Genomic DNA, 133,329 nt, shown 5'->3' on the forward strand with positions numbered 1-133,329 from the left:
ATACTACTCAATATTAAATAAGCCATTAGAAAACATTGTAAAACAACAACAAGAAGTAGAATACACTTAATAGAAATGAAGCTACTTTTCTTTCTTAAATTATAATCTTCAAACTACATTTACTTAATTTCAGATCATTGAGGGTTGAGAGCTTTCTGCATAACTTGGCCCAATTATGACAGGTTATTAAAAAGAACCACAAACTTGTTAATATTGCAATTATGGATATAGATTCAGATAAATTGGTGGTAGCACGTTCGTCAGAAGGGTTCAAAATTGACTAAACTTGCTAAGTTGGAACCATCTGTTATAGAACTTTCTACAGGGTGTTAATCAAAATGTGGGACACTTTCACTTATAGAGATATAAAATCCGCCATCTGAAAGTGTCCTACAGTTTATTAACACCCTGTATATGGAAAATATAGTTATCAGTGTGACGAGGACTCTCACAAAAAAATTTGTTGAACAGCGAACAAACTAGTTGCTGGATCATTAATGTACCAGGATACTTCGTTTGTCGGTAGACACCTATTTACGACCGGGCGTGTATATTTACGAGCTATTATTAACACCGATAAGGTGTAAATTAAGACACCAGAACATAAACTCTCGAACTTAAGACATCTGTGGAACATATATACACGTCGTTCCTAACAAACCAACTTATATCCCGAAGAAGATGTAGTCCCTCGCGCGTCATAAATCGGATCGCCTAATATCTATTCTCGTTGCGCAACGAACCCATCGTACGAATTGAGAAGAATCGAAGGCCCCTGTACGACGTTGTGTACTTTTAATGAGCGTGGAACGAAAGTTTCTCGATTGAATGGGATATAGAGAAGCCTAAGTCGTATGACGGTTTTCCATTGTAACAGATTTCCTCGGATTGTTAGCGTTCTCCCAAGATTGAGTCATCGTCGCGGTGTTATGTAAGGATGGGATTACGGTGTTCCGAGTGTAAAAAAAAAATTATATCGGAGACATCGACCGTGCGCCCGAGGACAGAAGGATTGAAATTTCATATGAGATAACGTCACTCGCCGTTGTTAATGAGGATAGTCGTCGGGAGACAGATTCGAGTTTCATCTCTTCAATCATAGATCTTATTAACCTTAAGGTGTGACCCCATTGCTGCGGTTTCTGGTCGCGTGTAAAGAGGGGATGCACCTTCGAACAGGAGACAAGCATAGAAAATGTTCATATTTATTTGAGAGTGTAAGCAAATTTTGAAAACAGTACTGTGATTTTATCCAAATATGTTGTTAGATTAAAAATACAGTCCGAAATAGGCAAATTCATTATTTAGCTATGAATAACGAGTGAAAGATTTAAAAAGGCACTTCGCCATTTTTCACTGATTAAACGTGGAAATTCCAACTTTTATTAGAAAATAATATTTCTTCTTGAATGAGTAGACACTTGGCGAACATCTTATTGACTGCTTAAAGGTCAGGATTATGCTCTTAGATACTGCTGGCTTTTAGCTATTTATTATTCGAGCAAAACAGTGCCCAACTCTGAATACAGTACATTATATTCCTCTATTGCACGAGGGATACGTTCGATATATACGAGTTACATAGATTATGATACATACTAATTTGCATGGGAAACAATTAAGGAGATTTTAATCATATTTTAAACGGAGTATTGAAATAACAATCGAGTTGGTTACAATATTATTACGTGCGTATAGAGTTTGATTACAAATTTCTTTTACTACTGAAACTATGGCTAACACACAACAGTGAGACTTGGAAACTACAGCTGGAATACGTGCATTACGCGATATGAAGATATCAAATCAGGCAATAGCACGACAACGTCAAGTATCCGAATGCGTGACTAAACCTTTTCGTTGTGCGATTAAACTTATGAGCGATAGTGTACATAAAGTCGACAATGATGCTAATATCATTGATATTAAATTACCTCTTCAAGTCGAAGTGGACCATTGAAAAATGAAAAGTGTACTCCGTTATTCATGTATCCAGCGTACCGCGCGCGCCACGATCTTGTGATTCAACGTCAGACAGACCGAAAGATTTATTTTCGTGAAAGTCACCGGCATGGCCACTAACGTCATCGTGCCGACGGTCGTTTCGGACGATTTCGTGGTACTGGTCCACACGTCCGTAGTACAATGACTCAGACCTTGACGGAACCTTTTTGGCCGGTTCATAAAAATTCCGATCTGTACGTATCCGTAGAGACGATCGTTCCGATTCTCAGGCGTTTGATGAATGAAACTAGACACCGTTCAACAATCGACACCTCCGACGCACGGTGACCAAGGATTCTCTTTCGCGTTCACGGCCCTCCCTATCCCGTTTCTGGTTCTCTCCACGGTCGTTCATTCGATATATCGGATGACCGCGAGAAAAATCGGTGTGTGCCTCTTTGCTCCTCCATCCGTTACACCGTAAGATCTGTACACGCTCGGTTGACGTAACTGTCTCTTAGACGTGGGAACGTTTTGCATAGAAACAGTGCAATCGTCGGGGGGGGAGTTCACGAACCGTGGAAAGACGTACCCTATAATTTGAAGAAATTTATGTGAATATCTGTACAGTTATAAATAAATTTTTATTTAGACCAGTTGCGTTCATTTCTTGGATTCACGGTGTTTTGGAAAATATATTAGTATGGTCGACACAGTGACACGATTATTCAACTGATTTCAGAACCAGATTCGAGAAGAGTAGTAAAAGTAGAAAAATTTAAATTAGGCTCTTTTTTGTTGAAAAGAATGCGGACAGTAGCTGGCCACCACGTTTTATTACTGTACGTACCGTTCTCCATGTATTTTAACAGAAGTATTTGCATGATTTTAGAATCTACTTTTTGAAGTATACTAACGAGAAGAAGATTCAACTAAACACATCTTTTGAGAGATGTGAAGATCGTTGATATTCTTTCTATTTTTAGAGATCCTAGATATTGATATACAAGAATCTATGATATATATTTAGTATAACTTATACTTTATAATTTTTTTAATTTTTGAAACTCCTTCCCAATAGTGCGCCTTTTTCAGAAATAATAACAATATAAAGCCATGGTTTCTTACGTGTACTAATCTGAATATCTTTACGAATTGTCATACAATACTGGAAATATTTATTGAGTCACTCGAATACTAAACACATTATCACTTATACACCTCTCTTATTATTAGTCCTAGGAAAATGAATTAAAATAGATATTTATTGCAAAAATGGGTAGTTCACTATTTTGGCCAAAATAAATAGGATATGAATTATTTTAACAATTCGTCACCCGAGTTCTGAACTGTTCCAACTTCATTTTTTTTAAATTTAGTTAATCTACGTGCATCTCATTGGTCCAAAGAATACAAATTCATGATAATATAAAGAAAATTCAACCGAAAAAACAGATAATGTTCTTTTACATCCTAACTCCACAACTTTGACAGTTTTTTTTCTTAATGGTTGTATCTCCAAATAGTAACAACAATTAAAAATTTACGTTGATGTTAAGATAAAATTTTGTTAAATATTGTAATAAATAGCTCTTCCATAGATGATATTATAGTGTTTGATTATTTTACTACTTTGCTGTTTCTACAATATTAAACTCCGTAAATTTAAAATTTAGTTTTCTCAATTTAGAAACTAGTGAAGATAGAACAATGAAGAACTAGAGCGAGGAATTATATTGCTATGGAAATTGTACGTATTATGTAAATTTGAAAGTGTTGCAATAAACATTTCGACCTACTGTAGTAATCTCGTAATCTCAGTACTGGAGCTGTTATCACTGAAACCAGTTCTAATTTTTAATCAGAAGAACCTTCAAAAAGCAAGCCACTAAGAATCTGTCTAATATTCGAACAACTATAATATTTATTAAATTGTACTAATTTCGTCATTTCTGAGGTCCATGGACATTTAAGAAACGAAGTTCATTGATTAGATATCGATAAGAGAAAGTTCGTTTTTAAGCAAAATGTCACTAAATTTTCCGATCCGGGCCACTGTACGACGTACCGACAAATTGCAGTGTACACAAGCTACAAAGATTTCGCTGAATTAATGAATCCGTGGGTCGTCTGAATAGAATCCTCGCGGACTACGTCCAGCTTGTGGAAAAGACCAAGGACGAAGAGATCGTTCGGCAGGAAGAGGAGCGATTAGAAGAAGGAGCGGTTAAACCGGAAAGTCGAGCGTGGCCGATGAGACCCCGGAGCAAAACGATCCACCAAAGAGGCACGCATCCAGTTCTCTGAGCAGCCATGATTACCGTCCCGTAATTGCTCGCGTCGTACGTATCGGACTTCCGGTCGAGAGGGCTCTTAAGAAGGATGCGTGGTCCAGAGATGGCGCGTGTCCTTGCGCGTGCCTGGAAAGGCGAATAAAACCGTATTAGGAGAACTCGAGTCTTGAATTTCTTGCAAACCGTCATTATATCGTAGGACCTTACGTGTCCAACTAGAGAAACCAAGGAAACAGCAGGTTCTTTTTGAAAAATTCTTCTGTCACAATAGAAGAAATAGTTTCCCAGTTTAGAACGAAACCTTTGATCTGTAACGTTACATAATTTAATTAAAAAAAAAAAAAATGGTTATCTCACTTACATTTTAGCTGTATTTATTGTCTAATTATTTTTTGTGTTGGTTCTTTTTTATGGTCTATCCTAGTGGCTGATATTCATTAGAATTTCGAAGTAGATCGAGTTAGCGTGTATCAGACATTACGAGTACTTCCACTGCTTTTACAAGATCGTAGGACGATCTACTTATTGATAATGGAGAATTAATCGGCCTTTTTTGAGAAGAGGTTAAACAGGCGTATTAGACGATAAACATCGTGTATCGTACTACAAATATGTAGTTAATAATATTATCCCACGAACCCGTCGACATTAGCTGCAGTCTTTTTAACAGATAGGAAAAATATGATTGGTTACCGCGTACACGAGGACAACATTCAGGTACCTATACCTGTTATAACCAGTTTCTTTGAGAAGATGCGATCGTTACACGCTGGACGTCCGGTCGCTCTCCATGAACTGCCAGGAAAGTCAAGTACCAAAGAGAATATGTCCTTGCACGCCTTCGACATGCGATATCGAGTCCCTTTACTCGTGATCCAACTCCGGCCATTGCTGTATCCAGACACAATCGGTTCTAGACTCTCAAGAAATGAACTTCTAACTTCTCGATTCTCGAGAAACAGAATTTTGAATCCCAAAAAAAAATTCGGAGTCAACGCGACTATTAGGGAATAATTTCAGTGACACGCGATGAATTTATTTTCCAAGTCCACCGTGGAGAATGAAGCGGTTCTTCAAACTGGAATAAATATATTTCCCTTCATCTCGTGGTATCACACTTTAATTTTCCTCCCTCTAAACATAAAGAGATATCTCTCTTGGGAAATCTATTTCTCGAGTCGTTTTCGATGAAGAAGAAATCGATGAAATCCTATCGTCTGCGATTACATTCCAATTTGCAAAAGTAATCACGGTTGTATATATTTTTTTTCAATCGCTGGCAATAACAGAATCAATCAGGCACGCGGCACGAAGGTGCACGAAACAAAGAGGTGTACACACGCAACAGGTGAACGAGGAAGCTCGATCCTCGGGAGTGTTTCTTCTGGTTAATTCATTTGGAAAGCCCCATCAATATTCTCGCGTTGCTCGTACAACATGTACACACATGGGGGAGGGGGCGGGGTGGAGAAAAGAGTATGTGTACTCGTTGGTAGAAGCGCGTTCCGAAAACATTATCTCGAAAAGTCACGTACGACGTAAACGCGCGCGCGCCAGACGATCGGGCATACATACGTTTTCGATTCCCCCGGCTCGATCCGATCGCGGTTCCGTCACGACCTTTCGTTTCTTGGAACTTGAAACGGGGAGGTGAGGTCGACCGAAACGAATCGATCCTTATCCACGCGGACACGTTGCCACGTCGATTAATCGCGGATGAAATCCCGTCGACGAAAAAGGCTCGGAGCACACGTTTTTCCTATCGATGGTTTTGAAAGTGTTCCGGCGAAAAGTGAAACGCGGGAAAATTCATTCCAAACGGCGCACCGGTCGATGGATTCTCCCTTTCGAAGGAAAAATGCGTTCATAGATCGGTTCACGCGTCGATCTCAAGGTGATAGAAACGAGTTTCGTATCCTATAATCTGCACAACTGATAATTATGCTGGTTCTTCGTTGCTTGCTTTTTGTGTGAAACTGCAAGGACACGCGGTGTGAATTAGTGCTTGCATCTATTTTTATGTACGAAAAGTGCAAACGCACCTATAAATGAACATTTAAGAGATTTTGTAACTATTAAAGTGGAATTTTAAATGATAATGATATTAATAAACATTTAACACACGAAAATTAGATTTTATAATATCTGTACATTTTTTTTTTCAATGTATAGATTTCAAATTGAAAAACCGGAAGAATGTAATTAATTAAGTGAAAAGGGAAAAATACAGATTCCACTAGTGAATGGACAATATTGAGTAAATGAATATTTCTAACCAATAACGCGAAAATTGGTTGAATATGAAACAAGAAATTGGAAAAAATGAATGTTTAATTATTTATTTGTTTTAGTAACTTAATTTACTCGTTTTTATAATATAATGTTCAATCAATGGTACGTGTTCATTTACTGGTCCATCCAGCTTATTATATTGACAGTACTAAAATTTTAAAAATATCGATTTTTATCGTATGTTGCTGAACAGGGTTCACTTCAACTGATTTTTAATGAATTTCTAAGACAAACATAAGTAAATGGAACAACAAAAGTAGTCTGATGGAATGAAGAAGTACGTAATTTGATTTTTCTGCCTAAGAGAATACAAATATCAGGTGTACTAATAAATAATCCACTGGCTTTTGTTAAATTCAATATCGACTTTTCTAAAAACGTGAAGCAATTTCTGTTTCATTGATATTTACAGTTCGTTCGTCACCTTTTGCCGCCATTATGAAAGAAAAATGGAATAGAAAAACATTTTGAATTTAAACAAAACGATTAGTTTATTGAGAAGAAATCCTGGGTTACTAATTGGGACACCTAATTTGTGTATACAGTGTCGCTTGTAAGCGGAGTTTTATGGAAAATGACATTTTTTAAAGTAATTCATAAAGACAGTAGCAAATGTAGGAATTCCTTTCTTCTTTAGAGCATTTTATCGGGTTCCGAATGAAATGAACAACTTAATGCATCTAATTGGTCTTTTACTGTTGTTCACAGAGCCCTATACATTATAAATGCATAAAATTAACAATCTACTCATAAATATTAGGACACCTGGTCTACGCGAAGAAAACGTGATTTTTCGTAAAAAATGACATATTTTGGTTCACGTTTACTACTTCATAGTAGTATAAGCGTTATCCATAGAGCTTCAAGAGCACCTAAACAATATTTCTTTCAAACTTTCAACAATTTCATGAAGCCTTGTAACATCTACTCCATATTCGCTAAGTGTCCTAATACTTACGAGTGGAAGTATATGTATATTAATTCTATAAGTAACGTTCTGGAAATCATGAACAATGCAAAGAAAACAAATTCTCCGTGAATAGATCACCGAAGTACAATATAGTGTACACTTATCTCGAAGGAAAGTAACACCTGTCCTTGCCACTTTTTGATTAAATAGCCACGTGTGATCGCTGGCACCCGTTTATTTAAACAACCGTGCATTTACCGTGCATCGTGTCATTGTTCAGCGGCGTCGCAGCGCGGTAATAATGTTTGATAAAGATATATACCACGTTCGCAGGAACTTCACAGCCTCCAATTGTCTTTCTTGGGGCCACGTCGAGGATGGAGAAAGGGTTGGCCGACGATCCGACCTTGAGTCTCCGTCCTTTACGCACACGCACACGTCCCTTGATACGCGCTTCTATGCATGTACATGCGTAATCAGATGCATAAATGTCAACTACAGGCACCATTTTAATATCGGGCCCCTTGTCGTGCTTCGGTTGCCGTACGTAGCGAAATTAAAAAAAAAGGTGAAACGGTAACGGGTGCAGCAGCCAGTCCTGGCTAGATTAATATATCATAAGGTGAATTAATTAAGAAACTATATATCTTTGCCTTCAATTACATCAAAGCTTTCACCTGGTTCTATACGTGATCGTTTCCATTTATAACATCAATGTAAAAATAGAACAAAACTGTTTGCATACTCTATGGTTACTGCTACTTTTGGAACGATCCTTGAGTTGGTAACAATTTCAGTTAACTAACGTTGATTTGAAAGTCTGTGAGTTTCTTTAAACGAATTTATTCAGGTTTACGCGTGTGCGAAATATGGACAGTAGAAAGCGTATACGGGATTCTTTACCGAAATATTTCAAATACCCGCGCGTACGAGCGTTGAACGAGGCGATTAGCATAATGACTTAAACATTAGAGTAGCCTGCATGAGGCAGGTTTTACTACCCGATGATAGTTTTCGGTGCTGTAAATACGACGCAGTTTGTAATTCCCGTGGAAGAAAGTGCGATAAAAACGTCTATCGTTTTCAGTTGCTGGCGGAATTTCGCGTACGCTCGTGTATGATTTCGTCGACGTGATTGACCCACAACATTTTTCCATGAAAATCTCAAAACTTGGTACAACTAGAACCTTCATGAAATTTGTCATGCACGGTTATAACTACAATTAAAATATTTATTAATAGCAACAACCCTTGCAACACATGTTGGAATTGCTTGTACGTTAAAGTATAGAAAATCTCACTTTTTAGATTATCTTTTAAATGATTCGCGCAGAGAGTTTCATTATTTCCCTTCGTTCAAACGTTTCGCGATTAATAACATGTGGAATTATCACATTCTGTTACAAAGTATTCTTCAGAATATTGAATTTGGGCGACGATAAAATTAAGATTGCATTGGTGGTTATTAACCCCCGTGCACTGTTCAGTAAATTATCACATTGCTATTCCTTAAATTAAACTTTGCCTAAGTTAAAATCGAATTAAGGAAATATATTCGGATAAAGGAATTGTCAGATAATAGACGAATCACTTTTTTGATACTAAACCTCCAATTATATAAATAGGGATAAAGAAAATTAACAGGTTTTTTAAAAATATTTATGAATCACATATCTGTTTGGCTGCTAAATAACAGAAACTTTTCAACATAATCAATGATCAAACAGAAGAACATTTGTTGCTAGAAAAGAATCTAATCGGATAACAGAACGTTCGAATATTATGGTCTTCGGATACAGGATGCTCTACTGTATTTGTATATGCAAGTACATATCGCTTTATCAAGTGTACATATCTTACCAGTGGCAAATTAATTTACAAGATTCCCCGATAAAGAATACATTTAAAAAATGAAGTCCAAGTTTTGGGTCGAATTGACCAGAACAATGTACGGGGATTAAAATTCAATGATAAGCTAAAATCAGAATTTCCAAGTTTCCTCGATGAAGAATACTATTAAAAAATGAAGTCCAAGTTTTGGGTCGAATGGACCAGAACAGTGCAGGAAGATTCAAATTCCACGAAGACTAAAATCAAAATGACATTAAACTTTAGAATAATTGATTCACGTTGCAAAATTTTGCATGATACCCGTGCGCCATCCACCAGGAAATCAGTGTGCTCGGTTTCTGTGGCTCACCCAGTATAGGTACGAACACACACGAGGAAACGCGCGTGTGCAGGCTCGGGGGAACACACGCACATAGGCCACGCCGAGGGCATAGTTACACGGCTATTCCAGCGAGGAATGTCTGGCATGTCGCTCTCGTCAAATGCCCAGAAAATAAAAGGACTGGCTCGGCCGCGGCCTTGATAGAAGGTTTCCACCGGGCACCGGGTTCCCTACCCGGTCAGCCACCACGATCTTAAAGGGTCAGGAGCTTCCTCGTAGATGACAAGATATATGAAATACCGTCCGCTGCCGGGTTTCGTGGTCGTTCGAATATATCCTCTTCGTGTACACGGCAGGCTAGAAGCAAAAACAACGGGGCACGAAGTGCCGAATCGATCGATTACTCTCATAGAGATTAATAGTCTTTCCGATGGGTTGCCTCGTTTGATCGATGAAAATCATTTTTTCTTTTTTATTCTTTCGTCTTCCTTCCCACCGACCGACCGCTTGGAAATTAGGCTTGACCATGATGGAGCTGGGGAATTAAGCCTCCGAAGTAACAACCGAGGGCAACTACAAATGGGTGGAGCTTCGGACGTGTAGTTACGGTGATGCGTTCTTAATCATTTCGGGTGAAACGGAACGAAGACGCGTTCGACAAACACGTTTAAGAGACGAGAAGTGTTTCTCTCGCTGGTTATAAATTCGGTAACGTTGTACCGTGTCAAGTCTTGTATGAACATTTGATTGTAGTATATTGCAGTATTATTATTTTAGAAATTTGCTCGTTTGCTAAATTGTCCTCATTATTATCGGCATAATCGTTCAGTATCTAAGGGGAGAATTTCGATATCCTGTAAATTCGGATTTTCTTTAAACTTCGCAGGTTTGTAGGGGACTTCGATCGAAGCATCGGGCAATTTTTCGTTTTTGGTGGTATTCGATTCTTCAGGGTGAAACCACCTCTTAAATGTTAATGTGCGTTTTCCTGTTTTCCTGTGTACGTTGAAAACTATAGCGGATATAAAACAATTGTTAGGATGAAAACTTAATAGTTTCTTACGCTATATAAAACTATGTAATGAAAATGTTGAAAATTTCATATTTGAATAAATATATAAATAAATCAACAAACTTTTAATAATTCCATTGCACTGTTTTATAGAGCATAAAAAACCATTGAATTTCATTCTAACAGTCTTCTTGTATCTACTATATATATTTATATATAGTTTTCAAATCTACAGGAAAATAGGAAAACACATATTAAGTTTTAAAAGCCAGTTGCACTCTGAAGAATTGAATACCAACAAAACCCAAAAATTGCCCAATACATCGTTATAAAATTTCAATCATCGTTATAAGAGAGTACCAACCAATAATTTTTTATTGCTTTGATAGTTCTAGCGTTAACGAATAATAACAAGAACATCCTCAATATACGAATAATAGAAATACGAATAAAATCTCCAACTTGTCCTGCAATAGTGATTACACCAAAAAAAAGTCCAAATTCCAATTCGCTTAGTCCAGTGCGATTTCCCTGCAATTCCAGAGAATTCAATGAAGGTTTCAGGCCCCCCAAAAAACGAATCATAAGATAATCTTCTCCCAACATCGCATCTCGCCTGTGCATCTCCTATCTCCTCGACCAAGCACAAGTAATTGCAGCAATTAATTCCACATCCCACTCAGACTGGAAAACGTCTGATTTTATGCAATACTAGCACTCCTTTAACAGCGTTTACCGAACGCGTATCTTCACGAGGCAAAATTTTCACCTCTCTCCAATCCATGTTCGTTGCGCGAAGAACCGCTCGGTACACACGAGAGTAAGTACGCCTTTCTACTTTTCATCAAATCGTTCAGGAGAGAGCGCAGCCGTGTTCATTTATATTTGGCCATAGAGCGTTCACGTCTTTCTAGCCATTCCCAGTTATTCGAATTTTCCTTACAATTAGCATTCGTGCTCGTTAAGTGCCCGAGGAACCAATTCTTCGCGTATCGTCCGGTTCACCTTGCGTCGTGATGCTGCGAAGTGGCTACTACCCTTGCCTTGATAATGCTTCCGATGGAAAACGTTGAGGATTCCGATCGAGTAGCTCGACGAGCGTAGGGTCACAGCTTTCTCGTGACACACATACACACACACACACACACAGGAATCTTCTCGTTGGAAAAAAGCCATCATAGAGAAAATCCATCCAAGCTTTGACTCACAAGACGTCCACCTTTGGCACCTGCGCGTTCGCCTTATCCAGGTATCGGCGCCTTGGGGTCTACGACGATCAGAAACGGACTTAGGGGGGGAATCGATTCGAGATCTCGCCCGGAGGTCGGCGTACACTGAACAACACACCGCGGCTAGAATACTGCTACCTGGCCGCGGGAGGGAACGATAGAAATCGTTTGGTACACACCGCGAACCGTGCCTCGTGTTGCTGCTGTTGCTTCCCTGTTTGGATAACGAGAAAAGTATACCTGAATGGGGCAGATCGGTGGCGACTCGAACCACACGGAGTGGTATCGTTTAGTCCCTCTCATTGTTCGTGGCGTCGTCTTCGGACTACTTTGTGCAAAAGAGCTACTCGAACAGCCAATTATCTTTCCTGTTCGTCGGTGAACATTCGTTTGACGTACGATCGGCTAATGGGCTACGCAGGCCTGGAATTTGCTTGAGTTCGCGTGAAACGTTCACCTGCGATTGCTGACGCTGTGGGGGGGAGGGGTGGGGGTATTATACGTTAGCCATCGATGTCCTGTCGACAATGTTGCTGGTTACGAGAGGATTCTGTTGAAGGAGGAAATATATATACCGGAGGAAGATCCGAGGTAATGTACAGGTGTTCGTTTTCCTTTGATCGTTGGGGATTTTATATGTATGTATGTACACTCCTGCTAATAAGTATTAAGACTAGGGATAGGTTTCTAGAAACGTTGAAATCTCGAAACCCCTCGAAATCGAAAAAATGTTTCGAATTTCGAGAATTTGAAACTTTGCACTTTTTTCGTAATTCGAAATTCTTGAAACGCAGGTAAGAAAAAATATAAAATCGATGAATAAATCCCGAATATTTGGTGCTAGGTGCTTCGTGAATGCTCGATGATCGGTTTTTGTCGTTAAAGATTTAGCGGTGGTAAAAAGTAAGAGCTGCTGAACTAGTGTTAGTGCTACAAACAGAATAAGTGAATATATTGTTATGTTTTTATGTGTGTTCTGGTTAACTATGGTCAATAAAGATTTTTATGCAAAAATTTTGTTGAGACTAGCTCAAGTTTCGAGTGTTTCGAGACTTTTTAAAATTAGGTTCCAACCCACCCCTAATTAAGACACTTATCGAATATGCGGCAAATGTTACAAAGCATTACGAAATTGTTGAAAATCTGAAACAAATATTGTTTGGGGGATGTTTAAAAATAAATATTTTGAGTTAAGAATTTTTCTTTCATTTCCGCGTTTAATATCACATTAACCGCTATCAATTGTAATTGGAAAATTCTTCGAAAAAAAATGTATCAGTAGGTTTCACGTTTAATCGTTAACAATGCTAGGACAAAATCGAGCTGTACGTACACAAGGATTACCGTATTCGTACCGTATACATATTGACTATCCGAGAAATGCCTCGCGACTTCTGGAGAGCACAGATCGTGGCGAGTATGTACCCTCTATAGTATGCAAAGTTCGATTATATCCATCTAACGTCGAATTCCACGAATTAACTGTGCTCGCATTAACTCACGCGCGAAAACGTTCAGGCTAGATCAAAGACTCCCGAGGAATGCTGTTAAGTCTATACTTAGGACCGTTCGTTACGTGTAATTACTGATATCATTGAACCCAGTGGTACCGGACTCGTTCCTTTCACAAACATATATAAATTAGGCATTCGGTTGTTCCTGTGTATTACACAACCGTTGGTTCAAACTAAAACTTAATTGCTGTGTCTGTAAGTACATACTTCATGCCACAGGATATCTAATTTGACCACTAAGTATTCAAGGTCCATAAATTTGAAATGTTACTTCCTATTTGGCTGAGTATCTCTAATGTCATAATATGCGCACAGATTTTGATGTAGACGTAATTCGTTGAAATATAGGATATTCAGATATGAAAACGCTAAAAACAATTATCAAGAAACAAGTACATAACTGTCCACAACTGTATACTTTAATTCTTTCGGTAAAATTTGTTTGGAAGAATAATATTAATTTCGACACGTAATAAAAGTTTCGATGTTATACTGAACCCTTAAATGCGTAGTATGTATCACCATTCGACAACATACCTATATTTCCTAATGTAATAAACACATGAATACTTGCTTACATAGTTTATTCGAATGTATATGTATACATATACATATCTTACCGTACACAAATTATTTGAAAAATATAGGTTTCCTTTAAAGAGCTGTATCTTTGTTAAACAACATCGTTATTCGGTGACGTTTGCTTTATTCTAAAGACAAACGATCATACTTTTCGGTGGTATATATCAAAATTGCAAAAAAATATTGTTTGCACTCCGTAGCACTTGACGAACATCAAGGAAACGTACAGTTTGGCACAGTCCTATTTACGGGTGAATTTTACCCTCTAAACAACCATTCCAATAAAATTCATTAAAGAACCGAAAACTAGAAAGTTCAAATATTAAAATGGTTTTTATTTCATCAACTTTGGATCAATAGTAACAAAATCATGAAAGTTTGAAGATTGAGTAAATTTTAAAATAGTTTTGGCCAGCTTTTCGGGTCAAATACCCCACTTTGAATCGCCTATCTGCGCTAGATCGCAAAAAATAAAAAAAAAATGAGAGATATTTTCCGTTACTTTTCTATAGTTTCTTAGCGCATAAACCAGCAATTTCTATCATGCATTCCAGGGTTAAAATTAAGAACAACGGAGAATATCCATATAAATTGCACAGCTTCTAGAGCCTGTGATATCGTTGAACTCGAGTGCTCCTAATTACAAGGAGGGAAAATATTGGTCGAACGGAAGCTGTACAGGACAGATAGTCTGAATGGCCTCGCGTACGCCACTAGTCGCTTATGCAGGTGGCGTCGTTGAAATCACCGGGAGTACAGATGCTTCGGCAACGACGAAGAATGCATACAACACACACACACACGCGAACGAGTGTAAATTTTCTCCGTTTCTCCGTGCCTCCTTTCCCTTCCCCCTTTTAATCGTTCCCTATCATTTCTGGAACTGGCTGGGGCAAAAACGGAAGGCCTCGGTTCTCAAGATCGTTCCTCTTAAAGGGGTCTTGCCACTGTGAGAAGCTCTGAAAAATTGTCGTTTTCTGGGAACTTTTTCAGTGAGCGAAATGTTCAACATAAATCAACTGTTGTCGATTTATTAATACACTTATTGAGAGTATAACAAAATTTTTGGGAACTTTTAATAGTTTTTTTTTATATGTATACATATAAAAAATGATGTAGTGCTGGCGTAGGTGATTCCGGGACAAAGAAAGAATCGGAATCAAAAACTTCAAACTGATTTTTAATCAGTAAAAGTGTCATTATCGTTGTAAGCAAAATTATTTTGACCGCTAAAAAATAAACAAAATGGCGGAGGTTTAAAACTCAAATTTCGAAATTTTATGAATTTTTTAGTCATTTTGTATTTTAAAAAGAATGAAATTGTTGATCAAAAAAGGATTCAGTGTATAAATTTCTGATTGATTGGTCAGACAGCTTTTTTGCAATCATCTACGCCAATACTAGATAATTTTTTCAAGGCGTTTAATTCGGTGCGATATATGTATACAGATATAACAAAATTAAGTTTCAAGAAAATTTTTTTGTATACTCTAAATAAGTGTATTAATAAATAGGCAACACTTCATTTATATTGAACATTCCGTTCACTATCATCACTTTCTTTTCACTGCATCCTTTTGGTATCTTGTAAAAAATTTTTTGTTTCAAAAAATCAAGAATCAATAGTCACTTTAAGACTATTTAAACATTTAACAAAATTTGTTTCATAAATAATGTGTTTGCTCACGATAAATAACAATCTAATAATCACAGTAACACCGTTTTTCTAATGTTTGAATGTTATTTAAAGATTGAAAATTTCAAGAAATGTTCCAAATATTTTTTTCACTGCAATAGACAAATGCAGTTAGCGGGTTAAATGAAAATAAAAAAATGTAACTTGTAAGAATAATATTAATATCTATAGTTTACATCGTTTATACTGTTTAATTAAAATACCACGAACGTTAAGTGGTCTTGTCATTCGAGAGAATAATCATATCTTACTGCTGTTGTATGACAAACTATATTAGTATATTGCAATATGTACTAAGTGTATCATGTTATTGTATTGTAATGACAGTCTGCACCAGTACTTCTGAATTAACCTATTCTTAACGAACCTACAAGAATAAAAGGAACTGCTAGTAGTATCTAACATAATTATGAAAATATCGGTTCGAATACAAGCGAGAACTCCTTTGTGGCAGCATAAAAGATTCGCGTGTCGTGTGAATTCGGCGTAAGCCTGAATGCTCATTCTGGAAGGTGATTCACCGTGCAGTTTTAACACAAAAACCAGTCACAAAGTTTCCTGCACGGACCGGCGAGAAGTCCCCGAATCATTTCGCGGTTTTGTTTCTCCGTATTTTACTGGCCGAAGTCGCGCATGTAGAAAATGTAGATTATTTTTAAACGGTGCTCGGCTAAATCGAGACATTTGATCCACGGGATTTCTCACTCGATTTCAAACAACATCAGGAAATGATCTTCGTGAAATTTTCGATGCCGTTGCTCGTACAAGACTGCGAAAGTAACGTTACTCGAAACCGGTGAACGCGGAGTTTTTATCGCAAACCAATATCCTTTCGGACGGGTGAGCGCGCGAAATTATTCATTCATTAATTTTTTTTATCGAATACGCGTTGAACGTAGACACAGTCGTAGCACAATCGGATACAATTGAACAGTATCTACTACTTTTAGATCGGTAACGATGGTTGTGAAAAACATCCGGCGGTAAATTAATGATGCATGATGTAAAGCGTTAATTTTTTCTCGTATAATTAGCGCCTATTTTTATGTTGCACGTGGAAACGGAAACTGTCTGAGTTTCAGCTAGATGTGTACAAAGCTACGTGTTATAATGTACATACAAGAGGAGTAGAGGTGCGTGAATTATGCGTTCGTAGCCTCGATATTTAATATTACATCGCTTTAGGTCTAATAACTTGAAAAAAACGTGAGAATGATGGGTAGAGGTTTTAAGAAATATTAGGAACCTGTTATAGATTAATCAAATCGTTGGTCATTACAAATTCTCAACGGTACCTATGTATAAAATTTGCGGACCTGCCAACATATCTAGTACATTATTGGTAGGTACACCTAATACATCGATTCCTCTAACCGAGCGTTTCAAATGGCATTTTATCAATATTTTAAGGGGTCAGACCAGTCTAATGCTCTGAAAAGGAGCATACTTTTATGAATTATTTGTGCAAAACTCAATAAACGGAATTGTTTGAAATTTTACGTATTTATTAAGTTACTATTGGACCATTCATTAGCACTTTTATTGATTTAAACGTATAATTCGTTACGTGGCATGTCCTCAAACAAAAGTCTAAAACAAACGTTCGCAATTGATCTTCACGACGGCCGATTTGATCATGTGAAAAAAAAGAAACAAATATTTCGACAAATTATAGGACAAATAATAAAAGTCGTAGTAATTCCTAGAATCAAGTATCAAAAATCTCGATTTCATTATACCCCGCACTAACAAGACAAAAGAATATAAATCGCTACGTGTTTCTTCATTTTTCGGTTCATTCTCCAATAATATGTGCCTACTATAAGAAGCCAAAGTATCAAGTCGAATTAATTATGTTTCGAATTATCTTACACGTCAGTTTGAAAAACATGTTTTCGATAAAGACTCGTTTAAAGTTTGAAAAGCATCATTATTATATTCGCGTTAAAATGTGTATTTGTAGGAATTTACAAAAAAAACCTTTTCGAGGACATATTTTTAATACTACAAGGAACCGAAAAAAATATGAAGAAAGGTCTTCACTTCTTTCTTTCACCGTTACATAGGTCTGACCCCTTAAAGGATACCACACCCCTTTCCATTTACTTCCAACATTTCCTACGTTAAATTTCTCCTTATATCCAATTGCTCGTTACATTTCCCCGGACACACCCGATACGGTGGATACACGTCGCTGGTACGTACAGGAATTCGCTGCCTTTTGAGCAGGTAACACTATCCGGCACAACCAAGACTGCACCGTCGGCAAATTGCATCGGTTGCAATTTTCCGGGGCACAGGAGAGAAAAAAAAAATCGAGTGGGGTTCCTGCTTAGACGCCTGGTATACGTTTGCGCACGGTCGTAGTCGGCCCGTCCCATGGCAAGCCGATCGTGAAAGGTGCTATACGTGCGCGCGCGCGCTCGCGACGTTAATTGCCGACGGTGTGTATTTCCGAGTTTTAATAAACTGGACGTCGTTAAGATCGCACGGCCAGTTAACTTCTTGCCCTCGTCAACCGGCCTCTCGTTACCGTACCCGGTGTGCTTCGTAAATTCTGGAATACCATCGCCGTTCGCCCGGTGGAAACGAGATCAGCGAATATCCACTTGGCGAACCCGACGTCGTTCTACTTTTTCATCGCCGCCACGGTTCTCGCATCGGAATCACCGCGGGGCGTGAGTTAGCGCCGATGTGAAATGTGCCAGTGGTGTGTCTAAACTTAACGTGAGTTCGATTTTTATCGTTCACGATGGAAAATTCCTGAATTGCTTCCACTCTACTGTATCTTCTATAAGGATATCTGGCTATACAGTACCGTTCAAAAGTATTCGAATGCCTGGATAGAAAAGCACAAAGAACATTCAATTTTATGATTGAATTCTTGTTGTCTTGATGATATTCCACGCACTGTTCTTTGATATCTTTAGTTCGATCGAATAGTCCATTATCACGAAGAACACACACACACTGCAGAAGGTTTTTCAATTTAAATCACTGTAACTTTCGACGTTTTCGGCACGTTTGAAGCGTATGTTGCTTGGACGAGGGACGAACCATAAATGATTAAGGAAATGGTGAACTTCGTATTTATAAGACACGGTAGGGTACAGGACGTACGGGTAGGGACACGGCCCTAAAGAAACAATGAGACGGAAAATATTTCTCTAGTACATTGTTGTTAACGAGTACGGAATTAGAGGAAAAACCCAAAGTCACAAGAAGGTCAGTTAGTGGAAGATTCTTGTTTTATTATGCACTTATGACAAGTGGCCGACAAAAATGGTGGGCCCTGTTCCCTAAATAATCAGTGGCTAACGGCCGTAAAATATATACCTGAGTTTAAACATTGCCATGAACTCCAACAACCATATCATTCGAATAATTCTGAGCGGTACTGTACGTTACTGGATTTCGTTTAAACATCGATTCAATGTACCTGGTTGGAATAATCTTATACATACGTACTTGTTATTGCATACATTATACACATTCGTTGATATTACTACACTTTAGATATTCTCTGTTCTGATTAGGACCAGTTTTTCGTTCAAGGTTTACTTTCCAAATTTTGATTATTGACATTTTTATTAGATGTAGAAATAAGTAATACACTATTTCTTGACGGGATCTGTATCCGTTTCTATGGGAGTCAAGAAGCTATACTGTAATATTTTTATTGTATTCGTAACAATTTTCCAGCATTCTATACCCCAGTTTTTCTCAACAAAAATTCACGAAGATATTTCCAATTTAAAATATACCGTTTCATAATTTAAAAACATAATATGAGATAAATATACCGTTTCGTAATTTAAAAATATAATACGAAACAGAACGAGGACAAATATCACTGAAACACCATAGGCTTCTGATCTCCCTGAAAATAAGAATTGAACTTTACAAGATATACTGGATTACTTATTGGTACATTTAATATATCTTGAAATTTGATATCAAACTTATTTCCACGATTTTGAATTTAATCTCTCATGACTCAGGATTTCGTACGAGCTTCCGTAATGTCAAAAGACTTTCAGACTTTATTAATACTTTACCACACGACACACAAAGGACAAAAATTATCCTCTGCAATATTTCCGAGACTCGATACTCTCCGATACGATGAAACTTCAACGGAATAACGCACGAGAATACAAATATTCATTAATAAAGACACGAATACTGTTCATTTTAATTGAATGTACATTTAGTTGCTCGGTGGCCGTTTGGAAGCGAACACACACATTCGCTTTATGAATATTAAAATTCCGCGGACTCGTCGATTGTATGTATTTCTACCAAACCGGGAATCCACATGATATAGCCTCGATTAATTGTGGAATTTTTCACGTAGCCAGGGTACAATGATTTAACCGTCTTATTAGTGCTTTCACCGCATAACGCCGTGAACAACCGGGGATAATCTTCGTTTATGGTTCGACGGAGGTTGGGGAACCGTATTTTTATGCGTTAATATTTCACGTCCTCGGCACGGATTCCCTTGTAACGTTTAACGTCAATCTCCCCTGGGGCCCGACCCGTGCATTTTGGACGTATTCTCGTGGTGCTTAAAACCGTTTTAAGCTTCAGCTTGATTTTAATTGCAGCGAATAAATCGACGTCGCTTTACGAGCAGCTTTAAAGTTACAGTTAATTTTTGAGATAGTTCCGGAAGCCAGGGTCCAACGATCCTCGAGCGGTCACGGCTGGTTATGTCTTCTTCACGTATTATTTTTCCCACTTAATCGGCGACGATAATACGCGTGTAACAGAATCTGCGGTTAAGTTATCGAATACGTGACACGTGAAAACGTGAATGCACGTATAGTGTGTTACGCCGATCGAAATTATCGTCTGCTCGATCGAAACTCTTTCGTTTTATGTATTGTAGATACCAGATGCTGAATGTTATAGGAACGTTACTTTCCGGGAAAATTCTCGATCGATTTGTGTGTTCGTGGAAATCTCGTGGCTCGAACGTTCCTCGAATCAGCTAATGAGTAGGTCTTAAAATACTTCGAATAATTGAAATACCGTGAATAAATTGAATGATTTAGATGGTTTTGATAGTTTGTAAGGGAACCTCGAGCATTTTTTCTCGTCATTTATTCCGACGTTAATCAAATAAGAAATTAGTGAATTGCTGAACAATTACTTGTCGATTACCCTTATTGGCTAACTGTTCTAATATTACGATTATTACAGTAGCTACTTATTTTATAGGTTTAAGAGTAACCTGACAGTCTTTATACACTATCTATAAAAAAAGAAAATAACTCGCCTAATCTGAAGTTTAATCGTTTTTATTTGGTGGATTTAGAAAAGAATTTATAATAGGAAGCAAAACTGTATTGTATAATTTCGAATTTTAATTAACTTTAAATACGTATTTTAAAATTACGGATACTAATTACTTGTTCTGTAGGTTTGAAACTAATCAGATAGATTTTAAGTATCTGTAAAAAGTGAATGAATCGCCTAATCTGAAATTTTATCAATGTGGTACATTTAAGAAGAATTTATAAAGAGAAGCTAAACTGTATTGTATAATTCTTTACTTGTACAGGCAGTATATTAAAAACTACAACCATAGTTACAATACGAGCTCTGTTAGGCCATTTGCTTGACAAATATTTAATATCAATTTCATTTCTATTACTTTATATATTTAAGCATTATATGTTCCAACTAAAACCGTTTTACACGCACCGGAGTTTAATACATCATAAAATAACTGATTTCTATCAATATATAATTACATATAATTAAGCATTCATAACATTTCGTTCTAACTTCAATGCAACTTTTAGAATCTTAGATAGGTACCTACTACCTTCATAAAGAAACTTTTCTGCATTTTAATTAAATATCGTAGCTACTGAATGCTTTGACGTACGTGAAGTAAACGTCAAGATAGAACGACACTCTATCTTTATTCCAAACAATACTCTCACTTGGAATTTCCTTTTAGAGACGAACGTCGAACATCGAACTAAAGGTGACAGTGCAAAGGTTACTCGGGTACACCTTAATTAGTTACATTATAACCTCTCACCACGACCAACAAATCTCGACAAAGCGAGCGTAACTTGGAAGCTGCTTAACCCTCTCACCTGTTCACGGTCAAATGCCTCCGATACGTATTTCTACTTGTCTCCGACGACGGTCGCGCCCCATTGGTATTCGTTGCCTTTCGTTGCCCTTTACCTCAGGAATTTTACTTTCGTTCGGATTAACGTCAGAATATTTAACCCTCGACAAATTCAACAGTATCAATTTAATACACATATTTACTGTCACGTAAGTCAGAATTTAACGATACGTTTAGAATTGTACGACAGGTGTGAAATATCGAGGTACCTCGTTATGGGCTTAAATTGAAATTTATCCTTTATCCTGATAAAGGTTCTGTTTTATAGATATGACTATTGAGTAGCAATAATTTTCACAAACAAATTTAACAAACAAACAGAAATGACTGAACTGAAAGAGAATAAGTTCTGATTATTTTTTTACATTTCTTCGTATTTATGTTACTGTTAAATGTAATGAAGCTACATGAATCTTTACGTATTACGTACGATTTTCTAAAAAAAATTGTTTATAAGTGTTCAATACCTTATTTAGTTTCGTACATTATATGCGTAACAGGTTGTCAGTACAAATTTAAGTAAATAAGTCCTTTTCTTCGCTCCATTGCAAGTCGTTCCTTTGTAATCAATGATTACTAATCATAATTAGAATGTAAAAGCTATTACTGAAATATAATGTATTAGTATAATAAAAATATATTAAATTCATTGGTCAACTATTTCTATTACAAAAGCTTTCTTGCACCTAATACAAAATTGCTATAAATTTTAAAGGAAATGTTTTTTAAATATTTGTAATTACAGGTACACTACCATTGATAAGTATCAGGACACCTGGTCTTTAAAAACAAAACACAGTGCTCCGTAAAAATTCTATATTTTAAGCCCCTTATAATAACATAAGCGTTATCCATCGTATTTTAATATCTCCAGAACAATATTTATTTAAGATTTTCAACAATTTCCTGATGTCTTGTAATAATTTACTCCATACTCGACAACTGTTCTAATACTTATAAACGGGAGTGTACGATAGCACCAATCACTATGCAACGAAGAAAGCAAGCAGAAAAATTCTTACCTGTTCGATAGATTTTTGTATGGTTACGGTATGGTGATCTTGATCTCCTAGTTGCAACCATATTGTAGATTGTAGCATGGTCTGCAGGAGAAATGGTGCACAAGAAGGTTCCTCGGAACGTTCCTTTCGTGGTCGTGTTGTGCACACGGGATGGGATTCAGGAATCCTTCGGTAAGGTAACAATACCTAGGAAGCGGAGCGAGTTACGACCCGGTAGCCATACGGCGGGGGAATGCTTTATGTGCTCTCGAACAATGTCGTGCATACGAGTCACGTTTCATCTTACATTTCGGATATCGGATAGTTCTTTCATCGGTCTTGGGGAAGTTTTTTCGGAAATTGTTTTCTGCGCGCCGTTGTGTTCCGTCAAAGAAAAAAGAACGCGAGAGAACGTCTAATTGAGTTTCGAATGAATACGAATCGCCTGATGTTAGTCATCTAAATTTTTAATTACATTCCGTGAATTATTCAAGATGCTTCATTTATCTCTGAAAATCACGTAAAAATATGGAAGAATATTAATGTTAATATTAAAAATAAAAGGAATGGCTTTCTTCTATGTTTTCATAGTGGCTAAAAGAATAAATTATACCAACTGGCTATTTGTTGAATACTTGTTAAGTGGTCGAGTTAAATGAGACACGCTGTATAATAATATTGAATTCATGGTAAGATTAAAAGGAAAGTATGCTGGGAGAAAGTGTAGTAATTTATACCGAACAATTAAGAATTAGCAGTATTGATTATTATGGAAATGATGAATACTGCTAATGTAATTACAATTTTCAAAGTATTGCTTTAAAAAATTCACTGTTCTCATATTTAAAGTTGGCAAGTAAAGATTTTCAATATCAAAATTGAAATTAGCGAATAGTTTATTTGTATTCGAACTCTTTTAATGTTTGTAAAAGTCGCATAAATTGTTCTTCCAACAATCGTATAATGTTTATGCATTACTCATTATTAATTTTCATTACACAGTGTTAGTATAGTTTATTTTTTAAAAATATTATTAATTCCTTTACAATTCTGAATATATTAATCGACTGTTTAAGTTACGATATTGTTCTGTAGATTATGAAGTTTGCAGATTCACCTGACGCATCAAAATGCCAAGAATCGTTTCACCGAATACCAAATGACATTTAGGTACACCTAAAATTAAGTATTCTGTATGCGTACGACTTTTTCGTAAGTCACTGTTGCATGGCATTTTGTTGCACAATTTCGTGAAAAAGAACTCCCTCAATTGCAGAAGGAACTACAAAATCTTTATTTAGTTCCATTATTTGAACTCACTATTTTAAGCAACTGTGTAACAATTTTATCGAGAACATGTAAAAAAAAACTAGCAGTTCTATAATGTAGGATTTGCCAATCAGATCTCAAAGATCATCGTTACTTTATAATTATAATCTCAATATAAATAAAGTATCACGCGATCTGCACCCCGTGTAATGATTGAAAGAAAGTTTCTTAGCAATATTCTAATAATTACACTCTTATAATTTAATGCACATTGAACCTTTCTAGCCACAAATTTTTTACATTAACGACGTGATTCGATGGTTGAGTGCACGAATCTATAAATAGATGATTGTAGCGTGTGGTGATAAACGTGAATTGACGTGAAATAGTTTGAGAAGTCAGTATGGAAAATATGTACGCGCATACTTCCATTAGCTACAATAATACAGAAGTATGAGTAAATGATATATTATTGAAGTTCGATTATAGCTACTTTGTGGCACGAATACGTGTGGAAAGACGTTAAAAGCAGATATTCCCTAAGACCATTATAAACAATACCAATAACTCGGAATTACATCCATTAATTTGTACCGCGTGACCGTATGATATTACTGGAAGCAAGACGGTAAAATATGATATTCTACCGGCTATTATTTTTGCTTCTCATTACTCATGCATTGAGTCGTAGGCGTTTAGTTTTCCATGAGTTTACATTACACGGTGCCGCAAGCTATTTGTAGCTTCACGTGGTTTATACGTGGGCAAGATGCACTCAAGAAATGTAGAATGTAACCATTTCGCGGTGAGATGTATAGTTCATGACCAACCCCGAGCTGTTACACGAGCCATTTACATCCTAAACAAATTGATCACCTCGCATTGCTCAAACCACATTTCGTACCGCGAAATATATTTCTCCCCGCTTATTCGAAAGAAATCCTTTTAAAATTACGATTTAATATTCATTCTAATCTTCTTCTACATGTTTCTAAATATATTAATTGCATATCAGCTTTTAATGGACAATAATATCAACATTTACTACGATAAATATAATAAAAATTTAGATATTTGAAAGTTTTTCCTTTTGAAACTCAAAGTGAAATTGAGGATATTTTCTAACAGGAATTTTCATTATTGAAAATTTACACAGAATTTAGAATGAATGCCGTTTATATATCCTTTGATCAAGTCGTCTCAAAATTAATGCAATGAAAAAGTTCATTTTCATGTTACTAATTAAATAAATATAATTATGATGTTTGCAGCGTTTCAGCTGAAATGTATACATATATGTATATTGAGACGTCAACTACTAGATTTCTATGATTTCTTGTTGCACGACACCACGGCCATTTGTAACGTGACGGTGGCGGCTGAATCTATCCGAGTAAGATGTATCCCAGAAACGTGAAACTTGAAACGCGAATATCTTATGGCGTTGTGGCTTATTCCTGCGCCTAACTAAACGAGTGCTTGTTTTATCAGAATTACATAGATTCTACGTTCTGTTAGTGTAGTACGTGTCCAAACTAACAATTTCTACGTTTCAGACGAAAAGCGTGTGTCCACTTCATGAGAAATTGTTATTTGTAATAGAAACCACTTGAATAGTAGTTGCTGATTGTTTTCAAGGCTTTTTCGTAAAAAAATCGAGGGAAATAAATCAGAAGAAAATTTCAAATACAGTAATTCGATCGATGTAAAAATATCAGGTTGTACCTTGAAAATAAGTTGAAATAATGAAAATATTTTACGTATACCAGAGTTCACAATTGAACTTCCATTCAAGTGAAAAACTTTCGAATGGTTTTTAAAAAGTATGTATTCCTTCATTTTCTATCTTTTGATTCGATTGGGTAATCGCAAAGTCATGAAAAATATAAGTTTCAGAAATCACTTGATTACCCTGAATGTTTAATGTATAAGAAAATTTGACCCAAAATCGAAACACGATGCACATACGTGACCGTTAACCGAATTGGAATGATACAAAACTCAGGCTGCATTTAGGGTCCTGTTGAGGTTCCCATGGGCTAATTGTGGCCCAGTTCCTTGGATATAATAAACCGTGTGCATAACTCCCGTTTCTGTGAACTTCTCTTCTTGACAGATCACTGTTTTTCTGATCCCATATATAGCGCAACATAACCGGTTTTTGTAATGTTACTTAAACGGTGGATACTGATTATTTTAATGACACGCCTTTCCTTACCAAGTGACTTCCGTAACTGAAAATTTCGAAATTTTTGTTAAACTTTGCAGGCTTACGGGAGATCTAAATAGAAGTATCAGGCAATTTTTTTGCTACTTTCTAATTTCGCAGGGTGAAAACACCCCTTAATGGTTTTCTCATTTTCCTGTATATCTTAAAAACTATAGTAGATATAACAAAATTGTTGAAATGAAAATGTAATGGCTTTTTATGCACTATGTTACTGTGCAATATAATTGTTCAAATAAGCGAATACATAAATGAACATAGTTTTAACAATTTTCATTGAGTAGGTTTCCACAGCATAAGAAACAACTAAATTTTCATACCAACAATTTTTTTACATCGACTATAGTTTTTAAGATATACACGAAAATGGAAAAACACATTAACCTTTAATACGTTGACTGCCACAGTGAAAAATGCCGTACGTAGCCAGACACGCTTTACTTCGTTTTTTAATTATTATGCAAAAGAAATATTTTCTAATTTTTATTTTCATACAACGAAACAAAGATCCTTAAAAGAGAAATAGTTTCATTTAAGATGAATATTTGATTCTACATATAACTACAAAACTAACGTATAGTGTTTGTAATAATGACTTTATAATTGATAATATCGACCATCAATAGCCAATACGAATTTAATCCAATAAATATGGCTAAATGTCATATGCTTTCTTCGGCTGTATATAAAGAGAGCTCATTCTTGTATACGAGTAGTGTTCCAAAGATTACTGTTATTTAAAATTTTCAGAATCATCAAAAAAGTTTGGATTGTTATTTCTATTAATCAAAATTTTACATATAATAAATGGTTTGCGGCCACCCATGGGTTTGGCCCAGGTGCGGTCGCACCTTTTGCACCTCCGCCAGGAACGGCCCTGCCTACTCACGCGAGTCTCGTTTGTTCCGTATTGTCGAAACGACCCAGGGAACGATCTACGCGCGACGTCGTCGCGCTCTCCTTAAACGTGTATTTTCGCGTGTTCCACGGTACGATGCCGCGACGACGAATGACAAATCGCCGCATCCAGCCTGCTGGAACGAGCTTTAATCGTCCGTATCGCATACCATGGGCCCAGCGTGACGCTGCCACGCGTTACAGAATCGCGGCTACGGCGATTTGCATGCGACGGAAAAAAATCAGGATCCACGCGATGTACGCTCTCGACGCCCGGACCTACTCCCGCGACTGATCCAACAACGAAGACAACGACGCGTTGTAACCATCCGGCGGTCGTGGAATTATTGCGCTGTAACGATTTTACCCTGGCCTTATTCGTAGAGCTAGATGGATGGGTTTTTCAGAAAGTTGCTGCGTCGCGTACGTGATAGCATCATCTTCTGGTTTTAGACTAATATCTGGACCCTAGAGTGTATTACGTTACACTTTTAAAATTTTAGAAAGAAAATCAAAGGTGCGAAAAGCTTGTAATTTTGGAACTGTTCGGTAAGAATTGAGCGAGAAACGATCGCTATTTTTGAACTATTGAATAAATTTAAAACAAGTCGTTATATGTAGAAGTAGGAAACTTTGTATTAATTCCTCTATGTGATGGACTTTACGCTGTGTTAAAAATATGGACTTAATATCATTTTTGGAGTGCTATGTACTTATATTAAAAACTAGGCGACTTAGAACGAAAGAATTTTTACCATCGGAATGAGTGAAATATTTGATACGAGAAAAAAGTAAAATTTCATTTTTTTTTAAATGGACTTAATACACTCTGGCTCTGGGGTTCAGATGTGATTCAGGTGGGCAGAATTAGGGGATGTAATTTGTTTGAGGGGTGGTTTTCGTGTGTATGACGAAGTTTGATGAAGTACGAAGTGTATGTGTGTTAAAAGTAATGAGACTTTTTTGTAGAAATACGAGGCGTATCCACGAAGTAAGTTTCGGCCAGTGATTAGAACCAGTGAACGAAAAAAAAAAAAGTAGAATTATGCCTCTGTTTAGATTCCCAATGGAATTACTTCGAAGGGGATAATGTTGATTTGCTCTTGAATTGTTAATAAATGTTTTTAGAGGACTAGTCTCTTTACTTTTTATACACACGTCGTATGGTTATATAGATCGTACGCTTACTGCTGATCCTAGTTTCAAAGGATTAATTGTATTTATAGTAAACTCCGATTATGTGAATATAATCAATGATACCGTAAAAGAAGTTAATATTTGTTAATGATTTCTTTCAATACCGTCATTACATCACTCTCACATGTTTGTTTAACATTACCTATAAGAATAATCGTTCATGAAGTATCTACTCTTATTCACTGCTCAGTGTTACATTCCCGTGAAAGGAAAATAAAACAGGTATACTTCAATTACCAATAAATTCCTCAACAAACAAGCCTATGTAATTACATAACTGAAATTATCAGGTTCAGATCAAACTGTCGTGGTAACGGTTTTAATTTCATCCATAATAGATATACACTGTTACTGAATCCAATTAAATAGCGAAAGAAAGTATTCTTTTTCGAGACTTCGTTAATGTTTTTCCCTGTGTCTAAACGAAAGAGATTAAACCGTCCAACACACTAATTCCATCATCACGTTGGCAATAAATCAAAGGGGCAATTGAGCGGTCCCTATAACCCTATCCAATTAATCTTGCGGTTCTATCATCTACTCGCGGGTTTCCGTTGAATAATTAATTACGACCTCGTTGCTACCTTATACATTAATTCGTCGTCACACCCAGAACCAATTAACCGCGCCACGGTGTACTTCGTTAAATCACGCGACTCCCGCCGACCTGCTCGGCGTTCCTTCCCGTCGAAGATACAATCTTACGAGCGCCCCGTAATTAGACTCGTGGAAACGTTAAAAATTTCGTGAGCCTTGGCAAATCGCACGATTTCAAGAAATGTCATTGCCAGGTCGACGTTACGATCTCACGCGGCACGTTAAATGGCGTCGGTCCTCGCGCGATAATGACGAAACGCGATAACTTATTTTAATTTCGACCCGAAGTACCGTCCACAACGGTGAGATATATTCATTATTACATGGAACGATGTAACTAGGATGATCGTTTATTTGTTGTATAATTTTATTACGTTCTCTTCAGTCTTACTCAAGAAGTTTCATAATTAAACACATTCGTTCTTTTGATTTCAATCGTTCGGTGATGAACTGAAATCGCTTCCATGAGAATTGTATCAAGTTTTCCTGAGTCTCTTTTTTCTCTTTAGATCCCACTGAGGCGGTGAATCTATTAATTAAAGTAAGGCAGTAAAGTATTAATAGCCACGGCCATTGACTTCGAAAACAGGTTTCCATGAGAAAAGGATGTATAACATGTCGGTTTGTATAAATATAAATAATTCTATTCGAAGACGATAATAAAGATACAGTTCCTGAGACATTATAAAAAATCATAATATTACTGCAATGCTTATTAAGTACTATAAATATAAATTGAATTATTACAAAATGTAAGACCGAATAAGACTGGCCTCTATGAAGCTGGAAAGTTAGTTAATTATTAAAATTTATTACTCGGTTTCTTCATTTAGAAGCTGTTATTTTTACTTCATCTCAGAAGTTACTCCGTCCAATTATGGAAAAGCGTCGAATGTAGTACATTCACGATTGTCAGTCATCAAAATCTATACATCGTGACGGGTACGAGGAAATTTATCTACAATATCGACTATGCTACTAAGTACCGGAATCGCGAAAATAATTACCCGTATGACAGTCTTCTAACGATGCTGGTGGTTTATTACCGTCGCTAATCGAAACACTATGAATAATTACCCCTGTCGTTCGCCATAAAATCAAGAACTTGCATAGTGGCGATAGTCCGGTATTATTTGACCCACTTTCTCATGCCGCGAGTGTATGACTAATCGCTTAATCCTTCGGCATTAAATCGGCGGGTTTTCTGAAACTGTACTGTCAACAAAACACAACTTTGCGAGAAGTTATGAAGTCTACGTTACGTTGCTTAAATTTATGTTCCATTCAATCATTATGAGACTGCAAATGTTAATACGGATTTATTTATTTATTTATACACTTTTATTAAGGGGTAAAATAAAATGGTTTCTATGTGTGACTAAAATTTATATGCCACTGTGTGTTCTTAAGTTGCAGATGTTGCAAATATAGAAAGATATTTTGATATTTATAAGAAGAAGGATAATCAATTATTCAGACTGCAGATGTTAATGCAGATTTACCTTTCAATAGATTAATGTGAAGAACTACATAGAACTCAAGTAGAAATTTGTCTTTCTTATTAAGAATTTTATTAAAACAGGGATGAAATGAAGTAATTCTCAAGTGTGACTAAAATTCGTATACCACTGTGTAAGATACTTTGATATTTATATTGAAGGAGAGAGAAGAAATACATTCTTACACTCTTCCTGTATAAATACAGACACATGAACGTTTCATTGAAACTTTAATAATCGACGAACAATACGCAAAACCGTAAATAGCAGATTTTCTTCATCCAGATAGCGTGACTACCTACAAGACACCTACGAGTCATGTGTAATTTGCACACTTGTGCACAGGTGTAACGCGATTGAAACATAAAACTTACACGTTCAATTTGCTGCAATTAGAAAGCTAACTTTACAAGATTTTATCGATTTCAACATGCAAATGGACTTTCTATACTTAATGCAAACTATTCGTACTATCTCGCACAGAATTTCATGGTGTTCAAAGGAACAAAACTTGTATTTTAAAGAATACTTTAAAAAACAACCAGAAAATCGAAAATATATAAAAAAAAAAGATTGCAATAGTGATGCAGCTGATCTCATAATACTAATAGGTTATAAAAAATATCTTCCATGATTTTTGCTTTACAAAACATTCTAGAATACCGTTTCTTCGATTTTTTAAATGTCTTTATTACGAGACTCTTGTAGCAAAGACATTTAAAAAATTGACCTAACTGTCCTATCAGAATAACTGGTTAAGGTCGCGGTATATCGCATCTAATTCTAACGGGAACTCTAAGCGACGGACAGTCGTTTGATTGAGAAGATAATCAAGAAGATATCAGAAGTAATAAAATGAATATAAACATGAATTTCGAGCATATTAGTTAATACTAATATCGATACATCAGCATAGTAATTCAACATTAAATCACAAAGCTAATTTTATTTTGGTTCAATGAAATCTACAAGAAAATCCGCAGAAAAATTTACATTTCTTCGAGTGTATTTCAAAAAATTCTTAGATTAGATTAGACTTGAAATTATTTCTCTAATCAAAATTCATTGTATCTTTGTGAATTCTTCGACTATCGAACTGAAACTTTCAGATAGTCTTTTTGAAGAGTTGAACTTTAAGAAAAAGCATTTTAAAAAACAGTGGTGTTTCCTCTTAAAGAAAGTTCCCCACTATGCGACATATATATACATATAAATAAACATTGGCATAGCCAAAGGGGGGCAGGGGTGGCTAGAAAAAAGAATAAAGTGACTTTTGCTCCACCCTACAAGAAAAAAATTGGATTTTGCCCCCTTCCCTTCTCAGAGTTATGAAATTTTTGCGTAATATTTAATATTGCAGTATAATTTGAAACACGACCAACAGCCTCTATTAACAAAACGCATACATTTTCAACGATTTATGACTTTTAAAACAAAATAAAGCATGTCTGGCTACGTACGGCCTTTTTCACTGTATCAATCGATGTGTTAATATTTTCGCCCCCCTCCCCTGACTGATAACCTGGCTACGCCCATGTAAATACAGATTCCGTCACATTTCACCTTATCCGTACGGGCTAAACACTTCAAGGGTTAAAAAGAAGAATATGTTATATCCAGATCGTATATCCGAGTCTTTCCTCGATTCCCCAGGACACTGGACAGCGCATAGCCGACACCGGTTCTCCGTAATAAATTTATGGGTCATGGTCGAACGAAAGAGAAGCACACGAGTCATATTTCGCGTCGTCCTCGTAATTTCCGCGATTCGTGCACCCGCGAAGTCGCCCGAACACGTATAACTTCTGGCTAGTGGGTGGAAGGGAAGAGGGCGGGGGTTGGGTTGTGGTCCCGTGATCGTTTTCAAGGGGATCCCCCGCGCGCGAACAGACGGCCATAAGATAGGCTCTCTACGAGCGGCCCCCTTTTAGAGGACGTCCACCACCCCAGAAGAGGGGGGGGGGGGACACCCGGAAAAATCCCGTGCAATTTAAACGGCGAGCAATAATTCGCGCTTGGTGGCAACCTTAAGGTGAACCCGAGGTTTATGACCACCGGTGGTATCTCCATGGAAATGCACTTACGTCGCCAGGTACGACGGAGAGCGGTAGGTACACACACACACGCACACATATATATGATTTCCGTGAATGGAAAATGCGATAAGACACGTGCATCCTCCGTTGGAAATACGGCTTTCCCCTCGAGGAGCCGCCTTCATTCCCGCCTGGCCTCTTCTTTCGAAGGGTAGGTGGGGGGTGGGGGAGAAAATATCCAGACACTCGGTCTCTCTGGTATGCGATGTATATATGGTTATTTTTAACGCCGAATTGTTTCGCGTTCCTTTACGTTCATGGTCGTTCGGACGAGCAGAGAACCGGTAGAAATTTTCCGTGTAAACGAAAATTCGTTGCCGGCATTCAGGAAGCGATTGAATTGTAAAATAAACGTCGTGAAAGTTTCGCGGTTGAACGGGAACGGATGAATGCAGTTACGGTTGCAGTTACAGCGACGGTGTAGATACTGACACTACGTCCGTATTGTGGAAATGGAGAAATTCATTATCTGGATAAAGAGTTTCGAATAATGTATCGAGAGAGGGGCAGGTTTTTTTCAATGATTCTAGGGTGATTAAAAAAGACTGTTTATAAAATTATTGCTTTGACTTCAGACTAAAAAGAGAACACTCATTGAGAAAATATATATGATGATTCAGAAATTTGTTTACTGAAGGAAGTCCTCTTCAATTGACCAAATTACTTACCGAACTGCGGATTTTGTTTCAAAATTAAGAAAAATTTATCACAAATGAATGATAAATACTGAAGATAATGAGACCAGATAAATGGTATACAAAATTTTTACAATTAATTGTTACTTCGAAAACATGTGAACTACTGTGTGACTGTATTTTCACACAATAATTAGTAGTTATTGTGTTCATAAGTTTTCATTTCAATTTTTGGCAAATTTTTCGAAGGAAGATAGTAAAAAGTGGAAAAATTTATAGTTCTTCCGACACCTAAACGAGTAGTGAGATATATATTATTCTATGCGTTCAAACGAATTAGGAATGCATAATTATTTACCGCCAATGTGATGGAAAAATTGTAAAAAACGTAGATGAAGAGGATGACGTCAGATCTGGATCTATATTTTTACTACACAAAAAAGTAATGGAACAATCAAACGATGTTTTTTGATTTGGTTTGCATCAAACAATGTAGAACTTTTGTTTACGTATATTACGCATAATAACTAAAAATCTGTCAAAAAGGGATCTGCCTTCCTCTTGTTGTAAGGTCGTCAAATAGTATTTCGCCATTTCTGATTGACTAAACATGGAAATTCCAAATTTTATAATAAAATTCTACCTGAATGAGTGGACACTTGGCGAACAATCATTTATTTCATCAACTGTTTAATGATCATGATAACGATCTTAGATACTCCTGTTTTTCACTATGTATTATTCCAATAAAATTCTGTCCAACTCTGAAAGATAACACGTTAAATTCTGTCTTTATATCGCGAAAACGTGTTTCACAATTCCACCTGAATTTAACATTCAACGACAGTTATTATCTGTCCGTGTACGGTACATTTTTCTGCAGTTACTTCGAACGTGTCTAACATTCCAGACGCACTACCTTTCGAATCGCGATCGTGCCCGACAGCAATGAAAACCCTCCGTTCGAGACTTATTTCGAAAGAACGATAAAAATGAGAGCAGCATGCGACTAACCACGGTTAAAAAACCGACGAGCAGTTTATGTAATTGCGCTAGCGGGGCTGTTTTCGAGCGGTTATTTTCAGAGGTTGTCAGGTAAATCACCAGACAAAATTACCGGAATTATCCTGGCTCCTCGAAAAATTGCCACTCTCGAGGCGTCCGTTTGACAGATCCGCGACGTATATCATACTTTTCCTTCGTTCCGACCGTTAAATCGACGGCTCCCGTCATTTTGTTAACACCTCGAAGGCAATTTTATGGCAGAAAAGCCGGGGACTGAAACATCCTTTAGACGTCTTTCGCTGCAAACGCAGAATCGTTCGTGTCATCGCGAACCGTGCCAATTCGTACTTTTCGCGTATAAGCTCGCGGTAATCTCTGATTTCATGTTTAATTAAAATTCATGAATCTTAATGGTCGTATTGTGCAACAGAAAGCTTGTGCACAACGATACATCGATTGCGTTGTAGCTGACGCAAGAGACCGGCGTGAGTAAAATGTATTTAATGCGTGGTCTGCCATGAAAGTAACCAAATCGTTTTTAAAAAGTAAAATTCCGTGGGAAAGGATAAGATGATCTATGCATATGTATGCTCGACTGTTGTAATGTATTTATGAATAGTGTGTATATATATATATGTAAGCAGCTGTTTTCAAGCTTTCGAAATATTTTCTAATAATCAAGAGTTAAAGTATTTAGCTGAAATTATTTACACCCTGTGTACACTTCTGTATTATGTGTACCAACGGGTAATTCACTATTTTTTGGTAAATTCTGTACTTGTTTCGAAAGTAGGTACTTAAACACCCTTGCTACGTTAATAATATTTGTTTCTTTCTTTTTGTCACCCTACGTCATTTTGACTGAACAAAAGATCGAACAAGTATTCTTAATTTAATTTCAATCACAACCTTATTGCAAACACAGTGGATTACTTATCGGTATACGCCTAATATTTTAACGTGGCAAACGTTAATCGATAAATAAATTTCAATAAAAACGGTCATGTAGAAATCAGCGAGCAAATTTACTGTTAATACATTGTCGGGAATGTAAATTATATCGAAATACGGGCCATCGTCCCATCGTTGACCGTATGTATCTTCGTTTATATATTACATACACGTATATTATCCAGTTCACATATATTACATGATAAATTGATCGGTTACTTTACTCCGAATCTATGCCCTGCGCTACATAGATAATAAAGTCGGTCGCGATGCTTTACCATGAACCGTTAACGGCGATAAATTCTGCACCGTGGTACGAAAGATGGGATTAATCGTTTTTCTACAGGATAGTATATCGTTCATATTATTTTCCATCTATTACTGTATATGGTATTATTTTACATGATACTTAATTTCGTGAATTTCACATATTTTAAAATTCAAAATTAAAATCTTTCATGTGTTTCAATGTTACTCCTTTATTAACCCTTAGTTAGGAAAATGGGATCTGATTGACCCCATGAATATCTTTAAAATATTTTCTTTTTATTCAATGGTTACTTGTAGAGATGTTTGTTTATTTCGATGTTTTTTTTTGCACGAGAATTAAAACAACTAGTCTAATAAGTAATTAGATTTCTGTCTCATCCGTTAAGGGTTAAATTCACATCTTTTTGAAAATTTCTGTCTGCACACTCTAACCCTTTGTATTCAAGTTACGATATTATATTAAGCAAAAACAAATAGTATACTTAGTTGAAATATATTTTTTATGCTGTTTTATTTAATGATACTATACTGAGAAAAATTGTTTACAGGTATCTAGACTAATGTTAATTACCTCTTCTATTTGAAGTTGTTTGAATAATTACAGATTAAAAATAATCTACTCTGTTCGGAAAGTTTATTTCTTCATATGTTTCTTTCGATAGATTTCCTCGTAAACATCTATGTATCGTTATGCATTCATGTTTATCAAATAAATTCAATTCAACGCTCTTCTTACATTCGTTCTGCTTCCATCAGGATAAACTGTGTGCTATATTCAAATTAACAGAATGAATCGAGTCTCATTACAAGCTCTATAAATTTACAGTGATGTAAACTCCCAGCGAGCAACGTTACCGCCATGCGCTACTTCATGTCAAAATTACATCTTATTTACTTCCCATGGAATTCTCATGTTTATACCACTGGTACGCTCACGACGAAAGAAAGTCTCCGTGCACGTGATGAAATGATTCGGTTCGCTTCTACAACTGACATAATAGAAAAATCTTCTATCATTACGAGTTTCACGTTTATTAAATTAAAATAGAGAAACTTAATTGCTTTTACTTTTTCTCAGTTCAGTAGAAATCTCATAATGGCGAGATGTACATATATTACTATAATACTATGGCAACCCATCACGATTTCTGTTTCATTCGATTGATATAAGTATAATATTACCTTGAATGGGATTAGGGGTATATAATTTTACTTTCTGGGTAAATTTTTACGATCGATCTCTAAAATCCTTTTAACACGTGCTGTACATACAGATTAGATCGTTCCGAACCTTTTGGTTTTCACAAGTAGTTTCTCTACTCCAATTCATACTTCTGAAATTTTCAACGCGAATCGTTCGTTTCTCAATTATATAATATTTTTAAAGAACCCCCAAATGCTAGATTTTTTTCTTTTTGACAATTTTGCCTGTTTTTCTCGAGTTTCTGTGTCCACACGAGAATCATTATTACAAACCATTTTCTCAAAATATTATTAGCAACTGCATCAATCCAATATTTTACTCTCCCATAATGACACAAGGACCATTCTGATAATAAGTTAAACAGAAATCATTATTGATATTACCGTGATAACGAATAAATGTATTAACACTAGAACTACCGACGATATACGCATATTTGCTTCGATCGGTGGATAAACGTGAAAAACATTTGAAAATTTAGAAATTTAGAAAGTGACTAATTTCTTCACTCTCATATCGTAATAAAAGGTGCAAAATATCTGAGAAAATGTTTTCTCATAACATTTTCTCATAATATTATTCTCATACATTAAGTATTGTCAAGTCATTTTGACTTGCTTGGTAGTTCTAGTCTTTCCTTCAAATTTAACCCTTATGCACTGTTCAATAAACATTTGCATTACTTCAAAACCAAAAACCGAATTAAGGAAATATAGATCGTATTATCTTCATACAACATAACCTACTGGTGCAAAATTAATTTAAAAGTTGTTCCGATACAGAACATAATTAAAAATAAAAATCTGCGTTTCCCAGATCCAAATCTTCGTTCAGTTTTATCGAAGCGTTTATTCTCATTAATATGCATTCATTTTTCCATCTCTAGTTTTTTCACCTGTTAGATATACGTGTGTTTTAATAGACAATAATAAAATAATGTGGCGCTCCTTACTGATCCCAATGTTACATTGCATAAACTTGTATCGTAATTCTAAACATTTTTGCCTGACCAACCAGTGGATCACATCAGTAAATAATAACACTACTCAATGACCTGTGGGTCAAGCTGTCCTGAACATGTTAAAGAACAATTTCCTCCTTACAATTTAAAGCACAAAGTGTATTTTTTATCACCAACAAGTTCATCGATCTACGACGACTTACAGGTCAATTTCCCGTCGCGATCATCCTCGATAAACTGTTCTCGTGTCGTGAAAGTAGCTTACGATCGGCATTAGCGTATTATACGTTACTTCGTACACGCCATCGGTTGTGTTCTGGCCGCGTGCAACGCATTCGGTCGGTCGGTTTGTCGCTCGAAGTGGGTCAGTTTGTGGTACCAGCCCGAAGGGAATTATGGATACCTGCGTTAGACATCGCCATTGACGGTTGCTGGCGAAATCGCGACACCGCTACGGGGACAAGTAGAGAATGCACCGAACGATTTTATCGATCGCTCTTGACAATCTGCGAGCAATCAAGGAGAACTAGAGATTAGTGGCTTTAATCGTTACAACAACGAAAAGTAAGCTGCAGATTTGATAAATTCATTGGAATTTTCAAGTCTTGGAACGAAATGAAACAGTGGTCCTGACAAGGTTTTGTCAAAGACAAACGCATTTGTCAGAGAAATTAAATTTTTTGATCCCATTATACGTATTGACTTCTCGGTCATTAACGAAATTGGTACTATTTTTGGATGAAAATTAGATGTTGGGTGGACATAAAACACTGTAATGGGATTTAAATTGTCTGAATACAGGCAAACTAACAAAGACAAAGAGAAACTTTCTTATTACAGTATGTACACTACTGGTCATAAGTATCAGGACACTTAGTCTGTATGAAGGAAATGTGATCTTTCGTAGAAATGACATATTTTTGGTCACATTTATTATTTCTTGGTAGCAAAGGGGTTATCCATACTATTTTAAACTTTCAGTAATATCTAATAAATATTCTAATACTCGTGGGCATGAGTGTACTATGTCTCAGGCGAAAATGGAGGATATAGTTTAAAGGAAATACATAGGTAACAGTGGTTGCAAGATTTCATTTTTAATAGAAAGCTTTCACGTTCTGTCTATACAAAATGAAACAATCTAGTATAGATATTATAAGTCTCCTCTTTGAAATGTTATTATTTAGGGAACAACAAGTAACAATAGCAGGCAACTAACTGCAACGATCCACGTTAGAAACTCACAATTACAAAATGCCACATAGGAATTCCTTGTTATTCCTTATTTGATTACTGAAAATTTCTTTGAAAAAGAACAAAGAAGAACATTAATCCAAGGTAATAGAAAACTCACAATATACGACTAATAAGAACGCAGTTACCGTAATGGTCGTTCCTGCAGCGTAAGATCGATGGATCGAGGCCAATTACCCGGTAGCACGATTCACTTTGCCGGAGGAAAGTCTCGAACCGATACTTGGTACTACCACCCTACCCCCTGGATCCTTTTAGATACTTTCTACTTTCATTGACCACGTTATCGATGACTCACCACCGACCATACTCGATTTCAATCTTGTCACAATGCTCCCAGCAAGAACTGTGAAAATAATTCGATGACGGGGCGATTAACTATCCATGCTTTTCAACCGGGTGAATAAATCTGTACGTCAACGAGGTGTTTTTGCTCGTCATTCTCTCCTGCGAACGTGGATTTCGATATTAAAGAAACAAAAAGAAAGAAAAAACGAGAACTGACGTAATCGATGTAATTAATTTATAATTTAAATAATAGGTGGGAAATACAGAGGCGTTCATAAATAATTCTGGACCCAGGAACCAGATCGTTATTCGATTGATGATTTAATGTTCCTGAGAACGGTGAATCGATTCTGTGGGAAAGTTGTTCGATTTTTGTGTAATCACTCGCCCATTACGTGTTATCTCCGGTTTCTTACGACGACGTTGTCGTAACGTTTTAATTGGCTCAAAGATCGGTGAAAGTCGCGCGATGCACGCATTGCCCGACGAATCCTTTTACGAGTAGCGAGCATTATGGAAATATGATTTCTGATTACGTCAAAAGACATTTACATGGATCCCCTTTCGAACGTGCATGCAGAAAAACGTTGTGGAATTAATTTTACGAATGATTTATCTGCTTTCGTGTGTTACGAGAATTTAGAGTTTAATTGACAGAAGATTCTTATAAATATGCTGCAATTGGAAATATTTATGATATGATAGACATTTAGAATTGTGTAAAGCCTGATGATGCACAAGGATACATTTTTTTAGTCTCTTAAAACTAGAACTATCAGCGTTGAACATGTAGTAAATTAAATGGTTTAATACAGTAATGTACATAATATATAGCACCATGTAGTATAATACAGTATAATGTGAAATATATAGAAAATCAAAAGTAAACATAAATTCTACCAAATCTATTATTATAATTTCAGTAATTATAAAATAAGAAATCTGCAAATCCGCCATTTTGACGGATTTGGTAGTTCTAATGTTAATTTTTTCTAATCATTAGTTTAAATCATAGGTTCCCAAAGTGGACGCCGATGAGATCTAATTATTTCTAGTTATTTTATTTTTTTAATTTTCAATTTAACTTTTTGAGATTCAAAGATTACACGCACAACTACACTTGGAAATTTGGATTATAGAGATAGTTTACCCGAAGGAGGCGCTGAACGGAAACAAATTTTGAAAAGGGGGCGGTGAGCCAAAAAAGATTGGGAAACTATGTTTTAAATGATACCCACTTCTTTTATTGTTTTGAAAGTTCTAAGAGATTCTATCGTTACATACAGTTCGTTAACTTTCATATTCATTAAAATTGATTTGATTTTTCATTATTTTCTGACAATAATCATAATTAATGTTTGTGTCTGGAAGAGAAAATCTTGTTTTCAAATTCATCTTAACCCTTTTGTTCCCACTGTTGTCATATAGCTATGTATTTTAAATTACGAAATAAAATATTAGTATCGTGTATTTTTTCATGTCTATGAGTATATGTATAATAGTTTCTTCTAGTCTTGTATAAATGGTATGGCACAGATTTGAATGCATATTTAATAGTTTATCGGCAAAATAAGACAATAGAAACTTACAAAACTTTAATTTCTTTCAAATATTTCAAGAGGTTTTATTGATCGAAGGTAATAAAAATGAGATTTTATTATGTATAATAACATTATAACGAGAACTATTATATACAACCCTGATAAAAATGACAAGGTTGCCAAATGGCTACCAATAAAAAATGGAATTAGACAGTTTCAAAATGTTAAATTTGCTTGTGAATAATTTACGTCATGTAATATACAAAAAAATGCAACAAAATATTTCTTTGGTAATTTTTAAATAATTTGCGAATGAAAGGGTTAAGATGAACTATTAATTTTTCATGTGATTTCGATATTCCTTTGCTTTATTATACGCTGTAATTTTCAATTATTAAAACTGTCCTTGAGATTTAAGAAAAAAAAAAGAAGATTTATCAGCTATAATGAGCATAACACCTGGTAATACTGTTATCTGAAATGTTTGTCCCCGTGGTAGTAATGACGCATGTGTAGTATTCACACACGGATCTGACATTTTAAAGACCGTCGGGAATTCTTGCTTACGCAACTTTGCTGTTCCTTTTCGTATAAGAAACGCCTCGAAACATTGCAATCAATATTCTAAGAACTAACCATACATCGTTCATATAATGACGTTTTAATAGAAATCAATACGTCAATAAACACTGTTAACATTCACGACAAAGCTATACAATACCGAAAGTAAAATATACATAGCTCTTCCACCATATTTTTACCTCGAAATTTTAAACTTAATTTTCCAACTAACCTTTCTTTTCGTAGTTTCTTTGAAATGAGAAAAATATACATACTGTTATTTACAAACGAAATACGCAGACCATGCATAAATACACAATTCACCAGTTCTTTCTTTCGTCTGAACAAAGTGAATCTTTGCGGAGAAATCCAAAAATATTTCGTTTACAATGTATAAATAATACTACACAGATAAAAAGTATGGATTTTACGATCTGATAACTTTCTCAAAAAGTATTTTTCAAACAACGGTAAAGATTTATTTAAAAAATGAGTTCTTATATAAGTGAATTCAACGTAAATAACGACATAAAAGTACATATTCTCAAAATTTTATCAAGAAAATTACTCGGAATTAATTCTCTTCTAAATGCCCCGCCTCCCCTTAACACAATACGGGTTGCAAAATGAACCGAAAATTTTGCTTTCGATAAAATGTTTTACATAAACCAAAGTGTCAAGTATTCCAGGAAAGAGGAGGAGGAGGAGCAACGTAACGGGTTTTAAACGACGGAATAAAAAATACCGTTCGATTAATTAGATTCCTAGGAGAAGAAGTCGAACTCACGGGAGAATTAATTGCCTAAAGTTCGTACCGCTTGCACTTAACCACGGCCAGAAAGCATATCTGGCTAGATCTCTGCCCATCCGCGCTTCTGGTATTACCGATTCGCGATAACATCCTCGCGATGGTGCATCCGAAGATTTACAGTCCGGAAAGTCGAGGAGAGAACTTTTAGCCGGAGGCTGGAACGGATCCACGGCCACGAAAGTGGAACGATAAATCTGCGAACGGATAACTGAACGCTTAGCTTCCAGATTCTTCAAACCCCTAACGACTCGGCCGCGACCGTGGAATTTATTTCACAAGGGTAATAACCCCGTGTACACGCGTAGGTCCGTCTGTCTATGATCATTTATGCGCCCATATTTCCATGGATGACGGATAGTGTTCAGACTATCACTAGCCAGCTCGTCTTGAAACACACTTTCTTGTGACGTAAACAAAAAAACAGCATTCCTTTTAAAAAAGGAGGTCTTGAGTTTAAAAGGAGGTCTTAACCTTGAATGTTTAGGTTACCTCCTTTTCTCGAAAAATACTGCAAATATGTAAGGTGATTTACGCTAATCTGTTGCTTACAGAAAGCTGTAAAACTTGTTGCTTTTTCATTTTTTTCTAATAGTTAGGGGAACGTTATCGAATTTGGAAAATGCCTAGGTTGGACCACTATGGTAACTTGTCGTGTGTAAGGAATTTGCACCGTATGATAGACGATATGTGTTGCTTATATACTAAGGGTGGTTCATGCAATCACCACTGTCGTACACATACAGGGTGAGCCAATGAGAACTACTATCGAAAATAATTCGTTATCTGTTGATTGTATTAGAAAACGTTTTAATGAATTATGTAGCATTGTGAAGGATGCATCTGATGGATATAATTTGATTTTCTTATATTTCATTTTTTTTAGATATCATGGTGACCTTGAGTTTTTTCAAAGTCAATGCATCTGTTTTTAATACCGCGTTGTTGTCTACAGAAGGACGAATTCAATAACCTATAGCATGATGGTATTAAAAAACAAATGCATTGACTTTGAAGAAACTCAAGGTTGTGTTGATATCTAAAACAAAATTAATGCTAGAACTACTAGCATCGAATGTATACTAAATTAAATTGTACAATATAGTAATACATATAATATATATTGCAGTGTAGCATAAGTAATTGTAATATAAAGTGTATAGTAAATTAAAAGTAATAGAAAATTTCGTGTATGTATGGTATAACCTAATGTTAGTACATGGAATGTTTTAAAAATAATAAATGAACGATTCAACAAAGTTTCAAAGTATGTAAAACGAAAACTTTTCCAAGCAACACATTGAAACCATCTAAGCCCTAAAAATTCTCAAGTGTGACTTTAAATTCCAGGTTCATTGACTCTACGGAAATAGTCTCATCTATATCAGAAAATGTTCTGAGTCCTATTCAATTTTCGAACTTGATTTGAAAGTTGTCACACTTGGAATAATCGATGAATCTAAAGAAAAAGAAATTAAATTCTGAAACTACGAGTACACACAGATGGAACTGAGAACACATTTCCAGAGATCCAATAGTCACCAGAATATAAAAATGAAATTGTTACGTCGAAGACTTCCAAGAAAACTGTTTTCACCTTTTAATAGCTTGTACAGTTAACTTCCTCGCGTCACTTGCACAATTAATGTTCTTTTTCTTCTACACCTGTTCGTGCACGTACATCATCAATTTTAATAGATGACAAGTATCACTGAATGTAAACAACTCCTCGTCGCATTTTCATGCGCTGATAAACCTTCATAGAAAGTTGTTAGGGAATATTTTATTGATCTGGTTGTCGGGCATAAATCTCTAATAAATTTACCCTTATCCGCCAATTAAATTGAATTTCGAATGTGATACGAAGCAACCATCGATTCACCACGCGTTACACTTTCACGTGTGCACGAATTCCATTCTCGAAAGCAACGCGAGTTCACGGCCTAGAACTTCCATGACGGGCATCCTTGATCGTGGGGGTCCCAGATCCGGCATAAGGTGCATACCTACTTCGGTGTCCACCGGTTTGTCTGAATGAAAAGTGAAAAGCTATCGTCGTGGGAGCCCGTTGTCGGAAAGGCGCGCCGCCAGCCGCCGATGGCACACATATTTGCATCAGAGAAAGTCACCGCCCCTACTCTCGTCTGGGATGCACTTGTACCTCCCTGCGTGTACATAATCGATGCATTAACACCTTGCATAACTCAACGCCGCGGTATTAATCATCCCATTATGCGACCGTCTCGTGGAAACGGGACTCTTCGCGTCACAGCTAGCGATTCTTTTCCATGCTCGACACGGGAGGGAAACAGTGGCGGGAAATTTCACGGTGGGAAATTTGAATCCTGGACCACGAAACGTGATCAGATTAGATTATTCTATTGTTAGCTGTTCGATCGAAAATTTGTTTGGCTAGTATAACATGATTCGGAAAATTTCACGGTGGGAAATTTGAATCCTGGCTAGAGATCATTGTATCCTTGTGGTGTACAGGGTGGACCACGAAACGTGAAAACCCTAATTTCTGAAAGTATGATTTTGATAAATATTATCGGTATATTCTGATAACTAATGAACCAATCTGTCTGTCAATGTTTCACTTACTGGAAGCTTACATTTTTCTAACCCGACTTCCTATAGTTATACTGATTTTTTGCAGATATATGTAAATATTTGTTTCATATATTATGAATGTTTACAGTCTTAGCTTGTGGAAGACATAAATACTTTTTGAAATCACTCAGCCAAAATTACATAATACAGCCCGAAAGAAACATAACCTAATACGGTAATACACGTTGATTTCCTTAGGCCTTAGACATATAAAAAAGTTACACGTTTCTACACGTTCTTACTAGTAGTGTTTCCAAATGCATACTATTAGGTATTTGTCGTGTAAAAATTAGCTGCAACTTCTTGCAACCTTGGCAGTTATTAATAAATTACTGATGCGTGTCGCTGCGCCTAACAGTAATGCGCGCTATACCTATGCGTGTACCTTACGGAAAATCTCGGGACTTCTATGTTTTTCAATATTTTCGAATAATCCTTGCCCTATATATCTTGTTGAAAGACAAACTTTATACTAACCCCGACGAAGGGGCTAATATTACTGTAGTTATAGAGTATTGTTTCACAAATACCATTTTTACAAATAACGAAAATTATAATATACTTTATATATTAAAACAGCTACACGTTTCTACACGTTTTTACTAGTACTGTTTCGAATAGTTTATGTATTTAATCTTATTTTGGTTTGTCTGTACCGTATATTTCCGGAATTTATTATCATATTATTTGTAATGTATGTCTTAGTTTTTTTTTAATATTACTGTCTGTATAAAGCTTGGCTAGCAAGGAATTGTATAAAACAAGAAGTGTTCAAAAATATTGAGAAATACGAAAGTTATGAGGTTTTTTCCGCGATTCTTAGGTACACGGTACCACTGTGACGACGCGACGTGATAGCTGGTGCTACGATTCTGGATCGGAGACTTCAATGCCCGCGTAAGAGGGCAGCCTGCTGCCTTATCGAGACGATTTGCTGATTAAGGGGGTGCATAGATACTTCGGGTTCAAAAAATCGAAATTTCTTTTGATTGTTTATGAAAGCCAAATTTAGTCTTAGGAATATTTTTAAAAAACATTTCATTGAAATATTCGCAAAGTTACGGAATTTAGAGCATAGGAAGTGACGACGGGACCAATGCAGGTACACATGTATCCAAATCTTTGACGCGTTTTTCTCGAAACTATGTTTCTCAAAATGATGAACATCGTAACTCGAGAACGGATCGATATTTCTTGTTGAAATTTTAACTGAACCTACAAAACACTTTTTCCCACAAAGTGGAACTCGCTCATTAAGATCGCACGACAATAAACAATTTTATTAATTATTTCCCACGGAATTATTTCGGGAAAGGTGTTCAAAGTTGTTATTTGTTGTATAACTCCACGTAGTTTTATTAAAATTGTTCGACCGAGTTCCACTTTGTGGATTTTTAATTAAAGAATACTGATTTACAACGATTTTGCTTTCGAATCAGTCGAAACACAGAAACCCGAACGTTCGTAGTATTAAGATGTCCCAGAAAATATTTCAGAATATAGATCACGATTGCCTAACAATTGAAGTTACTTTTTAATGAACTTGAGGCCTAATAAATGAATTTCTTGAAGCCTGCAATATTTTCTGGTACACACAGATACATTTTTTCCACCAAAAACGGTAAAGAGTTCGTTCAGATTTTTAATTTCTGTTCACCGAGACCAATCAATCGCAGGTTTCGATTTTAATTGCCCAGCTAGGTCCGAGCCACCGAAGCGTTCCCTTCTTTCGCAACACGCGTTGACCTTCCCACGCGTAACGAAACCGATTTTGCGATCGCTCTTCGACAATCGAGCGTGACAATGAACGCGCTAAACGACAAGTATGTAATTTATAACATCCTTCCTTTTTGCCTCCTGCCACGTTCTTCAAGGTTGTTGATCATTAAATTATCAGGGCTAATTTCTTTTCCCTCCCTCCCTCTCTCTCTCTCTCTCTCTCTCTCTCTCTTACCCCTCTCTTTCGGGCTTCACGCTGCTTGGTATCAGGAACAAGTGCAACCGACGCGGCAAAAAGAAATGGCCTCGGTTCAGCGATCACAGCGGAAACTGTCGCCGTTCGTTCACGCGAAATCCATTCACCGCGCAAGTGTGTAGCACCGTTTCACTTTTATAGATATTATTATTACGCTCGGCCGAGAATTGCACGCAACGATGCCGTGCGGCTTCGAAATCGGTCGGCATTCGTTTACTCGCTAACCCTTTTTCATTCGATTTCTCACTGCGAGGCGTTTACGAGTCGAGGAAACGTCTACGGTCATTAAAATAATTACATTCAGTCATTGAAGAACTTACACAGTACGTATCTAACTTTTTCTCTTTTGATCAGATGTCACTGATTTATGGGGTTAAGTCCGGATGATGGACCACGTGTTTTAAACTAATGGTTTTTCGGCATAAATAGCTGAATATTTTTTATAGGCTATGGCGAGCTGCATCGATTAATGGGTTAAAAAAATATGATTCTATTAAAAAAACAAACAAATTTGGTTTTCGTGTGTTCTCTACCCGCCCACTTAGGGAAAAAACTACTCATATCAAATTATTTTTACATCACGAAACCATTAAACTTTTATTTGAAACAATCTTTGATATTATCAATGGTTTCGAAGATATTCGAGGGGATCGATTTGAATAACTCGCCCTGTACCTGCAGGGGAGACTAGGGGTAAAACCTGGATTCTAACTATAAAATTTCATAATTCTGATATTAATAAAATAAGAACAAAATTACAATTGTGGTTTATTAAAAGAATCTTTTCACTGAACAATAGTTTCTATCTAACTTCTTAGGAAAAAGAAAAATGCACGTTAATGTCACTGTTACGTTTTCATGAAAAAATTAATGTATCGATCGAAGGGGTATTACATTTAGTATACACACGAAGGAGTAACAATTCGGATATGAAATTACGTTCGATTCTTTAGAACGAAAGATGTTCTTTAATTGTATATCTACGACAAGAGAAACGAAAGTATGATGATGAAACTATTGTACATTTATTCCAGAAATGCGTTGGTTTCGCGGCCACGCCGAGGCGCCAAGACTCTTGAGCCTAAGTCCTCTTCAAGCCGATGAAGACCTTGACGGAGCATCTTACCACTTTCATGCCGCGTCTCAGTACAGAGGTAAGAATCGTGAGAAACCCACCGATACAATTACCGCAATGCGAAAAACAGGATGCGACGTTAACTTTCATAATCCGAATTGCGATCGTCCTGCCGTTAATTAACCCGCCGCGAATACAAAACCGAACACAATGTTTCCCATCCAGTGAATAACATACGACTGATACTCCGAAATCCTTCGAATAAATATACAAACGTATTGAATATTCAAGTATTTACAATATAATAAATTACATCTGATACATCTAACAAGCTACATGAAACAATATACAAAATTGTGGTGTGTCGTTGTTTAACGACTTCTTAAAATCTGTTTATATTAATTTATAGTAGATTGGAGGTACGTCAATGACGATAAGGTTTCTATTTTAAGGTTACCCCGATTAAGACTCCTTATTAGGCGTACAACGCCGAAATTGAAGAAGTTATTACATGACAACTGTTGATGTTGTGAAAGCAATTATAATTTTTCAGAATTAATTGTGGTGTAACTGGCGACATTTAACGATGAAATGAAAAACAACTACTTTTTTATCTGCTGTTCCTAAATTTAACCGGCAGCTTTCTAGTCGTGGGAAAGGAACACTGACCCAAAAATTTATTATTCCGTTATTATTTCACCTATCAATGAGAAATCTGTATTTTTGAAAGGCGGTGTGTGAATGGAGATTTAAATAAAAAATCTTGCACTGCGAAAATAACTGTAACCTGTTTAAGAATAATATCCCGTTGAGGTAACACGAGCTTTTGATTTCTTTTATAATGCATTTCTTTTGTTCTAAGAATATTAAGAAATTACAAAATCTCTAGTAGTAAATTGTTAGTTAACGTCATCTACAGATCGAGGTTTTATCTCGATATTGCGAGTCAAGAAGTTACATTGACTAAAGGCTCGTGAATTAAAAAGTCTTATTGTTCGAAAAAAAACCGATATATACGTTGTTTAGTGAATACAAAAATGTCAACAATCGTCTCGTGACACGCCATTTTTACGCTTAGCAACAGAAATGCGCTTTATCTTGTACGAAACACAAGAATTTCATCGACAGCCGCCATTTCGTTTGTCGGTTTTGCGTAGTCTAGTCGGTTCCGTGAGAATCTCTTTTTACGAGAGCCTTTTTGCATACATACCATGTTCAAATGAAGCGTCTACTTCCATTGATCTCGAAGACAGAGAAATTAATTTAAACGGTTCGTTAAATAAAATTCGGTTTCACTGTTTCTTGCCTATTCTACAATCTACTCTTCGTGTTTGCGATCCTCTGATATATCAATATTGAAATAGGACCCTGAATTCTTTTCAAACTAATTAACTTGACATTGTGGTAGCGTATGTGTATCCATTCACACGAAATACAAAGTATGGAAATATCAATTATACTTCATTATCTAATGTAATATTAAAAAATGTAGACACTATATATATATATATATATTAAATTATTACTTACGTACAAACAATTCCGTTACTTGGAAAACAATTGCAGAGTATACAGTTACTTGTGTCAGAAAGTTTAACGGGTGATTCTACGTATCGAAATAAAACGAAAGTAAAGAATCACGAAATTGCATTGGAAGCTTCGTTTCCAAATTAATTAATAGTACAAAATTCGGAACAGAAACGCCTGAAACTACGCAATCCGCCTACGACCGGTAAGAGCAGAACACGACAGTGCCGACATGTATACTGGCATAAAAAAACACACGTTTAGTCTGGAATATTTTCTTGCGACACTACATGCAAAGAAGCATACACGAATCGTTGCACGAAATTAAACCGTGTTACTTATTTAAATCCACAGGAGACACTACATCACACACGCACAGAATACGCTCTAAATAAACAATTAAACTAAAACTCACTATAATAAATTAATTAAATGAATATTATACAATAATTCGAAGGTTATTTCGTACCGACTAGATGTGTTCACGCCGACGAGTGTCATCGAACTAAGGAAACGTTACTCGAGTCCCACGTAAAGGACAGAACAAAAAATAAAATATGTCAACTGCGAGTGGATATAGACTACCTACTCTTTGGTAGGCAACGATCGCGAGTGACCTGCAGATGTTGGGATTATATAAATATATATATTATACCTACAAAGGAAAGGTACATAGCATAAGGAGTAAGGACGTATTTATTTTTCACAGGACCCAGTCTGTACGCTGATTTCCTGGTTTCAGGCGTTATTGACCCTAATTTTCGATTCTTAACAACTTGAAAACAAACTCTAACAGAATTTCGCCGTTCTTGATTTTCGTTTTATTTTGATATCCAGAATCACCCTTCAGAAATTTTGACCACGTTCACCTTTTATAAGTTTACTGATCTTCTAAAAATGAATACGAGGAAGTAATCACTAGACTGTGAAAGTTTATGCAAATTCACAATTTTAAATACTAATATCTAAAAATTCAAATCAGACAGAATTGTGAGTTGTGGATTAGAAACTTTACTAATGTCTTCATTTTATTGCATTTTCCAAGTTAAGGGGTGCTATAAATGCATATTCATCCGCAGTCCAGTAATCGCGCATGGAAATTTATTTGTTAAAATGTTAGAATATAGATTATATCAATTACCATGTAGACTAATTAATATAGTAAAAGATCCTAACCCAGATAGCACACAAACGGCTAACTGACGGCTTAAAAGTGCCTCAGACCTAAAATAGCCGTAAAATGGGCGTCTTCAAGGCGTTTGCTATCTGGCAATATATTTATGTTATTGAACTCTTTTCTTTTTACTTTTTACTATTAAACATCGTAAAGGACGATGTGGTCAGTGTTAATCGCTTAATAAATTATTAAATTGAATCAGTTTTATATATAACTTACAACAGTGCCAGCGATAATATTGAGAAATAGTTTAAAGATTAGCACACGCTTTTCTCTCGGACCGACAATTTTACGTCTGTACCGACGGTGCCGTGAATTCTTCTGTGTATTTACGTTTTGTCGGTGAATGAACACCCTCACCGGAAAACCGCGACGTTACTCAGCGCATTTCTGTGAATGTCTATGACAACATCGTTGCGGTTTTTGGTGTGAAACGTAACGTTAGGTTACCACGAAACCGTTGACCTTACGCTTTCATTTTTATTTACCTTCCTTACTTCATTCAAATTATATTGAAATAGATCAAGTAAGAATAATTATTCGGTCTTGTTTTAATAGCATCAATACGATGAATCAAACGACTATTCTGTGAAGAAAATAAAGAACAAATGGAAATTTTAATATTTTAAATATGTTATTAAATTATGTATCGGGAAATAGTTTATCAGATCTAGATTTTTATTATATTCAAATCGGAAGAAATTAAAGAAAACATAGATGCTTTAATATTTTAAATATGTTGAAACTATTAAACTATACTAACATATTATAATTATAAACTACCAAGTAATGGTTTTTCTATAGTTGCACATTTTTGTTATATTCCAATCGAAATTGATGGACGAAACATTGATTATTACGAAAACAGATTATTAGAAGCTTAATTTTTTTTGTAGCGATTCTCTGGGAATATTTTGCGTAACAGTGAATAAGACTATGATTCTCATCTTAATTCATATTTTTTGTATTCTATTTCTTCGTGATTTATTTCGTAAGTAAATTGCACCGAATACAGACCGCAAGCTTCTTTAGATCTATAATCACTAACAATAAGTATACTTTACTACCACATCGAGTACTAAAGAAAAAGTTCGTAACAGAGTTGGTTGGCATTCAGTTTACGACATTATCTCAATTTCAGCGAGTTTCTTCGCGACAAGAAAGACTGACGGTAAAACCGTGTCATAACGGTGAGCCTTTTGCAAACAAGCAAACCGCGAATTATTCAACAACATCGTCTGAGAAGTTACTGAAAAAATACTGTGGAAAAGAGTCACGTTTCTAATTGAACGTTGTACAACGTACAATGGCGGCGTTTAAAATATTTCTCTTTTCATTCAAATGATTTAACTGAAATTATGAAAAATTAACTTTTCACGAATTGGCTGGGATGGATTTCTCGATTTTTCATTTACTGCCACAAAAATTCTATACAAATAATTAAATTATATTTCTTCGCCAAGTAGGTACATATTGATATTTTTGAAATTCCCAAATTTTTAATACTTATAAAATTATCCAAGTCATGGTTTCTCTATGGACGTAGACTTTGTTACACATTAAAATCTCACTATCGTGTAATAATCACAATTCCTAATATCTTTATTACACTTTTACACATAATATAATATTTAATATCTTTAGAGATTTTACAACGTATTCCTCCTACGGTTATTATATTAGATAAAAACTTCTTAATTTCACCTGCCTTCGTGCGAGGAAATAGGTATATTATACAGTAATTACATCATTCTTTACCTCACGTAATATTAATACTTCAGTGAATTTTTTCCACTTCTGTCTCCAGAAACTTCCATCACCTACAATTTCTTTACTATTGATTACGGTTATTAAATTTGTTTTTTCTAGAATCGTTTTCAATTTTGTAATGCAGGAAGGAAGTTTCGACGGTCCCGTTTTAACCAAATTACCTAGCCGCGCAGGTGAAATCGTTCTTTTCTCCATTTTTCTCATCCATCAGCGTTGTCATGTTACATTTACCGCAGAAGCGCGATGTCCACTCTTTTTATACAACGAGACGCTTTCTTCGATCCTTTCTAACCCCCAGGTCTATTTACCGTGTAACGCCAGGCAAACGCTGTCCATCATTACCTTCGATATTCAAGAAGCACACAGATATATCGAACGGAGCTCACTTCCTGTAATTCCCTGAACTCGCTCCGATATTTAGACGGACCGTAAGTACTCACTGCTGTCGAGTATTTATGCAACATTGAAATGTTATTACGAGATTATGACTTTTAAGTCGGCTACCTTATGCTCCATTAAATTATTTATACCTCCATGATTTCTATTTTTTTGTTTGTTTTCGATCTTTATCCTCTCTAGGAAGTTATTCAATTTACATTTGAATTCGAAATTATAGATTTCCTCTTAATACGAATATTAAGTTGATAATTTTACTCACACGTATCAAGTTGTATCAGAAGTCTTTCTATAAATGAAGGTTATCAAGCAAGGTCACTACTTGTATATTAAATTGAAACTTACACTTCATGCGATAAAACAATATTAAACCATTTTTAAAATGTAGATAAATTTGAAAGAGATAATATTATAAGATACTGTATATGTATTCTACTTTTAATTCAACGCGTGGAAATTATAGCAATTCGGATTTCTATAATTGGAAATTATAGACTTTTCGAAATGTGGTATATTACAGAAATTTTGTCAACTGGTACCATTTCGAATAAACCTTACCGCCACAGTAAGACCAATAATTTGTAACAGGTAACGTAAGTTAAGGTATTATAAATTATATAATAACTACACAATAAGCTTACTTATTTCAAGTTATTAGTTTTATTGTGGCGTAAGGTTACGTTATTTAACTTCCAATAACATAATTTTTTTAACTTAATAAACTACTAATTAGTCGCTTAATCAAGTTATTAAGGATCATTGAAAATCATATCGGATCTGCGCATGTTACTGCAACATATCTTAAGGTATAAAGGTATTATTTATGCAATTACACTTTCCTGATCCTTACCTTTTCTGATGTTTCCATTTAGTATTCATTGTAGTAAAGTCCACGCCAGGAAGTGATCAATTAAAAACCTGAAAAAGATTACGAATTAATGCTTGTAAAAAAAAGCAAAATATTGTACTTAACCCTTAACTGGTGTGGTGAATATCTTATGACTTATTACATAACTAGTCCCAGCATTAAATTTTCATGTAAGAAAATGACGAAATAGACAATTTATTTCATTAAGTAACTATTGAAAAAAAAATAAATTTTCTAAAAATATTCCCAGCGTTCCTGACCCCCACTATCACCAGTTAGAAAGTTAAATTAAAAGGAATCCCTCTTCATTTCCGTTGCTTCATGACCTTTGTTACTCACCTCACATTTTCAATATTCTCCATGCGATAGAAATACATATATCTGGACCCCAGAGCCAGAGTATATTAAACCACACTTTTGAAACTTTAGAGGAGAGCAAATCAAAGGTGCAAAAACCTTATAACTTTGGAATCGTTCGGTAAGAATTGAGCAACAAACAATCGCCACCTTTGAGCTATTGATCTACTTACGACAAATCTCTATACGTAGAAATGGTGAATGTTGCATTCAATTCCCTATGCGACGACCTCGACACTGTTTTAAAAATATGAGCTTAATATCATTTTTACAATATTACGTACCCATATTAAAAACTAGACGACTTACAACAAAAGAATTTTTACCATCGGAAAAAGTAAAGTATTTGATACAGGAAACATGTACAATTTTTTTAAAAAGTAGACTTAATACACTCTGACTCTGGGGTCCAGATATGTTTCCGGGTCACTTCGTACTTCCGATTCGTTCGTTCGATTCACAGCGTCACTACTTCCACGCCATGTCGTCTTCGTCCCCCCTGTTACTATTTTTACTATCACTCGAGCAACATGTTCATGTGAATTGCTCACACGGGATGTCCTGCCTTACACACATCCTGCACGACCGTCTCGAGAAGCACTCATATAATGTCACGCTTCGCGGAAGACGATCATTTTCGTCGTGGCTGTCACTGTTAGACCAAGTTTTGACCCGTTCGTATCCGTGAAGTCTCGCCGAGGAGATGGCGAACGTGTGGTGCGTCGGCTCGACGTTCAACGTGGATCGGTCGAAGAACAGTGTGGGCATTCATCATCTGTTCAAATGTAATTTGCACATTGAGTACGCTGTTAAAGTTCGTCAGGTGAATCATCGATGAAATGTGACATATCTTTGTTAACTTAGTTCACGTTCTTTTAAAGAAGTTGTCGTAGTATTTGTTATGGAGTACTTTGCTGCTGTGAAGTGTCAGGTTTTAAACTGTGAGTTGTCGACGTCGAAGTGTTTATGAGACTTGGTGTTTCATTGAATCAGACACATCGCTGAATGTATATCAATATTTACAAAGTCCAATTAAAATACAGTAAATTGTAAGCTATCTACTTCTTTCAATAATTAGGGCTTATCCTTTATTTTGTATCTGCTTTTAGATTGGTAAAAAACGTGTAACATGTTTTAAGATTTTATAGATTTTCTAATAAGAATAATTTTGTTTTCTTATTTATTATTCAATCACGAAATAAATTCCCGTTCAATTCTGATAATAATATTTGCTGAACCCCTTTAAATTTTTAAACTATTGACCACTTCAATTTTTCAATTCATTTATCAAATCATCATCTTCATGACTACTCCACTACAAAATTTAAATATTAAAACAACCAAATTACCATACAAAAAATAATTTTCATCGTCGAACACGCACTATTTTTCGTTACAGACATGTCCCCAGTTCGATGGGCTCGCCGGAAGTCCTCGAGCTCCGAATCAGAGAGGAACTGTTACAACGTGCAGACGTCGCAAGTGACGACCGAGCGGAGTCCCACCAAGAAAAACAAGAAAAGAATCCAAGAGGAACGGCGAAGAGTCTGCGAGAAACGTAATCCGATCCTCGACCGTGTGAAAAACACCAGGCTGAGCTTCTTCAAGGACCGTGACTCCGACGAAGAGGACCAAGAAGATGACGAGGATCCAGAAAAGATGCAATTCCGTTCCATGTGCGAGTTAAGCCAACACGGCCTGTCCAGGAACGAATTTCGACGGTCCGTCTGCGAGTCAGACTTGAAGGAGATCATAGAAGAAGAGAAGATACAAGCTAAAAGAAAACGACGCTCCAAGTCTCAGAGCAGGCTACCCTATAAAAAACATCAGGAGGAACGTTTCTCTTTTTTGGGTTTTCGTACCTCTGCCCAGAAACCACCTGGATTACCCAAGAAGGACGTCATCGAGGAACCAGTCGATCACCAAGTGGAACACAAATGGCGCAAAAGCAAAGAGATCGTTCAGGATTATCATGTCTCCGGTAGGCCTATGAGCCACGATCTGGAAGTTCCAGTGGGTTTAGAGGACCAGGCGTACAAGGACGGTTCTCAGTTCGACAGCATAACACCGTCCAGTTGCCTGGCAGCCAAGTTCCGTGCGATGCAGGACAGGTACCTGAAGAGCTCGACCAGCAAGCTAATCGCGAAGATCTACAAGAAGGACGGCAAGGACCGAGAAAGAAGAAGACTGAGGAGTTTCTCGTACGGTGCTCTGCCTGGCCTCGAGGAACTTCGAACGAATCCTCTTTACGAGGAACAGGACCAGGACGACAATGATTCTGGGATTCTGGACAACGACTCCGCGACCAGTTCCCTCCTAGACGACAGATGCAGCAGCAGTGCTTCAGGATTGTTGAGTGGTATCAACGATACATCGAATCCTCCGCCACAACTACCACCTAGGAAGCCTTCGTCCTCGATCGTGGATGTCGAAAGGACGACACGTTTGTTCTCCAGTTTGGACGTTTATTGCAGCAGGAACGAGGGCAAGGGTTGCAGACGAGACGTGTCCAGGCTGCACGCGCTCGAAGACACCACGAGTCAGCTGTACCAAGCAGCGAACAGCGAGCTAATAGATCGACAGGATCGAAAGGACAAGCTACCCGACAGGAAGAACGTCGTCACGAGACTGGAGAGTAAAGACTCCTCGGAGAGCTACCAAGGTGGCCAGTTGGCCGTTATCAGAAACAGGCCATACATCACCGAAACGATGGTAGTGAAGCTTTCCAGGGAGAATTCTGATCAGTGTTTAGGGATTTTCATAGCCAAGACCGCGGAGTCCAGTCCAGGCTACCTGGTAGCGCATGTGGTACCTAATGGACTCGCGGATAAAGAGGGTACCTTGAGGATAGGCGATGAAATTTTGATTGTAAACGGGAAAAGACTTCGGGGATTGAATATGGCGGAGGCTAGAAAAATCCTTGGCAGTGGTAGCGGGCCTGGGGAAGTGGATATTGTTGTCTCCAGGTATTCTGCTTTAGACCAATCTCCTAAGAAGCTAACCGAGAGCAGTGTTGATTATGAGAACGTGAATATGGAGAATGGACATGGGATTATCGTCGAGAACTCACCCAGATCCCACTTCAGGAAACACCAAACCAGACATCATCGTGATAGAAGAAGCGATTGCAATAGGTCCATTTCATCGGAGAAATCGGTTATGAATGTGGATAACAGCGGATCGCAGAGTGTTTCGAATTTTTGTACTCTGCCCAGGAGACCCAGGAACACTGTTTCGACGTTCCTGACGGTTGTCTTTCAGAAAGGCCCCGGAAAGAAGTCACTGGGGTTCACCATTGTTGGCGGAAGCGACAGTCCTAAAGGAAGCATCGGTGAGTCACGTGTGCCTTTCAATTGTTTTTAGTTAGTAAAGTTTGTACAATGCGGATAGTAATGGACGAGAGTGAGCGTGTAGGGTTGTGTAATACTGAAAATTATTAATCTACTGAGATTTTCTACTAATGGATGCTTTTGTGGGTTTTGTTGTGTCTAAAAGGACTATGATAGGGGTTCTAGTTCTGACCAGAGTTGGGCACAACTTTATTGGAATAATACACGATCAAAAGTAGCAATATCTAAGATTGTTATCCTGATCTTTAAATAGTTAATGAAGTTAAATAATTATTCGTGAAGTATCTGCTCATTCAAGCAGAAATATTATTTTACTATAAAAATTGGAATTTATATGTTTGATCAATTAAAAATAGCGAAATACTTTATTTTTTATTTGTTACTGGAAACTCTTTATTTAGATAATGAATTTGTCAATCTCTGGCTCTAACGGATTTAAGTACATTGTAAAATGCACGTATTGCAGAATTAATAGTAACATAGAGGGTGTCCTTAAATTAAATTGTCAACTTATATTGATATATTGTTTGATTGCGAGTGGATATAAGAAAAAAATATTATTTGTATGAATGCAGACATGGAAGTACTTTTTCTGAAACTTATGTAATAAAGATGGGGAAATTTAGGGAAGGCCCTGCTGGAAAATGTTTGTTTTTTTTCTGGAGTTGTGGAGTTTCTAATCGAAAGTACAATGGCAATGGTCGAAAATCGATTGAGAACAAAGAATATTATTGTTTTAATCATGATCGCAATGTTTCAAGGATACATTTATAGATCAACGTTTTTATAACATTTTCTTGTTGAGTCTACTCGTATCGTTAATTAAATATTTTTACGCAGTACAAACTTTTAATTCTATATCAGTTTTAATGCAATTAGGCATTATATACAGTTCGTTCTAAAAAGGGTTGGTTTATTATTTTTACTTAACGAAATATTAATTCTAAAGTCGTCAACATTAACAAATTAATACGAAGCAAACACTAATCTTTATTGCTAATTTCGAGATTAGTTAACATCAACACACTAATCTCGATATCATATTCAACGCGTTACTCATTATAAAATTTGAGTATAAATTTGTTTCTTAAAAAGCTGGAACATTTCATCTCAAGCATCATTAACAACATCACCGCTATTCGTTGTTCAACATTCTACTGTAGTAAATTATATAGCTACCTAATAATAATTACTTAATTCGAAATTATTTAAAAGTGGGATTTAGGATATAATGTACTAATATTTCTAGGAAATTGAACATTATTCGATTGTGTTTAGAATCTTAACACACGTTTGGCAAACCAAAAAATAAAATTGACCTAAAAGATCGTCAATCACATATTATGAATCAATTCCAAACGATACGATAAGAGTACGTTTTATATAAAATATTTACAACGTGACGCAGTTAAGTTTTACAAACCTTACAACTTGTTAAAATAATCGGAAATAAAAGATACTTAAAAATTAGTAATGTCTTGTCCTAACATGGAATTCTTCCACGATCAAAATAAATGATCCTCTTGAAACTATGACAAATAGCGTAAATACCGTAAAATTTTCCAAACAAATCAGTATGGGTTTTTTCACACTTTTAATATAACGCGTGACTAAATACATATTTACTCGTATCTCTCGTAAAAAGCAACGATACAACTCACATAAGGCGTATATTCAAAGTATGTTTCGAGAACAATGTGTGTATGTATATATTCATTTATATCAAACGACCTTTTCATTTCATCGAGGAAAATGCTAATAAGGACATTGATGCCTGAAATGGCACGAAATTTTCGGACAACCTAATACTTATCTTCTATTTTCGGCTACTTCAAATGCTATCAAAGTTTCATAAAAAATCAGTTTCAAATATCTTGCGAATTGAATGAAAATCAGCTATATTTGAATACTGTGCAAGATGTTTCTCGTAAATTGAACGTTATCGAATGTTTAATCATATCGTCGCGGATTGCGTAACGTCTTATCTTCGCGCGTTCCTTACTTCTAGGGACGTGTATACTGTTTGCAGAAGCTTAGGCCCAGCAAACAAGCAAAAATATCATCTTGAATGCGCGGCGGCACCGGGCGCTGCTTAGAAATGGCAGCGGTTTCCTGCCATAACATTTACGCGCTTGCTCGACCGATGTACGCGTTGTCGATAAATTGCCCCTGCATGTATACAAGCGGTCCGCGAGTTTTACGCGCTCGTTACGATGCCGCGCGGCGCCCACAAACATGGCCGTGTACCACCGTGTATAATACGGTGTGTGTTTCGTGGCCACGGAGCAGAGTTGGGTGTTATTTGAATAAGAATTTTATTCGAATGAAAGTTCGATTGGAATTATATTCGAATGAAAGTTCGAATGGAATTATATTCGAATGAAAGTTCGAATGGAATTATATTCGAATAAAAATTCAAATGGAATTATATTCGAATAAAAGTTCGAATGGAATTATATTCGAATAAAAATTCGAATGGAATTATATTCGAATGAAAGTTCGAATGGAATTATAAATTTGTGTTCCAATGAAATTGTATTCGAATAAAAGTACGAATGAAATTTTATTCCAATCATCTTCCAACGACCAATGAATAAATTTTCATTCGTAAGAAACTTTCCGTGATGGCAGATGCGTAAAGATAACGAAGGATCTAGGGTCGGTTACGATAAGGCGTTATTTGTCGCGGACTTATACATATATTTCGAATAACGAATAAGATTTGTTCGACAATAACGAATAACGAATAACGCGTCATCCGTGACCAACGGATAATATCCGCTGAGTAAAATCGTTATTCTGCGAATAAATCGTGGGATTTTATTCGTTGTACTTTATTCGTTATTTGAAAGAAAATTCTCCTAACTCTGGTACATCGTTGAGTCGCGAATTTCAAATGAATCTATCGGACTAGGTCAAAGATCAGCAAATTCATTATTCGGATAGTTTCGAATACTGGATGAAAGATAAAAAAAAGTACTTATTCATTTTTAATCGATTAAACGTAAAAATTCCAATTTTTATAATAAAGTTGTACTTCTTCTTGAATGAGTGGGTTCTTGGCAAACAATTATTAACCCTCATTAATTGTTTAAAGCTCCGAATGAGGGTCTTAGATACTACTGCTTTTCACTGTGTATTATTTGAATGAAAATTGTGCCCAACTCTGGACTGGGCGCACTGAAATATCGTTTTTCGAGACATGAGAGTAGCGTTTTTTTTTTCATTCTTTGCACCAGAAGTATACGCAGAAACTCTAGACAAGCATGCAGAACGTGTATTTTTAAGACAGTCTTTCGTTTTTCTTTCATACGGATAAATTTTCATATTATCAGTAATGGAATGAGTTTACTTTACGATCGCAAAAAACTGTGCGAATGGGATTTCAGTAGCAAATACCAAAGTAGTTTCTAATACTTTACACAGAACTGTGCTATACTAATCCGAATTGATACTGTTAAGTTGAATGGAAGAATTACAGAGTGTATAATTAGTCAATTTCTTAATATATAAAAAAATCAGATACTATTCGTGTGATATGTTCAATATTTTTGTAGAATGATATTAACCTCAACGATATAAAATTCTATCCATCTGTATGTGAATGAAAGGAGATTTGAAGATATTCAACATATTACTTTGATTATTGAAACGTTCGTTTGAATCTCTTTATCCTAATTGATAACACTATTGAACAATTCCTGAAGTCTAGTGAATATTTGAGATTACCATAGTGTTAGAACTTGAACTATGAACTTTATATTATGATCAACATGTATAAACAGTATATTGTCTGAACATTGTTTCTATTATCTTGAAATTTCGATTATTTTTTATTAATTCTGCTATCGTTTCGTTGTGACAGGTATCTTTACAAAGTCGGTGTTGCCAGGAGGGCAAGCTGCAGAAGATGGCCGATTGCGTGCAGGTGACGAGATTCTGGCAGTAAATGGCCACGTCTGTCACGACTTAACTCACAGGAAAGCTGTTCAGCTTTTCCGTAATATCAAAACCGGACCGGTTGCCTTGCATCTTTGTAGACGCGTGAAGAACAAGGAATTACAGTGAGTATACGAATATGCAAATATAATTAACGAAAGAAATTTTTCCTGTAATTAAATTTTTCCTATAATAATTATACTATAATGCATTTAAACAAAGTACAAAAATTGTACATATATAAATATGTATACATATATTTATTAGATATACTAACCCTTAAACGTTGATCTACAAAATATGCGTTTTCTATACTCCATAAAGGTTTGTAAATTATGGAAAATTTTAAAATAACCCAACGTGATATTAGGAGTGAAATATTTCTAGACTGTAATTCCGAAGATTTATCTGTTTAGGAAGTATAAATCGTCGTATCGTTATCTCAGAACAAATTATATTATTTTCACCAATGTGTATTATTTAGAAATTATTGTTCTTCGGAAAGCAAAAAAGACACTGACGGCAACAATTTTAGTTAGGTACTTAACACCGAAGGACAACTGAAGAATATACCCAGTTTTTTGTAGAAACGTATATTTTGTAGAGAAAAGTTTACGATGGTCTTATTATTTATCACTAATTAATATACACTAATTAAACAACAAAAAATGAACTTAGAAATAAATATAAATACCATTTAATTGTTATGTTTCAGGGTAACGAAGGCTAAGTCGTGCGCAGATCTTTTACTCGTCGACGCGTGATAAAGTACTGTTATCAGAAGAATTTTGTAAAAAGATGACTCCGTAGCCTCTGTAAAAAATAAATGCGGGACCTGTATATATTGTAAATTTGTATGATAACTTGGCAATAAAACCATTATTTAATAATTTTTCAACGTGACGTGTCGTTTGTTCCTTGTCCAAAGCACATCTGCAAAGTAGACCCTTCAGCACCTTAAAATTACATCCTCTTTATTGTCCTCTATATTTAAAAAAAATGTTCGCATACAATGGATTGACGTTGCTGTAACGTATTCGTATAAAATCTTATAGTAATAATAATAATAATAATAAAAATAATAATATTAATAATAATAATGTTCAATAATAATATTAATAATAATAACCATTTTCATAATAAACTTAATATTACGCAACTGCGACACCGCGATAAATAAATTAATTGAAACAAACATCAAAGATCATAGATTCGTTCTGATAAGACTAGAATCCTAAAACTTCGTACGCAGCGAACAGTAACGTTGCTTAGAATTAAATCGAAAGAGCACTTTCGGTGGGCAGATTCGTCCACGTCGCCTATCCCTCAACATGGCGCGGATTTTTGTATTGGTTTCGGGTACCTGAAACACGAAACATATTTCCTCAGTCAAACAACAATATAATCTTGAATTTATTAAATTCTAATTATTCCATTCATGTCAGATAATGATAAGTTACAAATAAATTAACGTAACTGAAAATTATACACTTCTTAAATAAATAATATCAGTCAGAAAACTACAAATTTATACATGATCTTTTCTGCGTTTCGATGCAATTTAAACCAATGTCTTTGACATTTATAGCTGATCTATAAAAATTAAATGACACATATGTACCTCTGTCTCCTTGTAATTTCCAGTTCGACAGGACCTTCCCTTACTGCTTTAAACAACTCGATAACTTCTTGATGCGTATAACCACGCAGAACCTTTCCGTTCAAACTCACTATTTCATCACCTGAAACAAAAATGAACGATAAGATAACACTTTCATGTGAAAAATGTGCACAGAAAATCCACCATGATGTTAAGAAATTGTAACACAACGTCGCAATTAATTTATTACTTCCATAATAGTAATTAGTAATTAGTGTTTTTGGAGTGTCATGTTGGAAAACTATTTTTTTTATAAATCAAATAGATGATAAGGATTCAGATCTTTAGTGCTAATTTCATAAATGTTAACAAATTTTCCAAACCTACAAATTCTGTAGTATTTACATATAACTGCTTTTAAATAAAACAGCATAACTATAGAGAGCGCCCAAAATGACTTTCAATGAAAATTAAAAGCTGTAAATATTTTCCGTACACGACATTCATTACTTTTCCGTTTCCCACTTCTTTGATGTATCTCTTATAATAAGCAGAATGATACTTCACGTTCAGATTAAACCTGTCAACAGTCAGAATTCTTTCAGTCGAGATACACAGCGAATTCCGACTGGTTTCCAGCATATATTCACACTCTTGGCGTCTTTGCAATGCCAAACTAAAAAGAAAAGATGGAAAACGTGTGAATAAGTCCCGAAAACCACTACGTCAACTACTAAATACTTTGTCTGAAAAGGTTCATAACCTTGTGGACCAGCAGATTCTTTTTCCATCCTGAACATACGCAAATTCTACAAGGTGTTGACGAAATGGTGGTACAACCCGAAAGGATGAGATTCTACATGGAAAAGTAAGTCGAAAATGTAGAGTAACATTTTTTCGTACGATGCTTCCTTTTCAAAATAATCAATCTTGAAAATTCATTTTACGCGTATGTATTCACAATGACGATAAGTAGAAACAGACTTCAATGAACAGACGAACAAATTTTTAAATTCGATTTTCTCGAAAACGAAGCCCTAACCCAATTTCGTTATTCTTGATTTTCGTCTAATTTTGAGCCGCACTGTCTACCTGATCTAATTTGTACCACAAACATTTTTTTTTTTTATACCGATCCTGTATAATTATAAATGAACTAAATCATAAATCATCGAAAACACATGCTTTTATTGAATAGGTGCTGTTGGTCTTGTTTTAAATTATACTGCGATACTGATACTTTGCTGGCGAAAAGATTTTTGTTGTTTGGAAATATACAACTACAGGTGTTCTAAAAATATTTCGAAACTACTTCCTAACTTTTATTTGTCAAACTTTACATACAGGGAGAGCAATTTTTCCCTACTTTTTACTATTCCAGTTCTTCAACCGCTCTGAGCATTTGTTTTTGAAAAAACGTACTATTGCGTTAATCACGTTCAATTTTTGTTTTTGAAAATACGTACTACTACGTCACCCAATATGTTAATTTTAAACAAAATTTTTTCACGGTGTTTAAATAGTTATGCCATGAAAGCTATACCGAAACCAATATATTACCAAAATAAATACCGGTATTTTTTTTATTTCTATAAGGATATGCTTATACAGGGTTATACATATAGGGCGAAGGTACAACTGAAAATATTGGTATAATACCGGTATTTTACATTTCGGTAAAAGTCTCTGCGTGGCAGTCAAAGTGTTAAATAATTATAAGCTGGGCCTGGTAAGGAAATTATATTCCAAAAATTCGTCGCATTCAAGGAAAAATGCAGAATTTAACCGATGCAATCGAGCCGTTTCCAGCAGTAAGAAAATCGAATCCACGATCCGCGGCATTAACGTCGAATCGAGTTTCGCAGACACGCGTGTCGTCTCGTCTCCTACGCGATTTTTTCCGGGCTGCTGTCGCGGTAGGCGGCGAACACCACGTTATATGTATAGGCGGGTTTCACGCAACACGTTTCGAGTTTCAACCGATCTCCCGACACTTTTTACGAGGCACGCGAACGTCCGTGGTTTTCTCTACGCGCCCTGCCGCATGCTTGCATAACGGAACGCCCGGTCGATCCGGTTGCATAAACGCAGGAGCGACGCGTCTCCTCCAGCCGGTAAAAAAGGTCCGAGTTGTTCGTTCATTCACTCTCTTAAGGGGTTACATACCTTTACGCTGTTAAATAAGAGAAACAAATTTATTTGTATATGCAGAATTATTTTTTATTAAAAATTCAACATATACGTCCTATTATATGTTATTTCTTTAATAATTTCTAACAAAATTGAGCTACATATCTATCCACAGAAGAAAATGACTGCCATTTTTGATTATAGATGCGGAATTATTGTTTATTAAAAATTCAACATATACGTCCTATTATATGTTATTTCTTTAATAATTTCTAACAAAATGGAGCTACATATCTATCCACAGAAGAAAATGACTGCCATTTTTGATTATATATGCGGAATTATTGTTTATTAAAAATTCAACATCGTATTATTATGTAATTTCCTTAGTAATTTCAGAAAAATTCAGCTGCATATCTACCAACAGAAGAAAATTAAATGGCATCCAGGAGATATATTTAAGACGTACCCCTTGAAACTTCGGTTCGCGATATCGTTGACCGGAAACCAAAATAAAATTCCCGTCATCAATAACAATTATTCGTAACCAAAAACAATTTCCATCATCAGTAATGATTATTTGTATCCTAAAACAATTTCCGTTATCAATAATAGTTACAATTAACGAAAACACATTTTAATCATTTATAATTGTTATTCATAATCCGAACAGTTTGTACTTAATTTTTTTTAATGATTCTCTTTCTTTTTAAAAAAGTTCTCTATGATGTCGTGACAACTGCCTTTCATTGAAATAAAAATTAACTTTTACTTAATGAATTGTTCCTAAAAAAATTTATAAAATTACTGTTATTTTGGGCACCTGCTTATAACGCCTCTTTAAAAAAAGAAGGTCCTCCATACGTGGATTCAACTAGTCTCATTCATTAAAATCCCCAAGTGTCCCCGAGCGATGCTCCTTTTCCTTTACGTTCTACCCTCGCGCGCTTGGTACCGCGCCGGTGTGCCTGGCAGCGGAACCAGCAAACGCTAGAAAAGATCGCGCTGACAAAGCTGACATGTTGGCAAGCGTCGTTCAGTGGCATGCGACGAGCTGCCACAAAAGCAGCTCGGAGAGTGTCGCGGTGGCGGCGGTGACGAAGGAGGGAACGAGAAACGAGGCGAACGAAAGGAAGCAAAAAAAAAGAAAAAAGGCGGCGAGATGGCCGTACGAACTGGCTGTTTAGAAATGCACGCGACGTTGGGTGTCGGATTAAAGATTCGAGATGTGTCCGAGGTGTCCACGGCGTGAATGCACGACCAAACGACAACGACGACCACGACTACGTACGTGACGCATCGTCGCAACGTTCGCTCCTCCTTCGTCGTGTTCGCCGTTTGCGTTAGATTTTGATCCTGAAACGGCCAGAGCCAACGTCGATTGGAACGAGATCCTGACGCGCCAGTCGGACAAGGAATCCGCAATTGATTGCGTCACGTTAAGAAAGGAATGGTGACAAGAGGGATTACGTTCCAGATACGTAAGACTTTAAAAGGAGCTCGACGGAGGTCATCGCGAGATCCCTGGGTGATTACCTAGCCTCTGGTGCATCGATTGGTATTGTATCCAGGTGAGTTTTCATGTAATTGTATACAGGGTGATTCATAAATACATGTTCATATTTCAGAGGGTAAATCTACACGCCGAAACAAGTAAAAAATGTCATATGAACATAATATGTCCAATGTACCTTAGTCTTTGAGTTATGGTTGATGTTACGAGCCAGGGTTAAGCGGCTGTGAAAGCTGAGGAATGGCGAGTTTGGCTTTTTTGAGTTTGTTATGTGAAGTTATAGGGAGCCACTAGGAGGTTGGTAGTCGTGGACGAATCTGAGCCTATTTCATCTCAGGGAGCCACTAGAATTGTTAGTATGGGCGTTTAGATTTATCCCCTGAACTATTGACGTGTATTTATGAATCACAGTGAGTGGATCAAGTAAGCGTTTATACGTGCAGATTTTTTTGTAGTCGAAATAACGATATAGAACGATACAAATGACATTATTTGGAAGCCTCATATAATTAACCCTTAAAACAAATGATGTGGCGGGGGTCTAAGGAACCCTATGAATATTTTTAGAATATTATATTATTTTCAAGAGCTACTTAAAGAGATGTTTGTTTATTACGATGGTTTCTTACATGAGAATGTAAAACTCAGGTGTGTAATAAAATATGTAGCACGTTACAATATTTCCACCTCACCAGTTAAGGGTTAAGGAGATAAACGTATTTCATGCGTATTTTTCCCGTATTTTCAACAATTAATAACTCAGAAATAAAACCTGAAACGCAATTTCTTGATTTTCGTGTTAGTTTGGTATGTAGAATCCACCATGTGAAGGTGCCCCACATTTTTATTAACACCCTGTATACCGTACCCTATTCAAAATAATTCTTAATCGGAATAGTAATAATGATGTAATTGTTTTACTTAAATACTAACAGAATGATAACTATCGAAAAACTGAATCAGAGTTTGACCTACCACTAAAAAATCAATTCATACAAGACATATGAAGAGTCCAACGGAAAAACGATCGTAGTCCATTCTAAGTCGAAGCTAAGAGTTTAGTATCATGTGTTAGAGCTTAGGGAATGCTATCGAACTGTAGTATAAATAAATAGGAAGAAATGGACACAGGCCAGAAAAATTAGGGGCCAAAGAATACTGGGTTTGAGAAAGAACGATCAATGTCACATTTCTCCAATAGAAAAATGATCATGATCCAACTCAATGGATTGAAAGTCTAGACTATGAAAACAAAATCTAGTTTCGTGAAAATGAACGTTTAGTGTTCGTAAAAAAAGATTCAGGAACAAATATTAAATTTTTGATCCTGTATAGTCAGGAGTTCACAACTTTTGTTTTTCAAATACTGAAAATTTTACTTTTTCTGACCATAATCGTTTTTCCCTTGGCCTCTTCATATTTATTCTACAAACCAGTTATTATAACAAATAAAAAAAAACAATTTACCGTACCTTGGAACAGTGATTTTGAAACGTCAGCTTGACCGCCAGGGAACACCCTTCTGACGAAGATCCCCATCTCACCCCGTGGACTGTCCCTCCCACCCACCACGCTGAAGCCAAGGCTGGGTTTACCGTAACCCTTCTGGAATTTGGCAATGTGCCTTGTCAGGTAGTGCTGCGGTTCCGTCGTTGATTCGAGACCATTCTCTGAACCTTTTCGTTCCTTGGCTAAGCAGGAAAGCGGCAGAAAGTCCGGCCTCTTCGTCGACTGAACACTCCCCTCGGTGGTTTTACCCGATTTTTCCGTCTGCAGGACCTGCTTCGTTTGACCGTCGATCAACGACAGGTTGGAAAGATTTTTCGCGTTTTCCAGGTACTCGTACTCCCCGGGTAATGTCGGCGGACTGACGTACACCTGGGGCACCGTCTCCTCGTAGGCGGTTGTTAAACGTATCTTGTTGCCGGTGAAGGATTTCAAGAAATCCTGGACCTCCTCCAAGTTTTCCAGAGTTCGGAGCTCTTTACCCTCGACCTCGACGATCTCGTCGCCGAGTCTCAGTCTACCGTCCCTGAAAAACAAACATCATTTTCGTTCAGAATTTCAAGGAATTCCGTACATTTATTTGTCCAAATGTTAAAGTTTGCTTAAACGATATAGTCTACTAGAAATGATGATAAATGATGGGTATAGAATGCAAGATAAAAATGTCGTTGCAAATCTACCCAAAATTCTTAATTTACTGATTGAAATAATTGAAGTTTATAAATTTCTGCATGAATCGTAACATCAAATCACATATTTGAAACCTTCATACGTATAAAGCCAAATCAAATTGGGTAAAAGTGGTTCTGGTATAATTGCAAATCTGTCTCGGCAAGTGAGTTTTTTTGGCGATGGTCTTGTGAAATATGTAAATATAAGAAATTATGAATAATAGTAAATGTTATTATATTCTCCAGGAGGTTTGTAAACGTAAAAATCGGAAGGATAACTTTCTAACACTACATGATGTGACATTACGCGAATTTGCTATACGATATGACTAAATCTATAAATGGAGATCAAGTGCACAAAATGGCAGATTTATTGAGAACCTATTTTGTATAAAACTATAGAATTAAATTCAAACCTTGACCTTATTAAATTGTACGTTTATACATATTCAATTCTTATCAATTCGAATAAACATTTCCATCACACAGCTTTTTATACTTGAATAATATATTTTCATGCCTATATAAAATTTATTCACAGAAACTAGAAATAAACCGAATTTTCTTGCTGCGTCGACGGTCCTATCTTAATACCCTGAATTTCGGAGAACTAGGCACACTATAAATACAAAAAAAATCCGCAATTCAATAAAATTCAGTAAAACACTTTTTACAATGAAACTTTCATTACGAATATCCCCATAAATACGTACTTTTGATCTATTACGTCTTATTATTTGTTTATTTACATTTTAATGCTCATTTAATTTCCGTAAAAAAATATAGGGCGACCGATGTTAAAAAACGAAGGAGATCTTGAAAACTTTATGTACAAACAATGTACAAAAAAAATTATTCTCACATATGTATGTCCCCGTTGGAACCACACACCTGTTGTTTGAAACATTTTCTCGTACAAGTAATTCACGAGTAACTTGAAATCGCCAAGTTATGCGACTCACCCTGTATAATTAACTCGAGTATTAAAAATTACAGCCACTCAACTAGCCATGGAATCATATCTAAACCCCTCGTAGAGGAGTTTAGAGCGTATTAAGTCATACTTTTAAAACTTCGAAGGAAAGCAAATCAAAAGTGCAAAAACCTTGTAACTTTAGAACCATTCGGTAAGAATTTAAGGAAAAACAATCGCTATCTTCGACCTGTTGAATGGACTTAAGACAAGTCTCTAAACGTGATGAACATTGCAGTAAGTCCCCTATGTGATGAACTTTCCACAGTTTGACTTAATATCATTTTCGCACTATTATGTCAAAAGCTAAACGACATGGAGCAAAATAATTATTACCATCGGAAATAAAAGAAAAATGAACTTAATACACTCTGGCTCAGACGTCCAGGTATAAATTACTTGAATGACACACTGGATTAATACACCTACCTATGCGCTATTCCATCGCTCTCCAGCTGCACAACGATATACCGAAGTTCCCCTAATCGCTGTTGCGCCAATCGTATCCCCAAGCTCTCTTTCGGGTCCCTTTTATGTAGCTGGACCAGTCGACACCGTCGAACCCTCTTCGGCGGTTGAATGATATCGCTTAGGAACCTGGTCTTATCCTGCTGCAGTCTCATCCGATGGGGCGAAATATCGAGGGATTTCGGAGTGGAGGAGCACTGCAAACCATTCAATCCGTTCCCGCAGACGGGGAACTGGGTATTCATTGCGGCCTCATCGTACGTTTGATGAATACTGGGTAGCAGTCTACCAGAGTTGCTCTGATGCCACCTGAGCCCATCGATACCATCGTTCAACTCAGAGTTTCCCGCTCTGACTCGGTTAGTTTCATGATTCTCCCTCGTCCTGGGCTCGTGATTGTTCTCCTGATCATGACATTCACTGGGCGTGGAACTCCTTATGGGTTTCTCCAGCTCAGAGTCTACCACGCTGCTGGTATCCGAGCTATCCGTGCACTTCAGGCTCAGTCCCTCGTTCTCCGAAGCGGCTGCAGACTCTCCTCTGGGCCCGTCGCTGTCGTAACCAGACTCATTCGAGCTCACATAGTGAGAGGACAGCCTTTGTTCGCCGCTGGGCGCTGAATTCCTTCGGTGATTCCTAAGCGTGGGCACCATGTCCAGATCTACGTTCAGAGAGGAGGTTTCGGAGAACCTGGAATCGTTGATCCTCCCGAAGTCCACTCTGTCTTGGCTAGGATGATCATGATGATGGTGAACGTTTCCTCTAAGGGACATCGGGCTACTGTCGTACGAGCTGTAGCAACCTGTGTCATCAGGCTGGAAGTTGTCGTCGATCCTCTCCAAGTGGCTGGGATTCAGGCTGTATCTATCTTGCTCACATCTGCTCGAACTCTTACGGAATTCTGCGTACGAGTTACGCCCACTTTTGGACGTCGAAGCTTCTTGACACTTGCCAGCGTGCCCTCTGCCCAGGTTCCCGGTTCTGGAACGTCGTCTACCCAGAGTCGTGGTGCCGGTGTACGTATCCTCTATCTTCAAGGCAGGGAAGTGCTCCTCGGAGGCAGTCTTGAATAGTCGTTCGTCTTTCGACGCGAACGTGCCGTGACGTTCCTCGGGCAGGACGGATAGTTTCGATCGTAGGAAAGCATACGGGAAGCTGGACTTCTTCGTTTCCTTGAAGTCGCAGCTGCTGCTCTTCCTCATCGGCGTTTCGTTTCGCGATTGTTCGAAGTCGCATGGACTGAAGCTCGCCATGGACGGAGTTCCAAGGGGATACAGGGACGCGGAATTGACGCTTATATGATCGTCGTACGCGTCGTCGTTTTGATGCGCTAGATCGTCGCAAGACACGGTCTTGTCCTTGCGACTGGAGATCTGGAGATCGATACCTTCCGAGGGATCGTCACCTTTCACGTAGGTCGGACTGGTGTTCAGTTGACTGGTGCTGCAACTTCTGAACAGATTCTCCTTCTCGGAGGTTTTCAGTCTGTCGTCGATGTTCTGCGAACGTCTGTTACCCTTCGCGGAGTTCAACATCCCCGTGGAACCCATACGGATGAAAAAGGATTTGAAAGGGGACGATGATCTATGGAACGTTCCCGGTGTTCTCTTTTCTTGCTTGGAGTCAAGTTTCAAATCTGGCAGTGTTTTGTCCATTTTTGAGGTGATATTGTTGTTGTTCGCGATAGATTTGTTGTTGTTGCTACCGGTGTCGGATCTCTCGGAAATGGAACAGATTGTCTCGCGGGAACCAGCCCGTCGGAAGGAATCTATCTTTTTGCTCATCCTGCGCCCCCATACTCCAAAACTCGAGCCTGGAAGAAATAAAGAACAGAATGTTCCAAAGTTTTACGTTGCATCTAGATTTTGAAAAGTATCGAATACGAAAATGTTTAACATTCTCGATCCAGATCACCGATATTCATTTACCTTTCAATGAAATTGTATACCATAATTACACAAACATTAGAAACACCTTTGAAACTTCGTTACCAAAGTAAAAATTTTACTACGTTATCTTTCGTATTCGGATCCATTGTGAATATTTAAATGTCTTCGAACTACTGCCACCTTGAAAAAGAATCGGAGCTGTTACAAGAATGTCCCTTTAAAGAGGACCTATTTTGACTCATTTAGGTTAAAAACTATTAATATCTTCCAAAATGTTCCTATTATAATATCTATATATTCTGAAGATTTAAGGACAAACCGTGTCCATAAGGGTCACGTTGTAGCGCTAATTAATTAACCCTTACAACAGTAACCAAAATTTTCTACGTTACTCAAAAAACCGTGTACATAAGTACTCTAAGTCTCTTCACGTAGATCAACCATAAAGCAACGATATATCGTTTCCATAGGTTCCCTTGAACCCTGTTCCGATTTTTTTTACACTAACACAATTTTTTCCAAAATGTCCTTCCACAAAGAATCTATTCTGAATCATTTACAATAAAGAATACCAATATCTTTCAAAACCTCTCTATTACAATATCAGTTCTGAAGATTTCGAAGCAATCCGTACTCATAAGACTCCAGTTGCAACAGTAATTAATTAATAACCAGAAGAAGGATAAATATAAGGTACTTAAATCTTCGCTCTAAACGATAACCCTGTGATCTAACAGTAAATCGAGACAGAGAGAAAGACAGAAAGAGGCAGACTCAAAACACTCCGGAATCCAGTCGTGTCCCGCGTTCCAATAAAGGCCCATAAGAAAAGTCGGTGGATAAGATGCCGGGGACTATTCTCGTAGTACGAAAAACCACCCGGTGGCATCCGCAGTCCGCAGGTCGACATATGGTCGCCCCCAGGAACGGCGACGGGGAGCCCGAGTAATAAGGCTCTTTCTCTTTCTCGAGCTGGTTCCGCGTATTTTGGGACTAGTTTTTCGAGGTGTCACCCCGGTTAACGGGGTCCGGGCCACATTCGTTCCTATACGATCGCGAACGAATTGTCAGGCCGGTCAGGTATCGAGTACACGTGTTTTGCGATAACGCACGCGGCAGTATATGCACACACACAGAAAGGTGGGGGGGGGGGGACGACTACCGGGTTGGCGATATGGCCTCGTTAGGGTGACAAGTAATGTCAACTCAGACGGTCGCGTAATCGTTTATACACAGTCCCGTGATGAAAAGTGTGGTGCGAATGGAAAGAGCGATTTGTCTTAGATAAATGAGATATGGGAAACTTGGTCTGTACAATAGTAGACTCCCTTTTGTTCTGTCCTGCTTTAACGGGTCTCTCCGCTTTAAGAACGATGCAATACGAGGCTGAGAATTCAGGATTGCGTACAATTGTTGGGATATTAAGATTCCATGTTCAGAGTCGTATAGGTCCGTAGGGACTCTGAGAAAATGTCTAACGAGGGATGGACCATAACTGTTCGATTTTGGCTTTTGTAGGGTTTTGTATGATGATATTATGCAGGGTTCTAATGATGTATGTGAAATATTACGTGCAGACAGTCGATAATTTTATTGATATAAAGAATTAAAGTTACGTACCTTTAAGATAGATATACTATATATAGAAGTTAAGATAATAAAAATACATAGAAGGTTGCTTGACTGGTAAATTGGTAGTCACGGGATCGATTCCCGTTCACCGAAATATCTTTGTTTTACTTTGCCAACGCAACCTCGATAATACTGACTTATGTTCATGATATATTTCGAAGGTCCGTAACTTTAATTGTTTATATCTAACATTTTACATATATTATTAGGAACCTGTATATTATCATTTTACAAAACCCTGTTAAAGTCAAAGTTTGATAGTTGGGGTCCTTCCTTTGTAAGTCCCACCGACAAGAGGTACATTACACAATTTTTATTTTCTACGAACTTTAACGGTATATTCGTGCATTATAGAGTAAAAAAAGAACGATGTAATAGAGGACTGAAGTCTCACAAGAGCGTACAATTCTCGAGATAATAAAATTCGATCCTCCGAGTCGTATCGGTCCGTGGGGTTTCTAAAAAAATATCCAAGTTCCACTGACAAAAGGTGGATTCTACAATTTCAATTTTCCACGAACTGTTGCTGAAAACAATACTAAACATACAGTAAACATTTAGTTAAAATACAAAGGATCCTTATAACATTAACGAACATCAGTTTTTACATCCGACTTGTGTATTTGAACATTCCTATCGACGAATTAATTAAACTCGTTCAACAAAGGATCCTTATAACATTAACGAGAATCAGTTTTTACATCCGACTTGTGTATTTGAACATTCCTATCGACGAATTAATTAAACTCGTTCCTCCTGATGCCCGAGGGACGTAATATACGATTAGTCATCTTCATTCGAGCTCATCGGACATCGATATCATCCGTACGTCCCGTTGTCTAGACGCATTTTGTATCGCGATGCAAATTGAAAGATAAAAGCCTCGGAGGGAACAATGGCTTTCTTCGATAAGTAATTCCTCAAATCAATCACGGAGGGGAACAACACAGGGGGAGAATTCATTACTGGGTCGAAATGCACCGTGACAAGTGCGATGCCTTATATTCTCATTAAGGTAACGAAGTAGCCATACCCGTGGATCGGCCAGGCACAATCGACTTCGAGAGTGTATGTATGTATCGTATTTGCATCGGGGGCCCCGTCTATCGTCGTCGTGCCCGGAACTCGACCTCAATGACGCGTCAGCGTCATTGGCTTTATCGTTGATTAATTAGTCCCTTAATTAATCAACCACGAAAGAGCATCCGACGCGAGGCGATAATTACCTGGCGCGCGCACGAGAGTCCGTTGAAAATGATTGCGCGGCTATTCTCTCGTCCGGGTAGACGCATTCATTGCAAATTGAGGAAATTGGTTTTCGTACCGGACACGGTAATTGAGAAACGTTTTTTTTTTGTAGACATATCACACACAGGCGCCGACAGCAAATTTAATAACTGCGAGGCGTATAAAAATAGTCGGTATATTATACTCAATGGTATCATTCAATTCGAGTGAATTAATGTTTGGAAGGATAGTGGGTTTACGTGACATTTATTAACACGTTGAATGCCCGTCGAGGGTCATCGGTGACCACCGTCCTGTCGTGATCAACAATAATTAATATACTTACATCGAGTAATCTGTAATGTTTGTATAGTTTCCGATACTATCATTTTAACACATTGACTCTCACAGTGAAATAGGCCGTACGTAGCCAGACATGTTATATTTCGTGTTTTACATCAAGATATACAAAAACAGTTGATCACTAATAAACAGTGAAACTACAGAACCTATAACTACTAATTCATATTGTTTCAATGTAATTCTTCTGGCAGCCATTTGAAAATTTAGAGCAGTCAAGGATGGTACGTTTGATAGAGACAATATTATTGTACACATCACAAGAAACGTGGATCACGTTTAGTCATTAAATGAGGGTGAATGAACTTGATGGCCAATTTTCAATGTAATGATTATCCTTTGTTTTGTGTTACTAATATTCGAATACTGTCGATGGAAAATTTGTGTACAATGAAGCAGAATGTAAATGTGTATACTAGCATTTAAATACTATAAGATAATTTTACACAGATTACTATACACTATTTCCTACCTTGCTAGTATTATCATTTTGATGCCCACATTTAAATTACTAAGAAATAAAAAAAACATTTAACAAATTGTAAATTAACGTCCGTGGTAATTCACATAATCGAATGATCCGGCACAAGCGAGTCCGAAAAATGGGAATGAAATGGAACTTTTATGTGAGAAGTGCATTAAGGCGTAAAGCTGCGTTAATGGCAGCTGTTTGGGTTCTCACAACACGCTAATGTACTATTCATGCGAATCAGAAAATGCGCGTTCTCCATTACGGGCCAAGCAGATAATGACAGCGCATTAACGTTTTAATTAATTAATCGTATCACGCGTATCGTGGCGTATCGGGATAATGGCAATACGAACAGATTGTACAGTCGACCCGAGCTTAACAGGCATTTCTGTCAGAGATGCGGTAAGAAATATACAAAGAACATGTTTCACTGATGTACATACAATATATTCTCTGTGCTTCGATGTTTGATCGCGCGATTAAATTTGATGATCTTTGTACTACACGAAAAAGATGGATTGAACGGACATGAATCGAGGAGTTGTTAATTGCAATTTATAGAAGCGAATTATTAACATACCAAGCTAACAATTATGACATTCAGTATTATGTTAAAATTGAGTAACTGTGCATGCATGTTATGTCGATTACTTCGGAAGAAAGCGCAACTAATGAACGAGTAAATTTCTATTAATACCATTACAATTGGAAGTTCAAACATTTAAGAAGACCTATAAATTAATATTAAGTTATTCAAAATATTTTTGGCATAAGTGGGTAAAATAGGAAATCGAATAATTACTTCCAAGTATCTGAAGTAATTTTGAAACATCATTAATTTCGTACAATATATATCCTACTCCATATGTAGGTATACAATGTATAGTCTAACTTCTCGATAGTGTGTACTTTATACTTAAAACATACAAAACACCATGCGAATATAAGTCAGAAAAATGGGGCTAATAAAAGCCTCTTAAACAACCGATTTGTACATTTCGTGTGGAATCTGTGTATAAAATTAAACAACAAAGGTAATTTGATAGTAACATCATAGTGTTGTACACAGAAATAAAATTTCTAATAGTTAAAAAGAATAGTTTAAAAAACACTTTTAGTACAGATACAACAGTGTGCTCGATAATTCTAAAGTACAAGTGTTAACTGACTCCGTCAATATCCATTAAGAACGAAAACTCGAATTACCAACATGTCACACCGACTCACACAGTGCAGGAAAATTGCTCATTTTTTTTTTATTATTTTATAATTGTCGTACAGGTACAACAATAGTTTCCATAATTCCAAAATAAGAATCGAAATACCAAAATCGAATTACCCATGACATCAAACCAATTCGTAGATCGTCAAGTAAATTCCTCTCACTTTTTCACCCTGCGTGACCCCCGTTCTTTAACTCCTTCCGTCACCCCCTGGGTCTTTTATATCTAAATCTATTGTTTTATCTCATAAGCTTCCAAAAAATCTGAAAAAATTTAAGGAAACTTTCCAGGGTCTCTACCACATAATCCAATAGTTTTTAAATTGAATGTTAAAAGGTCTTTTAAATAACAATCCCTTCGTTTCGGAGAGATTTGAACGCAAAATTTCGTTTGTGCCATAAAAAACCCGGGGTTGTAACGGAAAGTTCACAGAATACTTTAAAAACCAATCTCTATTATTAAACACGGTAACATGTTAAATATACAAGTACACTGTGTTCGACAATTCTAAAATAAAATTGTCAACTTACTTCGTCAAAACTGAAAACTCGAATTACCAGACACATTAAATTGTCTCGCGCATCGTCAGGCAAATTGCTCTTGTTAACACCTGGCATCGCGGTTGAAATTTCCCCGTCAACCGACCCGAGAAAACAGAATGCGTCGATTCAATCACCGTCGCGTAATTCAATTACATTCCCCGGTGCTCAGTTCACAGTTTCCACGTTCACAGTCATTTGGCTTTCGAAATCATGGCGTCGCGATGCTCCGACAGCCGGCGAATCAGTGAAAAAGCTTTACAGCCCGGTTCCTAGATCGTAACTGGCGGAGAACTGAGGACACGGGCGGAGAACGCGTGTTACAATCCGCAATTTAATTCTAGACGAAGGTGGTAACCGTGGGGCACGGGGAGAACCGTGGCCTATTAAACCAAACCTGCGACGACGCTACTTTATGACGGCTTTAAATCATCTACGCGAGAGCTTAATGCTCGCGCGCCTTTGATAATCTTTGGAATATCCCGTGAACGTTGAATACACCCGGTGTACCACGCGTGAATTGCCGTGGCTTCACGGATTGATCCATGTTTCACGCGTCTACGACATTCAAAAGTGGTAAATATTACACTCGCTACCGGAGATACGGGTATGTCTTCCAATTGAGGTTGTTCGTTGACTTTTGAATTTATCACATTTCTTTGTGATGTCGAAAAACGAGTTCAAGATAAGAAATGAGAGGAAAAGATAAGAAATATTGTGTACAATCTTGTTTGTCTTAAATGGGAGGATTATGGAAATTACTGGATTAAAGATAAGGTTCTATGATATTGAGAGGATGGATTTTTTTTAGTTGTTAATGAAAATTAAGTGAATAAGGATTAAACTTGGTTGAAATAATTTAAGAAGACTGAAGTAATGGGTTAATTTTACGAAAAGATGAAGAAATCTATTTATTAAGGCGTTAATACACTGCGTACCATAAAAATACATAACTTTAAAAAACTTTTACTAAATAATTAAAATGGCCTAAATATTTCCTATATTTTAATATATTTTAATATTTTAATATATTTTAATATAGGAGGTATTTAGACCATTTTATGTATTTAGTAAAAGTTTTTAAAAGTTATGTATTTTTATGGTACGCAGTGTATTAGCCCCTTAAGCGGGCGAAGAATTCTCGCACTGTAGATTATTTGACTATAAAAACCTGAACGCAACAATTCCAATTTTTAAATTTAAGTGAAAACGAAAAGGGTATTTTTTTCTTATAATATTATTAAAATGAATTGGTCATTTTTGTGACGTCAAATTGTGTACAAAAGTATAAGCCAACGCGGTTAAATCCGCTCTCCCCACTTAGGAGGTTAATAAACGAAGCAGATCAATTCATCAGATCAATCATAATTAGCGAATATATGCCTGAAAACATTTTTTTTTATCACATTAAGATTAATTGTACTTGGCATTATTATGTACCTCAGGAATTATAAAAAAAAAAGAAAGTGTCTGCAGTTTCGTAATAAATGTTCACAATACTACACTAGACCCCTCCAGTAGATTCTTAGAACGTTTTTAGAAAACCACTCAAGTGATGAACAAGACATCTTTTCACTTCGCTGCAACTAAAGAAGATTCTTTAAAATCTGTCTGAACAATAAAGATTCAAATCACAAAGGTGAAAATAACGTGAGACCCTGACACAGTTCTCATATCTATCGTAGGACCACTTATACCCACAATCAATCCTCTACACGATACCAACCTGTGTACCCTAAAATCTTTGGGCCTAAATTACTCGAAAACATTGTGATACAGACAAAACTTCGTCTCTAATGACCTATACAATAGTAAATACGAAAGCGAATGAAAAAGATTCTACTAAATGACCCGCGCTAGACACTGACACCTTGTACAATATAATTTTCAACGACCAGCTTTCGTGAAATGTAGAGTATAATAGAGAATAGAGAAATGTTTACAGAGTTACAGACTTGTGAATAATTTGTATAGGTAATTAGAAGAGCGTTCAAGCTACGCGGACGTTTTGTCTATGCGCGTTTAGAGGTCTAACAAAGCAAATGACCCGAGCACGATTAGTGAATGCGTGCGAAGTTTGAATGTTAGCGACAGTTCTTGGTTCTGGAAAGAAGGCTACAATACTGAACGCAGTGAGCAACAGTACACATCGTGATCCGTTGCTCAGAGGCAAAGGACACCGAGGCCATCAGAGCATGGAAGTCTGCTCGTCGAGCACTTAGACTCGCTAGATCAGAAAGCGGTGTCCACCGTAAGTAGCGGTGAAAGAAGAAAGAAAGAGGTGCACGTGACGCCTATATCACCTCCTGGTTTTCTTCTATGAAACTCGAAACGTTCAGTAATAAGTCACTCGCTTTTTCACCTGAAATCTTTTAACCGTGTAATTAGCCTTCGCCGTTGAGCAAAATATTACTTGGAAGTGAGGGAATTATCTTTGGGTATTCGTGGAATTTGAAATTTCGACAGAAGAGAATTTAGGTTTTCAAGCAGACAATATATTCGACTTACGATAAAATTGTTTCGTTGCTCGCGTATGTTAAATGGACGGTGATAAATTTCATCGATCAATCGCAATACCGAAAGTATCGATACAAAAAATACTCGGTATTGAAATGAAAATATCGATTATATACTCGCATTGGTTCGTCCCTATTCATCTTTAAGACGAGTCACTCGCCTGTAACTAATTATAAAGCAAAAGGCTTGTAAAATTACTTCACGCTTACGATTAGTTCCGTCGCGTGTATCTGAAATTCTATCCCCGTTAAAGCATCTTTAAAAGACTCTACCAGGGTATTGTTGAAGACGATTTCGAAATTGTGAAACACCGAAAGTCGTGATACGAGGTGTACGGGGTCAAGCAGAGCTCGACCCGGTTGGCAAAGTGTTAATTTCGCGTGACGTGCACCGCAGTCAAATGGTTAAACGGTTGACCCCTCGTGCATTCACGTGTTCACGCGGGACGAGCGCGCGTTGAACGTCTTTCGAGCCCAATTTGAATGTGAAAATCGTGGGCCCCTCGTTCATATTCCTTCGCCTCTTTTTCTCCTCCCCCACGGATTCGGAGGTCTCACGTCCCACGGTCTCTGTGCGTCTCTCGTGTTTTTTGGTTCGAACGTGCGTCACATGCGCAACCCACCGATTTTGTAAATGAGACACTTTTGTTGCCGATCGAAGCATAGGCTTTACCGTAACGACCGAAATGGTACCAACCATCCCCTCCCACCCTGTCGGTTAACTGTACCCGTTTCGTGCCCGTTATCACGGACTCGCGATGAACGTGCTCACGCGGGACGAGAAGAACATCACGGTAATTAGCGTGACGGGGTTGTTGGAAAGTGAATATATGCATGGGCCCCATCGAGCGAACTGCGGACGCGATGAAACTGTGTTTAACGATTCTGTTAACTCTTTAGGGTTGGGTGGGTTAAAAACTGTCCCACCTTTTGCTTAGCTTTTTATGCATGCTGGGATATATTTTAAACCACCTCGAAAAGTTGAAGTTACTTACAGTGATACAGCTTAATATTTTATTTTTATATAATTTTTTTTATATTAAACAAAATTCTGTGCAACTAGGGATTTTATTTTCTTTAAAATCGTATGCCTCAAAGAGTTAATGTGCTCGACTGTTTTGTTTTACACTTTGATTGCCACGTCAGTCAAATATCGATGACATGTATATTTCAGAGTATGGATTATTTAAATAGCGTTATAAAATTTTGTGCGTAAAAATAAGACATTGCAGTGTAATTCTTTATTCTCTTTAAAGCAGAGATCGAAAAAGTTATGGAACTTTTTAACGGGTACCATTTAAAACATGGACCATGCAACTTTTGTAAGAAACGTTCTCACATTATAAGTTCCTATGAGAATGGATAAATAAAAATTCTTGGGGATAAAAATTTATTTTGAGTAGGACTTATGAAATATAAGAGTAAACACTTTTCTGTAACAGAAACAGATATTTTGTTCACCAATATTAAAAAAGGTTCTCAATCATTGTAACAAATACGGAATACTATTCAACGAATAGTACTACAACAATATTAAATAATTATATTATTAAATACAATATTAAAAAATTAAATACATAGTGTAATAATATGTATATGTATAGTATTTATATATTGTATTATAGAATTTCTATCTATTTCAATTGTTTCAAGTTAAAACAAATGTTATTTAAGTATTCTTCTTGATAAGTTCTCTTTTCTGTTCAATACTTTTCATGAATCTATTAATTACTTTTGTTGACCTTCATATCTTTTATTAAATAAAGATATGAATAATATGATATTACATTGTTAAATAGAATTACCTAATAGTTTGGTATTTTTATTTATCTTATGGAATCTTTTTTAATAAAGTTTCTAGAATATCTGTTCCATGAGAACACTTTTAGAAGAAGTTCCTAAGGGTATCATTTCTTTCCATAAAAATTCCACGGGAAAGGATACTTTCTTAAGGGAAACATATGAGTTAGAACAGAATTTTGTTAAAAACGATAACTGTTTCTTTCGACCTCTGCTTTAAGGTATAAGTCTTTTTTTCTTTATATCTTTGATAACTAAATATTTTCAGACATATGTACAGGTGACATCTGTGTACCGCTATAGGAATTTCCTTCGTATCACAATGTAAATTATACTCTGGACAAATACATAAATAAAAAAATGAAATTCAAAACAAGAAGAACAGCTTCAGTTAACTGAACGTGTGTATTTCTGATAATTTATGGCTGAAAAAAAAAGGAAATAATATGTGTCTGGCTACGTACGACCTTTTTCACTTAACAGTCAATTATGCTCGGGCATGTTGCCCGCACTATCTCCACTCTTATTCCTAATATCAATTAACCAAAAAAGTAATAAGAAATAATAAATAATAACAAAATAATTAATTCCAAAACTTTTAAAAAAGCGCTGGAAAAATTGGGATTTATGGGACATTTTGTGGTTTACAAATAACGGCAATAGTCAAAGTGGACATAGTTATTGCCCCACCCTGTATATCATCCATCGATGCACTGTGCAAAGAAGACGAAGAATATTTGTGAGCATCAGAACAAAATCATTTGAAAAGGATGACATCCCGCGGAAGGAATTAATTAGGCGCGGCATTGCGGCGAATGCGACACTCCTTGTGGTATGATTAATTTTTTCGCGATGTCGAGAGACGATTACAGTCGCAAGTGATCCTGCAGGTACCGAATAACATTCAAGTATCGAATAGAGTGCTTTATGTCTAAAGTTCTTTCAGGTTTCAATTCTTTCTCTTTTTTGTTCTTCTCACGATGAAGTTCACGAATCACCAGAAAAACAATTTGAAATTCCACGAAATTACAATATAGTATAATCAAATTCGGACGTATAAATTTTATGTCACGAAATGAAATTCTAGGAAACGTTGAAAAACTTAAATAAGTGTATACTATACCTCTACTATATTACATTTAATAAACTGCGGATGTTTATGCATTTATAGCGTCCCCTGATTAGCAAAATACAGAAAAATAAAGATTTCAATAAAATTTAATATTATTCATCCATTACAATTTACACATTATATCCGATACTATAGAAAAGAAATTATTGTGCAATTTTGTTTTTTCTATATTAGTGTAAAAAATTGTAAATTTGCATAAACATTCGCAGTCTAATAATTAAATTATAATGATTTAAAATATATGTCGCAACGTGTGGAATCTGTAGAACATTCTATCAATATTTACTTATCTTTGACGTTTTAGTGCTAAAAAGCAATTTGTGAATATTAACGATCACGCGAACGCGACGATGTAAAACCGATTAAAGTGTACCTCTCGCCTGCGAATCAAAACGCTATTCTGACGACACGGTTCTGAAATGGCGACGAAGGAACAGTTTCCAGGAAATTAATTGATGGTGACGTGGCTCCGGATTCCTCTCATTCTTAGTTTTTAAAGCTTTTAATGAGATTGCCCTTTGGAACCGGGTTCGAATGGATCTCTTTGTGCACACGTGGTTTCTCTAGCTAGAATGTCCACGGGCTTTTACATTTCCATTCTTACGGTGCAAAACGAAAAATGGACAGAAACGTATTTTGTTTTGCAAAAAAGTGTTCAAAAAATGTAAAAAATGTGTAATCAATAGAGATCCTAACATCAGTCCTTTCGATGAAAAATATAGAAGTGCATTTGCATATTTGTTACGGACGTTCAATATGTCTTCCAAAATGGATATCGATCATAGATCAACGTACATTTTCAGATATTCCTTCCGTATCTCGTTATGCCTTGAACCAATATACTTCTAAGACCAGATTCACACTAGCGGTCAAAAGCACGGTCAGATCACGATCAATCTGAATTTAGCCTATATTTCTCTCATTGAATTACGTGTGAGCAATAAAGACTTTTGGCGAATTTGACACGATCTAACCGTACCGTGATCGCTAGTGTGAATCTGGCTTAAATCAATTCTTCTATGTACATTCACTATCTCATAAACGGACTCACGACATCGAATGCTCGTAAGTGCATTACATCGAAAGTGCAGTAAATCATCGATGAGTGTTCGAAGACTTCTCGACACCGAGTGTTCAAACATTATCCCCCACCAATGGGGTATTCCCCGAGGAACCAGTCAAGCTACTGGTGAGAATGATGTCTGAACACTCAGTGCCGAGGAATCTTCGAACACTCATCGATGATTTACTGTATTTATTTCAGGACCTATATCGATTAAACACTTCTTACTCCACTCAGTGAGTACTATAATCCCCTAAAAATCTCAGACTATTTTTTTTTTAACACCCTGTAGTTAAATGAACGATATACAACAGTCTTCGTTCCCCAGTAATCGAGTACTTCGACGTTTCAGCTCGAAGACAGAGTCAATCTTGTTCGGATAGAGGTTCCCGTTCGCGAATTAATCGATCACCGGCCGGTTAATTGGCACGGACAGCCATTCCATCGCAAATTACCTCGCTGTTTCTCGGGCTCGTGTTCGACGATGAAGGCAGGCACCGCGGTGACCATTTGGTAGTCAGCCTCGGCGACGTCCTGCTCCGGATCCTGCTTCGCGGCGAGCAACGCCTGCATCGCGCTCGCGTCACCGCAGCTTCTCCTGGTGTACTTGGTCCTCGAAACCCTGAGCAGGGCGGCTGGGCTGACACCCTGGCAGCTGTCCCGTGACGTGGACGCCCCAGGCGGTTCGTCCAGCGTCGTAGGGCTGGACAACGAAAGGGCAACGTCGTCGGCGCTGTGACGCCTCGACTTCGATAGCCGCTTGAACATCGTTCTGGCTGGAATCAAAGAAATTGCCAGGAATTATTAGCGTTGGAGCAAGAGGCAAATTTATGGCAGAGATATGGTTCATGCGTGAATTTAGGTTACAGACGACTCTAACGCAGAGACCTTTTCAGAGACAGCTAAGGGATTTTTTAGGTCAAACTGTGATATTTAACCCCTTGCACTCCGCTGGGTCAACGCAAGCAAAAATACTTTGTTTATTGCGCAGAAAGTTGTGTTTATTACAATACAAACTAATTAATTTAAATTTTGTATATTTTGTAAATTATTATCAAGGATCTTATACGTTTTAGAAGTGACAGAACGAAGATACTTTGAGGTTTAGACTAGAGTCGTTTATAGTAAAAGAGTCTTGGAGTGCAAAGGGTTAAGCAGATTCTGGAATTGGCCTGGGAAATTTTGCCATTGTTAATACTCAGATACCATACTAGCGCGATTTTACATCAGCGAAACATTGTTTCGTCTGTAACATCCTACCTGGTTAATATAACGGTTTCCTTCCATTACGATAAAAAATTATTTTTCACTTTAACAATTATTACCAATGAATTTCTCAGTAAATTTTACACTGAAGAATATGTTATCGAGTTCAATTTGTTTTTATTCCCTTCAAGTTCTTAATCATAAAAAATTCTAGTGGGATGTTTACGCATGGTGGGGTGTAGTTTCTGAGGGTTAAGACGAATTTACACTTCTACACTTTGAATGTGCATTGCGGAGAATTCATCCACGAATTCATTGAATTCATCAAAAGTAGAGACTGACTCTACTTTGTTCACTGGTCTCTTCAGATGTTCACGTTTGATGAAAGTCAGATAAAAACAATCTTTACACTTGTTAGTGTAGATGAATCATCCACGTTGCACATCCAAAGTGTGAAGTTTTAATTCAGCTTTAGGCACAACGCAGGACACTGTGTCGCTTCTTTGGCCAGGAACGGCGTGCTTAGGGCGAAATGGCCAGGAGGATGGGCCAGTGTCTTCACATTCAATTAAAAAACGGTTCAGTGTAGAGCCGAGTCAGTCACAGTTAGAGTTAAAACATAGTTCATCAGAGAGAATTACAGTTTAGAGACGTCGGTCAAAACGCTCATCTTATAAGAGTACAATTTATTGTAGAAGTGTTCCAACGGTCAGCTTTGAGCTCTAAGTGGACAATTAGGTCCACCTCAGGTGTATGTTTGAGAGCATTCAAGCCTTTCAGCATAGAAACCAAGCGATTAGGCTTGCAAAAGCACTCATGCCCTTCCTGTAAATAATTGTATAATAGTGAATAAATATAGTTGAGTTTATAGTCCCGAAAGTGTGGTACTTCAAGTTGTAAACGGCACTTCCCTGTGCAATACAATATACATATTGTGGTAACCACGAAGTACTTTACCGTGCTCCAACAATTAGTAATGCTTTTTTCTTACAAAATTCAAATATGTTCTAATAAATTAAACCTTTGCATCGGTCGTATTAATTTGAAATCGAATTTATATAATTATCTTCTTTTCATTATTCGAAATAACATTTGCCTAACACGAGAGTAATAAAAATTCATTCGAATAGCACTCAACGCTAATCTGTACCCTACTAGTCAGAATTAATTTATCATAGAACGTACGCTAATTATATCTACGGTCAGATGGTGAAATGTGACGCGTGTGCCTAATTTCCGTCAAAATTCAGATACACTTCCACGTCTGTCTAGATGAAATCTATAAGTTGGCGAAATAAGACATCTCTGTGTCAAAATTTCAAAAACTATCCTGACGCTTGTATAAATAAATCTAAACATGGCCATTTTCAACATGCTTGGTAGAACACTTATCGATTTCTGTTATTAATTAATAAAAAAAAATTGGTTAAAAATTCCTTGCTAATTCGTGAAATTAGAAGCTCTGATACTTGCAACAGCTGTCAATTATATTTACGACCACCCTGTACTCTAGCCCAGCTATATAATTCCAAGATATTACCCGGAATTCTCCGATTCCAGCTTTTTCCGGAATATTCCGCATCGAAAATATTCGACGAACCACGCATTGGGGGAACCGCGACAGACGCGTTATTGTTCTTTCGGATGAATTTCATCGTCCAGGGGCTCTCTCCCCGCTCGGTCGGTGATTTATGTCGAGTTCATTGCTGCTGCTCCCTGTCCCCACCCTTTGGATCCGCAAAAACCGACGAGGTATCGGCTACGTGAACCGTAGGATTGAACGGTAAATCGTACTTGGAAACTTGCGGATCGAACCGCTGCGCACCGGACTCTCTGCTACGTTGTAACGAATACGGAGGAAGGGGGAGGGGGCAGCATCTTCGGTTTCGCGTTTTTCTTGGCCGAGAGGATGGTTTTTAGAGGCAGAGCTAAATTTCAAGGCGCAATCGCGCGATCACCGTTTCTTCCCCCTTGGTGTGCGCGCGCGCGCATTCCGAACCGAAAGAATTTGACCCGCAATCGAAGCACATACGTGACCGTTAGCTCGAATCGGAATGGGACAAAAATCGGACCTGTATTTAGGGTTCTGTCGAGGAGGTTCCTGAGGGCTAATTGTGTTCCTGTTCTTGGAATATAATAAACCGTGGGCTCGAACTCGCGTTTCTTTCGACCTCTCTTCTTGGCGGTTGGGGACTGTTTTTTTTTTCCGATCCGATAATGTGGTCCAATCGTGACCGGTTTTCGTAGTGATACCTCAAATAATGGATATTGATCATTTGAATGGCAACGTGAATTGTTTTCTGATGGGAACCCGAGAATTTCGAGTGTTTATAGGTTTGTAGGGGAGCCTTCATAAAAGTATCAGGCAATTTATCCTGTTTGATAATTTTTGGTTCGTTAGGGTGAAAAACACCCCGCAAAGATTAACGTTTTCCTATTTTCCTGTATGTATATATTGAAAATTGTAGTAGCTACAAATCAGTTTTGCAATGAAAACTTAATGGCATTGTATGATCCACAGAACTGTGCAATAAAAATGCTACAATTTTTCAATTTATTTATTTAGTTATTTGAACACCGAACTTTTAACAATATTATTGTATAATTTTATAGAGCGTCAAAAGTTATAGAATTTTGTTTGAAAGTAATGAAATAAATTTTTAATAATATTAATACACACTTTTGTAGAGCATGAAAGTCTATTAAATTTTCGTTATCGTACTTTTTTTATATTTACTATAGTTTTCAAGATATGCAGAAAAACAGGGAAACTCGCATTAACATTTTAAGGGGTGCTTTGACCCTGAAGAACCAAAAACCAGGCAGAATGACGTAATTGTTTAATAATTTTTAAATTTTGAAAATTCCAAACGAAGGTACAGTGATTCTTCGATGAATGCGACACAGGCAACGGCGTTATTCCCATAAGTAAGGGAATCTCCCTTTGGGAACAATCAAAACAGAGTAAATAGACTCTACGCAGAGGCTCGGCTTCGGGTAGAAGAACAAATTTATGAGAGACTGAAAACCTGTCCACCTTCCCATGAATGCTCCGAGGTGTACCAGAGTATGTCGCACTCATGGAGACATTACTATATTTTATATTGTAATGTTGATTTTAGCATACACTTGTCACCTCTCTGTCGTCGAATTTCGCTTTTGCTAATGGATCGAACAACCATTCTTTACTCGCGAAATGGTTCCTATGAAATTCTCTATTCATACAAGCATTTCTGGCTCAGTTTGTTAAGTACTACAAGCTGACAAAAATTTTTAACCAGTTTTTTACATTTCCAAAGAACAAATACAAGTATACAGGTACATATTTATTGTATAAAAGTTTATTTCTTTAACTTTATTTCCTCGAAATTCAGTCGTGAAGTTAATTCAGTTATGAAGTTATGTCGCCTCAATATCTTTCAACTTAATCAGCGTAAAAAGTGACACCGGCCGATTGCCGTAAGACCATTTAACGGGACGACGCCGCGTAGGCGTGGGGACTTTTTTTTCCTGGATCATTTGCTTGTTCCGCACCAGTCGTTTCGCCTCTCGTTGCGTGTGCACCCGTACAAGCTTCGTCATAAAGTCCAAGAGCAAGAACCTATTCAATGAACTTCGAAGGTCGTGTCGAATGCAACGACCCGAACGCGGGACCGACACAGAGAGCCACGCAACCGGCGATCGTAGAAATATTAATGTTCCGTCGTTGCACGCCACTCTAATTAGACTATCGTAAACGTGATAATTAAAGGGGGTAGAAGTGAGCGGAGTTCCGCGAGCACCGTGGTCACGGTTCACGTGCCCTTTATTCGAACAATACAGACGCGTTCCGTTAAGAATTTTCAGGAAACTCTTGAATATTATCAATTAAATCTTAGAAAACAGAAACTTCTTAACGGTGAAATGAATATAAAAATAAATACGTTGATGTAGACGTGACTTAAGATTAAATGATTCAATTGTTTTTTTTTTGAATCGTTAGAAAAAGGAGACATTTAATTTTTTAAAATTGCTGTAAGTGGAAGTATATCATTTAAAAATCGATAACTGATTTAGTACGGATATAATTTAACATAAATGAAAAAATAAAATTAAGTAAAATGGAGGTTTTTTCTCGATATATGCATTATGATCGAATATTACTGTTATGTTAGGAATAAAAAATACAATAGAAATTAACAAATATGCTTTCAACCCTCTATAGGCAATCTGAGTCGTTGACGATACCCAAGTAAAATCCCTTTTCCCCAGATGTTTCTCCGAATTTGTATATGTACATTTGTATCCGATTGTATAATGTAGTAGAGACTTTGATAAACTTTCCTGGAATTTTTTAGATTTTTCGAAAACCTAAAACAGTAAAAAATATTTGGCTTGGACATAAACGACTTAGTTTGCCCATGGAGTGTGAAAAGATATGTTTGCCAACAGAGGGTTAATATTTTTATAAAATCATAGTATATTTGTATTTTAATTTATTTCATTCGTTTAGAATGTAATCAATGAAATAAGAAAATACCTAAATTTGTTTTCTGTATATAGATTAAGACCAATCATTGTGAATGTTTAGAAGATATTATATGACGAAATTTCTCAAGTAAGATTAATACAATGTGAAAATGGTATTAAAAGAGCGACAAAAGACTAAGATCTAAGAATCTATCGGAAAAAGTGAGTAAGTCGTTTTTTCTAAAGCCACTGAGAAACCACTGAACAGTTGGAATTTCACCGCGTTTCAATATTAAAAGCGCTTCGCCGGCAAAAACTCTTCCGTTTTCAAGTAAAAAACGAATCGGTTGCATTCACCACAAATTGCAACCTGTTGTCGAGAAAAATGAAACACGCGGGAAGAAGAAATCCTCGGTCACTCACCGCATACCTACGGCTATCGTGATCCAACTATTATCACGTCTTTAGATGTTTTCAAGCTACTTCTTCGTTACAGAAACAACTTTAATTCTTTCGTTACAACTTGAAATCATGCACGATATTTTTATTCGAATGTAAAAAGAAGAAAAACTCCTAAAAACCTGCCATAAACTCGAAGACGTATCGTTAAGGAATAGGCTAATTTTTACCTGTAAGATTTACTTACACCTTCAATTTTTTTTTTCTATGCGCACGAATACAGTAAGATGAAAATTAGATATTCGATAATTAAATATTCCATAAAGCATTTCAAAGCCCCAAAATACGTAATCTTTCAGGAAAAGCTAGAAGAAACTTATGAAGAATATTTTATAGCATTTCATATATCATATTGAACAGAGGGACATTAATCTCACTTCGCCTCAAGTATTGGACTACAATGGATCTACGTATTAGAAGACATTTCACGCAATAAAATGAAAACTAACAATTTTTGACTTGTCACACTTTTCTCGTACGAGAGGGGTGCGACATGGAAAAGTGACTTCGACAAGTTAACTGCCTGACTGAAAAGGCCGTACGCAGCCAGACACATTTTATTTCGTTTTTTAAATCATAAATTATCGAAAAGAAGTATATGCGTTTAGTTAATAGAGACTCTTGGTCTTGCTTTAAACTATCCTGCGATATTAATTTTATACAAAAATTTTATAACGGTATTTAAATAATCCAGACTCTTTGCAATATACGTATCACCCATATTTAGTTCACGTCACAGTCAAAGTATTGAATGAATCTTCCCTTTTCCAAAATGATTAAGTTCCCAAAAACTACCAAGAAATGAATTTCAAATATACAAAGTTAAACACCAATCAAGTGCTTCGGCACAAAAATTTGAAAAAATTCAAAAAAACTGGAGTTACTCACTTTAGCATCTGAACCTCCCAAATTGCCTCTTGCCTGCTTAGAAATCGTTCCAAATATCCTGAACTATATTTCCAAATGACACGAACAATACATTCACATCAGAACGATTACACTTCACAGATGAATACTTCCACCCATGCAAAAAGAAACGACAATGAACCATACCTCACGGTGAAATCGTTACTTCTTCCCTCCCCTAGTTTCCAATCAGCTAGTAAATAGAACCCTCGTCCCAATTGCGGCATTTCACGTGAAAAAACGTTACAGAACCATTCTACAATCTTCCAAATATACACACGGACTCACGTGTTTCATAAAGGCTTTTTGTCGCAGAAGAGTTGGGAGTCAACGCGCGGCACAGTCCAGTTTTCACAGATCACCGTATAGAATTTTATAGACGTGCCGATATTAATAGCAACACCTCCGCGACAACCGTGGCGAAAACGAGCGAGAAACGGTGGTCAAGAACGCGGCGACGCGCGTCTGCGGCGAGGTCGGGCCCGGCGAAACCGTCCCATGTAACAGTGCCATTACGCCGATGATCGCGCGGATATTATTTTCGAACGGCCGCGGTAGCCGCGGCCACGTGGAGAGCAATTAACTTCTCTTTCTCTCTCTCTCTCTCTCTCTCTCTCTCTCTCTCTCTCTCTCTCACTCGCGGCCAGCCGTTCAGCCGGCCAACGAAGGCCGCCTCGCTATTATTTATTTTTCCTCGTCAAGGTCCTCCGGTTGTTCGGGTGACGCGCTCTGCCCCGGTAGCTGGAACCTGGAGCTCTATGCACTAGGGATGGGATCGAGTTCGATACGTACACTATCGAGGAAATGTTTTTGTATTTTATATTATGTCAAAGCTGAAGTAGATTGGTTAACTCATTATTAGACTGCGAATGTTTATGCATTTATAGGGTCCCCTGATTTACGAACGTAGGTAATTAGAGATTCTAGTAAAATTTAATATTATCTGTACATTATTATTAACATATTAAAACCCATAGTACAGAAAAGAAATTTCTGTGTAGTTTGGTTTTTTCTATGTTAGTATCCAGAATTGTAAGTTTGCATAAACATCTGCAGTTTACTCATTATTGTACTATCGAAAAATCAATATTTATGTAGAAACAGTCAGTAGTAGAGAGACATAGTAGGTCTAACCACAGGCCACAGACGAGACGTAAGAATCTTATAAGAATCTTATATCTCGTCTGTGGTCTAGCAAATCTATCGATTCAAATTTTCCCACAAATGAAGCTTCACACGAAAGAATCCTATTAATATTTAACAGTGGTTATTTTGCAGTGAAAGAGAAACTTCAGAAATAATTCATCTGAGCATTTATGCCATCCGGATATACTATTCTGAGAAAAATAAAATAATACCAACTTCCCATAATAAAGAGATTGAAAACAACAGTGAATGAGGTTCGATAGATAAACTGACTAAATTTCTATGAAACGTTTGAATTTCTATTTCTATCAAGAGTTTTAATTTAATTTCTATCGATGGAGTTCCAGCATAAAGTGGATTCCCATTCTATGGATGATTACATACTGATATTTCCGTATCTACACATACTTATTTTAACCAAAAATTAACCACAAATTCAAGTTTGTAACGAAAATGAGAAAAGATACAGTACTAAATATCTTTCTCGGTGCGAACGCACCGTTTACACCATCCACCCACGTATCGTGGACACTTCTCGTCTTCCGTTCTTTTCTTCGCTCGTTTCCGTTTCACACTGTCCGACATTTGCTCCCTTTCGAGCCACTTTACCAAGGGAGGAGGAGCGTCCTCTGTCGCTGGTATATATGTTCGTAACGTTCATCTTTCGATCCGCTCAATTAGCCCGATGAGCGAGAAGAAAGCGAACACGCTTCGCCTCCTTCTCGCCCTTCTCGACGCCCTCCTCGCCGTTCTCCTCCTTTTCGAGGAGGAGAACGTTGCCCGCGCTCCGATTTTGCTCGTAAATTAACCGTTTTGCAGTGAAAGTGGCCTGATTTTATCAACGAAATCGCCGGTCAGGAAGAGACCACCTCTAACGAAATGAAAGGGAATCACATTGGTGATCAACGGACGCGTCCCGTGAAACGACCCATTCTTTTGGCGACGTTCGTTAATTATTCTGTTTTCTACGCCCATTGTTTAACCACTGTAAGTATAAACGAGTGAAATCTAAAGATTTTGTCAGAAAAAAAATTCAGATATATTGATATATTATAGTTATAGGTGTTCTTGAGAATTTCTTTGACAAGAATGGTATTAGGACAATTTTCGACACTTCGCATGAATTGTAAATAATATCAATTGGAATAGAAACTGAATGTTTTATTATTGTTTTTAGAATCTCATATTATACTTATATCATATTTATGCTAAAAGAGTAACTTGTCAGTGCTGCAACAGTGTAGAGACTTTTGACCACTAACTATTTTTTGCCTCAGAGCCAGATAAAACTATTGTTCAGTATTTTTATTTTATAGCAGAAAAACATCACTGATCGTACATTTCTACTGGAAACATCGACTATTTTTATGACTACCAAATCGTAGTTTACCATCATTTGTGAAATGAATTTTATGTTTTATTTCTATTAAAAAGACGGTGTACACAACTCAAAAATTAACTTGGGTAAGTTTGGATGTGAAGTACTTACAGAATTGAATTACGTTGTCGCTGTATTTAATCATAGAAAGAAATATCGATTATTTAAACCAGATAATTTATTACAGGCATAGTTTTCCAAGTGAGAGTACTGATTTCCGTAATCTGAACTGCCTATACTTTTCAAAAACATATGTATACCGTTGACGTGTCCACTCGTTTGAAGTATTCGGATATTGTAAACAAAATAATATTGTATATTACGTATTTAATGAAGAATATGAATGGTCATAAGTTTCAGGAATGAATTTAAGATCGAATAAATCATAAAAAATGAAACATCATTATATTGTTCTATATAAAACATTATTTTCTCTCAATGTATCTTGTTCTGAATTTCCCTGTTTCGTTCTATTAATTAAGATAAATATCTATAAAAACTCCTGACCACCAAAACGCTCAATAAGATCAATGTCAATTTCACCGAATACATTCTAACCTTCTCTTTTAAATTCCCTACGATTACACTTTCTTCGCATCGAAATTTCCTAGCTTCAACGGATCGTGTACAAAAAACAAATACAACCAAAGATCGTAGATAAGCATAATTACGAAAAATGTGTTTGAAATTTATAGAATATTTCCAATTACCATTATTAAAACGTTGTTCCCGGCATCCGAAAGTGGATTATCTGATCGCACGTGTCGTGTCATTAAGCGATGTATTATCGATCACAATGTAGATTGTGTTTTTACGTGATCACGGTGCTGAACTTCTGCCAAGTGTAAAGAGAAAACCTCACTGGCGTTCGCCCCGGTTACCGTAATGGCCTGGCGCACTTTCAATTTTCATTTTTGCTGTTTTTCAATTATGAACACGCAGCTCGTTGTGTGTACGTACCACTAACAGAGCTGTCGGTTTTCGATCCCCGTTTCGTTGGTCTGCTGCTCGTCCCGACGATTTCGCGAGGCAACGGCGCATGCATCGAAACCCGATGTGGGTTCTTGACTCGAATTTCAATATTTCTTTCACGAGGTTTTTTCCGTCCACGCGATCGTGTCTCACTTCCGCGCACACGCGAAAATTAATTGTTGCGCACACGTGAAAATTAACTGTTCTGCACGTGTGAAATTTAACTGTTGTGCATACGCCAAAATTAATTGTTCTGCACACGCGAAAATTAATAATCAAACACGCGTCGAGCATTGAATTTAATGCTGTTGCAACTGGTGAGGAATTCGAAGCGGTGTGAACTCGAAAACTAGACTACGGTTTGATGGTTACTTGATGCGACACGAATCGATTCTGGTAATAGACTGATTTTTGAGGTAGACTGAAACACCTTGAGAATTCGAATTTCTATCTGATTGGTAAAAGTCTGTTGAAGGCATTTACAAAATTAGAAATTACGATTGGTTGAACCCTGAAGGAGAGGGAAAGTATTCTTGAATTTTCCAAGTTGGCATGGTGGTGGAAATGTCGTTCGAGGTGAAGTGTACTTGAGAAGGTAATTAAGCACGTGGTCGAGATTTTTTTTGACGACGCCGAATTTGTGACTGACTTGGTACGGTTTTATGGCCGTATTGTTCCGCGAATAAGAACCGACGCGTATATTGTAGACCATATGTTAGAAACCGTTGTGTATTGTTTGACGATGAAGAGTATCCAAAATGCGTAGCAGATGGGGAAAAGTATAAAGACGATACATTGTGAAAGAAGCGGACATATAAAACGATTAAACGTCAGGAATCATAACCCATCTCCAGTATACATAAACACCACACTAATGCGAATTGGGATTTTCAATTTTTTATGATTAAGAAGAAAATAAGATCAAATTGAACTCGATGATATATTTTTTAGGGTAAAATTTTCTGAGAAATTCAATGATAATAATTGCAGAAATGAGAATCAATTATTTAACTATGAAAATTTGTAATAAAGAAATCGTAAATTTTAACACGAACCGATGAAATAATGTTTCGCTAGTGCCAATTCACACTTGTGTGGTGTCTGAGGGTTAAGAGAATATTCTAGCGAAAGACTAGCGGATCTGTGGGTAATATTCAAATTTAAAATTCTATTATCAATATTCAAGTTTGAAATTCTATTGTCAATATTCAAGTTTGAGAGTTCAGTATAAGAGTACAATGTTTAATGTACCATTCACATTTGTACAGTCTGTATGAAATACACAAAATATAGATTATGTTATGTTCCATGGTTACAGTATTTCAAGTCCGATCATTCCGTAGAATCTCGTTGATAAGTCAACCATACACCTGGAATACTTTTCCCTGTCAGTAACAGTCCGTAATTTTATTCGTAATCTGCAGTCTCGTTTCATCGTTTGCGTAATTTCCCAGAGACATTTCCTACGATCCTCTATTATTCCTTTGCACGCCAATAGCACCTACCGCAGAGACCTGCAATTGTAGAAGCGATCCCGTCGTAACTCACGAGATCGTTTCATTCTCTATATGATTGCCTCGAATGATTGGCGCGTTCGACACGAGATTATCGACCGACGAGAGGAACACTGTACGTTTGATTTCACGTGTAATTTGCACGCCACTTTTGCCGATTTCTTCGACTATTTTACAGTTGACGTATAGTTTTCGCTGTTTTGCAGGATCTTTGCTCTATCACGTATCGTTTTGTCGAGACCGGTAATTCATCCGATTGCCACATCGCTTTTGCGTAATCGGAATTCTATAACTTTCAACGTGATTTCGAAAAATTATCATCTGGAGGTAGGACAATTTTAATGTTTAATAATGTTAACCATACGAATACCTTGATTTTCTAAATTTTGTGGACGATGAACGATTAAACGTTTTAACATACAAATGATTTTTTCAACTAAAGGATTATTTTTGTGAGCTGATATGTAATTGTTGCCTAATTTGTAAATAGGTACAGGTAGGTAGGGCCCCTTGGCCCGCCAATTAACGCGTATAAAAGATAATCTCGACGACACGTTAATTCTGCGCGGGAACCACCTGTCGAAGACGTGTTTTCTTACAATGAAACGGTGCCCGATGGTTCGACGACGTGTGACGGGTCCCCTTGAACGTGTATGTCGCGGCCATGCCTGCATCACGGGGACCGGCAGCAACCGTGAAATCAACGCACTGGATCAGAGGGGACAGGTCCGCGACACCTTTTCGACGTAACAGAACACCAGGCGTTGACTATAACTGCGTACGACGCAATGGTAGGCTTTTAGGCGATCGAGGCTTCTGCTAAATCTCGTTGGAAGGACCTTTACAACTGGAGGTTTTTCCTCGTCAGTAACAATCCTTAATTTGATTCGCAATAGAGTTTCATTTTCATCGTTTGCTCATGTTGGATGACTTCCTGCGCCCACTAATGCCCCACGATGAAAGTATTTTGTTTGAAAAAGAATCAGTAAAGGCGAGTTACTCATGTGTTAGTTAATTTTTTGAAGCAGAGTGATAAGAAAAACCTATCACATTCTTAACACTAGGTTTACGGGCACTTATCGTGTAGGTATCTTCACGGCACGCATCAACGAACCCGCAGATTTTCTTTAAAAAACAACTTATTTTATACAATACACAATTTATGATCTCTGAAATTAATGCATAGCTATAGAGATAGGTATACCACATAGAGAATTTCGAGGTTAGAAAGCATTCGAAATGCGTCAAAATGACGCGTCCCGTAAACCTAGTGTTAACTGAATATAGAAATGTTATATAAGGGTGTTCGTTTGCTACTAGGTGCTCAAAATGTTCAACTAGTTCTGTTCACAAACAGATGGCATGCATCATTTTTCTTCTGTTTCGTTTTTTTTTTAGGCAGAAAAAAATTTTTTTAATTCAAAATCATGTTTTGTAATTATTTTATGACGAAATAACTTCAATATACTAAGGGTTTGGGAAAAGATCTTATATTTCTTTACGAAAATCAAATGAGATGCATGATAATTACACTATGGATTTTATGCATTTATCGCATACACGATTGTCTAAAACTCAGTTACAGTTAAACTTTCAATAGAGTTTACCGAGGTTTTCATTTTCTGTTGAATCCTATGGAAGTCTTCAAGATGCCATCAAATTTCTATTGAACTCTGGTCTTGCAAACTATCCCACAAAAATCGAGTTTTTTTCGAAACATCCGCAGTCTAATGATAATGCGATGGCAGTATCAAGAAATTTGAAAAGAATCTGGCAAACTGAAGAAACTCCAGAAGTAGGTTCTTTATGAACTGAAAAGAACAACGGAGATTTCGTGTGTTACGACCTAACAGAAATATCCACATATCAGATAACATTAAGAATTTGTTGTACCGATTAAAGGCAATGGTAGAATAAAGTATTAAAAATTCATTTTCTCAAGCTGTTTAGTGACGTTATTTGCTTTTTACCCTCCTTACCCTTCATATATTGTAAAGTAACTTACAATTAGATCGTTTCATCAACGGTTGGCGAGTTCGACGCGGGATCAACGTGAAAATCAACGTACAAAATCTTCAGCACGGTGGACAGGTCCGCGCGACACGTTTTCATCATAACGGTTATTATTAATTATAATTGCGAGCGACGGTAAGCTTTTAAGCGATCGAGACTTCAGCTGCGACGGCGAACATTTTCATGTCCCTGTTCGTGACTCTTTCAATTATAACGTAGACTGACTATAATTGAGACAGCTGTTAGGGGAGTCTCGAGGAAAATTCGTTTCCTGGAGGAGTTTAACCTGCCAGAAGTTATATACTACTCCGTTAGAGGAAACGTAATATTTTCAGTATTTTTTTCGATATTCTTTAGCACGTTGGCTTCCGTGGGGGCTCAACGGGGACGGGAAGAAAAATTAAACGAACAAATTTTAAAATTATTTTAGGAAATTAATATTTGTACTCGTGTACTTGTCACTGTCTTGAGATCTCTGAAGATATTTTATCGTTAGGTAGACTAGAGAAACACTTGTTGAAATGAATGAAATACATAAATACATTATTATATCATAGACATTCTATGATAATAAACCTTCATTTATTGCTACTATCTTAGTTACAATCACTTAGGGAGTGTTAAATTAAGTTAAATAAATATCTCATTTTTAACGGTGTTTCGTGAAATGAAAAGAATGGTCTTGAACATGTTTCCCGCTAATAGATAAATAAAAAAAACTTGAAATTTCAAGCATTTCGTGTATATCGCACGAAATATCTAATTTCTCGGTAAAACATTTCCTCCTTGGTATACAACTAAGAAATAGTGAAAAAGGAAGAAGTTTAAATTGCTTTTATTGTTAAGAACAGGTCTGAAAACGAAAGGCTATTTATCTCGAGAATACATCTTTAATTCCGCGCGAAGGACTTAGAAATTGTAATTACGTTCGGGAGAAAGCACGTAATAATTAACTCACCGTTGACAGGGACGGTTAGATTGGAAGGGGAAAGAAGATATATCTTCAACGATATATACTTGTTATTCTAGTATAACATTCAGGCTAGAATATCAGAATGTAAATGATACTTTCCTTCAATAAGTAGATTAGTTTATAAAAACTTAGATTAAACAGAAGATTATTTCCCCTGTCAATGGTCTGATTAGATTGACAATAGAATTTATAAAAACATTAAACTACATTGAAAATTTTCCTGTTGTCATATTTTGCACATCCGTCAATGTCAAAAGCACATCAAACGTGCTTTATAACAATGAATTACGGTCTTTCAATTTCACACAATTAGACGGGGAAACAAATCAAACAAGTATATCGAACAAATTTTAAACATATAATCTATTGTAAATAATGCAATGTTATTAATATAATACAATAATATGGTGTAACACTATAACTCTATGGATTATTTGCATAAAAATACACTCGAATTGGTTCAATCTGTTGAAATATTTATAAATGAAACAGAAAAATCTGAAATTTTATTCGTGTCCCCAAATCTTCGTCACTCGACAGACTCTGCGACAGCTTGAATAGGTGCTAACGATCGCGCGGAAAACTGGCCCAAGATGGTCAAAATGGCGCGCGAATACTGTTCGTGCGTTTAATACGTCTGGTATGTAATCGTAAAAGTCACCGGAATGGCGGAGCCATTTCAGCTGTTCCAGTCATTGCTGCTCAGACACCTGTCGCGCGGGACGACAAAGCAGTAACGAACGCTACCATTTGGTTTCGCGTTGATCGACGTTTCTTATTGGTCGTTTCGGGTGCGTTTCACCCGTGGAAGTACTACCAAGAACATGGATCAATCGCATCTAGTCACTTAACGCATTGACGACAGAAAACGAGAAGTTTCATGGCATAAATACGTTGTTGACCACCAGAATATCAGAATGTAAATGATAAGGAACCTGGTTTTCAGGCACGTACACTACAAATTCATTATTTCCTAGGTATTGATACGTTTTACTTTCAATTAGAATATTATTTGTCTTTTTTATAGTGGATATTTTATAGTTTAGTGGACAAATAGGTACAGCGAATTTTTAGCAAAATTTTGTCGTATTTCATTCTGAAACCACGTTTCCGTAGTCTATTCTCACACTACCCCCTGGTCTTTCTTTGAAACTAACAAGGAAACTTCTTTTTTATTATCTCCAGTTACAGTTATATTTTGTCTACCTGGCATTAGAAACTGCTTATACATTTTGGAACACTCATACATTCTCACTGATTCCTTCTATTTACACACTTTTTCAGACCATGCACGGCAGATCAATCGAACGTTAATATTCAGTATTAGCTGAAGCGATAGGCACTTGTTTTTTTGTCTGTATGACAAAAATAGATTAAAGAAAAATTGCGTTTGTATTTTTCGATTTTTATATTCTGGGCTATAAAGGTTTAATAATGCCATTTGAATGTGGCATAGGGACTGCAACCAATCTGTATCCAGTTTTAGGGTTTTCCAGAGCATCTACCTTTGGAATTTTAGAGATCACTGATCTTAAGAAACGCGGAGTTAGCAATGATGAGGAGACAAGCCGAATCAGCCGGTTTTGTTGAATATTCATTGGAACATCGAGACAGAATAAGAACTAACGATCGAAAATGATGAAAGCCTGGACGTGTTGTCACATAAAAAATTAAAATTGTAAGGTTTATTCCTTCCTGTATGCTGAGAATTCCGAGATATTCAGAGATTTTATGACAAAATTTTACGATTGTAGTATCGTTGAGAGAAGGATATGGTATTTTGGTTAATTAGAATTAAGTTAATTGGGCATTTGTTTTGTGTACAGGTTTCATTCAAGTAAAATATTCACGTCGATGATAGAGTTCCTTTAGTACTTTCTATTAAACCAGCTTGAGTGTTTTATTTTCATGATTTCTTCGCTATAAAATACGACGCTCGTAAAATGTTCGGGAATTGTCCGCTAATCACCGCTAGGAGACGATTTCTTCTTTCGGTAATACCTTTGAGGAAGAAAGTCAACTTCTCAATCCATTGATTAACGTTCGACCTCGCGGCGATTCGCGATTTCTTTCGTATATAAAAGTAAGTGACATCCATCAAGACTTTCGAAAATTTCCAAAAATATAGATTTATCGAGCTACTTGAAAATGGATTAAAAGAAAGTATACTTCCGTCCTTGGGTAAAATGTCCTGTCTAAGAAATTACTGTTTTTCAAGATTCTTCGAAATGTTTGAAGCTCCGATATGTGTTTCACGTTCTAATAAAAGTTAGAATGTGTCGCATGCTTTTTAGGGCTCTAGAAACAGTCTAATTTATTGGTCCTAACTGCTTTTCAGATGATTTTACTAGTTCCTATTGCTTTATGTAACATCGACCAAGCTAAATAGACCTACGTTAATAAACAGCAGAAGAATGTTTAATTACGAAATTGATGCTAACCATGTGAGCAAATCGCCTTGCTTTTTGGGAATCATTAACAGTTTCTAGCAATAATAATAACCATGAGAAGTGTTATATTTCAATTGTTTATACCTCACGTATCTATGTTTAAGTTGTGTGAAAAAAATAAAAAATTATAATTTAAACGGTTTCCTATATTAAAATATCCTATGATGAAAAACAAGGACGACACAAAGAAAACTGTAAACTTTCTTTTTCTTGGTTGTTCCAAAATATAATATTAATTAGGACAATTGAGCTAAGAAGGGCAGTATATTAGGATAATGAAAACTTCCTATCAATTAGAAACTGAAATAAAAATTTCCCTCTTAGCAATCATGTAAATTCAAATAAAAATTGTCTCTGATGAATCTCATCCTATTATAATAAGAAACAATAAATTACCTGAATTCGTTACTAAACACACAAATGGCTGAATAATTGTTAAAACGAAAATTTACTTAAAATATGGGACGTCATCAACTGAACCCATTGCTGATTTCCGTCCCATTGATCATAGGCTAGATCATCCTAGATCGAGTCACATCGAACCGTGGGGCAGCCCCGAGTTTCTAACTAATTACGGCGTATCGATAGTGAACCACGGTCGGATATTAGCGTGAACGATTAAAATGCATTTAACTTTCAGACTCGAGCGAAAAGAGCACGCCGGCTCACGGCCGAGTAAGCACACTTACGATATACCTACGTGAACGCGTACTACGCCCCGGGCTGGAGAAAGTCCTTGCAGTCCCATGCAGGAACTGCATCACGCTTCGCACGTATGCACTTTTATGCGAACCGGGGGAATATTGCACGGTTTCACGTAACGCACGTGCCGGCCCTCTCTCGACACGTAAGAAACCCGTCGAGGTCTCCGATATGGACAGTGATGAGTAGGCTTGTGGATTTTGCACATTCACAACGTTTACGGATGCTTGTAACACAATGAGACGATAACTTTGATCGAAAATCAATACAGAGACCTTACTACTGGCAAACTGGTACCTTAAATAAATAAAATTCTATTTAATTATTGTATTTAGAAATTAGTAGGGAGGAGACTGTGGATTATTCTTATTAATATTTAATAGAGTTTACGAATGTTTCGAACAGAATGAGATAACTTTTACCGAAAATTAATACAGGTGTGTTATTGCTAGGAAATTGGTACCTTTAATAGGAATATTTATATTCGCTTATTGTTATATGGAAACTAGTCTATAGTCTAACGACGAGAATAATAGAGAATTAACGTTAGGTCGCTATACATATACTGGTTTTGCTAAACCTAATCCAGACCGATAGGTAAGAAATGCGTGGAGGTCTTCGATATGGACGGATGATTCGGAATTTAGATTTCGGAATTTATACATTTATAATATTTAAGACTGTTTGGAACGTAGTATATTTGATATAGATTTAAGAGATTTTTATCTTATTTGCAATCTGATAGAAGCCTTAATAGAATAATTAAATTTCTGTTGGACTCCACTTTTTTCTAAATTAGATACTAATACCTGTATTTTCATAAATATCCGCAATATAATTATAACCCAAAAATGTGAAAACTTTTATAGAAAATTAATACAGGTGTCTTATTTCTGGGCGAACTGATACGTTCGATAGAAAAATTTTTATTTACTTACTGTATGCATTTGGCAATTAGACTATAGTCCAACATTGAAGCATTATGGATGTATTGTTTCTTCCTAATGAAGTAATCAACAGGTTTCGGAAAATTTCTTATCCCTAATTGTTATAGGTTCAAGGTAACCTTTTATTCTTATAACAACGACGATTAAGGACTTAATCCTTCCCTTCTCCGATTAATACTTAAGCACCCGATAAAATTACGATCGAATGAAATCTACCAATGGAATACACATAATTAATCTGACTTTACGTTTTTAACTTTATTCCTCGTAAACGCTATACAACTGTTCGACCAATACAATAACATTTATGATAAAAGTAAAAAAATTATGTAGCGATGATTTAATAACATGAAAAATATGAATAACAATGGAAGAGATACGGATCCCACAGATAAATCGTGGGTGATTTAAGAACAAAGTTCCTGAACAGGAGAGAAATCTACCGTCGCGGATGTCTCATTACATTCACGTGAACTCTGATTTGCTGCACTTAACAAGTGTCTGTCTTGAATGCGCCAAAATTTCACTTGCCTCGAAAATTACTGTATAATAGTAATGATACTGAAAGGCATACCGATGCTGCGCGACGTAGTTGACCTAAACGCGAGATTTCTAAAGTGAAGAGAAATCTAACGAGATTTTATCACGGAACTTCAGTCCTTTATTCCGGGAGGATGTTAAGTAGGACGTCACCGAATACCCCATCTTGCTCCTGCGTCCGTGTGCGCAAACGTGTAATCATCTGATTCTAACCAGTCTCCTTTACAAGAGAAAATTACAGATCTGATCAAAGTACATACATTATATGAGTAGGTTTCGCTTAAATTTTCACTCGAATTTTTCGTTCCACTACTTTACCTAATAAATTGATGAATACGTTATGCATATTTTAATTTACTGACTTTAATCTTTCTAACTAGATATAGATAATTGAATATTACAGTACTTGAAGCCTCCAAGTATCTTAATCCATGATTCACGAGTTTCACACTAAAATAATTCGTATCAACAGAAGTAATTGATTATAGATAGTCCACGATTTACTGTATGTACGAATATTCTACAGATGTTAGATCACATTTATAATTTGTACACGATTGTTATTCACCATATAATTACGTAGATTTTTTCAAAGAATGAGTGCTCGTCATAATAGTGGACACCACATGTAAATGATAAATATACCTTTTTATTTTTTTTGAGAGACCTATATATTAAAAATCAATTTTATTTGACCAAAAGAGAGTGAATCGATGAGATAATAGAGAAATGAAAAATAACAAGAACAATAAGTAATTAGAAAAAAATAATGAAATTAAATTAACATGCATTAAATATTTCTCAGTTTAAACCTGTTTCGACTCCTACCATAATCTGGCTGAGGGTTAAAGTTCTCAAACATCAAAAATCGGTTACGTATCTGTAATTGCACGTTACACAACCACATCTGAAAAACAACGACTTTATTAGACGCTGTTTAAATATCATTCTCGCATAATCAGTTTTCACCCTCGAATTTACGTAAATTTCTAGCCGAGCTTGTGCGGAACCGATCGGACTTTCTATCAGGCAGGGTCGATAAGAATGGTTCAGGAACGTGAATGATATTTGTTTCGAGCGTAATGTCGCGGAAATTTCGTTGTAATACGTTACCACCGCCAGAGAAGTCCGTTGGGACGAGATACAGCGGACAATTAAGCTTAATCGATTGGGTCCGTTTTCCTTTATCCACACGAGGAAGTATCGCGGAATCGAGGCGCGTATTTCTTCGGCGATACATGTACGCGCTAAATACGGTGAGCAAAGAATTTCTATTCTCGCTTTCTTCGCCTTTAACGGCACAAGGCGATATATTTTTCGTTCAGAGATGTTTATGCTTCGACTTTATACGTATATCACGATTCCAATGCTTTTCTAGCCAGCCTGAATTTCTTTAAGTGTACGAATGGAAGGAGACCATTTCCAACACGTTCGACTCCATTACAATCGATATATTGGCAAAAGTTATTGAAAATTTCAGGTTACGTTTACGCTATGGAAGGCCATCATTTTGAAAGCATGATAAATCTGTCCAAAAAGTATTCGAACACCCTTTAAAAGAAAACAACTCTTTCAAAATTGGACCAAGTGACTTCAGTTTCTTTGTGAAGTTAGAAGGATTAGTGTAAACAAATGATGTGTTAACAAAATGTTGAAAAAGTTGCAATTGGTCGGAATCACGAAGAAAATAGTAATGGTCGCTTTTCGCGACTTTTTTATCTGAGATTGTAATGAAAATTTAACGAATACATTGCTTAGATTTATATTAGTTATATGCATGCTGAAAATTTCATCGAAATCTGTTAACGTTGTTATGAGATACAAACGGTTGAAAATGTTGAAAATCGCAGTTTTTCGCAACTTTTGACCTACAACTGTAGTGTATCTAAAGATTCTTAGATCTTTCGATGCTTGTTACTCGTTTCTGTCTTAACCGATTTCAGTAAAAGTTGCAGCATGTATATAACTGACATAAATATTCGAAATGTATTTATTAAATTTTCATTACAGTCTCAGATAAAAAAAGTTGTAAAAAACGACATTTACTATTTTCTTCGACATTCTAAAAAGTCGCAAATTGTTCAAAATTTTTATAACACATCATTTAGTAAACTAATCCTTCTAACTTCACAAAGAAACTCAAGTCACTTGGTCCACTTTGAAAGGACAAAAGAGGTATTAATAAATATACAGAGTGATTAAAAAAGGGGTTTATAGCTTCTAAGATAGATACTACTCCCCAAATGATGAAGAAAAGTCCTAATAAACATGGGTCGAAAGATTAATATTTTCAAAGTTATAAACAATTTTTTGACTCGGTGAAAGCGAGTAATTTACTCTTGCTTCGGAAGCTGTCGGTACCATATGGAAACAATGAAGGAAATTGTATTAAAAATAGTAAATAACCTTCTGTAACCAGAAGAAGAAACAATGATAAGGTAAGTCATTGTTTCCATACGGTATCAATAGCTCCCGAAGTGTGAAAGTTAGTAGCTTTAACAAAAACCAAAAATTGTTTATAACTTTGAAAATATTAATCATTCGACCCATCTTTATTAAGAAATATTTTCATCATTTGGCAAGTACTATCTACCCTAGAGGTTATGAACTCTTTTTCGTATCACCTTGTTGTATATATTAAACACATAGTAAACTTTTAAGTTGGTGTTAAAAAAATAATAAAAATAAAACAAATTGAAAAGTGGTAACAGTTTTGTTTCCGCTCCTATAAGTTTCATAAAAAAAAGGAGCGATTGAATTAACACATTTCACTTAAAAATAACTATAGCGTTAAATAACCTTCCGTAAAGATTAATAGTCTCACTAAGCGTGAAAGAATGAGGTATATCCGTGGTGGAAACGGTGTTTATTTGCAGTAATTAGTTTTCCAATAGCGGAGACGCGGGCCAGACGCGTTCTTCACCCGTTCCTTTCACTATCGTTAGATCACCTGAATTGACTATGAACCGTTCCGTGTAAAATCACTGAGAAAAACGAGGCATTCGACCTTCCGTTCTTCGCCTGTTCTTTTCGCGTTAATAATTAAGAGTCTCTTTGATGGTATTCCGGCATTCATTTCCGTGCGCTCGATTGTATATCGGATCGACATTAAACAGGCGTAAACATCAGGAAAAAAGCACACTCGTAAAAATAGCAGAAACAAATCTTCAAAGGACTTCAGATGAAAGCTAGCGATACGCTGAAGTGTACGTATGCTTTAATTATTCTTTCCATTAACTCAGAATGAATATGTGCACCGTGATCGTCGTGATAATAATCCGATTACGATCAACGACAATTTCAATGCCGTTTTATATGGATCAACACTAAACGTCTATTATCATCCATGTTAATGTGCGGTTAATATGATTATCGGGATTAACGACATTAGGAATCTATTCTGAGTGCTGTACGCCTTGAAAATTAAAATATAATGCCACACATATGTATAAAAGACGCACTAAATATTGTCAACGGAGTGGTAAAAATTAAACTTTGCAAAAAAAAGTACACTACTAGATTTACATCTTCTTGAGTAAGATATAGTAACACGCACTCATCTAAATTGTACGCATACTTTTAGTTCTTTTCATACTACGATTATAAAAACTAAACGATAATCAACTACCAAAAATTAAATTAGTATAAAGGACATAACAGAGATTGTTAAATATATTTCTAGAACTCCCAATGGCGTGTAAACCTGTCATTATTTCTTTTTAATACTACACAAATTATAAAAGAACAATTCTGTGTACATACCATATTTTGCCTAGTAAACTACTGGCTAAAATTATTGCCTCACTTGTGCACTACTGAAAAATTATCAAAATTTAATATTCCATACTTTACCCTATTATAAGTAGACTGCAGATTTTATGCATTTACAGCATAATTGAATGTATAAAACTATTAAATATTTACTAAATGTGTTTATTTTTTTGCAATGTAATAGAACCATTGATAAAGATAGTGAGTTCCTGTTTACGTCTGATTTATAAATTTATCTACAAAAGTGTGAATGTGCTTAAACATCTGCAGTCTACTTATAACATATCTTTTACCTCTTAGGCACCAAGTTAAATAAAATCGAACGAAAATATCAAAAAGTAGAAAGTCCAAGCTTTACTTTGCTTTTCATTTAAACAAATTTTGATGAATATTAACAATGTTATGGAACATTGAGTTTCGCCCGGTTTTCACTAGGCACAAATGAGGCAATAATTTTGACCAATAGTGTGCTTTATCTACAGACAAATGTCTGAAATGGTGATGATACGTGTTCGTAATGTTCGACCATCTAGAGACTACCAGTGTGAGCGCCCCTTTACGCGCAATTACTCGTTAACACGAATTCCACGCCGCCGAGAAATGAAACGCCTTTGGTCACGGTGTTCCTAATCACTCTTCGCTTAAGAAATTCCCGCGGACGGCTGCTCGTGTAGTTCAGACCGTTTCATCGATAACAGACGTACAATTGCTTCTGTCGATACTTCATACGCCTATCCTTTTCTTCGATTCTCTGTCTAGATGTACATTACTCACAACCATTATTCCTTGACTAACGTAATGGATGAGGGGTAAAACGGGATCAGGCTACCGATTCGTTTCTCTTTTTCGCGAACGTTTCTTATATAGTATGTTCAATCACACCGATAAGAGAGTAGGTACAGGAGACTTCGATTAGGCGATCTAATCGTAAGTGTACATTAATCGTACCAAAAGTAACTCGAGATCGAAGAATAAATGGTTGTAGTTGTAATATTTATTATAGGTGTACGGTGAGATAATGTTCAAGATCACTAACTCACCGAAAAATAGAATGAAGTGAAATTACATTTTTCTTTCGATTTCCATTTTTTTTAAACAATCAAGATATTAGAGATTTGAGGCTTTCACGGCCCGGCATCATACAGTTCCCACTGTTGAGGCTTTCGGGTGTAAGTCGTGTCTTTGTGGAATTGTTTTCCCAACGTTTCGCAAGCATTGCAGCTAGCTTCATCAGAGGGTCGAAGACTCGGTATCAATGTATCTGGATTAGGTTGGTAAAACGTTGGTAAAACAATTCCACAAGGACACAGCTAACACCCGAAAGCCTCAACAGTGAGAACTGTAATTAAAATATTCGATGACTTATGGACTTAAGTGTATATTATAAAATTGATACCGATCAATATGACTCTCGAGAGGCTCGAATGATAGTTTGATTATCAGGCACACAGTTAGAACGTGATTTTGCAGTAAAAATAATATTACCCTTTCAACGCTGATTATTTCTACCGTTTGTCCGCGACAGCACGTTTCCTTGGGAAAAACAGCGCAGGTGATCGGATCGCGTTGCAATTCGAACGTGAGCGTTCGATAGATACATCGAACGAAGAATGCGTATTGTGGGCCGGGATTCAGTCACATTCTACTCGCAACCAGCGAGGAGGCTGATAGAACGTGACAAGACCCAATTCACCGAGCATCGAGAGTCAATCGAACATCGAGTTTCGACTCTTGTAAGAAGGAAGTTATGCAGATGTTAAATTAATTTTGGACAAATAATTGTAAATTATAGCACTTGATCTAAGAACTGAACCTACTGAACCTACTTTCAAAAGAACAAGTAAATGTACAAATTTTTAAAACGTTCCTATTTATTTATCCCCATCAACAACGCCTCCACTATCTTTCTGTGATAAAATTTTTCGAATTTCGAAACAAAATTTGCAATTCCATATCTAAATTGGTCAAACACATACGACGGTTCTTCATGAACAAATTTGTGTCACTACATATTCCACATATAATTGAAATCTTTGAATAAACTATTCATAAAAAATATATACATATATTTTTATTATTATATTAGTTATAAAAATAATATAACTGTAGTCCCAATGGAAGAACTTGCAACCACGTTCCAAATAACCCAAAAGATCGAGGCATGTCTGGGACACACATTTTTGCACACTCACCCGCGACATTGTGACCGATACACGCATGTACCGAGCCGGGCACCGATCCTCTGGACACGTTATTACACAGGTAATACACCTGTTACCATACACGCGTTGCGTAAGCCTCTTCAGACGCGAGCCCTCCGCCTCAAACTGGCCGCAAGAATTCCGAGTACTTTCACTCGTTGCCGTGGCGAGGAGGTGTCACGATATATACAACCACCGTGACGTTCGATAGGGAGAATGAGAGAGAGAAAACGTTCCCCGTTGCATACCTTGAAGCCGGCCAGTTAGCCGGCGAAATTAAAGTGAAATTAATCCTTGCAAAAATTACGGTCTGTTGCCGCGGATCAATGGGAACACGACTCTCCGGCTCGTTCGCCCGATATATACTGACGGCGAAAACTTTCCGATCACCATCTGCTTACTCAAATATGGTCCTTAGGGTACCGTTTAATAAATTTTCATATGGAGCAGATTAAATTTTTTTGTGCTTCAAGTAGTATGTAAAAGCAGTAGATTTTATGTAAAAATCCATTTATTTCTAAAATATCAGTGGTATAAATATTGAGATGACTTCAGGTAATTATAATTGCAAAACAAAAATAAATAAATAAATGAAAACACAAAAGTAAAACAAATGAATTCAAGGTATGATAAAGAGCAAATTACTAATAATATGGACCGTTTATTTTGAAAGTGGTGCAAGTCCATTTTCCAATTCCATTAATCTCCGTAAATCATGCTTAATTTAGCGTAAACTAACATAAAATGAAATGGAATTGGAAAATGGACTTGCACCACTTTCAAAATAAACGGTCCAATTATAAAGAGTGTGGTATTTCTCAAAGTAAGTAAACAAATAGTATCACAAACGAGGTTCACCTAAATACTGTAATTTTTTTATCTGTTGATTAATTTTTTCTCTTTTTGATTAACGCACATGTTCATTATAAGTTTCAAAGTGGTCGGAAACTTTTGGCCGGCAGTGTATATGGCGTTCACGAAAGAATACATTATCCGTGTAATTTAGAAATTAACAGGTAGAGAAAAGTTACATACAGTGGCGGCGATATATTGAGTTGGCCTAAAAGTAATTTCGTATTTTAATAGCAGATGACGACTTTTTTGTTTTTCCATGCAAAATGCTGTCCCTAACTAATACAATGTATGTATATTCTGAAAGCTGACACTTCAACGTGTCGTTTGAAAAACAGGATCATTATGATTGGATTAGATTTACCTTGAATTGGTCTTGTTTTGAAAATAAGTCATGAGAAGATGTATGTACTTGCGAACAATTATGTTTTTTTTGTTTCCGTAAAGGAAGGAACGTGGCAAAAATTATTTCCTTTATTTATTCCAAAAAGCATAATACAAAGTTACAGAACTTAGAGAATTGTAGATCAGCTCTGACCAGAGAGGTCAGGGGAAAGGGAAAAGAAAAAAAGATGTAGAAGGATCTATGAACAACGAGAAATAGTACTGCATGAGTAACCTGCATGAGTAATTCGGTTCTGGCACAGATTATTAGGCAATTCTGCAGTCGACTGTGAAGCGATACGATTACTTAAATAAATAGAATAGTTTATTATATCATTAAAGTCTTTTAAATATGCTATTATCATAGCTAAATTAAAGGTAGTTTCAATTTTCCATTATTGAATCATAAATGAACCTTTACAGCAGTCTTCATTACATTCTCTGTTAGTGAACGAATATCTACCACAAAACACAAATAGGATTTTCAGAAATGATTAATTAATCATATAATTATAGTCTAATATTGAAAAGATAAAATATTAAATACTTCTGAATACCGCTGTAAACATCAAATTTGTATTTGGCATATCATTAAAATGTATATTATCTGTATAATTCTTCAATTCAAAATATCAACAATTTTACGAAGAAGGAATTCAAAAATTACCCGAGAGATTGCAAAAGATTCAAGAAAGCAATACACCGATGATTAAATATTAATACTTCGCACTGAAAGTTAACGTCAAGGAACAACATTACTTACATATACATAGAATGACCTAATATAAAAATTAAAAACACATTCGAGTTTCGACAGTGCAAAAAATCAAGTTAGCACGAAACAATAAATAACAAATTTATCATTAAATTTCCTAATTCACCGTTCGGTGTTAATATCCATAAAACGATCGTATCATCGATCGAACGTTCTCCAAGACGATACGAATGCAGGATGGTAAACGGTTCTCCGTTTTCGCATCGAACCGCATAGCGATTTCAAGTCTGGCCAGCCTACCACGCTTTCGTTTGCATTACTATTCCTCTACAGTTACGCCTTCATTATTTCGAACAAAAAAAAGAAAAACACCCAGGCCCCCGCATTCTAGTACACCGATGCCCCCGGTCGACTGTTTATGTTTTTTTTTCTCTTCAAGTTTCCCGTACCGAGCATGACATAACGAACGTGCCACGCGGTTTCTTCAGCTTTCCCCGACCCTCGTCAAACGTCTGATACGCCTATAATTCTCGATATTACACGCCGTGCAGTCTACAGATGTGCCCCATCTACCAGCCACTATTTACATAATATCTCCTCCAAGCGACGATCATCTATCCACCTGTACCAAGAGCTCCTTGGTGTCGTGACAGACTGTGCTCGTCGCGTTATTAGCACCGAAAACGATTTCGTAGGGAGCAACGATCTCGCCAAAGAAACGTGAGGGGAGGAGGAAACGTCCCGGAGAAGCCGTCCAATTTAAACAACATTTCACCTTTCACCAGGTCCCACTAAGCCCCCAGAGCTTCTAATCCTGAGATCTTATTATATCTTCCTCATGCCGCGAATGGATTGTACAGTTTGGTAATCGAGAAAGTAGTAGGACCATTAGGTGTCCAGGAAAAGTGGGAAGGAAAAAGGTCTAGAGAAGTAACGAGCAGATTAGGAAAATGCGATTGCCTGGGCGATTTTAAAAATTGTCAACATGAATAGTATTGTCTTTTGTTCGCAAACTTTGCCAAATTCATGGTTGAAACTATGTAAGAAAATTCACGTCATCATTGGATTGAGAGCGTTGCTAGGAGAATTATCTACAGTAGGGACAAGGTGACGTCACATACGGCTACAGTGGGTGATCAAATTATTCTGAACAGATGGAGAAATTATGTATTTTACGTTTCCAGTGTTATTATGATTTTAATAGTAATGAAGTATACTTTTTATTTTTTTTTTTAACATATAGATACACAATTTCACTATATTTTGGAAATGTCCAGTAATCAGTGTACAGTAAAACGCATATTTGTACAATATCAATCTACCAAATTGTGCTACCGTTGATAATTCGTAAATGTGACTTGTTACTGCCGATTTATGTCCAGATTTGCCCGTCACTGTACGTTTAGTTTTGCTTTCATTCAAGCATCATTCCGAAACAGTAAATATTCACTAGAAAATTTCACAACAAAAAAGGTCATGCTACCAATTGGCTGTCCGTAATATTTATAAATATATTTTAATTAAAAAGTCTTATTAAAACACGTACGTACATTGCAAAGAGGCTTGATTATTTAACTATCGTTACATAATTTTTGTATTCAGTATAATTTAAAACACGAACAGCGACATCTGTTAACTTAACGTATATATTTTCAACTATTTCTGACTAAAAAGCGAAGTAAAGTGTGTCTGACTACGTATGGCCGTTTTCACTGTGGCAGTCAGCGTGTAAAATCGTGCGTTTTATTAAGGATAAATAATTTTTTCAGGCTCATCGACATCCTGTTACCAAATCATATACTTTTTCCTATAGCGTGTGGTAACACTTGTTAATATTGTATTCCATATGACCTTGAGGTGACCTTGAACATTGAAAAAAATAAGAGAAAAAATGCGTCGATGGCCGTAAATTTGTCGATGGGCGTTACAACAGTTTCAAAAAGGTAAAAAAAAACTCTTGAGGGATATTTTTTATATCGTTAAATATAAAGGAGATATTTAGGTGTTCGGTCTTAGCAAAGAAACCTTGTATAGTTGAAAGGTAGCCTATGGACCTTCCTAATTGCTCGCGTGACTTGGTCCCGTTCTTGTTCAGCTAAACTACAGGTGTACGTATTATTAATGCGTAATCTGTTTTCAAACATCCAACGTTATTTTGTGTTTCATTAAGTTGTTACGTATGAAACATCTTTTCTCAATCTATTATAGTTTGCTAGATTGTTTTGGTATTTCGGAACTGTAAAAAAAAATGTGAAATTCTTTAACCACGATACGTTTGAGATTTATATTTAACGAACACCCCGTGGCTTCACTCTGCCAGTTCAGCCTCCGCAATAAAAATCTCCCTGGAATTTCGTCACTTCTGCAGTCCGGTGCTGTTCGACCGTGAATCGAATTCGCGTTGCAACACAACAATTCTCCTTTCCCCTGAATTACACCGTCGCCGCTGGTTTCCAGTGTTACGTACTCGAATCGTGGAAACTTGAACCTTGAGTATAGTAGACGATGAGAGCCGTAAGTTATTAGATTTTTTATCCGTCCAGCTGGCACACGGTAATAAAATTCTGAATCATTTATACGGGCATGTACTTTCGTAGGTATACTAAAATTCTCCGTCACGCGTTCGCTTAATCGACTCTTACCCAGTAATTATGATGGGTTTCGAAATGATTACATTGATGGTCAGAATCAGTCGATGTTTCTGTGTAATATTTTTTAATCATCCGTTCTTAAATCACTAACAATAAGCACGCGATGATGATATTTTTTCGTGGGCTCACCTGACGTTTATACACTCGGTTGTATCTTTCATTTTTTTTCCACGTAACAAATTAAGAACGCTGCGAGCGAAGAAGATATTAAGTTGTAATACAGAAGTTCTATGAACTGTGTATATTATTTTTCACGGCAGTTAACTTTTACTGAAACTATAATCTTCATTAAAACTAAAAATCTCATGAAGAAATCAATATCTTCTGAATTGTAAATTTTTACAGAAGCATTTGATAATTAATTTTGCATAAAATTAACTGACATTTAGGGGGCGATTTCTGCATTGAATGGCTTCCGCTTCGACGTTCTATTGTCTCGAATATGTAGGAATACAAGCTATCAATGATTTTGCAACGTGATTGCTGCAATTGTCATTGGATTTTTCTTTTCGATCGAGTATCTGCTTCTGTCGCAACATCTGTTGCATTTATTTAATTTGTGACGCAAGTAATATAACGGCGACATTATTCCAACACAATTCCTGCCAATACCACAATTGATATTATTAAGTAAGCCTCGGGGATTCTTGAACGAACAATTAAACTTATCGATCCATTAAAGGTCGAAGGAAGGAACGAGAATCGCAGAAAAACAAGGATTCTCGCTTCAATGATGCACCGGATGCACGCAATCCTTGGATCACCTGTAAAACATCGATCGGTCGGGAACTCCCTTTTTTTCAGAATCGCCACGAATCTCCGAGGCTAATTTGGTCGACTCTAATCGTACCGGTCGCGTAATCGCTTGGAAATCACAGTGCTGTTCGATGCGAGAGGGCACGACGAGGCCGACCTAACGCTTCGTGAAAAACTTAAAGGCGAACTTAATCCTCCAAAGAACCCACTGTAATTAGATAGTCAAGCTGACTTTTTGCTGCGTGAGCTTCGAGGGGCGGCGATTCAGCCCTGAACAATACCACCTGTTTAGTTCAAGGATACTCATGAAATAAAGATCGCAAATAAAATATACATTATGGGCTGAATTTTTAATTGTTTTAGATTGTAATTCCATGAAATCGTCATATAGTTACTGAGTAGTTGAGTCATAATTTTGAAGAATCTGAGTTAACCCTCTCGTGACCGAATTAGTTTTTTTCTTTAAGATTTAAGAATCACATCTGTTGGATGCTGAATCGAGATCAATTTTTGTTTTCTCTTAAGCTCACGTATTTTTTGAAAAAAGAATTTATATTGGACGTATTTGTCCCATTGAACCCTAAGAGTTTTGAATAGAGAAACAGGTGTGGAAGGAAGAAATTTGTTACAATGGATATTTTTATTAAAAGTACTTCATTTTTTCTAAATTGTTCTTGACACATGTTGAAAATGACCTCTTATAGAATCGTTCGAAGCATGGATGAGACGTGAAAGAGCGCTGGTCATAAAAGGGTTAAACACCTTGATAGTTGAAGTCATTATTCAAGCAGTTAGCTTTAGTCCTTTTATGAATTAGTTTTCATTCTTCAATTAATAATAATACTAAAAATAAAGGATATTCGATTCGTTATTAGAATCGGTACTAATTTTAATGAATATGAAATTTTAAGTAGAGTCAATGAACAACGAATTGGCAAAGTTTAATAAGATATAAGGCAGGGATTAACGTTCACATTAAATAAAAACGAGTCGTGATTTCCATAAAAAAATATATATATATCGATCAAATAAATATATCGGACAAAATTTAGAAATTAGTAGATTCAGTCAGACATCACTTTTGATCACTGTTTCTACGTTCTTTTTAACAGAAATAAGATCTTAAGACCAAATGTTGATGACCTATAAAATATTTTCTAGCATGATCGAATATACTTTCTGATACCACTACAATTATACAATTATTATTTCCTGATATTTCGTCTATTTCAATGTAAATCTACATTTCCCTCGACCGAATACCATGGTACATAAACAAAATAAGAGATGGAGCATATTTTTCAATAAAGTACAGTAGAAAAAACTTCCCCCTGCTTATAAGTAAATTCAGTCTGAAACATTACTTACCAAAGTTATACAATTTTTCGAAATAATACCTATCAATTACCTTAAACGAACAGTAAATTCTTGCTTCCATTCGACTATATTTATTTCTATCTTGCATCTACAAGAAGAATCACAAAACAGGCGCAAACACGCGAACAATTTTCGCGAGTAAAATACAGAAAAACTCGGGAGAATTTACATTGAGTATATCTGAAACCATCCATAATGTATAATAAATAATCACTGTCGGGCAGAATCGTTCTTTCATTGCTATCGGGACATCTCAACCATCCTCATAGCTCGACAACCAACACCGAAATGGTAACCGAAGATAAAACGGAACAACGTTACCGTACATAGCTCGGGCTAATGCATGAAATTTAAATGAACGTTATCATTATAATTCTTGCGGCATGCGACGCCCAGCAATCAAATACCTGCGACGAGATAACCAAGGCAAAAACGTAAGAACTACTACTCACGCACCCACGGCAGGACGAAAGCTGAGGAACCAGAATTTTGAGAAACTATCATACTAATCGAAATGAATACATATGACAGTTTTTTGGAAATATAAATGTGAATATTGTTATAAATATTGATTATAATTCTAATAGGGAAACTAACAAAGAAATGATAAGCGATCTGAGAATCTTTTCATAATCAAGGAAACCAAAAATATTGAACATCTACTGTAGCCTTACCAATAAAGAATACTTGTAAACTGTAAACACATTGGTACGAAATATTCAAAATATTTCTTTCATTTCTGAACTTGTATGTTCTTGAAGGTATATAATTCTATAACACATTGATGAATTCGTCTTCACACATACTTTCATACGACACAAAAAAATATACAGCATTTCGTGTAAAAAATTAAAGGTTACCTTCGTTTCTCGAAAAATATTGCAAACATAAAAAAAATGATAAATGTTATTATGTTCGTCATAGAAAGCTTTCAAGACTTTTTCCTATTTCATTCTTTTTCTAATATTTACTCACTGTTTGCGAAAAAAACGCTAATAGCAGCGTGAACATCCTATACGTATATTGTAAGAAAACAAATCCTAAAAACATGTATTTGTAACAGACAGTTTTAAATTTATCACCGTAGCTAATGCAATTAATTTGACAAACAAGCTCACGGTATAGATTCTCCGATCCCACGACGTTTATACAGTTTCGTTAGACGGTGTTCGTTACTAAATTCGATCACCTGTTAGCGAGATCAACGCGTTCCTCTTCCACCGGGGCTTTTTTTCGAAGCCATGGAAGCCTTCAGAGTCCTTCCGGTTTCTCAAGCCCGATCGAGAAGCTCGACCGTAAATAAATAATAGAATTTAGCCAATGAAAGCGGCTCAACGTCGTTGAAATAGGTCCGAGCACTGACCCCGCTGGCTTCGATCCGTCGCCAGTCCACGTTTAATTGAAATAAAACTATGCGCGCGCGAGCGCTCTCCCTCGTGCGAGCGTGTGTTTTTACGGGCGCGAGAGCTCCCGGCGCCTACGTGCAATTTTAATCTATGCGCGTCGCTGCATTCAACACCGTACGTATGTCACTAACGCGAAAACATTGAAACGGGTTTCTGTTTGTTGATTCTGCTAGCAGGCCTCCTCGAATTAACATTCTGATCGCATACTTCGACCAGAAAGAACAAAAAAAAAAGTCTTTCGAACTAGGTGGCAAGGTGACAAGTGCTCGCGACTGACTTTCGTGAGGACATCTGACAATCTTGCGACGAACACGGAAATGTCTTCGACCCTCGTTTGGTGGACGTAGGTAATGATGAAATCGTTCAAACATATTTAAATCCGTGTAATCCAGTCTGAGAACCAATTAAGATCAATAGAATTCGGTAGCGTGCAAGTAAAAAATGGCAAATTTGCCCCTTTTTATTAACCAATTTATCATCCTATTCATATATATAATCCCTTAATTGCCAATTGAGTACATTGCTCTAATGTATCCTGCCGCTCCGGTTATAAGTAGACAAGAATCATCGGAGCACTCCATGAATATCGTTCTATAATAATCGCCGTGTCAATCGTGATCCAGACGTATTATAATAATTACCCGTGCTAATATGGACAATGACAGACGTGTCGCCGGTGCCACGAATATTAATCCAATTCGCAAGTAGTAATGGCTTGTAATTACCAACAGCATCGATTCATTGCAAGCCCGATGTCACGTGCAGAATCGAAAATGAAAACCGGACGGATAACACATTTCTAATATTCATCGATTTTCATTTAAACCTCTGACAACAGTGTGTGGGTCCATTCTGACTGAGAATTTCAAAAATTTCACGCATTATTCCAGTTAGTAGAAACTAACTAAAACGTACACAGTTGTTCGTACAGTAATTCCTCGATGAATGCGACAGGAGCAATTGCGTTTTTTCCACCATTAGAGGAGTTTCCCTTTGGAACCAATCAAAACAGAGTAGACAGAAACGAAGCAGATGCTCGGCTTAGCTTCTGTCTACTCTGAACCTGAACCTCTCGAATCTCTCGAATCGAGGTTCGTCTCTCGAACCCGAATACGTCGCATTCATCGAGACAATACTGTATTAGAATTTTATTAGAAGACCAACATATTCTAAAGACATTCATTCCAGAACAGACCCAAAGACAGATGAATAGGGGTCTGTCTGGACCCAGGTACTGTCGATCATTAAAAACATCAACATTTCAAAGGTTAAGGACCGATCGCCATTTCCACCGAGTCGGAGCGGCGTATCAATTAAACTTAATGAAAAATAAGATTTAGCCGCCACGGGACCGATAAATAATTCGCGTTTTATGTAATTATGCATAATTCGATTACTTCTCGCCTCGATCGTGACCGCGAGGGCCTACCCACATAAATGTAACTCGTGGTTTATTCGTTTTCCGGTGGACGTTTTTCGCGCGCGCGGACATAACTACACAGAGTCAGCTGAATAAATTAACGCTTTACGATGACTGGCCGAGTATACGATCGAACGCGGACGAGTAGGTACCTCTAGAGATTTCATAGATTACTTAAGCTGCGACGCGAGCAACAAAATCATTTTATTTTTCGAAAAAATAAATTAATATACAAATTGTTCAAACTGTTTAATCTTTATACACGTGAGGTCCCACACTAGGTATAAATAACAAAATTATTTTTGGTAGGACTAAGGATATTGAAATGAATGACTAATGGAGTTAACATGGTTCCTAGAGCTTTCTTTTTACCCTCTGGAGGTCGCAGTGTATCAGAGAGATACAATAATCGAAAACTACCTACAAGTTTTTTTCTCCAATTTGATGTTCTACATTTTCCAAAAAAATACTTGCCATCTTTATTTTCATTTCAGGATTAGTTGTTGAAAGTATCTTGAACCTTCTTAACGCAATAATATCATTTTGATTTAAACTGGCATTTTGATTATCTGTCAGATCAACTGCAACCTTCGGAGGGTTCATGTAGCCAGATGCAAATTTCTGAACAATGTAAATACATAAAACGGGTGAAAAAATTCTATATAGAATCTACAACTTTGGAAAAGATAGACAATATATTTTCCTTCAGATGTGTAGATAGGTTGTATGAGAAAAATAATAATTTCACTGTATTAAATTGAAATTTCTTGTTATTACGTCTAGAATTAATCGATTCATAACAGTTTTATTGAAACCCGGCGATGTCTACACTCACGGTCGTCAGCGTGTTAACCCGAGAACTGTAACTTTTTATGTATGTTTTTACACCAACACAAGTCTGTTTGATACCGATTCGTTAAGGATTGCTCCATATGCGGTTTTAAGCAAACAGCATGGATGTTGGTGGTAACCGCAATGAAATCGAGTGTTATTGGCACTTAGTGTCAGAGAGAGGCGGTCAACTGTAATGATGTAAATAAAATACAGTTACGATATAGATGTCGTCATTGCCTAATTGATTTACAGGTTTTCGTAGTATACTTCGGTGAATACAACCACGTATTTTTAATTGAACACGCTTTTAAAAATGGAAAATATTACATTATACTGATCAGTACCGTTTTCCTGATGAAAGTAGACTACGGATAATAAGTAGAAAGAATGATTTGACATCAATTGCTTCCGGATTAATTAAGTGTACTTACTCGATTCGTATATCTTTACCGTTTCCAATTTGCATTTTATCTTTACATACTTGTGCATTTAGACAGCTATTATACGAACTAGGTAAAATTCCTATAACTCACTAGAGTTTCATGATTTCATAATCACATGTATAATTGCATCCCAGAATGGGTAAATGAAAGTATCAAAGAGCGTACGTTCTATTTCACTTAATAAATTACGGAAACGGAAGAGTTAAAGCTATAACTTCCACAAAAGAAACGTTTATTATAAATTGATTATATTTTACATACACATTAAATTTTATTATATCCTTACGAAAATGTAATTAGTAAACTGCGGATGTTTATACATTTATAGCAAATGTTAATATGCAAAATGCAGTGAAATCAGGACTTTAATGAAATTTAATGATTTTTGTATATTATTATTAATATAGTAATACGATCTAGTACGGAAATAAATTTCTACCTAATTTTCACGTTTATAAAGTAACATTTAAAATTGTGAATTTGCGTGAATTTCCACGGTCTAGTAATTAGTAACTCCTAAAAAAACCACGGTATATATTATCGAAAAGAACACTGTAACGTCTTGCGGTAAATTTGTAAATTTTTAAGTTAAAAAAATAAACATCTTCTTTCAATGGCACTGAAAAAAAATTAATCAATTTCTTTATACATTTATTCTAAATAATTATCATAGTGACTCTTGAATAACAAAGCAGTGGGTTTGCCTCTCGACCCTAGCAACGGAGAAATCACCCTGTACAGTAAATGTGACAAGACCTTACGAAATTGCTGAAAGTTTGAAATGACTATCGTTTCTGGGTTATTAAAGCTCGATGAACAACGCTTGTGCTACTGTAAAGTAATAAAAATGGCCTTAAAATTTATAGTATTTACGAAATATTACATTTTGTTCGTACAGACCAGGTGTCCTAATACTTATGAGCGGTAACAGTATCAAAGGAACCGCCAGCACGAGTTTAAACCGCATTCCTTTACTTTTTATCGAGCGTCTCGAATGCAAACGGTGGCCACATATGATCTGTCGTAAAATTTTTATCGACGCAAAATCGATAGGATGTATTTCTGTCGTTTTACAAGTCTACGGCCTCGGCAACCCCTAAGTGGTGAGACACAGTAATCGATATTCTTCGCGAAACGCGATACTCGTTGCATATCGCCAGGTACAGTGCGAATCGTGTCGAAACGGTTTCACAAGTGTCTCCGTTTTGCGTAAAAATTTTCAATTCATTAACCTTTTCCGTACACGCGAAAAAAAAAATTGTAAGATGAAAGTAAAATTAAACGGTACAGCGATTACAAAATATTAAGTCGTAATAACAGTACATTACTCACAATCTGCGTTCAAGAAAAAACCAACAGCAAACAGTTTATAGCATCGTTAATGCATATGTGCTAGTCCCTACATTTGCTCAGTCAGTATATCTGAAACATAATAAAAACATTTATCGTATTAAAATCTAGAATTACAAATTCTTATTTACGTACGTTCTAATACAATATACAGGGTGTTCGCGATAATTTGTACCATTGTTTTTTTCGTAAAGGGTAAACATTAGAAAACAAAACCGTAGAGGAGGAAGTTGTAGTATATTTTTTACTAGTATTTTTAATATTTTTCTAGAAACAAAGGTGACCTCAATTTTTTTAAATCGAATGCTACATATTTTTTTACATCATATGAAAGCGGGCATTAAGACGAGTTCAACCATGTAGTATACTATGGTCTTCAAGGTCACACGAGGGCAGAAATAATTTCTCAGAAATGCATTCTTGCGAATGGAAGTCACATTGAACACGAGATATAGTCTTATTACAACAACATACTAGTAAATACAATATTACGTAATGTTAAATTTATGTCTTTTATTTCTACCCTTATACTCACTTTGGACTCTCACTATATATCCATACACTGTTTTTCAAGTAACAAAGTGAACTCCCCAAGTGTAACCCTCACCTTTTGATCAACTTTCGTCAATTTGTAGTACTCTTCGGACTGAACATGCCAATACCCCTTTTCGGGCCGAGACACTCAACAGTTCACGAGATATTAACAATTAAACTTCTCGCAAACTATTAACCGTCAACGTCCAAAAGAGGGTACAAGTGTGTTCAGCTCGTCAAGTACTACAAAACCAGATTAAAAAGTGAGGGTTACCCTTGGGGAGTTCCCCTCGCAAGTTTCAATCACAATTGCAAGAGAAGGCCTGCACTCTAATCCCACAAGATACTTCAATCCAAATAAACCAATGAACCGATCAGACAGTTACACTAATCTACATCGTTCTGCTATTCGTCTCCATCTAAACAGGCGGAAAGAATTGTACCTACGAGGGGTGGGCAAACGTAGCGGTGGGAGGATTGTCTCCCAGTCGAAAACATTCCGCGACCCAACTATACACAAAGGCCACCGTAACACACCGCGTTCTTTACGCGAGCAACGGCACGCCGAGGAACGCGAGCACAGCGTTCACAAGAGCACACAGAGAGGGTAACAAGAGAGACAGAGAAAGAGAGAGTGGGAGGAAAAGAGACGAGGCCAGGAGGGGTTTGGCAGTGCGACAAGCGCAACTCTAGAAATAGCAACCGGGGGTAGAGACTCCAGGTTATAGTTAGCTCCTCTTATAGTTAGCTGCTGACTAGCTCTCCGCAGAATGCGAAATGGGTTTCCTCTCCTCTTTCTTTCCTCCTCTCGTTACCCTTTCTGACGATCGTCATCGCTCTCACCCTTTCGTGCGACATTTCTTTATCTCCCACGAATTTTACAGTCATACACACATTCCCAGAATCGTCTAGTTTCTTCTCTCTCTCTCTCTCTCTCTCTCTCTCTCTCTGTCTCTCGACATATTTGCCTGCATTTTCTCTTTGCCCCCCTGGATCCTAATCGTTCGTCCCTACTGGACCGTGTTCTATCTCAGCGTCGCTTTTAAGCTCGTCGTTTTGGCCCCGGGGCGTTATTTCTGCACCGCCAAGTGTCTACTGCAGCCAGGATAGCGGACGCGTCTCTTGGCCCAGACTCCGTAGACGCCGAGCGACGGAATTTTCAGAAAGGAAACAAAATGATGAGAAGTCGCACACCATTGCTCGGGTCGGGAATGAATTCCGGCGGCACGCTCTGGGATTTAGGATTGTGGAGGGGGTTGTGGAGGGAACCTAGGAGCGGTATGAAGACCTGCGTCAACGAGGATTGCTGGACGTTTGAAGCAGGGAGTTCTACCGAAACGTAGAATTTCGGTTGTACCTTCACCCTATATAACCCTATATAAACCCTACCCTTATCGAAATAAAAAAAATACCGATATTTATTTCGGTTTTCAGTTATTTATCGGCTTCGGTATAGATTTGATGGCATAATACCGTTAACAAAATCATACCGGTTGAAGCCCCTGGTTTGAAGGTTTCAATGCAATATAATGGTCTATCGAACAGAATTTGAATCAAATGAATTGGTACCTGACAATGAGTCGCTTAAGAAACATAAGAATCGTTGCAAATGGAAGGTCCAAGAAGACCACGATAACCTACCAATAATTGAAGTTCAAAGTCAGGTCTCTGTAGATTTACATAAAAACTAAAACTAGTAAGAACCAGCACATGGAGAAAACTTTTTAACCCTCTATAACCCAATTTTATTTCGTATCTATAAAAAATTATGTAACGTTGAAACTAGCAAAGATTAACCCGCGGATATGAATTAACAATTAATGTACGATTTTTAAACATTTGATTTTTCTTATTTTATGATCGTTTTATTTCTATTATTATTACTATTATATATTGTAGTGGTAGAACAATAAGATGCCACGCCACTTAGTGGCGAAAAAGTGGAATAAAATTTACAGAAATACAATATGAGTGTGCGACTTAAAGGGTTAAGAGGATCTAATAATACGTTACGTTAAATTATATTCATCTGCTTGAGAAAATTTTCAACGTACCGAATAATTATGTCAAGTAAGGAGTTCGTTGTTGTATCGGATGTACAAGCAAGGCGGAAGACACGTCAGCGTTGAAAAATTATTCCTGGATCTCGCTACATTAATTCGCTACCCGGGAAGAGGACGCTTCAAGTAATCTACGCAATCTGTGCAATTTTTATGAATTTACCACTGTTACGGTCTTCGTATTTCACGGTTGTTATGCTCACATGTCGGAATGCCACGACATCATCCCCTTCATTTCTCATTCGAGCTGGGTGATCAGGAAAGGATGATCGCCCGTCCACCAATGAACACAGTTTTCCCGTGCGTGACTTCCGCCGGATTCGCGTCGACAACGATCCCATTGACAAATAGACGGTCGCACATGCATCGACGTTCTTCGCGCGAGTTTGTATTGAATACACAGCTCTTACCCGTGCACCTGGCAATAATTTCCGCATAGAAAACAGGAGAATGTAGAATTTTAGATTTCTTGTTTTACAATTATTGAAGTCATAAACATTCCTCGATGTTTATGTTGCTGTTATTTATATTAAAATTTTTACATCATATCGTGTTATATTTTATTATATATTATCCATAAAAACACTATCAAATTTTGATTTAGTATACATTCAACTCCGGTGGTTCTAGTGTTGTAATGTACTGACGACTTTTTCGGTATAGAATTTCGACTTGTCTTGTAATTGCATTGTCTTCGTCGAACGAAACAGCATGATAGTTAATTGCAGTATTTACAGTGCACGTTGACAGAATTATAAAGAGAATATTTGTCATATTTACGAGTTTAAAAACTGACATACGAATCTTAATTTACTGTAAACTTTCTATGGTTCAGGTACGTGTCTGACATTTAGAATACAAAGATTCTGTCATAGTGGTTTTAATGACGCAAATGTATATGTATCGAGGTTTAGCTACTGTGAAATTTAATGGCGGTGATTATAGTGTATTATACAAGAATTAGAAGAGACATTCGTTTATAGTTACTGCATAGAAAGTAAATAAATCATTGTTACGGTGAATGAAAACACCCACTTACATACATGAAAGAGAATCTTAACTACACTTTACTGCATTTGCTATTCCAACGCCACGGAACTTAGATATATTTTATCTTAATGTGTTAGCAGCAATAATCATAATGCGAAGAGATTGTAATTTTGCTTTTTATCTACAGGTAATGTTCATATTCCACTTAATTCTGCTATCGTAGTGTTTATATGGGCGATATTATATCATTTGAAACATGCAATGCCTGAAGATCACTCTACCGACAAAGTATATTGCTTTTATTTTGTGTGCCAAATCATGAAACTACAATCATGGTTCTTAGATTTTCATTTCACAATATCAGGAAACAACAAAACTTAGAAATTCTTATTTTTCTTTTGAAAAAAATATGAGTAATATGAGTGATTAAATCCATATTATGTAACTGAATTTAAAGCTACTCACATTTCGAAACTAGTTTAGATGACCTCTAAATATAATATTTCCAATTTATGTCATTTGATACAATGAAAATTACTGCACCTAATATCCAAAAAGAATCATACTTTCGAGTTTTCAACCAATTTTCAAATTTTTACCTCATTTTTGAGTTTTCAGCTAATTTTCGAGTATTCTACATTTTTTCCCAGTTTCCCCCCTAACTTCAAGCTATCGCTTAATTTTTGAGTTTTCACTTTACATTGCAACTATTCCACATTTTCCCCGAGTCTTCCATCTGTTTAAAAATTTTCCGCTCTTTTTCAGTGCCCCACTTCCGAATCAATCTCTTAACCCTTTAATTACGACTGTCGTCAATAAACGACGAAGCAGAAACATTCTCGAACAGTTGGTATGAAGAATGAAAGTGATAAATTGAAATAGACACTGCCTCAAGTAGTATTGATAGTCTCGACAAAACTATTTATCATTTACTATTATTATTATTACCTACTCATCATTTTCATTAGTATCACGTACTAACTTATTTATTTACGTTCGTACATTCTTGAATACATACCCGTACTTAGAGGGTTACTTTAACCTTAAACTTCGTTTCATTCGAAGCCTCCACACGATGCGGACCGCCACAAAAAAGAAACCCGTCGTCGAAGATCCAGAAGCGAACGAAAATATACGGTAGGTATCCAGACTAACGGCCCGGGGGCCCGGTCCCCGTCGTTAGAGGCCTAATCCGCGTCTCTAATTACGCTCCCCCCCTTTCACCCCCGGGACTTTTAACGATAGAAAAAAGCCGCCGCCGCCGCCGTGGACACGGGACAGAGAACAAGGTATCGAAACGATAATATACGATCGGCGGTACAGCGACAAAATAATTAACCCGCGAAACTTCGTCGCGTCAATTCCATAAATCCTGACCGCGCGAAAGGATACGAAACGTGACTCGCGCCCGAATCCTCCAGCGTCTTGCTGAGGCCTCGTGTGGCCTAACACGAAATTATAAATAGACCGAACTATCCCATTAATCAGCGTCAATAGAGCCGTAAATTTCGCGTTGTAACTGTTCTTCTCGCTTTACCATCGCGTCGTGGCGACGAGGCGGGAAAAAATGGCGGTCGGTGCCGCGTAGGGATACGTTGTAATCATCCCGCGATTTCAGGTACGAACCGACTACGGCGTCAACTATCTCGCAGATTGAACGTCGGATAGCCACAGCCACGTGTGTTAAATGGTCGGCGCATCTATCTAGATCCAAAGTGCCTATTTCTGGTCTGGAAGGGAAGAACTAGCGAAGGTGGTCGCCAAGAGAGAAAGAGAGAGAGAGAGAGAGTGAGAGAGAGAGAGAGAGAGAGAGAGAGAGAGAGAGAGAGAGAGAAAAAGAAATTGAAAATGGCGAAGTCGCGATCAACCCGTTGTGTATTCTTTAACACGGTTCCGCGGACGAAAACCGGAGTTCCTGTTTAGACGAGAGTTATCTCGTTCGTCGTATTATGTTTCAACGTTATTTATTAGGTACAGGATAACTCGTTGGTGTGTCTTTGTCGCCGTGAGCTTATCGTGTCCCTTCCCCAGCCACGTATTAATATTCAATTTAATGCCGGGGCCCTACGTCGTGGTTACTTTACGTTCTATCCTTAATCGCTTTCCACGTTGGGCAATTATTTATGGGGGATAATTTACTCCGCGGGACGATTACTCGTCCAACGACACGTTCCAGTTCCGATTCATTGAATACCGATGCCTCGCGGATGATTGTAGCGCAATTAAAATTGGATAGAGAATGTATATTCATTGGAGTTTTTAATGAAATATATGTATACTGGTGATTCTGTTGGTTCGAAATTGATTTTGTACACGATCAAGATTGCGGTGCGAGTTTTATGCGAACGTGTTGAATTTTTATACTGGTGAAATTGTATTTTATTTTAACGCTAGATTTATTGTATTACTATATCTCCTATAAACTAGATATATGTATTGTATTATTGAATACAGATGCCTTGTAGATGATTGTATAACAATTATAACCGGATAAAGAATGTATATGTATTCATTAGAGCTTTTACTGAAATATGATGGTAATTTTGTTGGTTCGAAATTGATTTTGTACACGATTAAGATTGTGATGCAAGAAGAGAGTTTTATGCGAACGTGTTGAATTTTTATGGTGGTGAAGTTGTTTGTTGTTTTTTGCTTTAACGCTAGATGTATTGTATTGTTATGTTACCTGTAAGCTAGATTGTATTATTGAATACCGATGCCTTGTAGGTGATTGTATTGTAATTACAAACTGATAGGAAAGTATGTTCATTAAACTTTTTAGTAAAATAGACCTACTGGTAATTCTACTGGTTTGAGATTGATTTTCTACAGAATAAAAACTGGAACCAAAAAAGGTTTTATTTGATTCGTTGGATTTTTATGATGATAGAATTATTATTTTAACGTCAAATATGTATCGGTACTGTATTATTAGACACTGTGTATGAATGATTATTTGTAGATGATTGTTTTCTTTTACACCCTTTATGGATTAAATTATTTTTTATGTCGTTCCACAATCTCCGCCAGATTCTTAAAACTGCTTCATAAATGTACGTATAAACAAATGATTAATATAAGCATTGTAACTGAATAAAAGTTATGAAAATATGTGTATATTAACATTTGTAACGTCATATATTTACAAATATCTCCTAAAGTCTTCCTAGTGCTAAGCAATTTATATGTGGTCATATTAAATGAAACACCCTGCATACATATCGCATTACCCTATTACAAATACAATATTAAATACATCCCATTTTACAGTTAATAAGCTACCTACCATGTCGCTGAAATAACGTGCAATTGCTTAAGACTAATTCATTACTAAAACCGTCGTTTCTGGTATAAATAAATCGTTTTCCGTGTGTAAAACGACGATCGCGTTTACGATTAACCAGGATTAACGTCTCATCTAATCTAATTTCCTCTATCATTAATAGTTTATGAACCGCGACCAGACGTATCACGACCGGACATTTCATCATTCATCGCGAAACGTCGAGGCAATTAACCCCGTCGTTACTTACGTAACCGGGACGATCGAAATGAAAAAGTTGCGGAAAGGAAAACGAAAATTACAGCTTGTCCACTTTGCATACGTGTTGCAATATTTGTATCTTGCGTATTTGACGAACGTGTTGAAAAATCACGTGCTCAAATCGGATAAATCCCGCGAGGGGTTGGGGGCGGATCATTCGAGTCGCGTTATATCGGGTCGTCCGTAAAGTTCATAGTGTTTTTAAGAACAGAATTGCAATGTATATTTTTCAATTTATATCATATTCGTATGTATGTACTACCCTCTTATACAATTCCTTTCCATTTTCCAATTAATTATATTGTCACAGTTATATACAACTTGGATTTTATTATCCAAAAAGAAACTCTTCAGTCTGTTTGTAAATAGATTTTGCTTTCGAGGTTTTTTCTTACTAAAAAATATTTTATTGACCCAAAAGAATAATCATCTGATAGGGCGAAAGTCTAATTAACTCTTTAGGGTTAGGTGGATTAAAAACTGTCCCACCTTTTGCTTAGCTTTTTATGCATGCTGGGATATATTTTAACCCACCTTGAAAAGTTGAAGTTACTCATAGTCATACAGTTTAATATTTTATTTTCATATAATGTTTTTTATATGAAAAAAAATTCTGTGCAACTAGGGTTTCTTTTTTCTTTAAAATCATGTACCTCGAAGAGTTAATTCGATAGATGCTATGAAATATTCTAGTGGCAGTAGTGTAATTTTTTTACAAGTCTAACAGAACGTAATAAAAATAGATTTTCTGCTTGTTCATACGTATCGAAACGAAATAAAAACGAATAACTTACTACAGCAAATGCGTCCAATTGACACCTGGAAAGTATGTCGTATACCTATTCACCTGATCGAACTACTTTTCCTTCGTCCAGTAAAAAAGGAACAAAACCACTGTGCTCGAAACGCTACGAACTTTCCGGACGACCCATTATTCCAGTATTCATCGTTACCCCGGCTAAAACGCCGCGCGTAACGACTCCAGCAGGCCACTTACGTACCCAAATAAGTGTTGACCGGGATCGAACGTCGGGGCCCCTACGATTTCGCAGCGCGTTCGCCCATTATCAGCATATTTCAGAAGCTCCATCGGGACCTTCGAGGCCCGTGCCCCGGTAATAACATGGAGCACAGGGGAGCCCCCGCCGTCCGACAGTGCCTTGCACACCTACACACAGCCTGGAGACTCTCGACGGCTAAATGAATGCGTTCTCTCTCGCTTATAGCTACTGGATACGACGATTACCATGAAGGTAATCCCGACGGGACCCCTCGAACCGATCCCCACATCCCCTCTGGCTAGCTTCCAACCCGAGTCTCTTCTCCTGTTCGTTCTTTTTCACCTGGCTACGCGTTCGGTACGACGCGCGCCGCCGACATTTTTACGGGATCGCGCGCTCGCGACTCTACTCCGCTCACTGTGAACGATCAACGGGGACGTAATTGCCGGATGAAAAGTTCGCATCGAGTCTGAATTGCGGCGAGATTCCACGGTCAATTTTCGTTCGATCGGCAATTTAGAAATGAAGAAGAAACTCGTTGCGCCGGTTTCGACGTCTGATTTAATAGATACGGTGACGCGCGAGAGGGATATTCTGGTTCGAGATGTTCGGAGAATATTCCGGTTCGTTTGAGGCTCGTTGTATGATTTTGATTTATTGGGGTTAGAATGAATTGGTGATGATTAATTTGGAACTGGAATTGAATGTGTTCATTTTTTATAAAGTGGTTCGTTTGTATTCAAAGAAATACAGACTCCTGTCGATTATTGTCCCGAACTCGGGTCTGCGTCGGGACAATAATCTTATAAGGAGAAATGCTTCAGACCCTCGTAAATTCGTTTTTTACCCGAAGCTTGAGCCCCGATAATAAAAGCGGAAGGATAACAAAATATGCACTTGACAGGTTCCACAGCCCTCCCCCTACCCTAGTAGTGGGGATAACGCCTGGACAATAATCGTGAAGAACAAGATAGACGATAATCGAGAGGAGTCTGTATAGAGAATTTGACGAGGGTGTTTGTTTAGCTATCGTAAACTGTTCGAGTCAATTTGATTCGAAGTCATGTTTTAACCCTTAACAGCAGGCGCATGGGGTCATAGCCATTTCAATTTATTTATGTGATTTTTGTATCTTGTCAAAGTAATAAACGTTAATTACCCAACTGATTCGGTTTTATTTTTTCATACCTCTTAATTTACTTACATTTTAGAAAAGAAATTTTGGATCAAAATTTTGTAATTTTACCGATGCCCACAGATCACAAGGAACAAGCAACTCTAAACTGGACAATGGTCTGTAATCGAAGATTCGAAACTAAATGACCCACACGCAAAGGCTTTACCGCATACAAAATACGAAAAGTATGGAGTTGCACTTTGTCTCGGCAGAAATTACCGTATGACCTATACAAATTAGAAATTCCATGTTTAATCGATTAAAAATGGCGTAGCACCGTTTCATCCTTCATTCCAGACTCTTTATCTAGATAATGAATTTGCCGACCTCTGGTGTTCTGCGTTCCACAACAAATATCGAGCAGATCTATTTCACCAGGGCCATCGAAACGGTATACACGCTCGATCGGCTAAAAGTTAATTCCGTGACGGTGTGCGTGTCACTCTGTCCCTCTCCTTTCTCAACCGCAGGGGCTCGTATCGCCGTGACCAGCCACCACCGTTGCAGAGGCCGTTCTATTCGCAGAGGAGAGCAGAGAGGAAGCGACCGATTAAGTTTTTGTTCATCTCCCCGGAGAATTAGAGGTCGAGGAGCCCGACGAAAAGGACCGAAGCACGTCGTGGAAGGAGCACGAAAGACGAGGAGAGAGAGAGAGGGAGCTAGGGCGTGGAGAAAAGAGCCGTGGCCCCCATCTCGAATGGACCAATTCGTGCACCTGTTCGACTCCGGGGCCCGGCTCGATTCCATAAAACGTTAACTAGCGCGCTGGTTGTCACGGAACCGCCAGACTGGCCGATCCCCAGCCTCGACCTGGCCGAAGCCTTTGTTCTTCTTTCCCTGTCGACTAGTTGGACCCGTCCTTCTCCTCCTAACCCCCCCTTTCCTCGATCGATTGTACGAAGTTCATTATTGGAGGGGAAGAATCGCGTTAATCGCGGCGGAGACGAGAGGGCTGGCTCCACGGAATAATGGCCACCAAGACGCTCTGATAATTTTCAATCGGCGTAGACCGGACTCCATGCTGTTATTAATCCACGGTGATTCGTTATTTTTTGTTTGTTCCTCGAAATCAATGGTACACGAAAGATTTCGGTCGATTCAGGGATACAGAAGTGATCACCGTGCTTTGGATACGGAGAAACTACGATTGGTTTTTTCGTCTTTTATGACGATCAGGAGAAAGGGAGTCGATGAGTCTGAAAGTATTGGGTTGTCCGGAAAGTTTGTACAGTTTCAGGCTCCGATGTCTTGATTATCGTCTTTACCGAAGAAAAGAAAGTCGTTCGATATAATGAACAACATGTGGAATATTATACTGAGTAGCAATTCGAGCACAAATTATTCAGTAAGATATAAATTCCAGTAAATCATCGATGAGTGTTCGAAGACTCCTCGGCACTTAGTGTTCAGACTCCATCCCCACCACTGAGGGGAGGGGTTCTGTGGAAGTAGTCAAGTAACCAGTGATGGGGATGACATTTGAACATTCACAATCATTGCTGAGGAATATTCGAACACTCATCGATGTTTTACTGTATTAGGTTGATACATAACAAATATCGTTCCTTAAATTTCAAAATTTGAATGATTACAACTTACTTTGAAAACGAATATTTTTGATCCAAACAAGATCCATCCGAATCGATACACTCCTACCAATGAGTTACAAGCTTCTTGATTCCATACTTAACGATTTTCAGATGGCTGAAAGGAAGGACAATAGAAGGCAACATTTTATTATACGACAACGTAATAACAGAAATGAAAATAAAATTTCATACAAGGAATTCGATCAATGGAAGCAAGGTCTATGTCTATGCCAGATTGTCGAAGTAGGTGTTAAAACAACATCGTACTAAATTCAATTCACTAAAACTTCCCATATAGATTCTAAACGTTTCCACGTGCATCACGACGACACGAGTGTGTACCTCACCACCATGAAATATGATTCACCGCGCGACCGTGCTTAACATACATAGAATTACACACGAATATTTGCTCACGCTGCGGAGTAATTAATCAAGGGGTGGGAGTGGGGGAAGTCGGTACAGTAATCGATTCACCTTTTTAAATTCGTTCTGACGTGGTTACATACAGTTAGCCCGCGGAGCAACGGAGCTGTATTTTCACTGAATGAACATTTCTATGCGGTCTTTTATCAGACGCTAGACGTATTACGTGTTTCGATAAATCATTCGTTTCCGCTTGAAACGCACCCCGATAGGGACAGTCCCGAGACTTCTTGTGGCAACTGCCGTGGCGTGTCAGCATAATACCGGAGACACAGTGTATCGTTTCTATCGTCGGAAAGATAGCGGTTCCCGCGTTGTTATTGCACACACACGTTGCCTGGAATCTTGCATCCTTACCCCCCCCCCCCCAT

At 36.8% G+C, this 133,329-nt stretch overlaps 2 protein-coding genes across 2 annotated transcripts; one reads left to right on the forward strand and one right to left on the reverse strand.

The window, feature by feature from the left end:
- Window positions 1-47,685: 47,685 nt before the first annotated feature.
- Window positions 47,686-61,948, forward strand: LOC107188131. Its single transcript, XM_015576381.1, has 4 exons — window positions 47,686-47,803; window positions 55,219-57,150; window positions 61,035-61,233; window positions 61,824-61,948. Exons 1-4 carry the CDS (start codon window positions 47,686-47,688, stop codon window positions 61,870-61,872), a joined length of 2,298 nt encoding a protein of 765 aa, XP_015431867.1. The 3' UTR covers window positions 61,873-61,948.
- Window positions 61,949-62,401: 453 nt separating this feature from the next.
- LOC107188098 lies at window positions 62,402-121,681 on the reverse strand. The gene is made up of 6 exons (XM_015576345.1): window positions 121,620-121,681; window positions 84,278-84,598; window positions 69,931-71,782; window positions 67,824-68,383; window positions 62,730-62,850; window positions 62,402-62,471 (listed from the first exon to the last, which is right to left on the reverse strand). Exons 2-6 carry the CDS (start codon window positions 84,588-84,590, stop codon window positions 62,435-62,437), a joined length of 2,883 nt encoding a protein of 960 aa, XP_015431831.1. The 5' UTR covers window positions 84,591-84,598; window positions 121,620-121,681; the 3' UTR covers window positions 62,402-62,434.
- Window positions 121,682-133,329: the final 11,648 nt, after the last annotated feature.

The sequence above is a fragment of the Dufourea novaeangliae genome, unplaced genomic scaffold (assembly GCF_001272555.1).
Source record: "Dufourea novaeangliae isolate 0120121106 unplaced genomic scaffold, ASM127255v1 scaffold115, whole genome shotgun sequence".
NCBI lineage: Eukaryota > Metazoa > Arthropoda > Insecta > Hymenoptera > Halictidae > Dufourea > Dufourea novaeangliae.

What these genes read in the sequence shown, in the direction of transcription:
- LOC107188131 (XM_015576381.1), top strand. Translation starts at nt 47,686, where the DNA reads ATGCGTTGGTTTCGCGGCCACGCCGAGGCGCCAAGACTCTTGAGCCTA. An exon ending in TGCCGCGTCTCAGTACAGAG is followed by an intron (nt 47,804 to 55,218) that starts GTAAGAATCGTG and finishes TTTTCGTTACAG; the next exon opens with ACATGTCCCCAGTTCGATGG. An exon ending in CAGTCCTAAAGGAAGCATCG is followed by an intron (nt 57,151 to 61,034) that starts GTGAGTCACGTG and finishes TCGTTGTGACAG; the next exon opens with GTATCTTTACAAAGTCGGTG.
- LOC107188098 (XM_015576345.1), bottom strand. Translation starts at nt 84,590, where the DNA reads ATGTTCAAGCGGCTATCGAAGTCGAGGCGTCACAGCGCCGACGACGTT. An exon ending in CGAGCCCGAGAAACAGCGAG is followed by an intron (nt 71,783 to 84,277) that starts GTAATTTGCGAT and finishes TATTTCTTCCAG; the next exon opens with GCTCGAGTTTTGGAGTATGG. An exon ending in AGCGATGGAATAGCGCATAG is followed by an intron (nt 68,384 to 69,930) that starts GTAGGTGTATTA and finishes TTTGTTTTTCAG; the next exon opens with GGACGGTAGACTGAGACTCG.